At 40.1% G+C, this 116,093-nt stretch overlaps 1 protein-coding gene across 5 annotated transcripts; it reads right to left on the bottom strand.

Moving 5' to 3' along the window:
• Nucleotides 1–25,797: 25,797 nt before the first annotated feature.
• Nucleotides 25,798–115,411, bottom strand: TPPP (tubulin polymerization promoting protein). 5 transcript variants are annotated; one of them, XM_052697713.1, is made up of 6 exons: nucleotides 115,264–115,411; nucleotides 92,778–92,855; nucleotides 76,008–76,322; nucleotides 56,467–56,620; nucleotides 44,907–45,097; nucleotides 25,798–28,728 (listed from the first exon to the last, which is right to left on the bottom strand). In XM_052697713.1, the coding sequence occupies exons 3-6, from the start codon at nucleotides 76,316–76,318 to the stop codon at nucleotides 28,713–28,715; spliced, it is 672 nt and encodes a 223-aa protein (XP_052553673.1). In that variant the 5' UTR covers nucleotides 76,319–76,322; nucleotides 92,778–92,855; nucleotides 115,264–115,411; the 3' UTR covers nucleotides 25,798–28,712. The 5 variants fall into 5 exon arrangements, with proteins under 5 accessions (XP_052553673.1, XP_052553670.1, XP_052553671.1 ...); XM_052697710.1 differs by lacking the exons at nucleotides 92,778–92,855; nucleotides 115,264–115,411 and adding exons at nucleotides 82,790–82,911; nucleotides 91,835–91,972; XM_052697711.1 differs by lacking the exons at nucleotides 92,778–92,855; nucleotides 115,264–115,411 and adding an exon at nucleotides 82,790–82,911 and having other exon boundaries at nucleotides 25,798–28,581; nucleotides 28,665–28,728.
• Nucleotides 115,412–116,093: the final 682 nt, after the last annotated feature.

Raw genomic sequence — 116,093 nt, forward strand, 5'->3', positions numbered from 1 at the left:
GGTTCGCTGAGTTTTCACTTCTGTCCACCAGGGAGCACCTCTGCCGGCAGTACTCGAGAATATTACACCAACAAGAAAGGTTTGACTTTCTGTTCAGGTTTGCTTGCAGCTCTTTGTTGAGAAGTACTGTATTAAAGATACTCCTTGCCTTCTCTCCCTGTTCTTTTTTTATTTGTTACAACGTGAAATCTTTTAGAAGGTTGTTGCCTTTCCCCAGAGCCTTGCTGATAACATTTGCCCGATGTCCGGGTCAGTGCATACTGCATGCCAGCAGCACATGATATTCATCACTCTAAAGAAAAAAGACAGCAAAGCAGCATGGTCCTAGCACACTGCACCTTTCTACACACTGTGGCAACATCTCTACCCTCTGTTGCATGCCCTGAAGCATTCCAACTGCCCCATGCTATCCACCCCTTAAGTTACCTATTCAGGAAAAAGATTACCTGTTTCACTTATGTAACAAGAAGGTTGGTCAGGAGATTACAAATGAACAGGATAAGGTCTCCATTAAAATGTTCAGAAGGTAAAGAAATAACTTTGATTATTTCAAACATTTGAGAGAAAAGCTATGTACTTTTTGGAAATCCAAGTGAGCTATTGTAAAGCCCTCTATAAATCAATTAACTGGTAAATTTGAACAATCTGGCATGGAATGCCATTGTTACAAAGGGTGTCTTTCACTATTACATAATCTAACTTATCTCGGGAAGTCAAGGAATGAAGTTTTTAAATATTAATTCACTGAAGATTTGCTTGTTATTACTTGTTATTATACTAGCTGTGTATTGGGCCCTCTCCAAACAGTGAAGAATCTTGTTTTTCATTGTTTCTTCATTATTTAAAAGAAAGGAAATTATGTGGGATTTTTTTAGCCTGGGTAACAATCTGAAGCTAAAATATGCAATGTATTTAGGAAGCATGACTGACAGTAAAATATTTTCTTTACATTAGGGTATATTGTAGTCAAAGAGGTGAAGAATTATTCCATATCTAACAACTAAAATCCTACCTATATTGTTTTTATCTTACTAAGTATCAGATAGATACCCAAATGTCCTTTAAGAATCTGGGCCCATGTTTCCTCAAAGATTCTAAAAGGGCCCTGAAGTGCTGCCATTGTAGAAACAGAACTAGGATTGGAAGTATGTAGGTCTATAATTGTTGCTGAGACCTGTGGATAGTAGTAGTTCCTAGCTGTTAAGGCCAGTTCTATTTATTGATATTAGAAGAACAATGAACAAGCTGGCAACACTGTTTTTATTATCTCAGCATCTTCCACATCCTACCATACTACAGTTAAACACACCATTCTAGCTTCAGCTGATAAATGGGAACCACAAATGCTGCGGGGTCCCATCTTATAAATGTAATTCTTCCCAATTCTAGTCCCACAAAATAACAAGTGGTTTAGAAATAAACCATATTACTGAAAAAAAAAAAGAGAAACCTTTTCCACAATTTAAAGAAATTCAGACATTTCACTTGAAACTGCTGCAGCCAACATCATGTCATGATTGCCCTTATGTACTGTACAGCTCATGACAGTAGTGGAGGCTCAGTAACTACGTTAAATCAGGGTTCTGATATTGCTGGTAGAGGTAAAGAAGTATATTAGCAAACAGGAAAAATGATGGAAATGCTGTCAGCACAAACAAGCTAGTGTTAATCTGCTCATCAGTTGCCAGTATAATGTCCAGTCATAATTTTAGAATTTGTAATAATCATTGAAAACCTTTGGTCTAAAACAATCACAGAAGTACATAATTTTTCTTGCTATAAAGTCCTTACAAAACATGGTCTACAACACAGTTAAAATGCCAACATTGTATTTTTTTTAGCAATAAACTCATGATTCAAAGTGTAATTGTGAAATTTGCCCTATCGTCCAATGGCCCATGGATATTTTCAAGATGTTTGGATACCAAATTGCTGTGCATATCAGAATTCTAGTGCAATTCATTAGTATGTTAGAGTAACACAGAGCAGGCAGAGAAAGGAACCAGTAATTATGGATCATATGTAGGTACTTCAATACATACTGAAACAACAGTCCATATGTATACTTATGTGAGAATGTATACTTGTGGATGAATACATTTGCATTTATGTATTTATTCACAGATTCCATTTTCTTGAAGATTCTGTATGAAATCCCTTATGTAGTTTCATAGAATCACAGAACAGCCTGGGTTGCAAAGGAGCTCCATGCTCATCCAGTTCCAATCCCCTGCTGTGTGCAGGTCGCCAACCAGCAGCCCAGGCTGCCCAGAGCCACATCCAGCCTGGCCTTGAATGCCTGCAGGGATGGGGCATCCACAGCCTCCTTGGGCAACCTGTGCCAGTGCCTCACCACCCTCTGGGGGAAAAACTTCCTCCTAATATCCAACCTAAACCTCCCCTGTCTCAGTTTAAACCATTCCCCTTGTCCTATCACCATCCACCCTCACAAACAGCCGTTCCCCCTCCTGTTTCTACGCTCCCTCCAAGCACTGGAAGGCCACCATGAGGTCTCCCACAGCCTTCTCTTCTCCAAGCTCAACAGGCCCAGTTCCCTCAGCCTTTCCTCACACAGAGCTGCTCCAGCCCTCTGCTCATCTCAGTGCCTCCTCTGGCCCCGCTCCCAGAGCTCCACGTCCTTCCTGTGCTGGGGCCCCAGGCCTGGACGCAGCGCTGCAGATGGGGCCTCACAAGAGCCGAGCAGAGGGGGACGATCACCTCCCTCTCCCTGCTGGCCGCCCCTTTTTCATGCAGCCCAGAGCACAGCTGGCCTTCCGGGCTGCAGGCGCACACTGCTGCCTCATGGCCAGCTTCTCGCCCACCAGGACCCCAAGTCCTTCTGCGCAGGGCTGCTCTCAAGGAGATCTGCCCCCAGTCTGTATCGATACCTGGGGTTGCCCCAGCACAAGTGCAGCACCTTGCACTTGGCCCTGTTGAATCTCATTAGGTTTTCGTGGGCCCACTTCTCCATCCTGCCCAGGTCCCTCTGGATGCTTCCCTTCCCTCCAATGCATCGACTGCACCGCTCAGCTTGGTGCCATCTGCAGACTTGCTGAGGCTGCACTCGATGCCATCGTCTGTCACTGATGAAGATGTTGAAGAGCACCGGTCCCAAGACCGACCCCAGAGGGACACCGCTGGTGACCGGCCTCCACCCTGACACAGAACCATTGATCACAGCCCTTTGGCTGCATCCAGCCAGCCAGTTCCTAATCCATCCAACTGTCCATCCTTCAAATCCACACCTCTCCAATCGAGAGAGAAGGATGTGGGATCACATCAAAGGCTTTGCAGAAGTCCAGGAAGATGACATCCCCCATTTCCCATGTTTTCATTCTGTGTCAGCAACAAAAAGCCTGAGCTGAAATAATGTTTGTAATAAATATAACAAATCAAACAATGGCTGATATTTCCTGACTCTCTCACAGGATTGCAAAAGGAAGATTTTTAGTTTGAGTTTTGAGTGATTTTTTTCTAACTAGAAGATCTCCAACATGGTTGCTTCTAGAAATATTTTGTAAATAATCACTTAGAGAAAAGAAACAGGAGTACCTTGTACACCCTTCATGTGGTCTATACATGGTAAAAATAAGTTCTTATGGATTTTTTTAGTGCTGAGGTAAAAGATAATTTCACTTTAAAACAAATAAAAATAAATAAACAACCAGAGTGAAGTATTTCAAATGTTATTAGTTTTCTCTAGAAAGCACACACTGAAAAATTCAGTTGCTCAAGGGCTGCTCTGAAATTAATGCATCCTCTTTTTATTATCTTTGCCCATTGCATTACAGGCAGATGCTGGTGGCATGGCAGTAGAGGTTGAAACTTTCTGCTAATTTTCTATTACATCTTGGTGGTGTGTGACAGATGGCAGCAGAGGGTCAGTGTGACAAATTGGCATCTAACGTGGAAGTCTACACAAAGAAAAGATGTATAATTGAACTCCTTATTGTGGAAATAATTGCTCCCACTGGCATTCATCAACTTGCTGAATATATATGGACACCAAAGTGGATGTTAGCACAGTGAGGCAGTGAGTGGTGCATTTCACCTCCTCTGGTGCCAATTTTTACAAGTGCAGCATGCTGGCTCTTGTCCACCACTAACAAAAATGCATAGCCAATGCTAGTGACTATATTAGAAAATACTGTAGTAACTGAGAATTTGCTCTATCAAGTAATATTATTTTGCTCTTTGTATCTGTTGCAGGTTCCATGGAAATAAACAGGAGGCACTGCTTTTGGAGCTACCTAAGTACTAACTTCAGAAGCAGAAGTTATAATTAACTTGCAATATTAGTATTTATAAACAAATGTGCTTAAGCTAAGATGAAATTAAGAAGCACATGCCTGTGAAACTGTGAGCTTTCATAAAGGAAAACAAATATAAGTAGAGAAGAATTGGCAAATAGACTTTGAAAACCTACTGCTGTAAGGTAAACAACATTTATTTTATTTTATTAGCATTCCTGACTTTCCTCAAGAAAATACAGTTGCTATATTAATCACAGAATCACAGAATCACAGAATTGTAGGGGTTGGAAGGGACCTCCAGAGATCATTGAGTCCAACCCCCTTGTTGCTTACAAACATATAAAGGTAAGATTTTGAAAGAAACATAGTTCCAGGGTATTCTTTTATGCCATAATTCAAACAACATATCTACTGGCAAATTAAACATAATAATGATGCTGTGAATGGCATTTTATGATGTGGCAATTTTTTATTTTTATTTTTTAAATGTGTTTCATATGCAGGAAGAGTGCAGAATCAAGTGAGTTTTCAAATGTATCTACTTGATTCAACAGCTGGCATCGTTTCAGTTTCTCTCTAAATGCAATGAGTGGAGCTGAGCAAGATTGCAAAGAGATGGACAAATGTTGCTAGACTGAGTGATGTTGCAGAGTATTATTTAGCTATGAAGTAGGATGGCAGAGGAATTTTCATGACTCATTTCAAGACAACACTGAATTTAAGGACAGTAACTGGTGAGCATTTTAAACTAAATCCCCTATTTTAGCCAGTCTTAATGATTATGCTAGGCATCTCAGGCAGATTGTGACATTTTTCTGTTTTGTCCTTGTTGCTACTGCAGCTTTAATGAACCCCTTATTTATATTAGCAGCTAATCTGCTGAGAATGGAAAGAAAAAAGTACCTTTCAGCTGGAAACATTTACCTCACCTATAATAGCTGCCAAGGACGGCTCCCTCCAAAAGAAGTTATGTGTGTGTGATCTGTCAGTGTAATCTGCAGTGGAAAGGCAATGTGAAAGGGAAATGAGTTGTTACATAGCACCAGATACCTAACACATTTTATCATTTTATGTACTTTTACAAAATGCCACATGTAACAGTCCTGCTTCTTTAAGTTCCAATCACAGTGGCAATTCTTCTATCATGCATTAAGATTTTCCCAGACTTGCTACCAGTCAAAGGTGACTACAAAGATTTTCATTTCTGCCAACCTGTATCTCTTCTCTTCCTGAATCCTTTGCATTCCCTTGGTTTTTGATATCTCACTTCTACTCTCTATACTCCTGGTTTCTGCCCTTCTTCCTTTGAATATATGTCTTCTGTAAATGCAAAAAAAAAAAAAAAAAAAAAAAAAAAAAAAAAGTGAGAGATCCAGATCCAGAAATAGTTATTTATTGTGTAGGCAATGACTGAGCAATGAAACAAACAGGTTGCCAGAGATTCTCCCTCTTCCATTTTCAAAACCATCTAGATGACATCCTGATCAACCTACTGTGTGGAAAAGTACTGTAGCTGTAAGTAGGTATCCTTGCTTTCTGTGAACGGTCTTGAATATCCTGATACATAATGCTTTATTTTCTCTCATTGTTATATATATGGCCAAGATACTAAGTGAGGGATAGCAGACCCCTTGCCAGCCTGTCACTACCGGTATCTGCTGGGGGTAATCCTAGGATGGGCACTATACTAGCTGGCTGCCCTGGCAGTGAGAACTTGGCAGAGACTGACCAGCCAGCCACCCTCAGTAACGTGAGTACCTTCCTATTAAACTGATGAATGTTAACTTGCCTCCGCATACTTTCTTTGAGATCAGTAAACCGTATGCAAAAGCGTTGGCACTTTTGCAGTACACCTACTGAGCAGGTGCTTTGGAGCAGATTACTTCTAGAGGTTCCTTTCAACCTAAGCCATTCTTTGATTCTGTGATTCTAAAAAATCCCAGACTCTGAGATGTAAAGAACACTCAAAATGTTATTCCTGTATGATGTTTCATCCTTGTTATTAATATCCCACACAATTTTCTTTCCTTTCAAATTCAGCTTTATCATATTTCACCACATACCTTTCTTCTAGCTACTAACACAAGCCTGATCAACACAACTGCATACACAATGCTCAAGACACAAGTCACTAATAGTTTTCCTGGTCATAAGTCAGTTTGCACATGTTAATCTTTAAAAACCAAATGCAATTATGCTATGTGTTAAAAACTCCAGTGAGTGATTGTGTGACAGAAGCTATAACCGTGGATTTCAGAGATAAAGCATTGAGATTTTTATAGCTTAACTTGTGAAGAAAGGCAAAACAAACAACACGTACTGAGTAAAAAAGGCAGATAAATAACATAATCTTAATTTCTGGCAAGATAATTTCTTGCCTTTCTAGCTAGTTTCAGATGGTACTAATTTTTGGCTGAGGTATAGAGAGGAAATCTTTGCTTTTTCTTGTTTTCCGTATAACACGTTTCTTGAAAATTCATGCCTTCCTGCTTAGCTTAATGTGCACATATGCACCTTAAGAAATCCAGCTAGTTTCTCCTAGAGCAGCTGTAAAATTCAATAGAACACTCCCAGAGCCTCTTTGTTGACAGTCATGTATGACTTGCCCCAAAGCATCTTCATATCTTCAAGTTGAGACCACATCCCTCGTAGTGTCAAGGATACCAAAATCTAGATCTATCCTCTGTCATTGCAAATAAAGAAGGCTTCCCCTTACAAGACAGTTGAGAGAACCAAATTTTGCTTTTTTTTTTCTTTTTTGCCCCCTTTGTCTAACAAATTGAAAACAATGAACCATGGCTGATGCACAACAATAATTGAGTAATAGCAGTAACTTTGGATTTAAACAAAGTAAATTGAAATAAAGTCATTAAAAGAATTATACTACAAACAAAACCTATCTGCATATTTCATAGCTTAAGGGATTCCTTATGGTGATTTGAACAACAACAAAGACAAACATAACAGTAAGTAATTCCTTGTTACCGATGCATTGCATAAACCTATAGATAATTAAGGCTATATTAGATGTAGTGGGGAATTTTGTTGGGTAATTTCACTTTACCAAAATGAAAGCATCTTACCAGAAGTCACACATTTTTATGAATCTTTCTGTAGGTAAATTTTCTTCCTAAATTATGTAGAATAATATTCCTGCTCAAAGCTAGAGAGAAAAAAGACTTCACAGTTTATGATAACCTCAGTAATCTGCCTAATTCAGTCCAAAGACTGAATCTAACAAATTTCAAGTAAATGTCATGATCATAACTCAAAATAAATTAAGATGACCCAGATTTAATTTTGTTCTTCACAGAATCACAGAATCGTAGGGGTTGGAAGGGAGCTCCAGAGATCATCGAGTCCAACCCCCTGCCAAAGCAGGTTCCCTACATCAGGTCGCACAGGTCGGCATCCAGGCAGGTCTGGAACATCTCCAGAGAAGGAGAATCCACAGCCTTCCTGGGCAGCCTGTTCCAGCGCTCCGTCACCTCACCTAAAGAAGTTCTTGTGCACATTGGTGCAGAACTTCCTATACTCCAGCTTATGTCCATTTCCCCTTGTCCTGTCTCCACGTATCACTGAAAAGAGACTGGCCTCACCACTATCGCCCCCACACCTCAGATACTGGTAGACCTGGATCAGGTCCCCTCTCAGTCTCCTTTTCTCAAGGCTGAACAGACCCAGCTCACTCAGCCTTTCTCCATAGGAGAGATGCTCCAGGCCCTTCACCATCTTCATGGCCCTCCACTGGACTCTTTCCAAGAGATCCCTGTCCTTTCTGTACTGGGGAGCCCAGAACTGGACGCAGTGCTCCAGATGAGGCCTTACCAGAGCAGAGTAGAGGGGGAGGATCACCTCCCTCGACCTGCTGGCCACGCTCTTTTTAATGCACCCCAGGATGCCGTTGGCCCTCTTGGCCACAAGGGCACACTGCTGGCTCATGGCCGACCTGTCGTCCACCAAAAGAAGAAAAAACAAGAACTGAAACTTCAACTTTCAAACATTAAAATACTCTTGTTTGCTACCAATTTGGGATTTTTAAAAATATGTTTGATATTATTTCATTAATCATTGGAATTTGTTCTCCAAGTTACAGTGAATTTAGAAGAGTTTGTTTATGATACTTGAATTGTAAGTTTAAAAGGAATGCAGTGCATGTTTCATAATTAATTGAAGACATTCAAGATCAGGCTGGACCACACTCTGAGCAACCTGATTTAGCTGCAGATGTCCACATTTATTGCAGAGGAGTTGGATCAGATGATCTTTAATGGTTTCTTCAAACTGAAACAATTCTATGATTTTATTATCCTAGTGTCCTTGTAGACACAGAAGGCATCAGATATATACCACTGTCAGGGAACCATGCATTCTCTCAATTTGAAGCACTGTGATTTACTGTATATTTAGTGTGATATTCTGTGCATTCAGATATTATATCACATTTAACTCCAGTATTAGTGCTCATCCGTAACATTTTATATCAAACTTCATGACCTAGAAAATAATTTAAAAAAGAAAAAGAAGGTAAACACCATTAACCTCATTATTGGTGAGGTTTCTGAAATAGATTTCCAAAAGGTCGGAAGATATCTTAATTAGAATGCAGTTGTGTATGAACAATTAAAAAAAAAAAAAATTAAAATCAGCAGCAGCAGTTGAGATTAGACAGTAATAGGGGTCTATATAAGCAAGAAACATTTTATAAAATAAGAAAGTATTTAGCTTGGATAGTTACTAAAAAATAAAAAGACCAGGGTTTGAATTCACAGAACAGAGAATTCCGTGGTTTTATTATTTGCTAGAAATGTGGCATCCATGAATATCAACTGAACTCTTTCTTGATCTGGAATTACAGTTGTAGACTGAGTGAATTTTTACTTTTTTTTTTTTTTTTTAGTTTTGAATTTCCGACAACTCCTAACATTCCACACTGTCTTAATATTTTCCTATTCTGTGGTAGGAAAGAGAAGAGGTTCTGTCTTATTCCCTGTTATTTTATAATGTGTAATTATAACACACCTTCTTCATTTCACTCTTAAATTATATAATTCTTTCCACCTATTCTTCAAATTCAATTATTATTTAAGCAGTCCTTCCAGTCCTTTATTCAATCCATTCTTCAGTGTTTGCTTTCAGATTAACTTTGCATTGCATCACTGAAGTTAGGACCATAATGACGTTTGCTTTCTGTATTCAAAGGAAAGACACAAGCAGTCCATAGGAAAACTTGGGACATTCCAATATAAAAATGAATGTCTGGACTTGTATTAGTTTACTCTTCTCATACTGCAAGTAGAGTGATGGGCATCTCCTTTCATAATGCAGTTGTCTCAGTGATGCTCTTATTTAATGAAAAGAATGTGGACAGAATTACAGATATTTAATAAAGTACTATCTTATTTAGAATAAGATAATTCTAAGCAAGATTCTTATTTAGAATAAGTTAACTCTATCAAGCTGCAAACTTGTTTTCTACTCTCTTCCACAATCCATAATCAGAGCTCTATATTTTCAGCAAAATAATTTATATTGATCAACAGTGGCTTTCATTGTATCTTAGCCCACAGAATCACAGAATCACAGAATCACAAGGTTGGAAACGACCTGCAAGATCATCCAGTCCAACCACCCTCCCATTCCTATCAGTGCCACAAGCACTAAACCATCTCTCGTAGCTCCTCACCCAGGCGCCTCTTGAACACTGCCAGGGACGGCGACTCCACCACCTCCCTGGGCAGCCATTCCAGTGCCTGACCACCCTTTGAGAGAAAAAGTTTCTCCTAATATCCAACCTAAACCTCCTCTGGTGTAACTTCTTGCCATTTCCTCGAGTCCTACTATTTGCCTGGGAGAAGAGGCCAGACCCTTTTGCACCACAACCTCCCTTCAGGAAGTTGCACAGTGCAGTGAGGTCTCCCCTGAGCCTCCTCTTCTCCACACTGAACAATCCCAGCTCCCTCAGCTGCTCCTCGTAAGACTTGTGCTCCAGACCCCTCTCCAGTTTCATTGCCCTTCTCTGGACACGCTCCAAGGCCTCAATGTCTTTCTTGTAGTGAGGGGCCCAAAACTGAACACAGCACTCGAGGTGCGGCCTCACCAGTGCTGAGTACAGGGGATGATCACCTCCCTGCTCCTGCTGGCCACACCATTTCTAATGCAGGCCAGGATGCCGTTGGCCCTCTTGGCCACCTGGGCACACTGTGGGTTCATGTTCAGCCGAGCATCAACCAACACCCCCAGGTCCCTTTCCTCTCCACACTCATCCAACCACTCATCCCTGTAACGCTGCCTGGGGTTGTTGTGCCCAAAGTGCAGGACCCGACACTTGGCCTTGTTGAACCTCATCCCATTCACCTCAGCCCAGCGATCCAGCTTATCTAGATCCCTCTGCAGGGCCTCCCTACCCTCAGGCAGATCAACACCACCTCCCAGCTTGGTGTCATCTGCAAACTTACTCAGGGTGCACTCAATCCCTTCATCTAAGTCGTCAAGGATGGGCCCCAGTACCGACCCCTGGGGACACCACTTGAAACAGGTCTCCAGCTGGACTTCACTCCATTGACCACCACCCGTTGAGCACGGCCCTCCAGCCAGTTCCTTATCCAATGGAGGGTAAAACTGTCCAAGCCACGGGCAGCCAGTTTCCGCAGAAGGATACTGTGTGAGCCCATTTGAATCTCCCCACAATTTCATCTCCCTGAGTAGTCTCTTTCTAACATGCTGTTACTTGTATACTTTTAAAGGTATTAAATTGGAAGTTACTACATTTTAAATTTCAATACCTTTGAAATCAAAGCGTCTTCGAAGAATTTCTCTTATGGAGAAAAATTTAAAATTTTTCAATCAATTGCGATCAAGAAAAAGGTATCAGCTGAAAACTTGTTTTCAGATGCAGTATTTGCAAGGGCTAAAATCCCTTCAGTTTCACAGTTTCGTGAAAATGGTTAGTATGTTCAGTTGAACTTGTGAGAATATCTCATTTAACATCCAGTATAACATTGCTGTAGTTTGCAAAGTAAACTATAATGATCAGTAAACTCTAATCTTGGCAATGTAACAAATGCAACAAGAACAAAGCCATTTCTAAAAATTGTTCTTCCTTACAGCTATGAGTAACTTCCCATATATCAAACACAAAGCTTAATATAGTTTCAGTCATTTTTCTCCCTCTTGGTGGTCTCTATAAGTTGTATTCCTTTAGGAAATTGAATACAATTACTACTACCAGGCATATTAGAGGAGTAGGGAATACACAGTCAGCAAAGAGATCTCTTTAGTTGTTGATTTTTTTTTTTTTTATTTTTTTTTTCACTTCCCACACATTTTCGCTTGGAATATTTGAAAAGAGAGGAACAACAGAATGTATGGTGCTTGTCTTCTGAAGTAACCACTGTGCCTGATAGAACTGTAGAATCATTGAATCACTAAAGTTGGAAAAAACCTCTCAAAACTCTCACCCCATCATCAGCGCACCCACTCAACCATGTCCCTGAGTGCCACATCTATAGAATCATAGATGATGGAAACACTGCTTTACAGAAAGGGTTGTTAAGCACTGCAATAGGCTCACCAGGGAGGTGGTTGAGTCACCATCCCTGGATGTGTTTAAAAACCATGTGGATGTGGTGCCCAGGGACGTGATTTAGGGGAGGGTTGTCAGAGTGAGGGTAGGATGGTTAGGTTGTGGTTGGACTTGATATCTTTAAGATCTTTCCAACCTGAGTGATTCTATGATGAAGCCTTGCTTTCCTGGAAGCAGATAGACATTTGCCTGTTGATGGGAAATATTGTGTAAATTCTCCATACTGAGCCTAGGGCCACATGTCTGGCTTGTATTTCGTGTTTTGATGCATCCTCCTAATGTTATCTTACTGACAATCTGTGATCTTCTTTCACAGATTCTTATAATTGGATTGGATCTCTTGTCTCACAGTATCAAATAGACAAAGTAATGGAAACCAAAGCTAGAATAGAGGCAAAAATGACATTAATATATCCTCTTTTCTTCTTTTTTTTTCCTCTCACATTCCTTCTTTTTCACTGTAAAATTGATGGTGATTATCTAGTTACTACAGTTCATCACCAGAAGGGTACAAAAGTGTTTGTATTTGGAGAAAATTTGATTGGAGAGAAAAATAACCAAAATCCCCTTTGCTTTTTTTTTCTTTTCTTTCTGTTGTTGTTGTTGTTGGAATGCTACTTTCTCAGGTGTATAAAGTGGAAGGTGCAAAGCTGCGTGTCTGATGAATCCTAACATTACAGCAGACTCTCTTAGGATGCAAGAAATCATATTTTGTGTATTAAAGTAAGGATAGGACTTTTTAAGATGAAGTAGATGTTCAGACATTTACAATGAGGAGACTGCTTCAAAATAGATGGCTTTAATTCTCTTCCTATTTACATTATTTTTTCTCCCCTGTATCTTCAAATGTTTTGAAAGAGTGTGAGCCTTCATGCTGTTGAATGCTGTAGGAAAATGTCTTCCTACTGAAATTTTTGCTTATTAATTTCTTATCAGCTTACAATTACCATCCTAGCTTTCCCCTCCATTTTACACCCCACTGCAGTTTTGAGGAGATACTGCAGAACGCCTGCTTCCCCTGAGACATAACTGAAAAGGAATTTATGGTTGTGTCAGAAACTGAAACTCAGTTGCTTTTGTTTGCATTAAGCTTTTAAGCATCATGGATTTCCTCTTCTCCATCTTTGCTTCATATGGGGTGTGATTAAGGAGATAAAAAAGGGAAATTGATAATGAAAGCAAGATAATTGAGCTATCTCATTAACACATCTGGTGGAATTTTGTAAATAGTTTACTTTTTTTTTTTTATTTCCCATCTGGTTTAGTCACAATCATGAAGTCTTGTCTACTACACACTTTGTTGTTCAGACTACTTTTAGTAGCCACTCCTACAGTAGTTCAAACAGGATAACTGAGCACCACGGTTCATTCACAGCTCTTGCTGACAGATGTTTCTGAACAGAAAAAAAAATAGCAAGTACACAATTTCTGGACAAGAATATTCCTATTTTGCTAAACAGCAGGACACAATCTATAGTAGAAGGATTAAAGCAACAAAAGAAAGTACTTCACATCACCTTTAATTTTTTTTTTAAATTGAGAGTACAGTCATCAGAATTCTGAGCCATATCAGGTAACACAGAAATTGCTAACAGTGCTAAAATGTATGTGCAGGGGATGTTCATATAAGTTTTGCTATTCCAACTTCTTGTAACCAAGTAAGAGCTCAAATTATTACAACCTAATTCCATGTATTTTTTAATACATCTGTAGATGGATATTATGACATATTCGAACTGGACCAAGGTTTTGTCCAAAATGACTTAAAATGAAGTGATTTAGCTCAGACTTAAAGTAGGTTGATCTCAGTGTTTATATACAATGAAAGCTGTTAATCTTTAGGTCATAGTGTAAGAGTGTCTTGTCATATGTAGAGTACAGAGGGAATCTGCAGCTAGGACAGAGAAATATTTTCTGAAACGGTAGAGCAGATGCATAGGAATACCAGTCAGTTATTCCCTTTCCTATTACTTTACCCCTGTCTGTACTGGACTATATGGTGCAGACAATAGAACACCAATCTGTGTTACAAGTAGGGAGTCCATTTACTCAGTTCTTCCACCTATTTAACCTCTAATCCATGTGTTTGAATCCAGAACCACTCATCAATAAGGAAATGTGAATCACTTGTATAAAACATATATGGGTACCTTTAAACTATGCCCAGGAGGAAAAATGCAGTATTTCTTAAAGATCCCTGAATTCTTATCCAGATCCCTGAATTGACAAATGCACATGCAGTATGCTCTTTCAATATGTGCCAGTGATTTCACATACATGTGGACACTCTCCCCTGTGACAGAATTATTAGCAAACAATTAATGAGCCAGCAGTGTGCTCTTGCAGCTCAGAAAGCAAATGGCATCTTGGGCTCCATCAGAAGAGGGGTGGCCAGCAGAGACAGGGAACTGATCGTCCCCCTCTATTCTGCTCTTATGAGGCCCCATCTGCAGTGCTGCATGCAGGTCTGGAGCCCCAGTACAAGAAAGACAGAAAGCTGTTGGAGAGCGTCCAGAGGAGAGTGATGGAGATGATCAAGGGGCTGGAAGGCAGGCTGAAGGAGCTGGGCTTGTTCAGCCTGGAGAAAAGAAGGCTGCGGGGTGACCTCATTGCAGCCTTTCAGTACCTAAAGGGAGCCTACAAACAGGAGGGGAATCAACTCTTTGAAAGGGTAGATAACGGCAGGACAAGGGGAAATGGTTTGAAGTTGAGGGAGGGAAGATTTAGGTTGGATGTCAGGGAGAAATTCTTTACTATGAGAGTGGTGAGGTGCTGGAACAGCTGCCCAGAGAGGCTGTGGATGCCCCATCCATCCCTGGAGGTGTTCAAGGCCAGGTTGGATGGGGCCCTGGGCAGCCTGAGCTGGTTTTAAATGTGGAGGTTGGTGGCCCTGCCTGTGGCAGGGGGTTGGAGATTCATGATTCTGGAGGTCCCTTCCAACCCAGGCAGTTCTGTGATTCTGTGCTTCTGTGATTCTGTGAGCAGTAACTTTTTGTCTGAACTTCTGCTGGCATTTTTAAAACCTGCACACACTGCTACAAGGCATGCTTACCTGTCATTCACTCTCTTTCATATTTGTGGACAGACTTCCAATATAGAGTATTTTCCAAGTGGGGATACTTAGTTGTTTAATAAGCATTCTGACATCAAAGTGAGATAGACATGGGGAATATCACTAACAAGACAAAAGAGTAGGAAATTTCTTTCCAGCTGTTGTAGTAGCTGACTCAGAAATGTTTCATATTTTTCTTCTTGAATTATCACCTATCTCCATGCATAACAGTTTAAAACTCCATTATCCTGTGTATTACAAGACACAAGAGTTGTGATATTTCCAATGAGCTAGGGGGTTCTATGGACATAGCCTATCATTAACCAGGAAGAGCAAAGGGTCATTTCACAACCTTTGGCCATTTCCTAGGAATCATTCTGAATAAATTAACAAAAATATGCATGTCTGAAGTCTTAATAACTACTTCCAGAAAACTGGGCTGCTTTTTCTAGTATTAATTGTATCGATTTGTATCCTGTAAGTTCCTTAATGATGAAAGAAGATAAGTTATCTGAAATTTCCCCTACGTTTTCCCCTCAAGAAAAAAAGCTTATTATGTGTTCCAAAGGGTAACAACATAGCATGCTGGAGACATGCAAATTGCAAAATACGGGGTATTCCATCAGGTGTTGACCTCTACACTACTATTCCCAGTGAATGTCAGTTCAGGAGAGCCAGCAAATTGCTAGTGCTGCTGCAGATGGTAAGATGTAAGACTTCCTCATGACTGCTCCAAATGATCCAGTAGCCTGGAGATACAGAATTACCAGAATGAACTGAGAGCTGAACCAAGTGGGGAGCTTCTACATACTTCCAAGAACATGTGTAGACATATTTTGCACTGCAGAACCCATGTGTTGTAGAAATGCAGCACTGAAGCCTTGAGAACATAATGGCAAAAAAAAAGTCACATTTGCTTAATACCCCAAGTAACAAAGAGTATTGGTAGAAAGTACATTATTTTAGAGCTCTACATGGCCACATATAGTGCAAATCAAAAGCTCCTGAAAGCATTTTTCCATATGTGTGATTTGATTAATAACAGTTCTATTTAATGATCCTGAGATTTAGTACCATGTTCATATTAGCAGCTTATTTGAGAAAATACTGGAAAAGTCCATATACAATAACATATTTAGCCTCCGCAGCTGTATACATACAGGAAGCAAAGCAGGATTGAAAGGCCATCACCTTAGTCATGAATGCTCTAATGAATATACAGTCCTTCAGAAAAAAAGTCTGAACTTCTTCTGTAATCCACTGTATTTACTATCAGTTTGAATAAATCATAATCTTCTTTACTGATGTTCAAAGCTCAGGGAAAGCAAAAACAGCAATAAAAATGGAGTGAAATTAAATGTCATCTGCATCTTTATGAAATTAGAGCCCTGGAAGCCTCAGCATTCCACTCACAAGCAAGTACAACGATGCAAACCCATTTCAGGAATATCTAACTACTGGTCAGCCTTTGCTTAGGATATCTACAAGGGAGAGCAGGGCCTCTAATATGTTCTCTCCCATTCAGTATCTTGACCGACAGCCTACAGTTAGACCAGAAAAAGAAGAAAGAATTTACTTGCAAAAGACAGACAGCACCCTGGGGCACAGCCCTAAGCAAAGGTTGGCGTTTAATCTTCATTATGGCAGTGGGAGTCATAGGAGGGACTGTGTCCCAGAGACACACCCCAGGGGCAGAAAACATATACATAATTTCCTCATTGCTTCAAGGGGATAATAATTTACTATTCCATCAACAGTGTTGGCCATCGCCTCAGGGAATGTATGAAGTAAATTTTAGACTGTTGCTCCTTCATGTTTTCTTCTTGCCACCATGCTCTAAGATGGTTGTGGATGATAAGTAGTGAAAGAGTGTCTGTGAAGGTCTTTCTTTCTCAGTTCCTTTTGCAATTCCTAGCCCACATAAATCACTGAAGAACCTGTTTGCTGGTTTTTTTTTTCTTCTGTAGAAACTCTGGCCTCCACAAGACCTCACACTTCCTTTTTTGTCCTCAATTCAACTTTTGTGCAGAAATTAGATTTGCTGTATAGATTTTACCAAGCCATAAGCAAAAAAAAAAAAAAAAACAAAAAAAAAAAACTGAAGGCAGTATTTAGTAGAGAAAAAAGATGAGCAAATAAGGTATGGGAGAAAAAAAGCATATTTATTTTTCTTCTTTTACTTTTTTCATACAAAGAAGCTTGAAAGCAAAACTTTCTGTGCTGAACTTTATTGCAGTTGTACACAGAGATTAGTTACAATTGTTTTTACTATCCTAAGAAAATTTTTGAAAAACAACAACAAAGAAAAGCATTATAAAATGTTTAAAAATAATTTTAAAATAGTTCATGTACTAAAAGGCTTCCTAAGTTTTTTACTTTCAGCTAACCAACACGTGAATTCTTCTGAGGGAAGAATGTGATGAGAAAAATTTGCTCAAATTTTACCAAAAATGTGGTATCTGTGCTTCACATTATTTTTTATTAAGCTGTAATTACTTGGTATTTTTTCCTTCGCAATAGTTCAGATGCTCTTCTATCCCAAATGTAAGATTAATCTTTTAAGAGTGGCTTCTGTAGCTTCTTCCTGATACTGCTGAAGCACCTGCCACTAGTTTTAGACTGTGTCACTCTTCTGAACTGTTTTGTGCACTAATTCCTATCTCAGTACATAACCGAACTTGCAGAATCTCTTCTTCAAGAAAATTTGGACCAAATGAAGTGGATGAGAAGATCCTTATTGCTTCCAGAGCTTCAGTCCTGTATCAAATTATGTTTAAGGAATATAAATTTTGAATAGTTTCCAAAATTCCAAAATGCTTATCCCATCTTGGTGTGTAGCTCCTTTTATGCCACAAGATGCTGGTTCATTATTGTAATCGTATGCAAGACTTGAGGGCTTTCTTGTTCTTTTTACTGCTCATACTTGTTCTTTTTCTTAGCTTACACAATCTTTTGATTCTTGGAAATAATTATGATGAACTTAATAGCAAAGAGCATGGAATGTGAAGTACAATATGGCAGGATGTGTTAAAGCTTTGTCATAGTAGTATACAATAAAAGACAATGTCTGATATTACACTTCGATCTCTTGTGTAAATTTGAGCTGGAACAGAGTTAGTTTATTTCATTGTAGTTTGTACGATCCTGTGTTTTCTATTTGTGATGAAAACGGTGTTGATAATAAGCTGATAATTCAATTCTTCCTGAAAGGCATTAACCAGCATCATGGCTTCTCTGTTTCTCATGTTGATCCACCTGTAAGTAGGCTGGGCTGGAAGAACACAAAAAGCTAAGAGGTAGGAGGAGACATAGCTAGGACAGTTGACTCCAGGTGTCCAAAGACATATTCCTTCCCATATCATGCTCCATGGTAAAAGGGGAATCGTGGCAAGGGTTTATTTGGAGTTATGATGTGAGCCTTCCAAAGTAGCTAGCCCTGCTTCTCTGGAAATGACTAAACATCTGCCTACAAATAGGAAGTAGAGAATGATTTCCTTATTTTGCTTTGCTTACATGCACAGCATTTGCTTTGTTAAGCTATCTTTAACCCACAAGAATTCTCACTTTCACCTTTCTGAAGGGTGGGGGTGGGCTGTGTGTGAGCAAGGGGCTGTGAGGAGCACAGCTGCCTACCAGAACTAAACCACAATCGTCTTTTTTGGTACCAAACATGGAGATCAAAGGGTTCAAAACTGATTGGACTGTGCTAGTCTGAATTTGTAGCTGCTAGAGATGTTTAGCAATAAACTCACAGGATCCTGCACTTACCATGTGGTTTTCTTGCCTTACTGTACTTACTGCTTTTTAGTAGTTGCTTTTTATTGTACTGTTTACTTAATTCCTTAGCATTCTATCTTGCTTGAAAAAATTTTGTTCACAGCAGTAGCCAAGTACTTGGGCTAGAAGTTGATCAAAGCACTGCTACTGTTCATCTCCTACAATTCTGGAAAAGGTGAAACACCAATGTGAATTGTGTTCCAGTGTTGAAGGGACTGTTACTTGTAGATAAATCTGAGCAGGAGGAGATACGCCATGAAATATCTTTGGCCAAGGATGAACCTGTACCACAACAGATATGCCTTTGAAGGGTATGTGACTGATGGAAAAGGCCATGCCAGAGCAGGTATACCTTCGTACAGACTTCTGTCTGTTAAAAAGTTCATCCTGCAGCCAGGGGCAAGCAAAGGAAATGTTAAATTCTATGGCCTGCTCCAAAGGATGTACTGTAACAGGAATTGCTCAAACTGACAGTGAACAAGCCCCACAACAAGGCATCATAATGGTACATAATGGTGCATAAATATACATAGAGTCAGAACAGAAGTCATGTACTTAATGAAGTCAATGCACATGCAGATGTTCTATGGACTTTTCACAGAGATGGACCACAGATTAAGGTAATGGTCTCTCTGTATAAAATAACATGAAGGGGAGGGTAGTTATGAGTTAGTGTGGGAATTCTGCATAAAATAAATGATACAGGAAAAGGATTGGAGATCATATGGACTCTATATGGAACAGAATTAATTTTCTTCATAGTATCTTTTATATCAGTATATTTTGTAGATAGTTAAGAAAACAACATTGATAACACAGCAGTGTTTTAGTTATTACACAAAGTCAAGTCCTCTGTTCTTCATGCTTCACCAGCATCAGACTGGGAGCATACAATAAGCGGGGAGTTCCAGGATATAAGAACCGATTTGACCACATGGGAAAGTGCTCAGCAATGAAAGCTGGGGGGGGAGGGAAAGAAGAGTGAGAAACAAAGGAATGTATGGTGCTTGTCTTCCCAAGTAACCACTGTGCCTGAGAGAATTGTAAAATTGTTGAATCATTAAAGTTAGAAAAAACCTCTCAAAACTCTCAACCCATCATCACCATGACCACTCAACCGTGTCCCTGTGTGCCATATCTATAGAATCATAGATGATGGATAAAATCCTGATTTCCTGGAAGCGGATAGACATTTGTCTGTTGATGGGAAGTACACATAGATTTTATTTTACTTATTAGACTGCTTACAAGGGTAGATGGCAATAGGACAAGGGGAATGGTTTTAAACTGATACGGGGGGGGTTTAGGTTGGATATTAGGAGGAATTTTTTCCCCCAGGAGGGTGGTGAGGCACTGGCACAGGTTGCCCAAGGAGGCTGTGGATGCCCCATCCCTGGAGGCATTCAAGGCCAGGCTGGATGTGGCTCTGGGCAGCCTGGGCTGCTGGTTGGTGACCTGCACACAGCAGGGGGTTGGAACTGATGATCATTGTGGTCCTTTTCAACCCAGGCCATTCTATGATTCTATAATAAACAATCTAAGTATCTGAGTGATGTCTCTGTCTCTATTTATGCCTATATTTTACTGAAGACAAACTATGAAGTCTCTAGAATGAAGTGTGTCTGTGACTGTTGAATCTGATGAGAATATTCAGACACAAGCTTTCCATAAAATGAGAAGTTAAACAACATTCTTACTTACATCTTCTGTGGAACTTTTGCATGCATTCTGGAAAAAGTTCTCAAGCATTACAACTTGAAAATCAAGATATAATGAGATAGTGGATTACCTAGACTGACTGAATACCTCAAAAAATAAGTTAAGACCAGATCAGTCTTGCTCCCTGCCCTAGACATTGCTTTTGAAATTAAAGGCCCTATGCAGAGATGACTGTAGAAAGGGCATACCTGTGGTCTTGAAGTTATGTGCAACGCAGAAGCATCTCTCTGTCACTTAAATGAATACTGGCTGTGTGACAGGACACTGGTTGGCCAGAGGCAAGGATTGAAAATACAGTGTACCTTAGGTAAAGCAGCTAAAATGATTTGGATCAATGGGCCAACGTAAACGGTATGAGTTTCAACAGGGCCAACTGTCAGGTCCTGCATTTTCCTCACATCAACCCCAGGCAACCGTAGGCCTGGGGAGGAGTGGCTGGAAAGCAGCCTGAAGGAAAGGGGCCTTGGTGTAGTGATGGACAGTGGGCTGAACATGAGCCAGTAGTGTGCCCAGGTGGCCAAGAAGGCCAATGGCATCCTGGCTTGGATCAGGAATGCTGTGGTGAGCAGCACCAGGGAAGTCATCCTGCCCCTGGACTCGGCACTGGTGAGGCTTCAGCTCAAGTGCTGTGTTCAGTTTGGGGCAGCTCAGTACAGAAGGACACTGAGATGCTGGAGCAGGTCCAAAGAAGGGCAACAAGGCTGGTGAAGGGCTTGGAGAATATGGCTTATGAGGAGAGACTGAAGGAAGTGGGGCTGTTCAGTCTGGGGAAGAGGAGGATGAGAGGAGACCTAATTGCTCTCTTCCAATATCTGAAAGGTGCTTACAGCGAGAGTGGGGCTGGTCTCTTCTCACTGGTGACAGGAGGAGGGGAAATGGCTTTAAGTGGCACCAGGGTAAGTTTAGGCTGGATATTAGGAAACACTTCTTTAGATAAAGTGCTGTTAAGCACTGGAATAGGTTCCCAAGGGAAGTGGTTGAGTCACCATTCCTGGATGTGTTTAAAAACCATTCGGATGTGGCACTCAGGGACATGATTTAGGAGAGGGTTGATAGGGTAGTATGGTTAGGTTGTGGTTGGACTTGATGATCTTGAAGGACTTATCCATCCTGAGCAATTCTGTTATTCTGTGTTTCTATAGCAGCTAAAAAAAATGATTTAAAAGGAGAATTGGATTTACCTAATCTAAAAAATTGCAACACTACAGTCAGCTTTAATAAGTAAATACCTTTGAAGTGTGACTTCAAGTTTCAAAGCAGTTATTCTGTTACACTCCACACTACTGGGGAAAGCTAAACTGTTAGGTGACCTAGTGACAGCAGAACTGTAAGACATCTAACAATCCCAGAAGATAAAAAGCATTTAAAAAAAAGCCACCATTGTTCTCAGTTTGCATGAAGTAAACATAAAAAAAGGTATGTAAACACAGAGAAAGGATTTCCCGCAAGCTATTCAAAGCATGTAAGTGAATCAAATTGAGCCAAAATAGCAAGATTGCTAGGATCTCTTAAAATGTAACACAAGGGGATGTGTCTGCGTCCATGTGTGCACGTGAGTGAGATGGTATTTCCTACATCTTTGTTGCTGCAGATGATGTAACAGTGTTTGCACAACAGCAGTTTCCTGTTACTGATATTTAGGCATTTTCTATTTTAGAATCAGAGAATATCCCAAGTTAAAAGGGACCCATAACATCATTGGGAACAACTCCTGGCTCCACGCAGGACCATCCAAAAATCAGACCGCATGTCTGAGGGCATTGCCAGATACTTGCTGACCTCCAGCAAGGTCAGTGCTGTGAGCACTTCCTCGAGGAGATCTTTGCAGTGCCCTGTCTCTCTCTCAGGGAAGAACCTTCTCCAGATATCCAGCCTGAACCTCCTGTCACAGCTTTGTGCCATTCCCTCGGGTTCTATCACTGGTCACTGAGTGAGGAGATCGGTGCCTGCCCCCACATTCCTCCTTGTGAGGAGGATGTAAGCCACCATGAGGTCTGCCTTCAGTCTCTTCTAGGATGAACAAAACAAGGGACTTCAACTGCTCATAATACATCTTCCCCTTTGTAGGTACTGAACAATGAAATAGATTTGGTTTTATTACCTGAATCAATTAACTCCTCGAGGACATTGTCGCAGGGCCCAGTCTAGAGACTATAGAGAAACTAAACATTGTAACTCTGATGTACTTCTCTGTTGCAACACTGTGAAAATGTGATACTCACAAAGAAAAATATTAGTTTAGTGATTAAGCAGAATTCTTTGGCTGCTTTTAGATTTTGCAAGGTGAGTTATTCGACTATTTCAAGTATTTTTATTTTAAATGAAATTATAATCATTTCTGTGGTGAAACAAAAAAGGAGGAATTTTCATTACCCCTGAAAGAATGCAAGTCACTGAGCAGTGACCAGTCAATCCTATTCTCTTCAGGAGTTGGTATCACCAAGCTGTCTCAGCTGTTTCTTCGCTGACAAAGCGATCAATCTCACTGCAACTGAGGCAAAAGTTCCTTCATTCTTTTTCACTAAATCTTTAACTTTTGTTAGGCGAGTTATTTTTGCCTGCATAAACTGATATGCACAGCCCTGGAAGTCAACATTGATCTGTAAACTATTTAAAATGAATTCTCTTTGCTTAAGAAACAGCTGAAATCAGATAGGGAATAGGGAAGATTATGTTTGCAAAGACAGGAGGAACAAGGCAGTTGCTCTGGCATAAAAATCATTGCAAGTTCCTGTCCCAACCAAAAGAACCTCCAAAGATCTTGACAGTGAAGGAGAAATGATATCAATTTTATTTTGCATAATCATTTGACGGCATCTGACTGTATTTTTATGTGGCAGCATGTGGGCAGTGGGTTGTAAAGGATATAATATGCATACGTGTGATGTAAAGTACTGATTGCTTCCATCTACTGAAAAATACTATAACAGGATGCAGGAGACAATATGGGAAATGCAGATCCAGTAAAGTAGGTTTCACTGCCTCCCAATCAGTCATGGACCATATTTATTTGTCAGTCATGCAATGTAGTGCTTTGGTATGTGAATGTCTCTTCTTCACATAAAATAAGATTACAGGAAAACTCTGGAAAACTTGGTAGAGATTGTTGCCACTAAAGATTGATCATTAAATTTCTACACATTAGGGCCATCATGACATAAACAACCAGTATTTTTGTAACACAAAAGTACTCAGAACTGACACAGAGTGATTTTTTTAAAGGGAAAAGAAAAACAAGAAGGATGAACTTTTCAAGTTACTGATAAGCAAACATTCTTATAGAATTCCTGCACCAAGGGTGGATTTTTAGCTCTCATTTTAACTTAATAATGTTTCGCACACAATCAGTCCATGGAATACAAGGAATTCTGTCTTTTCCACAGCATTATACTAGCTCACATGCTCCATGATGAGTACAATGTAAAATCCTTAGACAAATAAGTTCAGATGGGATCAGCATAAAAATTATGAATGATAAGATGTTGCTCATCTTGATCATAAAGTAGTGGGGAGTATTCATATGTGGTGGTAAAATTATTATTATCTAAATCTCTGTTGTATGTTCTTCAGAACCCAATTTCAAAGCAGATTGAGTATGGCGTCCAATCAGTCATTTATCCCCTTTTGCAGCAAGGTATTATTTATACTCACAGCTATTGTAAATACTCTCTTTTTACCTGTTAAGAAACCAGGAAACAGTATCTTCCAGTTTGTCCAAGATCTCTGTGCAGTTAATGCTGTTGTTTTATCAACCTTGCCTGCAGTACTTAATTCTGTTAATGTCCTCTCTTGTATTCCAGCAACTGCGATTTATTTCACAGTTGTGAATCTTTACTCTATTTTCTTCTCTATTCCCTTGCAACTTGATAGCCTATTTTCCTTGTCTTTCAGGACAAAAAGGATCAAAAATATGGGACTTGCAGAGAGAACCCTCCTTGTGCCTTTGTGCAGTTACCATGACCACCCTTCCAGCAGAAAGAAATGGACTCTATAGTGTTTGTACACACCTCAGCTGTAGCTCATTCTATTGCTGGTGTTGTTCTCACCTATGCCTGTATTCTGACTCAAGATCAATCTGCAAGTACCTATTCATGCTTTGCTTTTGATGTCACACAAAATTTTGGTCAGCTTACAGAGTAGCATGGGTTTCTTACCTCTGTAGATTCCAGTATTAAGAACAGTTATTAAGTGGAAGCTCTTTCACAAGTCCTTCTATCCCTTTTAGTTGTTAAAAAGTTAGGCCTGTGTTACTCCTTATGATGATATCACAGAAGGAAGTGACCAGACCACATTCTGTCAGGACCACAGACTTTTCTGGCCCTTAGGATACGGGTTTTGTTCTTATTTGTGTCTCTGGATCTGATTCACGTTCTCCTGAATTTTTATTGTTGCAAAGCAATGCGCTTGCAATTGCAAAGGACTTTTGAATCCTCTATAGCTGCCAATTAAATCCAGGTTTGTTATGATACTCTCTGAATGTCCACCTTCTATTTCACCCTACCTTGCTGCTGTGCAACACTGTGTTACACACTTGTGAAACAGATTCCATCCAAATGCCTATGTGTTCTTCCCTAGAATACATATTTGTAATTTTTGACATATCAGGATGAGATAAGCTGAGGCTTATTCCTGCTAACATTCTGGTGCCACTGCAGCTGCCAAGAAACTCTTAAGAGAGCCTTAATATCTTGATTTGGTGTTTCTCTTACTTCATGTAGCGATTGAGTCTTTCATTTCATGAACCAAGTGATTAAGAATAATTACAAAGATTTAACCATTAGTCAGCATTTGCACTGCATCGACCATCCTCAATCCAGAGGTGCAGTAGAAAGAAGAAACTCTGACTTGGCATGGAATTCAGCTAAAATATAAAAAAAAAGAACTGAAAAGGACAGAGGCATTGCTGCTAGCATTGATGCATACGTGAAGTACAGCAAATGGGAAACATCATCTCTCTCCTTATGAAATTCCAATATATCTTCCTTATTCTACACCTGAAGCGTTTCATAAACTTGACCTATGATTCAGTATTAAATGTTGTGAGGTCCTGATAAAACATGTAAGATCAGTCCATTCACAAGTAAAGGAAGCTCTTCCAGGTCGTGTCTGCAAGATGCCTCACCTTCTGAAACAAGGAGACTGGGTCAAGACGCCCCAAGATGTACCAAAAAAGAACTCTCTCTATCCCAGGCAGAAAGCATCACATCAGGTACTTGTGATCATCAACTCTGCCATCACATATGATGTGCCACTGGGTGCATGCATCTCAGCTAACAAAACAATGCAAAGAAAAGTTCTGCCTTCACTAAACAGAACACAGATCTCGAATCCTAAACCTTATCTGAATCTGATTTTGTAATTTGGCTGTGGTCACAGACAAAGGCTAATTATTCAATCTCCAAACAAGCAAATATGACACATTTTGAATGCTTTATTTGATCAGTGAGTTTATTTCAAAATAGCAGTTAAATTAGTTTCCATAGTTTACAATCATCCAAGCTGAAGTTTTCTATACACTGTTAACACTTAAAATGAAGCTCTAACCCCTAACCAGAAAATTTTTAGACCAAATTCTACATGGACAAGAAGCCTATAGAATGTGGAGAGTTAACTTTTTCCTTAAACTTTCAAATCAGTTAGTTATTGCAGCAAGTCATAGAATTATAGAATCATAGAATCATGGAATCACAAGGTTGGAAAGGACCTACAAGATGGGAGAGCTGACCTCTGGTCAGGAGTCAAAGCTATTTGGTCTACCCTGTTATATTTACCTTCACCTTTTCCAAATACAACTTAATGCAAGATGTTGCCCACCAGTAACCCAACCTTGCTTCTGTCACACTTACATGATTATTATCCTATTTCTCTTCCAAAGTAAATCTAGGTCGTTTGGAGTAAATTGTGATGAGGACAGGATGTTGTAGCAAATGCAAACAAAGCGGCGAGTAACTTGTGAATTAGGGTTACCTGCAAAAGAGAGCAGTGGCCATGGACTCAAATACTACTTGCTAGTGGGCTGAAAGACAGCAGTGGCATCACAGCAGAACTGTAGGATATCAAAATTCACTGTCTTAGAACAGTGTGCTTAATTTGTCCTGTAGTTGTATGTATTGCCTCACATGTGTGAGGACTACATCAAGGCAAACAAACATGTGACAGGAGTTGTTTTATTGCCCTGGTAATTACTAATTAATTTGTCATACAAGAAGCTCAAACATTAAGACTGTCATAAGTGTCTCTATCCAAGAACAGCAGGAAAGCCCTTAGATACAAGTGCTGTTTGTTATATCTACGTGTTGATAACCACAAATGGCTTTACATATCTGACATTCTCTAAATCAAAGAAGGCTATCAACTGTGCGGATGTGTAGGCTTTTTATGCTATCCTCCAAAGATCACAAGCAGAAAATGCTATGTTGTTGTTCAATATTTGTGTAGAAAACCCACCTGCAGTAAGGAGAAGCATAGAAAAGAACAAGACTTGTATAATGGCACATCTGAAACACTGAAACACTGAAAGAAGATACATTACAGAGACATACTTTGTTACGCAGTACTTGTATTGCTTAGAGGATTCCTTATTATTTTGGAGTCTTTGAACACATGGTGATGATATAAAAGGAGAATCTGCGGCCCAAAAGTATGAGAAGAAAAAGTCAACTCTTCTTTCTGACAAATAGCAACACCGCAAAATTAATACTGCTTATATAAAAATTTTGGACTAGGCTTTCAGGACATTGTGAACATTCAAGAGACTACCTTACTGTCTATTTCAAGAATGCTGTTTGCTCCCTGATCATCATTTGCTGCCTTTCTCCCTCCCCATCCTTTCTTCTTCATTACAGCTACAAGGCAAAAAGAGGAAAAAGTTTTCTTCTCGCATTCATCACCACTCCCTAGGTGTGACATGAAACCTCACAGTAAAAACAGGTTGCCCAGCCAATGTGGAGTACAGAATGACCACTGCCATCCTGGCTCTCCCTACAGATATTGTGAAGCCACATAATGACAGTGTAGTAAGGAAAAGCAGAGAGCCATGCATGTTTTTTCACTCAAAGTAATCACTTGCATGTTTCTTTCAAACAGTCACCTGGATGTCGTCCTTTTCAGAGGATAAAGAGTCCAGCAGGCAGAAGCGAGGAGATAAAACACCGTGACAGGGGGCACATAGTGGAACACAGTAAATTCACGTGTTTATATGCACTTAGAGAAATAGAAGTAGGTAAGTGATAACAAGTAGCATGCAGGAAAACTCAGTAACAGCCAGGGTGGTTGGAAACTCGCTTTGAATTCATGAAACAAGGAAGGGCTGGCATTAGGTTATTTAGATCTCCTCATTCACAAATACTAAAGCTATATTTTTTTGTATCAATTTCTCATATTAGATTTTGAACCATACCTATGTTTGAGGTTGATCTTCAGTGTTTTTCAGTGTCTTCTGGTTCTCCATATCTCTGTTTGGGCTTCTGAGATTTATTATGCCAGCCAATCCTATGTTTGTGTTAATGAGACTACCGAGTTAGCAAGACAACATTCAGCTTTTCACAGCAATAGCAGACCATGGTAATTTTCACCCCAAAAGCACTAATTTAGCAAAATCAGAACTCAATTTTATTTCTGCAACACAGGAAATCATCCCATACATTCCTCCATCTGCACACCAACCATGGTGCTTGCTTATAAAACTGCATTAAACACATATCATTCTGGTGAAAAAATGCTGTACTTTAAGCACCCCAGTATATTAAGCATGACAACACTTTATTCAGCAGGTGAAACATCGCAGGCATAGCTTAAGTTTGTGAAGTCTTTATGATTAGGCATAACTGCATAAAAGACTTCAGACAAATGCTTATACAGCTCAATGACAGTTTGGTACTGCTCTCCCATCCAAAAATACACAAATTGATCTCAGGAGCTGCAGAGAGGTGTGCTGATGTAAAAAGTAAACTGAGAGCAAAATAACTGTAGGTAGTACAGTATGTCTATGAAGCCAAGAAACTGTAGTATAGCCTCCAAATTTCATCTATAAGAAGTGCTATAGTCAAAAATCTTTCCTTTTTGAGTCCACTTTTCAGCTTGGAGGGTAGAATCATAGAAGCTTTATGAGTGCTTGAAGATGAAGTTTCATCTGACCTTTTCATGTTTAATGATAAAAGAAGACTTGGTGTCACATATTCACTTCTGCTAATTCCCTGTCATAAAATTCAACAGATTCTTCATCAGCTAATGTCAGACAGTTAAGGTATCTGCAATATAGGTACTTCCAGTAGCCTACCTTCAGGTAAATTTGTCATTAATCTCGGGTCACCCTGTTTTCTTGGTTTTATAATGTCACAATTCTGTGGGGAAAAAAAAAAGAAAAAAGAAAAAAAGAAAAAAAAGGAAGATATTCAGAAAGAATTTTATGTTCAAATATACAAAACAAATGACGTGAAACATACAAAAATATGTATGAATTATTTGTTAAGCCCATATATATACATATTTGGTATATTTGGTCATGACTGCTTTGTGTTTGCATATTGTAATACAGTGTTCATTTATCAGCCAATAAGTAACTACTGCCATCTATTGGAGAAATTACAAAACCATAGAAATTACACTGCCAGAAAAATAGAGTACAGTATTCTTTCTGTGGGGGGAAAAAAAAAGCCCCTAATGGTCTATAACATACAAAAACTGTTTCAAGAACAGCATCAGTGGCTGTTACCTTGTGTGTAGATTACTGATAGTTATAAACAAAACAAAATTTGTTCTGTTCAATTTCAGAACAGTTGATAAATGTTGCTTCTAAGATACCAAGACATTGTAATCAACTGCACGTAACACATGGCTATGCATATGTGTACAGTGCTGCATATTACGTCTACTCTCCAACTTGACCTCTGACAGCTTTTTTCAACAGCAGATTCCATAGTATTTGGATATCTTTACGTTTGTCCAGCTACTGGTGTCCTAATACAGTTCAGTTATGTGGCATTGACTGCTCCCATTGAGTCTTGTTCCTGGGAACAACAACAGTGAAGAAAGAATTCACAGCAGTCAGCCTCAGAATTTTTACTTCTTCACAATGCAGATGGTAGCATCAGCAGAGGCTCTGAAGATATGAATTAGTGACCTTGAGGTTACAGCAGCTGAAGTACCAGATGACAGTGAGTGACCACTATCCTGTCCCCACTGTGTGGGCTGGCTGACATCAACCTTTTATTTCTCAGTGTGGAAACCAAAAGAAACAATTGCTCAAGAGGTTAAAACAAATCACACGTTGACTTAAAACTCAGTAGAATTACAATCGATAGTGGCTTGGCAAAACTTGCAACAATATTATAAACAGGGGCCCTGGGCAGCCTGGTTTAGCATTAAACATTGAGGTTGGTGGCCCTGCATGTGGCAGGGGGGTTGGAGATTCATGATCCTTGAGGTTCCTTCCAGCCCTGGCCATTCTGTGATTCTGTGATTCTGTGAAATCTCAAAGCAATTTAAAACTCAACAGAATTACAACAGAAAAATGCTCCACAAAACTTGTAGCAATATTCAACAGCTGTAAGGATACTACCCTTATGTACCAGAAAGGAGTCAGGGACTGTAAAAAGAGAGACAGAAAGAAGAGGAAATAGATTCCCGCCTTGAATCCAGTCAAAAGAGAGAGAGAGAGAGAGAGAGATGAAAAGGAGAAAAGGAAGTGACAAAGTAAAAAAGAATAGAGAAAAAGAAGACAGAAAAAGCAGATAAAAGATAACATCAGTATAGAATCTGTGAATTCTGTGGATTCTGTGAATCCTAGAATCCTAGAATCACAGAACGGCCTGGGTTGCAAAGGAGCTCCATGCTCATCCAGTTGCAACCCCTGCTGTGTGCAGGTCACCAACCAGCAGCCCAGGCTGCCCAGAGCCACATCCAGCCTGGCCTTGAATGCCTGCAGGGATGGGGCATCCACAGCCTCCTTGGGCAACCTGTGCCAGTGCCTCACCACCTCTGGGGGAAAAACTTCCTCCTCATATCCAACCTAAACCTCCCTGTCTCAGTTTAAACCATTCCCCTTGTCCTATCACTGGAGTTCTCAGGACATGCATAGCACGGATCTGTTGAAGTGCATCCAGAGGAACACCTCCCGTTTGAGGACAGGGGCTGTTCATCCTAGAAAAGGGAAGGTCCAAGATGAACTGATTTCAGTATCTAAAGGGAAGATACAGGAAAGAAGAGGACAGACTTTAGAAGTGTCTGTCATGATGGGACCAGGGAAAATGGTTTCAAATCAAAATAGGGTAGATTTAGGTTAGATAAAAGGAAAAAGTCTTTTACAGAGAGAGCAGTGAGGGACTGGATTAGGCTCTGAGCAACATGGTCTAGCTGTGGATGTCTTATTTCATTGCAAGGGATTTGGACTAGATGACCTTTAGAGGTCCCTTCCAACTCTAGGAACTCTATAATTTTATGATTGTGTAATTCTATACAAAGAATTATCATAATTCATAAGTTTTGAGACTTCATTGGCTACAAAAAGATTTCAGATCTGAAGATCCAATTTTCAGATTTTTCGGTGTGAAATAAGGTAAAGATATGGCCACTGATTCTAAAAGTGAGTTTCTACTCATAGAATCATAGAATACCCCAGAGTGGAAAGGACCCATAAGGATCATCAAGTCCAACTTCTGGCTTCACGAAGGACCACCCAAACATCAGACCATATTACTGAAAGCATTGTCCAGATTCTTCCTGAACTCCAGCAGCTTGGTGCTGTGATCAGGAGAGCATGTTCCACATCTGAGTGACTGAAAGCATTTCAGGAGCTTGGCTACTCACCTGTACAAGAGCCATGTACAAGAGCTAACCACCAAAAAGCAGGGGGGAAAAAGCAGCCAACGATACAATAAATCCTTGCCCACCAACAACAATCGCTTTTATCATGTGAAAAGACATCAATTTTTCTTTGCAAAACAACCACTTTAACTCATGGACCATTAGTTTTAAAAATAAAAATATGATTTTGCCATTTTTAAGTGTTTATAAGACCTTCAAGATCAAGTTCAACCACAACCTAACCATACTACCTTAACTCTAATAACCCACTGCTAAATTATGCCCCTGAGCACCACATCAAACAGTTTTAAAACACATCCAGGGATGTGACTCAACCAGCTCCCTGGGGATCTTATTCCAGTGCTTAACAACCCTTTCTGTAAAGAAGATTTTTCTGATATCCAATCTAAACCTCCTCTGGTGCAACTTGAGGCCATTTCCCCTCATCCTGTCACCTGTCACTAGTGGGAAGAGACCAACCCCACTCTCACTGCAACCACATTTCAGATATTGGAAGAGAGCAATAAGGTCTTCCCTCAGCCTCCTCTTCCCTAGACTGAACAGCCCCAGTTCCTTTAGTTGCTCCTCATAAGGCATATTCTCCAAGCCCTTCATATGCCTTAGAATCATAGAATGGCATGGGTTGAAAAGGACCACAATGATCATCTAGTTTTAATCCCCTGCTGTGTGCAGGGCTGCCAACCACTAGAACAGGTTGCCCAGAGCCACTTGTTGCCCTCCTTTGGACCTGCTCCAGCACCTCAGTGTCCTTTCTGTACTGAGGTGCCAAAAACTGAACACAGCACTGGAGGTGAGGCCTCACCAGTGCCGAGTCCAGGGGCAGGATGACTTCCCTGGTGCTGCTCACCACAGCATTCCTGATCCAAGCCAGGATGCCATTGGCCTTCTTGGCCACCTGGGCACACTGCTGGCTCATGTTCAGCCCACTGTCCATCAGTACACCAAGGTCCCTTTGGTGTCAGGCTGCTTTCCAGCCACTCCTCCCCAGGCCTACGGTTGCCTGGGGTTGTTATGAGGAAAATGCAGGACCCAACACTTGGCCCTGTTGAAACTCATACGATTTGGCCCATTGTTCCAGCCTATCCACGTCCCTCTGTAGTACCTTCCTCCCCTCTGGCAGATCAACACTCCCTTCCAACTTGGTTGTCATCTGTAAACTTACTGAAGGGTGCACTCAATCCCCACATCAAGATCATTAATAAAAATGTTGAATAGCAGTGGTCCTAATACCAAGCCCTGGGAGATTCCACTTGTGACTGGCCACCAACTGGCCACCAATTGGATTTAACCCCATTGACCACAACTCTTTGGGCCCAGCCATTCAGCCAGTGTTTCACCCAGTGGAGCATATGCCCATCCAAACCGTGGGCAGCCAGGTCATCTGTGAAGATGCTGTTGGGGACAGTGCCAAAGGCTTTACTGAAGCCCAGGTAGACCACACTGATAGCCTTACCTTCACTGAGTAGGCAGATCACGTTGTCATAGAATGAAATCAGGTTTGTCAGTCAGGATCTACCATTCATGAACCCATGCTGACTGGGCCTGATCTCCTGGTTGATTTTTAATTGATCCATATAACATCTCCCAAGATTATCCATTCCATGACTTTTCCTGGCACTGAGGTGAGACTGACAGGTCTGTAGGTACCAGAATCATCTTTCTGGTCCTTTTTGAAGATGGGTGCCACATCTGTCAGTCCCCAGGACATCCCCAGTTAGCCAGGACTGCTGAAGGATGATGGAGAGTGGCTTGGCAACCATATCTGCCAACTCCCTCAGTATTCTAGGGTACAAAACATCAGATTCCATGAACTTGTGAGTGTCCAGCTTTCAGAGAACGTTCAAAACCATCTCATCATGGATTATGCAGAGCCTGCTCTGTTCCCCATCCCTATCTGCCAGAGCAGGGGGCTGTGTTCCCAGGGAGTAACTACTCTTACTAAGACTGAGGCAAAGAAGACATTTAGTACCCCAGCCTTATCCTGATCCTTGGTCACCGAGTTCCCCTCCATGTCCAACAAGGGATGGAGATTCTCCTTTGCCCTCCTCTTACTGTTGATTTATTTATAGAAAAAATTATTGTTGTATTTCACTTCAGTGGCCAAGTTCAGTTCAACTGGGCTTTGGCCTAATTTTCTCCCTGCACAGCATCACAACATACTTGTAGTCCTCGTAAGTTATTTGCTCCCTCTTCCAAAGATGATAAACTTTCTTTTTGTTCCCAAGTTCCATCCAAATGTCTCTGTTCAGCCAGAGCATTCTCCTTCCCTGTCAGCTCATCTTCCATGACTAATAATGATTCAAGTCTGCCTTACTTTGAATTTTCCTTCTAGTTTTAAACGAGAATGAATAGGCCCTCAAAGACTTTGTACTTCTAGTTGGCCATGAACTAAAAACAGAGGGGAAGGAGAAAACAAGAAGTTCCACAATGACCTTTCTGAAAATAAGAAAACAAAAGTAAACAAACAAACAAAAATTTTCCCTTCATTCATAAGTAGAAGTGAAGAGCTACATAAAATTGTTGCACATTTCCTCATTTATTAGCTGATCCTGAATGGTTTGGATTGTGTCTTCCACAACGAAACTCGTTTCAAATGCTGTGCAATGAATGAAAAGGCTACTTTTCAATCTGAAACTATATGCTTCTCCACAAACGCATGATATTCCCTTTTGTATCTCCATTCAGGGGGAAGATGAGTCTAGATTTTCTACAGGAAGCAAAAATTCTTCCTATGCTCTTCAGGTTGATGCATCCAGAATAACTAAAAAGGTGGACACTTCTGAAGACTAACTCTAATCCAACAGTTATGCAGGCCTACATTACTATCAGGTAGTATAAGAAAACATAATTCTTTGTGCTCCTAATCAATTCAGCTTTTGCGTGCTTTTTGATTCTTGTGTCCCTAAATAATCTACATTACCGTAGGCAATAAACTACCTATAGACAAGATTGGGAACTACTTGTTTGCTGCTGACTTTATCCAGACCAGATGAAAAGCTATGATGAAAAGTTACCGTAATTAGTGTCTTTTTGGGATTGATATTTTCTCTAAATAAGAAGTTATGATGGCACAATATGGATTATTTTGTTACTTATGAGTGCAATTAAGTTTTCACGTTATGATGGTAATAAAATAAAGATGTACAGAGGTAAACTTTTTTTCTTTTTTTTTTTTTAATATATTTTTAATGTAGCAAGTGGCCACCATTTAGGTTGATCTAGATTTGTGTGAATCCATGCAAACTGGCAATATGATTTTACATCTGCAACCAGTACTGTAGCTGCTAACTGACATGTAACTCACTCATTTGCTGGCAGCACAAGCACCTCTGTGATCTGTGCCAGCTTTTGGCAATTACACATCAATATGCATGTATGTACACAGAATACAGTTGCCTCAGCCAGGAACCGAATTTACTAAGACAGTACAGCTAGATCAAGGGCACGGCTCCACAAGTGTACAGACCAGCAACAAGCCCATTATCCTTCAGTTTTCTTGTACTAGTTTATCCCTTTCTACCTAAACAGCTGCCTTTGTTTTATTTCCATTTATTAGGGCTACTCCAAAAGTCTCCTATTTTATTATGTGGGTCCACTAAATCAGATGTGGATGTTTGTGATACGGCAGTAGAAGCTGAACCTTCCTGACGACACTGTATATTTTTTTGCCATGCTGCAGATGGTAGCAGAGATGCATCCAACAAAAGATGTACGACATGGAAAAGCGTATGAAGCAAAAATGTGAGACTGACTTCCTCCACGCAGAAAAAATTGCCAAACGTTCATGAAAACCAAGCAGTGGATGTTAGCACAGTGAGGCAATGAGTGGTGTGATATAGCAGTGGCAACAGCAACAAGTGGATCGCCTCTGCTAGTGCAAATCTTTACGAGCACAGCAGGCAGGCTCTTGTTCCTCTTTAGCCACAATGCCAATGACTAGCTTTAGTACTAAAACTAGGAAAATAAGTGGTGCAAAAAAAAACCAAAAAATCTGCTAATAGTCAGAGAATTAGCTGTTCATGAATATATATTTTTAATTTATACATTCATTAGCAATTTGCTTAACATCTACACTGTAAAATAATTGTTGCAACGAAGTTCAACAGCAAGCATAATTTACTTCAAGAAAACCAGAAAACGATGTAGTAACACATTTATTGATCACTTTACCAACTAAAGATACAAATTTAAACAGTCAGTCAACAGCAGTAACATACTTTATGAGAACTCCTGCTTTAAAAAATGGTGTTTACAGTATGGATTTCACTACAACTTCCCAAGCCAAGCTTTTACAGTGCTATTCAAATTGCTGTACTTCAACTTTTTTCCCAAAAACTTTGATAGTAACATTGGAGACAAAATAGATTTTCCTTTGTTAATACTCTCTTAGAATTTAATGAGACAAGTCTGGAACGTTTAAAACATCCATAGCATTGTCATTACTATGACACTCACACTGATAAAGTGATACATTTAATACTTCCTAAAATTAATAAACAGTGTAAAAATATATTGCATATATATATATAATTTGTTTCCCTTTCCTGAAAAAAAAAAAAAAATAGTACAAACTAGTAGTATATGATCCCCCTTCAAGTTTATTTGTTTTAAAGATCGAGTAGTAGTAATTTTAAATTAACAGAAACAAAGATATGGAAAGAGGGAATCAATGTTGTGATCCCGTGAAACTTCTCGTCATGCTTATTAAGCACATTAACCCCGTTATAATGGTGGTTCTATTTTGCCTAATGTCAGAATTCTTGCAGTGACTGCAGTGGTGATAAGATTTTGCCTAGTGTGCTCTGCACCAGACAGTGCCTGGACCCCTTTACAATATGGTTAAAAGTCTCTGCTTAGGATATGTTTAGCCATTGCAGGTAAGATCAAGACACGCTTTGCTCAAATTGTTCATGTGCAATAATCACAAAAAGATTTCTCGATGTACTAGGGAGAAAAAAAGTAAGCTTGCAAGATTAAATAATCTTGCAAAGTTTTTGCCATGTTGAAAATTCCACAGAGAACAAAGTAGGCAGTACAGCTGACAGCTAATATTAGAAATGTCAAATGTTGCAAATACTGCAGGTAGCAGCTTCCTAGGCTCTTCTGTTTTGTTTTGTTGGGGTTTTTTTTAGACCAAGATGAAAAAGAAATCAAAACAAGAGCAAGAAATAGTAGAATTCACTGAAGGCTTTTATCATGCTGGACAGTACTCCATGGAAAACTATGTCAAGATCTACCTCAATTATTTAACAATTAGGTTTTAATAAGTGCACCGGGTAAGCAAAGATGAAACTGTTTTGCCTCTTTGCTTTACAGTCAGATCCTAATGGCATGCACATTCAAATTTGTGCAAATAAATTATCAAACCACCTAAACAAAAATAACAAGAAAAAAAAATCGGGATAGCACGGACAGATAAATAATCTAGCAAAGGAATAAAGCATGATGTGGATAGATTAATAAATGGTTAATGGCTGAAGAAAACCAACCCCAGAGATTCCAAAAATATAATTCTGTATAAATATGTTCCTCTTGCAATATTTAAATCTGATACATAAAACCGTGCAAAGAATAAACATCAACATATGAGGGGTGCTCTGAAAGTAATGCCTCCTATTTTAGTGCGTGGGCCCACGACATCAGAGGTGGATGTTGGTGGTATGGCAGTAGAAGCTGCACATTCCCACCAACACTCCATTCCATTTTGATTCTGTGCAACAGATGCAGCAGAGGGGCAGTTTAACAAAATGGCGTTTGGCATGGAAGTGTGGATGAAGCAAAGGTGTGTCACTGAATTCCTCCCTGCAGAAAAGATGTTAGCCACTGGCATTCATCGATGCTTGCTGAGCGAACATGGAAATCAAAGAATGGATGTGAGAACAGTGAGGCAGCAGCAGCTGTGTTTCAGTGGATTGCCACTGCTGGCACAGAACTTTACAAGCACTGCATGCAGGCTCTTGTGCATGGCTGGAAAAAATGCATAGCTAACGGTGGTGACTATGCTGAAAAATAAATGCCTCATAGCTGAGAATTTACCAAATAGTATTACTGAGCTCCTTGTACCTGTTGTAGTGTCCATGGAAACAAATAGGAGGCAGTACGTTCAGAGTGGCCTACATACTTACCCAACATCAACTATTTCTCTGCTTCACAGAAAGACAAATTCCTTTGCATTAAAAGCATCTTCCCTGATGTAGTAATTTGCCAAAAGTTACATATTCTGAACTCAGCACAAATATAAACACAGACACATCTCTGCTGCATCCTGTAACATGTTTTTGTTGATGACCTTGTCATTTCATGCACTACAGTGCTAACAAGTAGTCTGCCAACAGATTTACCTACAGTTTATGGGATAACTGCCCTTACACAAAGCCTTTATAAAGAGCTAGTATGTATTTAGGATAAATGTTACAGATATTCAGCATTTCACTTGTATTAATATTACTCTACTGAACACAGCACAGGCTGCATTATTTCACATTATTTCTTTGTTTAAAAATAACATTTGATCAAATGCAAGCATGCAGAAAAGCATCCAACATAAACTGGAGCTTAAAGTAATTCATCACTGTGGGTGAATATTACCACATAAATTGCTGCTCTTCCTTTCTTTTTCTTTTTTTGCATTTATCATCTACAGCATCCAGAGTAAAATGTAAAGAGGATGAAGTGTGAGTACAGTTTTAGGGCTTTATTTTAAATTAACTTGAATGCAACTTTATTCAAGTCTGTGACCTGTCCTGAACAATGTGTAATAAATCTTGAATAAAAACATATGAAGTCAAGTTGAAGTTGCCATTACATGAATTACCTCAGAGCTTTACCAATGCTTTGTGCAGGCGCCATATGCTGTACACTAACTCATAAAAAGAGATGCTTTAAAAATATTTTTGAAAACTAAGTCATTGGATGCTTTACCCACAATGGAATGTGGAAGGTACTTATTATCTTTCCAGGACACGTTAGCAAGTTGGGCTCTCCAATGTCAATGTGTAGATATATTAAAAAAAATAATAATAATAACCCAAAACCAACAAGCCAAAAAGCCTCCTCTGTACTCTAGCCACTCATCCGTCCCAAAATAATGCAAATGCACGTGTGTGAGTATGACTACAAAGCAAAATTATTGTTACTTCTAAATAATTTTGGACTACCAGTACGTTATTTGTAAATCTGTCAAAAATACTCAGTAAATATGCTTGTTGTGTTTGTCATGGTTCTATGTTTTTGTTTTTGTTTTTTTGCTTTTGAGTTTCAATATTCCACATCAAAACATCATTTAGTGATGCATTGAAGTGTCACTGCCCCAGTTCCAAGTTCCTATCCCTGTACATTACAGCAGTCACGGGATCTGGCCCTTCTGGGTGGGGGGGACGCTCTCTTGCTGCCTTGCAGTGGGTGCTGGAGGTGCTTTCCTGGCCGTTCCAAGCTGTTCAGGTTTGAATCGGTCCCGGGAACTCTCTCTCTCTCATCTTGGCTGATTTATTAATCTCAATTGCAATTAAATTGTATATATTGTGTTATTTTGTATTCCAATATTATAGTAAAATAAGTTTTCCTCCATAGATTGTTGCCGCTGCTCTTTTCCTCCCTTCCTTCCTTCCCATTTTTGTGGGACTGGGGTCGGGGGGGGGGAGGGCAGAGGCCTGTCGCCCCTGTCACGGACATAGATTGATCTGGTCAACTCTGTGACAGTGTTGGGTTTTTTTTAATTATTATTTATTTATTATCAAGTTTGCTCTTGCCAAAATCTGCCTACAGTGGGCAATCAATTATTTGGAATGAAACTACTAAATTGAAACATTTTCCAAGAACTATAAACAGTTACATCTTAAACTTGTTTTGAGTCCCATCATCTCTACGTGGATTTTGAAGAAATACAGCTCAGGTGATATACTAAAAAACACACACACAAAAAAAATAAGCCCCCAAGTACATATCAGTTATTTGTTCCTGAAAATACAAATTGATTAGACAGTAAAGATCTGGAGGATCTACCTGCAATATTTGTTAGCTTCCTGAAACATCGTAGCTGAGAAATCTTTTGAAACATTATTTTTGAGCTAAACAAGCAAGCATGAATGCAATGAATGGTCTGTCACTAGTTTTAGGATTCTGAAGACTTAAAAGGAACAGCTCAGTCTATCATTTCCAGCTTATATCTAGTTAGCCAAATGGGCACTTGGGTGCACAAAATTAGACACTCAATGTCCAAATGCTATTTTATGGGCAAAACTCCAAATATAGGAGGTACACACTCATGAACCACGTACCATTCCTGACTAAGAATTTCACACAAGTTTGAAATCTGTCATTATGTTTCAGGTACTTCATTTTCTAAAGGTTTATGCAAGGCTGGAGTCTACAAACACTGTAAGTCAGAGTCCATCTCCTGCTCCAGTACACCACGATGTTGTACTTACTCAACTGACGACAAAAAACTTTGCACATACATAGTGAGTGTCAACTTACTTCTCAAAGTTGGGTTAAAGAAAAATACAGAGGGCATAATTTTAAGTGATCTCCTCGGAGCACTCAGAGGAACCACTGATTTATCCCTGGCTCTTTCCTACTTCCTAACAAGGGAAGAACTCTTCTTGTCACAACAAGTCTACGTCAGATTTACTGAAGAACAGTTTCCTCCAGAAATAGAAAGGGAGTAGTTGTACGTGTTAAAACATAAAAACACTCCTAGATCCCTCCTTTCATGCTATGGAGATAGAATGGTAGCATTTCCAACTGGCCCTGAATAGCTCCAGTTGCAGGATAAGAGCTTGGCCCTTTAAGATTTAAGGTTTAGGACAGTGCCTACACAGTTTAATTATTTATCTGAATCTAGAAAGTATGTGTGCACACAAACTTGTACAAGTCTCATGTATTACATTACCTACCATCAACTAACAGACAAAGAAAGAACGTAATATCCACACTACAAACAATGTACACAAAGCTGTAGTTATTGTAGTGCACACGCAAGGCTAACAGTCAGTTTAAAGGATATGTACTAGGTGCAACACATTACATTTTATCTATCATGAGAGTAAATGGTTTGTTTCTTGGCCAGTGCTAACAGAGAATTCTTACTCACGGATGACAGGCGCATGCCCCCAGAATACATGCAATTTCTGTAAAGCTAGTTTATATTCCAAACAGCTGATACTTATCACACATGCAGACACAAATAATTGAAGTTTATTTTGTAACTATGACAAGGCTTAAGAAAAAAAACTTTCTTAACTACAACTTTAAAGGTTTGGGTTTGGAGAAGGATACACAAGGACTCTCTTGATACCTCTCACTTGCAAGCCAAACTCTTAACTAGTCATATACTCTAGTTCTGGGTTATCAATGAATTCCATCTGCTATAAAAATGGTATTAATTGAGCCAACAGAGGGAAAACATGACTGAAATAAATAATACATGAACTTCATGATTCCAAAAAGTTATCAGAGGAAATTTTGATTGAGGTAATATCAGTAAAATACATTAAAAATATCATACTTTAATCAAAAATATCTTTGAAGGATAACCTCTATGTTAATGAAGAACAAGGTGTGACACATCAGTAGTTTGGAAATTACCCTTTCACTTTCCTAAAGTAAGAAAGTGGCCAATGTTCCGCATTTCCTTTGGTCTTCCAAGTACTTTGTTACAATTAATCAGAAATGTTCACGCTGGACTGTTGAAACAACATATAATTCAATGTCTGCCTTTCAGTAATAATACTGTGATAGCTTTGATAGCCATATAAAGGACAGTAATTCTTGTTTCTGATTTTCCATACGGGTATGACTGTTGGAAAACTCTCAACAAGTAACTAAAGCACAAAGAATGAGTAGAGGAATTAGCAAACAAGAGCTAATAATAATAATTAAAAAAATTCTTCCGCACATTTTACTTAAGATTTCCCATAATATTACTCTTTTGCCTCAGTCAGGATTTGAATTTGTTGTTCTCAATCTGGTATAGGTAGTCTTATTAAGATTGCGAACTATTACAGTATCTAAGGCTTTAATTTTAAATAAACGGTATAATTTGAGTTTGTTCTTAAATACAGTTATCACGAAAAGCTGCCTGAACTTTTTGATCATGTTTATCACAAAAGAATGTTCAGCAGTACTGAAAGCAAAATTATTAAGAATAGTAGGGTTTTATAGATGACGTCACGTAAAAGAGCACTGCAGATGGGCTGCTGAAAACCAGACTGGAAAGTCTGAAGGAATGAATTTAGATGCCCAAAAAAAGGAGATGAGCGTAAACCTTATTAAGTACAAGTCCTTACTTCAGGCATGTCATTTAGGTAGTCTAGAATAATGGTGCACAGGATGATGAGCATGCTCTACTCCACCTCTTGACCTCTCCTTTCCCATAATCTCTGAATTACAAGCTGTGCTTGCTGTCCTAACAGTGCAGGGAAGAGTCAATGAACAAACAATAAAATACACACTTGGCTTCATTTCCAAATAGGCCTGGAACATTAACAAGCATGGCTAACATTCAAGCTATTATTTAGGCTTTTCACTACCCACCAAAATTAGTGAGAAAGTAAGAACATAAATGAGTGGCTGAAGTTCTAATACACAGATATACATGATGCATCTATGATTCTATAGTTTTATGCTTTCATTCATAGCCTGCATCTTCTGTATCAAGTGTAGAGAGGAAAATGTTTACCGATTACTACTTTTCCAGCCACAACTTCCTTTCTTCGCTGTCATATCAAATTTCTTTTCATGGATTTGATAAAGATTTAAAGCTATCCAACTGCAGTGAAGAAGAAAAAGTGTGTCCTTCAAAATAGAATACCATATGCTATCTGAAGCACTTTTTCAGGTCCTGATCCAAAACTTAATATATCACTGTATACATTGCACAAATTTGCATCAGGTCCATCCAAAGTGTTTTGTTCTTGCAGGAATTTCATACTGTAATATAAAGTTAAGCTCTAGCAGACTGCTGGCTAGTTCCATCAGCCTCTTCCAAGTACGAAGTTTTGTTCCATTTCAAGTGCCAGCGTGTATCTGTCCCCACTCCCAATTCTTTTGCATGCCTTCTACATCTTACGAGTGTGCCTATTTCGCTCATGCCATGGACTAGCAATTTAAAACCTAGTAAGTCTGTAAAACCTTTCTAACCTGTCATTCCTCCTTCTGCAGTAACATTTTGGTATCTGCATTTGTGTACTTTAGAAAGCCTATCACTTGTGCACCTTAGGTTAGGTATCACCTACTATTCCTGTCATGACAGCTAGCTAGCAACAAACAGCAAGATCAAAAACGTGTTGGAAGAGCTCTGCCATAGACCAGACCTCACCTTTGATTCAAGCAGGGTCCAGATCTTTTCAGCTACCAATAAGTTAGGTCTCCGAGTCAACGGGAAGAACAGGGGCATTGATCGTGCCTGTAATTTAGCTGAGGATTTGTCAAGAGTTACAGACTTAGCCTCTTTACTTACAAAAAAAGCTACAGGCCTATCCCAGGGTGTTCCTGAGGTGCACAGGCATGAATGCTGTATCACAAAGAGGGTTCTCTGCAGTTAGCCAGTCTACTGCCATGCTGGAAAAATTTAATCTTTGCTTGTATAACAATGTGCTGTTTTCTTTTTCGGAGTGTGACAGGTAAGCAGTGCAACAAAGGAGTGTGTGCTCCTTCACTCCACTGAAACTTTTCTTCAAGAGCAATAAGTTAGTTAGACTTCAAAAAGCTTCTCATCCTGAGCATCCTTAGATACGTCAAAAATCTTCCCAGATGAGTAGAGTCAATCATGGGAAAAAGATATTCAAATCCTTACAATAGCATGTGCTGAGTCTTCGGCAAACTTCCTTCCCTCCTCAAAACAAAAACCAAAACAAATTATAAACAAACAAAAAATCTTCAAGTTCATGAGGAAGTCCTTGTATTTGCACATTGCTGTTTGCGTTCAGGCTGATGCATGGGTTCAAAGGGTCATTGGAGGCTGACTTACAAGACAGGCCAAATGTCAAAAAAACAAAACATGAACAGTTAGGGACTGAAAACCAGCGCGCTTTCTGTATATAGGCCAAATACAGATTGTGACCTGCAAGAAATGTGATGACACAGATCAGAGTATACAGCTTATAACTCTGAAAGGCATGCTGATCAGAGTAAGAGAGAAACTGTAAACTTATCAGCCTTTATCCACAGTCAAAACATTAAAATCAGTGCATCTTTTTGAAAACAAGCAAAGCAAAACTACTAGAAGGTGTTCTTAAATACTCCAAAATATATCTTTTATAATTTTACAGACAGAGCAATACGTCAGAGTACTTGTTCAGCTCTCACAGAAAATTGAACTGGCCTTTTCTCTCTTGTTTAACCAGTAATATGTATGCACACATATACAAAGACAAAAAAAAAAAAAAAAAAAAAAAAAAGGAGAAGAAGAAGAAGAGTGATTTTTATTCCTGTTAACTCGTTTTGGCAATCTGAGCCAGAGGCAGGTCACACCCAGCTGCCTGTACCTTAAATGTATGCAGTTGTTTTTTCCATAGAAATATAAAGCTATTCCCATCAATAAAATCACTCCCAAGTGAGGCAGCACAGAGAAACAAATCCTTTGGCTTCAGACAAAACTAACAGAACACGTAGCCTGGGTATAACAGTATATTTTTCTGTGTGATTAATTACAATTCATTATAATTAATTATGTGGATATTAATATTATATATTTCCTTAATACAAAAGGCCATAAACTTCCATTGCATGTGTTAGAGCTTAAAGGGGATATATGCCAATGCATGTGCACAACATTCACTTAATAGCAATCTGATTGGCAGTGTTTAGTCATATTCAAGGTTTTAAAGCATAATTAGTTCAAATTTGAGAACAGACTACAAAAAGACCTAGAAGACTTTCTTAGCAAGATCTTGTTCCTCACCCACCACGTTAGTACATTAGCTCCATCTAAATCCAGCCAGTCAGAAACGCACTACAGTAAACACAATAACAATGCAGAAAGAATAGACACGAGGACAGTAAGGGTTGGTATTTGCCACCTCCTTCTGCTGACATAAATACATCAGAACCTGTATTGTCACAAAAATATGTTTTTCCTTTTTTTTTCTTTTCATAAATGGTGTATGAAATTTACAGATTAGCGCCTTATATAATACAACAACTTACTCCACAATAATACACTGTTGAATCTTTTAAGGAAAGTGCCAGATCCCATAAAAGACATTTTTTTAAAAGCCCCAGAACAGTAGTGAAATCAAACTGCCTAAGTAATGGCATACTTTTCAGAAATGCTGCTATGAAAGAACCTTTTTTCAGAGGGTTCTCTTCTACAACCTCAGAGCAACTGGATATTTAGGAATGTTTGAATTTTTTTTTTATTTGTTTTTTATTTTTTGCTCGGATTGACAAAGTGTGGCATAACAGCTCTTGACATTGCTTTTTTCTTTTCGTCTAAAGAGCTCAACAAAATGATGTCCTTTTTGTACTGGTACATTTTATTTTGCCAATATACACATAAGGAATGTAATGAAGTGGTGCTACGCTGCAAGTTGCTCAGCAGATGTTAAAATCAGTTCCAGTTTCTGAAAAAAACTTCTTGAACACATAGTCTTAGCATTCACAATAACTGAAACACGTGGGACTCATCTATGTCATTCTTAAAAATATATTCTCTCTTTCCCTTTCTCCCCCTGTATTTTAAACCTTCAAGCCTTACTTGCTTCCTTGTACTTTATGATCATATGTGCCTGCATGCTTATAGCCAGATACATATCCTGAAGTATCAACCAGATCTTCTCGGCCAGCTTTGCCTTTTCCTTTCCCACTGGGATCAAACCTCTCTTTGTGAGAACCCGTGAATTTTGTTGTATCTGTAAGGCGTGACACAGTTGGAGAAGAAATCGCTTTCTATGAGAAGAAAAAGACAAGAAAATGCACATCAGAAATCAAGTACTCTCAAAACAGGTACTGTTCACAGTAACGAGGCTACAAATGGAGAGTATGTAAATTTCTACACATTTCTAGCAAAATTAAGCAAAAATATTTATTGGCAATATATTTAACTACAATAAGCATACAGCCAAGAACAAAATAGCACAAGGAAAATTTTGGTGGAGACTTCCAACATGAGACACTTCCAATTAGTAACGAAGTTTCAATACCGAAGACATGAACATGCCATAGGGAGCTGCTATGTTTAAAACCTGTTAACTCAACATCCAAGCACAAAGGCCCAGCTCCAGCAATTCAGAATGTTTTAGTTTCAGCAAAACAATGTAACTAGAATTCCTTATTTCAAGAGACTAAAATTTATTCTAAGCTGTAGGGGTTAAGAGAGAAGTAACAAATAACGAGGACTGAATGTCAGACTTTCTCCCATGCTGTTTTGAGTAATACAAGAATACTTCAAATCAAAGTTTTGCTGTCGCTGAGACAAAGACAACGTGAGTGCACAAATAACGTATTTCACAGAACAGTATGGGAGCACACCACGTGTGTGCTTGAACTGGGAATGGTCACTTTGATCTTTAATTTACATTTTAAAATCAGAAGAGAAAGCATACTGAAAGAAAAGGGAAAAAAAGATTTTTTATTCCAGTGAAAATGGTGCTAAGATGAAGAAAGGAATAAAATTTGGGTATCCTTGTTTGTGTTACCATATGTTAGGATGCATTTTATAGATAAAAGTGACACTGGCTTCCTTGAAGTGAAGTAAATGTGCTGGGAAACACCCTTCATCAAAAGCTTTGCTCCCCACCACCCCCATTTTCAGCCTAAATAAGTGTTCATTAAAACCTAAACGCTCTCAAAATAACACATAATTCTTCCACAGAGTAACGTAGCTTGAATGTCTTGAAAAGCTAAACATAAAAACATCAGAGACTTGGAAAACACACACCAAGAGAACAGAATATGTAGATTAGCCTAGAACGAAAGCTGCAACTGAGTCTTGTTCACCAGAAAAGCCACATATCCTCCACACCACTGAAATAAAAGCTGTTTTGAGGGAATTTGTCTGCCCACATGCATTACTTACTGAGAATCTCATACTATCAACTCCTGCTTTTCTCCCTCCTAACATGCACAATACTGCTGTGCTCTGCAGCGTTGCTTTTACATTATGTCTTGAGGGGAAAGATAATGCAGAGCAGGAGTTCTGTCACTGAAAGAAAATGACTTCTGGAGCATATTTTTCTTAAAAAGCACTGCTCAGTGACCTTTGGGAACTTCTTGCTCGGTAGTCTCAGTGTACTGTTTGCAGCTGTAGCCATTTTTCTGTATTGAAAACAGAGAATAAGACTATTCCTATGAAGAAGTATTGCAAGAAAACATACAGCTTTCTCATACATATTGGCCTGCTAGCAACTTATAACCAGAAAACCCATGTTCACAGCTGAGCTAAGTAGGAAAAAAATTATGTTGTGATCAGTAATTGTGTTAAGCAGCTCAGCCAGGTAAAATGAAAATGCAGTAGAATGTATAAACTGAGACATCATGAGTAGCAAGGTAAAAACTCCCAGTCCGATGCCCAACAAAGAATTTGCTCTGCTTTCCTCAAAGTATTAGGAAATTGAACATGCAGGATACAGTCACAAGGGAACTCTGCCCACTGGAGATTGTCATATAAAAAAAAACAAACAAAAAACAACAAATGAACACACTTCTGTAAGATTGTCTCCTTCATAATGCTGTTTTGTAGACTAGCTCTGAGACATGAAAATGTTCTGTTATAATTTGTTCTTCACCTGCAAGTCAAGCACTTTCTCAATGTTCAGCAATACAGTCAATTATAGAAAGGTGACAGAACAGCTCTATGCTTTAGCACCCCTATGACAAATCTTAAAAGAAAAAAAAATCATGCTGGGACAATGGTTCTGACCTTTGTCTTCATATGTATTAACTAAAATTTTAAAATACTGCCATGTGCATGTGTGAGAATAAAAAAAAAGTCAAAACTCTAAATAAAAGGTTCACTGACACCACGGAAGAAAAAGAAACTGTTTTTGTCCAGAAAAAAAAGAGAAAAGTTAAACCCTAAAGCCCCAGAAAAAGCAAAATCACAAATCCAGAGCAACAGCAACAGTGATGCTTCATCATGTGCTCTTTCAGCCCAAGATGGATCAGAAGGCTTCCTATATCAGAGGAGTTACAATGCTTTAAACAAGCATAAGAGCAATTGATGTGAAGTATGAAGATTTTCTCCAAGTTGCTTTTGAATGAGTAATTCCTGAAGTCTTTCCTAAATTAAAGTGAAAATCAGAGATAATAAACTGTCATAATAAAGCTATGCTATTCACCTTGCTTCTCCCTTCTGTTCTCCTTCTGTGCTCCTGATGACGAATGCTTATACTAAAAGCAAAACATTCCTTCTCCTTTGGGTCACAAAAACATTAAACAGAAGGGCAGGGCTCAACTAAGCATCCTGCTTATTTATTTTCAAAATCGACTTTGCCTCTGTAAATATGGAGTAGAACATACACAGTAAAAAATGTTTCTCTTTTTACTATCATTTTTATCATGAATGGCCTTTATGAACTCAGTGTGCACACCTTCCATTTGTTTGCAGGAACAAAAGCATGACCAGCAGGTTGAGGGAGGTGACTGCACCTCTACTTTTCTCTCATGAGACCCCACCTGGAGTACTGCATCCAGTTCTGGGGCTCCCAACACAAGAAGGCATTCAGCACTTGAGGTAGGTCTAAACAAGGGCCATGAAGATCATTGGAGGGCTGGAGCTGCTCCCCTACAGGGACAGGATGAGAGAATTGGTGATCCTGAGCCTGGACAAGAGAAGGCTCCAGGGGGACCTTACAACAACCCTCCAGTATCTGAAGGGGGCACAGAGGAAAGCTGGGAAGGAACTTTCTGTAAGGCCATGTTGGAACAGGATAGGGGAAAATGGCTTTAAACTGGATGAGGGTATATTTAGACTAGATATATGGGAGAAACTCTTTAGTGCGAAGTTACTGAGACACTTGCCCAGAGATCCTCTGGATGTCCTCACTCTGAAGGTGCTCAAGGCCATCCTAGATGGAGCTCTGAGTAACTGGTCTAGTGGCAGGCGTCCCCTGCCTATAGCAGGGGGGTTGGAACTAGATGATCTTAAAGGTCCTTTCCAACCCAAACCTATGATTCCATGATAAAATCAACCAGCACCTCAAAAACCCTACAGAGACTAAGCTGGCAACCACAGGGGAAAAAAAATATAAAACCTATTTTCATTACTAATTCCAGTTGGGTATTGCAAGACAAAGAAAATAAAGGGAGTGAGGGAAATAGGGGAAGAGAAGCTGACCATCATCAGTGGGAGAAATACAAAAAATACTGTGACCAGCACAAAGAGCTGAATGAGGACAATTTCCACCTGAGCAAGTAAGCACTTCACCTTCTTTTCCGCTGGGATTCACAGACAAATGATTCTGTCTCATCGCATAGCAATTCTGCTCCTGATCACCAACTGCTGGAACTACTTACTATCTACAGTAAGTTACATAATCTAGTTATACTTTTCTAGAGGCAATAAACTACTTGGAGCAACTTCTCTTTTTCCATTTTGTGAGCTGACAGAAGCCTTCATTCTTCTTCTGCTCTGTCTGCACATAGAGTTCAACACAAAGTAGGCATACCACAAAAGATACACGTGTACATAAACATCTCACTTCTCCTTTTTAAAACTCTCATTACGAAAAAATGTTTTATTTTGCACAACAAACTTAAGTATAATGAATGTGTAAACTGTCGGAACATCAAGCAAACCTGCCAGCATACCTCCCAAAATATCAACACTTTTGCTCTCCAAGACCGACCATTCTTCCATTCACTCACATAACTGTTTTCATTAACACAAGCCTGCAGTGTAACCTGTATTTTTACAGGTACTTTCCTGGAAAGCTGCTTTTTAACTGTATCTCCAAATTGGTGGAAGCAACCCAGATGAGTCAGGAATGGCATGCATAACCGTTCCCCATCCCTTTCAACTGAGTCTCCCCTCACACTACAGTCACACTGAGAAGATAACAGGCCATTGTCTCAGCAGAAGCTATAGAAAGTAAAAAGGAATTGTCTTTACACTAATTGATTCAGTGGTTTAAAATGATTGCGTAGCTTTTGTTAGCAATTCACTACTCTTTCCCACCTTGCAGAGAAGGGCTGATAAAACAGTGAGGAACTTGGAGTGTGTGCCATACAGGGAAGAGCTCAAGGAAGAGGGTTTGTTCAGTTGCAGTGGGTGGGAAGGAAGGAATAACCCTTCTGCTGTTTTCAACAGTGGAGTTACAGAATAAACAGTTTAAAAGTGCACAGTAGGAAGAAAGAAAAATATCTTTTTAAAAAAGGGAAAAGCATAGATAACTGTCATAATTTCAAACATGGGAAATTATAACTAGATGGGAATTTTTTCCACGTGGAAAAAAAATTCTTCACCACTAGGTGAAGGCTAAGCCTAGAAACACCTTGCCCAGAGAGATTTAGGGATTCTATGTCACTGGACATTTAGGCAGCTTAAATTCATAAAACACAAAATGACCTAGAAGAAAACCGCATTTGAGACTGGATGCAATGCAAGCCCTTACTAACAGCAAAGCTCGAAAGAAAGTTTCTGAGAGCTTGCTCAGAAACTACTACAGTTCAGTCACATTATTATTTATTTGCTGGTAACATCCAGACACTTTGTAAAGAATGACAACCAAGAAAAAAAAACTTTTCAAAGGGAAGGTGGTTTTTTGCTGTCGTTTTTTGTTGTTCTATTTTTTTTCCAATATTTTTTCAATTTTCTTTTCCTTCCCTGCTTTCATGAACACATCAAACTTGAAAGAAAAAGCTAGATTTCACGGATGCTTCTTCCTCTCAGCACACAAAAAGAACGTGATAACTAACTCATCACTGGACGTCCCTTGCATGTGGTACCACTTCCAGGAACAATTTCAGATCATTAAGTCCAACAGTACTCTGACCTAACACCATCAATGGAAGGCGGTGTGATGTCTAGTTAACAGGGGGTAGATCATGTATTGCACATTCAGCATTTAAAAATGACCCTTTCTTCTCCTCCCCAGTAATACTAGCTCTAGACTCCAGCTCTCAAGCATTTCAAGACCTACATACTTTGTACCATGTTGTTGCTACAGTTTTCTTTAGCAGCGGCTTTTCAGAAGTTTAGATTAGATATAAGTGCAATAAAGAAATCAACTGATAATAACAATAAATCAAATAAATAATCACATGCAGCTCACTGACAGCAATGACCACTTTCAGAAACTCTACTTAACAGTTCAGTAGTAGCAGGCACACACTTTCCCTTCTCTAAATATAAAAGTTACTCGTGTCTAACTATAGAACAATTAATGCTTTAGACAAAAAGAGACCTCAGGGGAGAAAAAAAAGTTGAAAGGCAAGCTATCTGCTCAGATAGCCTGTTCCATGCCCACAGGCTAATCATTATCAGATTTCTTACAATGTGGTCCAGGATCTTGATTTATTTAGATTCATCAATTCACAGAAAGATTTAGGTTGGAAGGAACATTTGCATACATATGAGCTTGTATCCAGTGCAAACTCTCACTCGCAGCAAGGCTTTAATGAGCTTGCTCAGAAACTTATCCAGTCAAGCTCTCAACACCTTCAAGGATACAGATTCCACAAGCTCTCCAGGAAACTTACTTCAGTATTTGGCCATGTCTGGGGTAAAAACAACCACCACAACTAACTTTAAGAAGATCAAGTCAGAATGTACATCCTCCAGTCATGTGGCTAGAGACAGAAATATCATCTCCCCTTAGCCTTCTCCAAGCTGAACATGCCAAGTTCTCTCCACTTCTCCTCATGCATTACAGGCTTCAGCCTGAGCATCGTGGTGGCTCTGCACTGGGCTTGTTCCAATGTATCAATCTCTTTCTTGCACCAGGCAGTCCCAGACTGGATGCATCACTTGAGATACAGTCTCACAGCTGCCAAATAAAAGGGTAGCATCATTTCAATGGATCAGCTGGCTATACTCTTGCTCAGGCAGACTGGATGTGGCTACCCTTTCTTGCTGCACAAGTTCACTTGATACAAGGACTGTTGCTAACTCCTGTTCAACATCATGGCCACAAGATCCTCTCCTGAAAAGCTGCTTCAAGACCTGTGGACCCCTGGGCTACTGTCTTACATAGGATTAATTCATTGCAGGCCAAGGAAATTGCTTTTACTTATGCTGAACTTCAAGAGGCTTACCATCAGCCTGTTTCTACAGCCTGCCAAGGTTCCACTGAATGGAATCACTGACCTCCAGCATATTAACCACTCCTCCCAATTTGGAGTCTTTCACAAACTTGCCAAGAGAACACTCTGTCCCATCCATCTGCGTGGAGAGACACCACAAGCTGTTGCTGGCTGACAGCTGGACTTGGCACTACTGACTGCATCTCCAAGCCCAACAGACCAGCTATTTCCCTACTCATTTTAGGGCCACTTTATCTAGTCCGTACCTCCCCAGTCTGGTGATAACGAGCTGGCTCTGAGGTCTTACTGACATCAAAGTATACTATGTTCCCTGTCCACTGCATTTACTAGATCCGCCACTTCTCTGCCCTTAGAAAGAACGGCCTTGCTGCACCAGCTGCTCCAAATCCTTTCCTTGCCCTGTGCATGTTTAGAAAGTGCTTTTGAGATAACTTGCTTCATAGCCTCCACAGGGACTGAAGTTATGGTGACTGGCCTGTAGGTACTTGGATACAGTCACCTACTAGCCCTCTCTAAGGATGTATGTGATATTTGCCTTTTCCCAGTTGTCGTGAACCTCCCCAGTTGCCATGGCCTTTTGAAGACAACGGACAGCAGCTCTGCAATGACACTGGCCACCTCCTCCAGCACCCTTGTATGTAACCCATCTTGTCCGACAGACTTTTAAGGTCTAATTGCTGAACAGATTCCTAATTCCATCTTCTTCTACTGTGGTTACTATTTCAAGCCAGGGACCCATGAACCCCAAAGGTTAGGCCCTACCAGTCAAAACTGAGGCAAAAAAAAAGCGTTGAGCATCTCCATCTTTTCCATGTCCCTTGTCACTAGATCCCCATCCCTACCAATCAACACATGCTCTTACTTTTGCTAATGACACACGTAACAGAAAGTTCTTAATTGCTCGTCAGCGCTCTTTGCGGCCTCAGCTCCAGCTGAACTTCGGCCTACTTCATCATGCTCCCAATACATAATCCATATACATAATACAATACCGTATAGCCTCTCCCTCCTTCCACCTTCTGTACACTTCCTTTCTTTGTGTGAGCTCAGTCACAATCTCCACATTCATCCTTAAATAAGTGGTTGGAGAGTTGCAGCCAGAGTGTTTTTCAACAAATCTATGTTCAGGTGGAGGCAAGTGCCAAGTCATGTCCCTCAGGCGTCCATCTTGGGAGCAGGAGTTTTCAACATCTTTATCAAAAACACAGGTAGTAGAATCGAGCAGTATGTCCTCAGTAGGCTTGCTGATGACACCAAGATAAGTGATGCAGTTGACACAACAGAAGGAATGGATGAGATCCAATGGGAGCTGGACAAGCTTAAAAAGTGGTCCCACGTGAAAACTGAATGAGGTTCAACAAGGTCAAGTGAAAGGTGCTGCACCTGAGTTGGGGCAATCCCAGACGTGTGTTCAGGAAAAGTCACTGGGAGCAGCCCCACAGAGAAGGGCTTGGAATTCCTGTTGAACATATGCCAGCAGTGTGCTGTCACAGGCCAGAAGGCTCACCGTATCCTGGACTGCGGCAAAATAGGAGGGCTAACAGGACAAGGGAGGAAATTGTCCTCCCCCTACTCTGCCCTTTGAAAGTCCACCTGGAATACCACACACATTGCCAGCACAAGATGTGGAGCTGTTGGAGTGGGGCCAGAGGAGGACCACAAAGATGACCAGAGCAGTGGAGCTCCAGTGAACAAAGGCTGAGGCAGCTGGACTTGTTCAGCCTGAGGAAAAAATGACTCTAGGGAAGATCTCATTGCAGCCTTCTAATACTTAGAGGGAGCTCATAAAAAGGAGGGAGACTGACTTTTTAGATGGTCTTACAGTAATAGGACAAGAGCAAATGGTTTTAAACTAAAAGAGGGGACATTTAAACTAGATATTAGGAGGAAGTTCTCTACTCAGAGACCAGTAAGGCACTGGAACACACTGCTCAGCAAAGCTGTAAATGCCAATCCCCTGACATGTTCAAAGTCAGGTTCATCTGCTCCCCACGCAATATGATCAAATGGGTAGTAACTGTCCAATGCAAGAGGTTTTGGAATTAGATGATCTTTGAGATCCCTTCCCACCTAAGACATTCTATAATTCTGTGTTATTAACTAATTCTTCTTTCTGGTTGTGCACTGCATATTCAACTGAGCATCTCCACAAATGGTTGATCACTGTCTCAATTTTTATTTTTTTTTTTCCATTTTAGAATAAGTCATTTAGATTGCCTACTCCCAGACATTTTGGCATGGCTGATAACAACTTTGAATGCCAAGGCACAGGTTTGTGAGGTTTTCTACAGCTGCCTAAAGAAGGCTTTGTCTTTCTCCTCTGCTCGATCAGTAGGTCTGTAGTTCACACCTACTACAACATCACCTGTGTTGGTCTGTTCTCTTCACACACAAGCACTCTACTCATTTGTCATCTGACCTAAGCCAGATCCCCATGCAGTCAGGCTACGGCTTCATATTGAGCACAAGTCCTCTTCCCCTTTTTCCCAACCATCTTTTCTGAAGATCCTCCATTCATCCTTCATAACACTCTAGTCAGAAGAGCTTCCACTATGCTTCCAGAACTCCAATGACATCATAGTTCTGCAACTGTGGAAACTTATAATTTGTCCTGCTTGCTCTCCATGCTAGGTGCTTTCCTGCACAGATATCTGAGACATATCACAAGTTCTGCTTCATTTACAGAACAGTGAGACCATCCTCTGTCAAGTTTATTACTCAGGCACACCTGTTCTGACTCTTACGGCTTTGCCTCTTCAGGTTATGGTAACTCTACAGTTTAACACTCTCCTCAGTAGATGCATCTCCGCTGCCTGCAAGTAGCTATTAGTCTTTTCACCTTTTTGCAAGCACTAAATTCAGGATCAGCTGACACTGACAGGTATTGTTCACCCTCACCACTGTTCAGGGCATCATAACTACCCCGAAACTGGAAATCTGGAGGTGCAGCAAATCCACAAGATTCTAAGAAGTCACAAGCCTTTGCCATCTTTACAGTCTCTCTCCATTTGCCTCAGTGTCCAAATGGAGACCAGAGATGAGCAGTGTTCTTCAGGGATTAGTGCTGGGACCAGTGCTATTTAATATCTTTATGGGCAACATCGGCATACAGATCATGTACACCCTCAGCAAGTTTGCTGAGCACATCAAGCTGAGTGGTGCGGTTGACTTCTTAGAGGGAAGGGATGCCATCCAGAAGAACCTGAACAGACTGGAGAGAGGTGTGACCATGCCAACCTCATGAAGTTCAACAAGAACGAGTGCAAGGTCTTGCACCTGAGTTAGAGCAATCCCAACCACAAATATGCACTAGGTGGAGAATGTCTTGAGAGCAGCTCTGAGGAGAAAGATTTGGGGGTGTTAGTTGATGAAAGATTCAACATGAGCCAGCAATGTGCATATGCAGCCCAGAAGGCTAACTGTATCCTTGGTTGCACCAAAAGAAGTGTAACCAACAGGTTAAGGGAGGTGATTCTGTCCCTCTACTCTCCTCTCTGGAATAGTGTCCAGTTCTGAGGTCCACAAGACATAAGGCTGTTGGAGTGAGTCTAGAGGAGGGCTACAAATATGATCAGAGGGCTGGAGTTGCTCCCCTACAGGGACAGGGTGAGAGAATTGGTGGTCTTAAGCCTGGACAAAAGAAGGCTCCAGGGGGACCTTACAAACAACCTTTTAGTACCTGAAGGGGGCTACAGGAAAGCCAGGGATAAACCTTCTATAAGGGCACGTTGCAACAGGACAAGGAGAAATGGCTTTAAACTGGATGAGGGTATATATAGACTAGATATTAAGAAGAAGCTCTTTACTGTGAGTGCTGAGACACTGGGACAGGTTGCCCAGAGATCCTGTGGATGCCCCCTTCCTGAAGGTGTTCAAGGTCATCCTGGGTGGAGCTTTGAGCAATCCAGTCTTGTGGGAGACGTCCCTGCCTGTAGCAGGGGAGGTTGGAACTAGATGATCTTAAAGGTCTCTTCCAGCCTAAACCATTCTATGACTTCAGTACCCAAGTGCTGAAATGCAGAAAACAAAGGAGTCAGAAGTGTATATTCATTTAGGCCTCACCATTCAGAGGAAGTAAATATGCACAGTTCAGAGGAGAACCCCTTGAAAGAAAAACAAGTTATTCTGATGAATTAAAATGACCCAAGGAGAAAAAGAAGGTCCATCATTAAGTATCAAAACTACCCCTTATTTCAAATGGAGCACAAGAGCAATAGGATGAAGTCCTGTAGAAACCTAACCAACTATACAACTCAAAAGAGATTTCTCCACTTGACATTTTCACTGCTCATTTGTGCAAAACCAGTTTCAGGAAAGATTATTTGCTGACTAAACTCAGGGAGACAACTAACTTTGAGCAGCTGAACTAGACTGAAAGGACTATTCAAGATCATAGTGAACAATCCAGTATCTACTGAATTAAGTACAAAGTAAAAGCTTGTCCAACCTGAACATTTAGAAGGATAACCAAACCTATGTACATCAGGTTTAAAACTTATTTTATTAATGTTAGTAGACTTATCAAAGTTTACATGCCAAACAGAAAAAGACAACAAAACAAACAGAGAGAAAAGAAACCAAAGACTAGACCAAATGATAATTATTTCTGGATTTCTGGTTTTCTGGGATTAACGTGGTTGACTTTAAGGTCGTTTTTGTTTTGTTTTGTTTTTACTTAATTTTTCTTGATATTTCACCATCAACTACCATCAACATAGAACTGTTTAACGAGGTTCTGAATTTACTTTTTTATTTGGATACAGCACTCTTCATAAACATTTGTGTTTCAACCAGAGTAGAGCTCTCCTTGATTTTTTCTGATCACCACGTGGTACTACAACTCCCAGCAGTAGCAATGACAGTGCCATACACACCACAGCACAATAATCTCGCACTGCATAATCTTTGTTTTCACTCTGCTCAGTACAGCTGTTGCCCCCAGGCTCAGAGACACACTGACTTGGATTTGGGCTGCAGAGGGAAACAGGTGAGTATAAAGCTAGGATAGAACAAAAGACAGCTAAAATAATCCATCCATTAGAACAGTAACATACCGTTACTCCAGATATAATTGGTGCTTTTCCTTCAATTAGTTTATATATTTCTTGAATTGCTTCCTCATCACTTTTTTCTTTAAATCGCTTCTTGGAGAGTTCCTGAAGAGCTTCTTTAAATTGTTCAAAACTAATAGTTCTAGAAGACTTTCCCCTGCCAAAACATACAGAAATTTAAAGAAATTATAAGAGAACACAACAAACACCCCAAGAATAGCAGAATATTCTTAGTTTACCACAGGGAATGAGAGAAAATCTAGCAGAAAAGAAAGAGCCATTTGCACCATTTCTCAGCTCACTAAAACATCACTTTCTTTTTCATAAACATCAGTAGGATAACACTGAAATAATCCCACAGGTGTCAGTTCAGAAATAAAGAGGAACTAGAGGAAAGACTAGCAAGCTATCAGAACGTCTGTAGCTTAAAGAAAGACACTGATTGTCTGTAGATCTGTATCCATAAAAAAAAAAAAAATAAATTAAAAAAAAATAAAGAAGCATCTTTGGTGAGTTTTTGTTTTTATTTTTTTTTTTAATTCCTTAGCTGTCAAGAGGATGGGATCAGCTCTTTTCAGTGGTGCCCAGCAACAGGACAAGGGGCAATGGGCACAAAGTAGAACACATGATGCTCCATCTGAACACAAGGTATTAATATAATACCTTTAATTATATAAACTTCTTTACGTTGAGGGTGATAAACCACTGGAACAAACTCCCCAGACAGGTTGTGAAGCTTCCCTTGGAGAACTTGCCTGGATGCTTTCCTATGCAGTCTACTGTAGGGAATCCACTTTAGCAGGGAGGTTGGATTAGATGATCTCCAGAGGACCCTTCTAACCCCTATGATTCTGTAATTCTTTGAATAACAGTTCATGTCACTTTATTCACAGGTTCAACGTGTTCTCAATCAAATTTAAAATAGCAATTGGTGTTACCCATGCTAGTGTACCATTAGAAAGCTTAAAAATCCTCTTTTATCAGAGACAAATTTTGTAGTGATTAATTTGCATACAGTCCCTGTTTGCCTTCTAACCATCACCTTTGTAAAACATTCACATTCATGGAAAAAAATACAACAGTCTTACAAAGCCCCCAGAAATTCAGAGCTGAAGATTTCCTGTTGTATTCACCAATGGGAAGCCCATATTCCCACACTGGTAAGTATTTGCTTAGGTTTTGTTCCAAAGGAAAGAATTTTGCTAAAACAACTTCCCCTATTTAGTAAATTACAGACTCCCTGATCTTCAAATGAATTTACACATTAAAATTTATGCATTAGTTTTAAGCTAAAATTCAGCAGGTCAAATAGAAAAATTTCCAAAAAGATGTTTTGACTGACACTAAAAATGGTACTAATTAAGGCTACAGCAGAGTAATAGATGATTTTTTGATTTAGGAAACCCTTGAAGTCAAATCCACGTTGCTGGGAAGCATGCTACTACATCAGATTTGTTTGCAGCCTAAGCATTTATTTTATGTCAATTTGGACAGCATCTCTACCAAATACGCAAAAAAATAAAAAACCCAGATAATCCTTTTAGCAGTGACAGCTGTTTATCAAGAAGTAAACGATGGATGCAAGCATAGAGAAAGCATGCACTGGCAACAGAGAATTCAAGCTTGAAAAAGTACAAATTTAATTCAAATTCAACTGTCACAAAAAGTCACAGCCCAGAGTGAGTCAGATGTTTTTTCTTTCTTTTCTAATTTCATTTCAGACATACTCAGGGGTCAAATTGCATTCAAACACGATACTGACTCCACTAACAAAAGGGAAAAGGAAGATTTCACAGTTTAAGACGCCAACAGTTCAGAAATAAATCCTATGTCAATTAACACAAAGTGAAGCCTCGTTTTTTTCTTTTTTTTAAATAAAAAAGAAAAATTATTTATTTACAACAAAATGCACAACCCTTTATATAACAGTTCACTGCTGGTGGAGCTGTGTTGGAGATGAAAGACACATGTAGCAAACCCCTACTATCAGTACTACCAATTCTAGGCAAAAATAAACTGTATATTTTGATCAAATTCTGCTTTCTGCAAGCACTTGTCTGTTTCAAGTGAAGTCCGTTCTGGATTATCTCATGGAATTAGCTAGTAAAAGAACACAGTGACAGTGGAAACAAAGAATACAATCCAACATTTCATTAATCAGAAAAAACACACTGCACACAGTGCAATTAACTGCTTGGAATTCATCCAGAACTCTCATTAATAGGATTAACATCCTTCTGATGATGATACATGTTCAAGAACTTCTAACTAGCTCAAGAGGTCAAGACTTCGTATTCGTGTACCTCTTACTTAGAAAAAGACTACATTGGCAATCACCACAAAGCTTCAGCATAAGGCCACACTAAGGCTCTTGTTCAGTAAAGATTCAAAGCCAAATCCACCACGAAGACCTTTCACATGCAACTTTCTGTATCACAGATGTTACCTGGAAGTCAACAATCAGAACTGCTACAGCTTAACCTGGATCACCAATCAGGAACACCTTAGGAAACTCCCAGAAGTGAATTTTTATGCTCACAACAATTCCTTCCTAAAGGCACTCTATTCAGGTGTACTATTTTTGTTGCCTTTTTGTTGCTTGTTTTGTTGCCTGCTCCCTCCCTACCTTCCTTTATAATCCCATTCACAGTTTGGGGTTTGCACTTCAAAGGCAGAAGTTTTTGAAATGTAAAGGGCAGGGGAAGATAAAGTTCAGAAAGGAATGGAAAATATTAACAATAGAGGGCATGTGGAAAAAGAAAGCTTTCATGAAAACACAAGCATCATAAAAGTGGTCTCTGCAATGAAAAGTGAAAAATATGTACAAAAGGGAGACTAATAATATAATTTTTTTAAGCCTTGTGCTTAACTATGAGACAAAGACACCTTTAGGTATAGGAAAGATAAGCCCCAGCATTCTATTCTAAGCTACACTTCCTATAACAAACAGAATTATTCAAATGCATCACCCTTCACTGGAGGAAAGCATATCCATGGTACACATTAAATTTCTTTCTAACTGCCCCTACATTTGGGAACAGACCAATGGTATTAAGAAAAATGTCTGGAAGGTGCCCTTTATTCTCCCTTTCTTGATCGATCTCTCCACATGTGACCACTAGATTCTGAAATAAAGTTTTAATTCCTCAGTTTGTTTTTGAAGTCCAGGTTCATATACCACGGAATCACAGAACGGCCTGGGTTGCAAAGGAGCTCCATGCTCACCCAGTTCCAACCCCCTGCTGTGTGCAGGTCACCAACCAGCAGCCCAGCAACCAGAGCCACATCCAGCCTGGCCTTGAATGCCTGCAGGGATGGGGCATCCACAGCCTCCTTGGGCAACCTGTTCCAGTGCCTCACCACCCTCTGGGGGAAAAACTTCCTCCTAATATCCAACCTAAACCTCCCCTGTCTCAGTTTAAAACCATTCCCCTTGTCCTATCACTGTCCACCCTCACAAACAGCCATTCCCCCTCCTTCCGTTCAAGCACTGGAAGGCCACCATGAGGTCTTCAATAGGTTTTCATGAGCCCACTTCTCCAGCCTGTCAGGTCTCTCTGGATGGCTTCCCTTCCCTCCAGTGCATCGACTCTACCACTCAGTTTGGTGTCTCATGTAAAACAATTATCAGTTCCAAGCCTGGACATTAGTGTAACAAACATAAAATACAAAAGATCAAGCACCGGCCCAAAGCAAGTTGTAATAGCAAATGTCACAATATTTATTTGGAAATGTTATTACTAACATTGTCACAGGACAACAAGATTAGTCCAGAGTAATGTGAGAATTTACTGCTGCAAATTAATACTTCTATACTATTCTACATTATTTGGACCTGCATACTGTTTGAACTAACAAGTGACTACTAGAAATTACACTCTGTATAACCCACACACAAAATTCTCAACCAGTATCAGAAATCTATCTGCAGTAACACTATTTCAGTTAGCTGTTACTACAGCAGTCTCCAATTTAACAGTTTTCTGTCTAAATCTCTAATCTACAAAAAGTCATCCCATACCACTTGCTAATCATGTTTCATTTTTCTTAGATTCAAAAGGGGAAAGGATGGTGTAGAAACAGTGAAAGAAGCTTCTAGTCTTGCTATCGTGCCAGGAAGGACTACAGCATTATAAACTAATTGGCACTGTTTAGTGTTGGCAGTTGTCACCTGACTAGAAAGTTTGGGTCTGTGGAATATGGAAAGTCTGACATAGGTCTGGAGGCAGCATAATTACAGATGGAAGTACAACGAATGTTTCTGAATAAACTCTTTTTCAATGAATTTTGTTCCTAAGGTTTACTTACTCCAAATTCACCGACTTGCATGTGTCAGCCAATTCAGATGTCACTAAAAATGTGACCACATTCTCCCCTGTAAATCTGAGTACCTTAATACTCCCCATACTTATGCCCTTCCCAAAGAAGATAAAAATGAAGGATTGCTCTGGTAACAGAATGCCCAAATGGCTTATCTGTCACAGTTTCTAACTTACTGGCATGGTAATTTTAATTGAACAAGTTCTAATGTGCCACTCCTGCTCTCACATTCTTCTAAGTTATTCCTCCATTAAGAATTAATATCTAAATAATCCAAATTAATCATGTAATGGTATCACATTCAATAGCAAACTTTACAACTCCAGCCAAAAATCTTCATCAATAAACATCTACCAGAACTATTCCCTAAATCCTAACAAAACCAAATGTGTTGATAACATTCACAGCAGACTACAAGACATGCCTTTTCCTCAAATCTCTAGTGAATGAGATTTTCTAACAAAACTCAGATTTCAAACTTGGGCTGAATCTGCTCTATCCTTAAATAGAAAAACAAATCTGAACTTAGAAACATGAGAAATGTGGCTGCTTAACAAACAACACTGTAATGAGAGAGATAAAGAAACATGCTTCTTGTTTATTTCTCTTGTATTAAATTAGAAAAAACAGATGGATCTTGTTCAATTTGTCAGTAGAAATCTGCTAAAGTAAAACTCACTACAGCTGGAAACTCACTGATTTTCACGTGCCAACAGAATTTTCTATTTGCAAATACAACTACAGAGAGAGGGCAGAAGACACTGCCGTACAACTCCAGCAGGTTTTATGTACTGTAGTATTTAACAGCTTTAAAGAAAGGCAGCAGTAAAAGAACCAAGAGAAAATAAAACTTGAAGCATCACCCTGTATCAGGGACTCCCTCTCAATTAATGGGTAGAACTGGGATACTGAAATTGAACATCTGGATGATGACAGAAGCAGGATTCAACTGGCAAATTCTTAGGAAAGAAGATATCCTCCCAAAATATATCCTTGACAAAATGATCCTAGGAAGGATCTACAACAGAGATCTTCACCTAAGGTGGTGGGAACATTTGGAGTGGGGACATCTTTGAGCATACGGCTATTTAACAGAAATGAGTTCCCTTCAGAGGAAGATTAGAGCCAAACAAACAAGATGTCAAGACAACTTTTACAATTTTTCTACAGATATAACTTGCTTGGTTCTAGCAACCTGGCCCAATCACAAGTAAGGACCTAAAGGACCTAAGCTGAACAGGTTCACTTATCCCACAGTCATAGGGCAATGCCATTATCATTTTATTATCAAGGACAGCAAAACAACAAGCATGGCACAGAAAAAATGCAGTGAGATGGATTCTTTGCAATACAGTGATAGCAACATACAACTGATAGAAATCTCTCTGAAATCAAGGGGAGGGCAACAAGGACAGAAGAATACGTACCATTCATCCAGGAAGTAAACGCGGTAGTACCAATTCACCTCCAGGTAATAGTTGTCTCACTAGAGAATGAGACAAGTATAATACATCTAGATCCTTCTAAATACATGAAGATGTGACAAAATGTGAAGTGCTTTAAAAATCTGAAGCAAGAGGGCTTCAATAGTTCACTGCAGCACTAGTAGGTATCTTTGTCAGCACTGGAAACACAATAGAACTTGTGGATTTAGATAAAAGCTATTTACTAAGACAGAAGGGGAAAGAAGGAAACAAATATGCAATGATAACTCTCTCTCTCTCTCTCTCTATATATATGCAATGCAATTGTTCACCACCCAATGACTGATGCCCAGCTAACAGTACAACTGCCTGCTGACCAACATCCCACCAGCATTGCAAGTCTTCACCAACCACCAGCCACAATGCCCAGCAGCCCAAGCATCAGCTGCCCCACAGATGTACAGCCTCCAGTGTAATTTCACATGGTACGGACTAATTCCTTTCCCAATTCAGGCCACCTGCTCTGGCTCTACCCCACAACCTGCTGTCACACCATATCATAAAGCCAGTGGCTCTTCCCTGCTGCGTGGCACAGCCTGGCCCCAGGAGCCTTCTCATCAGCAACAAACAAAACATCAGTGCACAACTAACAGTTTTGGCTGAAACTAGGACAATATTCACCTTTTATTCCATACCATTTACACCCAACATTTTATCTCACATCCTGATTAATTACACAGGTGTCATTGCTATAGTCTGTGGGCCACTCCTCTAAATTGTCCACAGAGTTCATTTTGTCCATGACCAGGGTTGCATCTGCTATAACAGTCCAGAGCAGGAGAGATGATGTATGGTGCTGGTCTGACGCAAGTTCAAGTCAGTTCTGGTTTGGAAAAAAAGGTAGGAATTCATTCTAGTTTAATCTAGGAGATTTTTGCTGTAATAATGTTGATTATTGCCTCTTCTCACTCAATACCAATACTTCTTGAGATAAACACTGGACTTCCCCAACTTTATGCATAGTGATGAAGTGAAACCAGGACAAATGGGAATGAAGAGGGAGAGAGGAAAAAGAAAATTACTTGGCAAAAACATGCAGTAGGTAAAAGCTTCAAAAGGAAAACACTCTAAAACAAGTAAAAGAGATGAATAGAGATTAATTCAAGGAGGATGAAATGAAGAAAAATTTGAAACAGAAAGTACATCTGATTGTAAAGATAGGGATTGGAAGAACAGACAAAATTAGCTAAAAAGAGTAATGGGTTGGGTTTTGGTTGTTGTTTTTTTTTTTCAGTTTAAGAGAATAAAGATAGTGCTGCATCTGTCTATTTAAGGATACACATCTATGTAGATCTAGCTACTAATAAAAAAATCTTCTAAGCAAGTATTATACAAAGAAAAGAGATTTTCTGATTGTGAATCCTTGAACTCTACTCAAGGAATGCAGAAACTTTACCCACACAAAACAGACAAGTCTAAAACATACAAACTTCATCACAAACATACTATTATCCTTGACACACTGTCTACTTCTGGGCAAGAATCTAATAAAAGATATGAAACCAACAGAGTTATTCAGGTACATAAAAACCTATTATTTGCATACATGAAAGACAGGCACAGTTTCTCAGCATGACTCAGGGGAAAGTTAACTGCCAAGGGACACAGACCAAGTGGTAGCAGAAGCAGCTTATCAAAGTACAGAATGATTCAGGATACAGCCTTAAAATAACAACAAACAAACCAAAAAGACAAAAAGAGACACCCTAGAAACAGGCCTTGATCCCATATACTAGAAAACAAACTAGTGCTGAAGCAGGAAGACAGGGCCTAAGAATTGCCCTGCAGATATTCCAGTTTCTTATTCAGAGAGTTGAGTTTATTCAAAGCTCTCTTTCATTCTTGCCATCTTACGGATATTCACTATACTGAGAACACACCCATGGATCACAAAGGATGAAGGCAGAAACTTCTTAACTGCAACTGCATTGCCCTAGTATTTGAGAACTGCCAGGGACATCTCTGGTCACATGTGAAATACAAAGATCCATGATGATGATGATGTCACAGAGCTCATTAAGTCTGCCTCATAAAAGTAAAAGAAAGCAGTTTGAGACAGATGAATATTTAATTACAGTTATCAGTATCTAATGATCTCAGTCAACAATCTTCCCCAGACTACGACAAGCTTACACAACCTAGTGATAAGAAGCTCTTTCCTATTACAGCACATCACACAAACAGCACATCCTCTTTTAACGAGCGGAAGATTACATAGCCACTATAGCTTCAAAAGTTTCTTGCTATTGAAGTGCAGAGCCTTATGACAAAAGAATTACAGCTGACACAGCAAAGAATCAACATTATCTGTACTTTCTTTTAGAGTTGAGCAATGCACGCATACTCATTGCCTGATGACTAAGGAAAAGTAGGAGACTGTACAAACCATCAGTCTCGAGCTCACCAACCATCCCATGTGAATGGACATACTCCTGTCACAGGAAAATAACAGCAGATAGGTTTACTTTGATTCAGACTCTGCTGTATTAAAATGTTTGATTAAAAGGGAGAGCAGTTTACATTCAGTGAAAATACGCTCCATAGAAGCACCTAGCCTAGCATCAAGCAAGGGCACCAATCCATAGGCAAATATCCACTAAGTAATAGAGAACGCATTTGACTCCAAGCAAATAGTCCAAATGAATTAAACAAAACTAAGCACTGAATATAAAAGTAATACATACAAAAATAATGTAGTATTATTGAATACAAGAAGGATCACAAAGATTTCACATTAATAACAATTTTATGGAACTTCTGTCATATTATTTATTAACCTGAATTTAAGTACATAAAAATCAGGGATAAAAGATACCAAGGATAATGAACTGCATTGTTAGCACCAGCATCTTCTGGATTTTGGCTCACAGTAACCTTCTTTATGCTGTCTCTTCATATGTAACGTTTATGTTTTGACTGCGCTGACATTCAAGTAAGACAAGTTACCTTTGACGAGAGCAGTCAACCAATTCCAAGAACACCGTGTGGCACTTCAAAGAGGAGAGGAAAAAAACCAAGACTCCAAAGCAGAAATCACATATTTGAAAGAAACAGTGCTATTGTTATTAATGAAACTCAACAGAGAAAGAAGTTTCTCACTAAGGACTAGATGGTGCATGATTATGTGATACCACATCTTATTTCATTGAGAAATAAATAAGAAATAATCAAACAATTACATGAACTCAAAAAAAAAATGGTATTATTAAATGACTTAACATTGTAAGCTCTTAATTCATTAAGTCTCAAGACACGAGAGCTTAAATTAAGGTTTCATTAAGACCTTCAAAGTAAACCATCATGCAGGTAAAGAGAATAAGAACCAAATCTAACTCATTCTTGTGCAACAAAAGTGAATATCCAAGATTCTTTCCTAGCAACATATCCAAATGCCTGTCTTCTCTCAATTTTTCCTTAAAATTTCATTAAAAGAAACTTTATTGTGCTACCAATTTTCCTGGAATATTTTCTTGTTTTCCTCAAGTTTTTGTGCTTTTTCAAGCAAAAAGCCTAGTTCCATCTTTTTACAAGGTCTAGCCTTACAAGAGGTTTTTAAAATTATCAGTAGGATCTTTATTTCTACAAAAACAGTATTTTTCAAGTGTTTGGCCAATTCACTTGATGGCAAGGTGATGGGTGGGTGGGTGGGTGTTACAGAGATGTGTTTTTAAATCACCACAAAATTCAAGTAAAATTACAATTGCAATTTGAACATTTTATTGTTCTTACTGCATTCCAGACATTCTTCCCTGTTTGCAATGATGTCTTTGACAAAATTCCCACTCTAGTTCAGAAAATACTGCTCAGATTAAGAAAAAAAAAAAAAAAACCCTCACCAAATGAAGAAAATGAAAATAAAGGGAAAAGAACACAAAAAGCATGCTTTAATTCACATTCACCTGTTCACTCAGGCACTGGAGCTATTTTTTAAGTGATCATACCACCAAGATAAAATAAGTTTACTCACATTTCATGGTCAAGTAATTTGACAGACTTTGTTTTGTGCATTATTTTTGTTTTTTGTTTTTGTCGTTGTTTGTTTTACACAGAAAAAGATATAGTTAATACTATACATTAAAGTTCTTCTTTTTAAAACATAATTGAAACATTAAACAACACAGGAAAATGATGCTATGGAAGCCAGAGCATCAGTCTCATCTAACCTGAGGTAGGCTTTGCCTTTAGAGCTTAATGACACAGGGTTTAAAAACCAACAGATTTTTATAAGCTTGTGCAAATTAGAAAATATCGTTACCAGATAGCTATAAAACAGCAACACTCCAATTTTTAAAAGGATTTCATCATGTTAAATCTTATATAAGCATAAGAGCAATTTCCGATTCCAATGAAAGCACAAAACCAGTGAAATCTACTGAAGAGTAAGATATGCTCATGTAAGTAAGAGTGCATGGATGTTGCGTTGTTGTAACAAGTCAGAAGACAGAAGCAGAAAACCTAGATATACATTTATTTGTAGATACATTTTTTGCTGGACATATGAGAGAATGGTAATACTGAAAATAAACAACTGGCTTTAACTGAAAGCATAAGCTCAGGCTTTGGGAATCATTGGCTGTGGATAGAAAAAGAGAGGTGTGAATCAAGAACAATATATCAGGCAGGGGAAGAAAAACTAAACAGTGGCAGTCCATTTGCAGAGGTCTTATGCAGAAAAACCCACGATGAACCTATCAGACATAATCAACTGCCCAGAGCTAACCATATGCTTCAAGAAAGGAGGCTTCAGAGAGAAGGTATACACACAGTAGAAATACCCCAATTTCTCTCTCCAACAAAACAAGATAAATAACCTAAAATAAGGAAGGTCACATGAAAGCTCTGGGGAGAAGAACAAACCTGCCAACCTTCCCCACCATAGGAGTAATCCATTTAGATTTGAATTTCCATACATCTCCAATGTTCACAAACCCTTCCCTGCTCCCCAATTCCCTCTTGTCTTCATGTGTTCTAAAACAGCAGTAAGTGACTTAAATTTACTGATGTAATTTTTCTGCATTGCCAGCAGCCATTCCCATTTTACAGAACAGAAATCAACGGAACAGGCAGACTAAGGCCAAAGAAGTCTCTCAAATTGTTTACAATTAAAGTAGAAGAATATTTTAACAGATATCCAACAGAAATCATCTGAAAACAACGGCATTGTTTGAAAACAGGAAACCTACAGACATCTAGATGTGCAAATATTGCTTTGGCCACAATAGATTTTTCTTTTTTATTAAGCATACATTTGAAATCTAGATCATGGGTGTTTCAATACGTTATCCAAAGCAAGAACATTTCTTAAAGCATTGTTCAATTAGCTACGAGCTGGTAGAATCATCAAGTTACTCCAAGCAGGAACAAACCTGATTTGCTTACTCCAAGCAAATGCACCCAAAAAAATAATAATAATAAAATGAAATTTAAAAATTGTGCCTATCATTCAGAAAAAAAAACAGAATGAGAAAAATAGGAAATGAGAAACAAAATAGGAAATAAACTAAAGAGGTGGTTTAAGACTTATTTTCAAAGTCATCGAGAATGCCTTTACTCAAACATTTGTTCAGTCCTCTTCATATGACAAAATAAAAGTTAAAGGTAATCCATAACCAAATTCAAACTTTCTCAAGTAGTCTTCAAATTCTCTATTCCTCTTGTGATTATTTGGCAGACAATTTCTAGTTCAGATTATATAGCAGTCATCTAGAATGTATGCAAACATAGGTTTAAAAATGTTTTAGTTGATGAACACAAAATTTTTTGAAGACCATTTATTGTATAATTGCAAGCAGGTAAGAAATGCTGAAACTTGATTCTCTAAGGTTTGGTGTTTGAAGAAATGTCAGAAGACAAATTCTGTGTTGAGGGCTCAGTTTTGCTCAGTTCACTTTTCTTAATAGCTTCAGTGTGACCTTATCTCAGAAAAAGAATGGGGAAAACACAAACACATTGAGATATTTTTAATGGAACAAGTTAACCTGAAACTGAAGCATAACGAAAGAACAGCTCAATACAAACAGACTAACACTCTACATTTTTCAGAAAGCAGATGCTGCACTGTGGTGACAATAAAAAGAAAAAAAAAAAACCAGCCTAGCACACTAAATCCATACATATTCCTATAACATTGCTGCTTTCACCCAGATCAGTGAATAAACACGACCAATTCCATTCTCTAGGTTGAATAGTCCTAGGTCCCTTTGGCTTTTCCTTGCAGGAGAAATGCTCTAGTCCCCTCATCCTCACTGTGGCATTTCAGTATGTCCACGTCACTCTTGTACTGCAGAGCCCAGAACTGGACATAGTACTGCCACTGTGGCCTCACCAGGGCCAGAGGGAAGACCTCTCAACTTGCTGCTAACACTACACCTAATGCAGCCCAGGATACGCTTGCAGCCTTCTTTTCAGCACAGACAAACTAGTTGGCCCATACTCAACTTGGTGTCCACCAGAACAAGTGAGCACCAGGGCCTTTAATGCAGATCTGCTTTCCAGTTCATTGGTCCATGGCATATATTAGTGGGTTGCTACTTCTCAAATGCAGGATTTTGTACTTTTGCTTGCTAAGCTGCTTGAGACTTCCGTAAGCACATTTCTCCATTCTGTCAAGGTCCCTCTAGATGGTAGCATGACCCTCTAGAGTATTAGCCACTCTTTCCAGTTTTGTACCACCTGCAGACTTTCTCAGGGTACACTCCTCCCCATCATCCATATCATTAATAAATATGTGGAACAGGACTGGGTCCTGTATTCATCCTGTATTCATCCATCAGCTCAACTGATGATCACCCTCTGGGCCCAGATTTTCAGCCAGTTTTTGATCCTCCTCAGCGCACACATTCAGCTCCTACATTAACAGCTTGTTTACAAGGACCATACAGGAGACAGTGTTTCAAAGGCCTTATAGAGACAGACAAAGTCCAATGCTCTGCCCTTAACTACCAGGCTAGACATTTCACTGTAGGAGTCTTTCAAGTTGGTCGAGCTGACTTCTCCTAATGATATTCCTGTTGTTCGCATGCTTGGAAATGGCTTCCAGGATCAGCTGCTTGATTACCTTCCCCAGAAAGGAGGTGAAGCTAGTTACATACCTCCTTTTGAAGTCAGGAGTAACATTTGTTGTATTCTAATCCTCATGCACTTCTCACCAAACTGCCACAGTCAAAGACTGAGAACAGCTTAGCCGAATGCGTCTGCCTATTCTCTCCAAACTCATGAGTTCATCCCATTACAGCACACAGAATGAAGTGCATCCAGTTTCCTCAAGTATTCCCAGACCTGATTCTCTTTTACCGACAGTATATCTTCATTGCTCCAGTTTATCTCTCTGGCCTCCCCTTCCAGTCCAGCTATCATTGTTTCTTTAACTTTCATACTTATCTATCAACTTACTGTTGAGGTCTAACCCAGCAGATAGCTCAGCATCACAAGCCTTTCACGCACTCCCCTTGCCCCCATTGAGATGGGGAGATAAAAAAAAAAAAAGAAAAAGAAAAAAAAAAAAAGTAGTGAAACTTGTAGGCTAAGAAAGCTATTTACTAAGACAGAAAAGGAAGAGAGAAATAATGGTAATGATAAGAACATACATATTTACAGAGCAAGTGATGTGCAAGCAACTGTTTATCACCCGCAGACTGATGCTCAGACAATCCACAAGCAGCAGCAACCCCTCCAGCAAACTGTTTATGGTTTATAGTTTTTCCCATGATGTGATATTGTATGGAATATCCCTTTGGGCAGTTTAGGTCAGCTGTCGTGGTTCTATCCCCTCCCAGCTTCTTGTGCTCCTCTCAAGCCCCCATGCTGGCAAAATACTATGAGAAGCCTTGGCTCTGCACAGCATTGCTCAGCAACAAACACTGGAGTGCTACTGTAAACTGACAAGCAAAAGGGTTAACATCCCAAATACTTGCTAGAAAAATAAAGGACAACCATCACACTAACACAAGAGTGGTTGGAGAAGAGGACCTTGCAAAGGCAAGACAGCACTTTTCCAAGCTGACGTCCTTATCTTCTGAGACTATGCAGATCTGTTAAGCAGTAACAGACAGAGGGTGACGGAGAGATGCAGCAAATTCTACCTGGGCACTAAGGTCAACTAGTGGTTACTTCAGCAGGGGGTGGATGAGGCCCCCTGCAGTTCTTCCAACCCAATGAACCAATTCCAAATATACAGTAGACTAAGCATAATGAAAATCAAAATAGGTTTAATTAACTTCTTCTAATACTATAAATTATCCTGGGGAAAATGATTGGATAAGACAGTCAGCAGTGTAGTCACCACTCCATCTGTCTCACAGCAGAGACCCTCACTGCTGCAGACCTGAACATACTTTTTTTGTTAAACACAGACTGTACCAGATAACGAGTCCAAGCTGCCATCTCCTCTACAGATCTTCACTTCAGAGGCTTCTCATATCAATCCCACGTTGCTCTGGGTCTTGCAAATCAAGTAACATCTCAGTTCTCAGTGTTGTCAGTTCCCTTCAAAAGCTCAACAAACAACACTCCACACTGAGTGACAAACACCTTAAATATAAGGAAACGTACAAATCCAGTGTTAACTGGTATACTGTAATGAGTATACCTGGATCCTGTATAATGAACTCCAATCAGTAAACAGAGATCTTGTTTTCTTACACTGATTTCTCAGATGTGGTGAATGAACTGCTACCATGCCACTTTACGTCTGTCGCTGGCTGATAGAAAAACAAAACATCCTTGTTATGAAATAAAAACTACCAGTCCTATCTTTTGCACAGAATAAATTACACAGCCACTATCAGCACAATTGCTTCAGTCATTAGTTTACTATCTTTTTTTAAACAGCGTTTTCAGCTGAAAGGCACAGAATAAAGATTCAAGACATCTGGGCCATGAAGCTAGTGCTGTCATGTGTCATGGGAGTCACAGCCTGGTGCCAAATATCACCATTGCTCTGCAGCTGCTGGTGCTCATGATCACAAATGGCACTAAGTGGTACAATGCTCTGCTGTGTCAGCAGAGATGAAGAGTCAAAGGAATTAATTCTTCTCATTAGATTATAGTGGCTTATTCCTCTTCTAGAGACTTGTACTTTTATGCCTGTTAAGAAATAGTCCAGAATACCTCAGGACGTACACACACCCACAGATAATAACAGAAAAGACTCACCTAACTTCTTGAGAATACATGATTTTTCTGGGCTTAGTGTCCAAACCTTCTCCTAAAAGGAGATCCAATTAGAAAGCCTTACTCACAATTCCCAGAAGACCTGCATTTCCCTGGAAGAGCAACAGCCCTCAGTCCAAACACAGAAAATTAAAGCTGTAATCTTTTAAACCCTCACAAGCTTAACAAAAGAAAAAAGTTAGAGATCTTGTACTTATGTCAGCTCTACTAACCCCAGCAAATTTTGGTTCATCTGTTATCATGAGATTGAAAGGCAAAGATCAGTTTATAGCAATGAGAACTGCAAAGAGCTAAACATTCCATTCACAATTTTGATCTAAAGCAACAAACACACTTACTGAGTCTGAATCACTGAGGCAAAAGGAAATGACAGTTAAAAAGGCAACAAAGGTGCACACACAAAAAGAAGACCATAATACAGCAGAATAATACAATTTGCAGGAGAAAAATGCATCTGCTGAAAGTTATGTTGCTGCATAGGCTTGGCCTGTTTGCAGCAGGATAGAGTTGATACAGATAAGTGATCACAAATTTTCTGGATTCAACAGGACCTCTATCTCAATTTTGCCATCAAAGGTTTAGAAGAATCCCTAGAAGCTTGAGCCACAATCACGAAAGGACTAACATTGTAAAACTGAAGTATTCACCATGATACTTAAGACTTAAACAGTTTGGTTGGTGTTCAGGGATAGGAAAAGTGTGATCCTTCTGGATTTCCAGAAAGCCAGAAAAACCATCAACTCTGATTGAGACACTGCAACGCTGGCTAAGCTGCAGGCTTGAACTTCCAGAGTCAGTCCAAAGAGTGAGAAAAAGGTTGTCTTCCAACACAGTAATGCTGGACCCCATACCAGTTTGAAAACTGTAAAGCACGTTGCCTATCTTGGCTGGACTGTCCTACCACACTCACCATACCATCTGGATCTTCCAACTGTGTGCGTCAACGAAGAATGGATTGCAGGGGCAACATTTTCCCAGCAATGATGTCAACATAGCAGCTGTGAAAGCACAGGTCGTCTCTGCTGGTGCAGACTTGCACAAGCACAGCACATACACTCTTGTTCTTTACTGGGAAAAATGCATAGCTAATAGTGGTGACTATGTTGAAAGACAGTGTTTTGTAGCTGACAATTTGCTCTATCAAATAGTGTCATACAGCACTCCTTGTATTTGTTGTAGTGTCTACGGAAATAAGTAGGAGGCACTACTTTTGGAGTATTGACAAATAAAGAAAATAGGCACACAATCTTGCCAGCTTCTTAGTGAAAACATCAACTTTAAGTCTTTCACAGTCTCATAGCAATGGTTAACTGCTGCTGAACTAAGTCCAGGCTGATCTCAGGTGGAAGCACTCCTGTAGAGACTTGACAGATCCAGAGTGTGGGAACTAGGCTAAACAGCTGACTCTGCAAGATGCACTAAATATAGAGTATGAGTGGAACTGTTCAGGGCACATGAAAATTGTTGTGAGGATTCTCCATGGGAACAAAAACTTCCTTTCTCGAAAAGATGGAGGAGTGTTTTCTGGCCTTCAGAATACATGGCTTCCTCAGCAACAAGAAAACATGTCAAAGCAACATAAGAAACTATTAATGGAATCTCAGAGGACAATTATGCTTTCATTTGATCTTTCACCAAAAATATTTTTAAAGGGTGGAGAGTATGGTATATTTGTAAAGCTTCTGTAGATTAAACAGCTTTCAATAACAATCCTGTATAGAACTGCAAAAATTTGTTTAAGATTTAACACATGGTAACATCAAAACAAACAAATGTTACCATGGAGACAACTACCTAAATAAATGCTCATAATGGATCCAAGCCCTGATGTCACCCAGGCCTGCCTGCAACCATAGCAACATGTCAGTATAAACAGAAATATTTTGATTTTTCTGTCTAATAATATCATAGAATTAACAGTTTTATGGCAGTGCTTAAAGCATTCTCTTGTAGTACTGAGTGATAACACTTCTAAAATAACAGCAGAGGCATTTATGTCGTGGCTATTACCATATTAACTACATACAACAAATGAAGTATGTGTATGGCATAGCTAACATACCACATTCCTGAGCGCAGTTGTTGACCTCAACAAAGAAATTTAAGTTCCTAGAACAACATGCCAGACTGCTGGTCAGAGATCAGTAACACCTATTATTAGATATTCTGCTTTCCTTAATACAAAAAACCCTCAAGTTCCTAGACTGTTGTGTTGTGCCTCTCAGTCTTGCAGGATTAACAAGAATGCAGACGCATTTTTCATACTAAATGCAGAACATTTATGTGCCCTTTTCCTGTGTCACCAATGAGATTGCTTTCTCTAAGGCAGTAAGATTCACTCAACCCATCTTGCAAGCACACTAAAAGAAGCATGACCAATAAACTTTTGCAACGCTGGAAGAGTTGCATAAAAGAAACAAGTCAGTTAATATACAAAAATTCCAAGAAAACAGGCAGTTGTTTCAGCTAGTGAAAGGATAACCATGGAATTCCCTCTCCCATGAAAACCATTTATTTCTAAATACTACTGCATATCCACAAGTTGCATGCCACTAAGCTCAGTATACCCAAAATGCATTACCACTCTTAACATGTCAAATACAAAGGACAGATGTCAATATACAATAATAAGTACTGGAAGTGGAAAAAAATTATTGGAGTAAGCTAAAACTAAGATATCTATATTAACCTCCACACTTTACCAGAAAGCCTGAGCTGAAGTTGTAAAAAAGTGAAATAATATTTCTGGTCCTGTCATTAAAACTTCAAAACCCAGTAATTTGTAAAATGTTTTCTTCTCATAGAATATAATTGCAACTTAACTTGTTTTCAAGTATAACAGTTAAGCTAAAATATTAAAAATAAATAAATAAAGCATCTGTAGCAGAACAATAAATCAATCCTGAGAAAGTTAGCAAGATGGCAAACAGGGACCTCATACTCAGAGACAGTACTTACTTTCTAGTATTCTGACAAAGCTTGCCATTGTCATTCACTACAGGCATTGCTGGCTAGAAAACAAACTCTGCTAAATGCACTCATTTCCCAGTCAAAGACCTGACAGAAAATTTGTTCGGCCAGACGCAACTGTAATCTTATGCAACAAAACTTTTCTTCTAGTATATGGACTGTGTTCCCTGGCCAACTTCCAGTAGCCACCAACACCATCCATCTCTATGGATGGCTATCAGAATCACAGGTCAAAGTCTGTCTTTGTGAGATAAGAGCAAAGCTGGTGAACATAAAAGCAGCAGGGTTTAGATACCCAAAAACTTAACTCTTTCATTTGGCATGAGAAAAGTACACTGCAGTTTCTGAGGTGCTGGAAACTCTTTTACAGTGTTTAATGTTTTCCATTCAACAAGGACACTAAAAAAAATAAAACAAAACGTGAATTGTCAAACAAAAACAACACAAAAACCACCCTTGTGCTCTGTTGGGAAATATTTCATTGTAAGATAAGCAAGGAGTTTATATACTGAGTAGACCTTTCTTGATGCACTCCAAATTTATTGTTAACCTTTAGCTTAGGTTAAATCTGAAACAAAAGAGAAAGAAAGGAAAAGCAGTTTTAAAATACATGATATATATGCAAATAAGAAAAGAGTAAGTAATAAACAAGGTAACTTGTTTAAGGTAACTGCAACAAATGCAAAAGTATTCCAACTGCTAAATAAAGGAGGGAGAGGGGAAAGATAGCATCTCTCTTCTGAAAATGTCCACTCAACAGCAGCCTGAGAAAATGCTGAACAGGCTCACTTCACAGAAGCAGACAAGAAACCCTGAGCTAAGCAGAGACTGCTGATCAATAGCAGTGTGATGCACTGATGTCCTTCTTCAGCTTTAAGTCTCTGCCACCTCACAATTGAATCCTGCATAATAGAACTGGATTCATTTTTCCCCTAGCAGGCATCACAACAGATACTTCTTTAAATCAGCTAATTATCACAGAGTCGCCCTATCATTAACTTGCCCAGACACCAATATGAGAAAGTAGTATCAAGATTTTATTATTTCCTGTAATGAAAGAGAATTGAAGTTGAGAAAAGCTAAAGAAATTCTAAAAATAAATGCCAGCATCATACATCATAAAGGAAAAAAAAAAAAACCAGTTTGGTGTGACCAGTACCCTGCACTTTAAATACAAGCAGCTGTTTTGCTGGATATAAAGACTATGCATGGAAAAAGACCTTAGTATATAACCCACCTTAGCCTCAGTTCTTTGAGGCTGAATTTTGTCAAGATTTAAGACTATATCCTGACTTCATTCAGATATTGTTCAGGAAACATTCACAGCACTTACTGTAGTTTAAAAAAGAAGTTTGATTAGGACATAAAGACAGATACAGGTTATTCCATCTCTCTGCACCGCATTACTCTTCAACACCTGCTATGCTGAAGTCAGTTTAATGTAGCAGGCAGAATCTGAATGCAGCAGCTTCACTGAGGAGCATTTAAAGAGACTGTGACAAAGGCATAGTGACTCAAAGTCCTTGAGGAATCAAATTTAGATGGTTATCCACAAAACATACTGGAGAGACAAAGAAACAATAGCAGAAAGGAACTTACTTGATTTTACTGAAGACAATGTCAACATCTGTGATTGTCACATTCTTCCCATCTATCACCTGACAGTCCTTACACAGCTTAGACCAGTTCTTCCCATGCATTTCTTTTCCTGTGGCTCTTGTATCACCATGGATAGCAAATTTTCTAAAGGCCTCTTCCAGAGCACTTATTTCTCCTGCCACAGCTCCCTCATGGGAGCTATTTGAATCACAGGATAATCGTTTTGCAGCTCGGTCCTTAGTTGGATCTGAAGGAGACCTTGGAGGAGTCTTATTTGCAGGTTTGGTCGGCTTTGCTTTATTGTCAGCCATTGTGCTACGAGGAAGAGGAAGATAAACTTTGTTACCTTAATTTGCAATAGAGTTTACTCTCTGTTAAACTACAGCCTACTGTCTGACATGTCATAACACAGGAGTAAGTGATCCATGAAGATCTAAGAACTCAGTGCCCTTCACTGAACAACTGAAGCAGGAAAATGACACTCCAAAACAGGGCACAAACCTAGTTTCACCATCTTTACAGCAGACAACAGGAGAACACTTACTCTTTGCTTCTTTTTTTAATGACAAGTTGAATTTTAATGACAACATGAATTCATCACAGTTGTTCTACTGACTTGAGTGTCTTCTACATTATAGGCATTACTATCCTTTTTTTTTTCCCAAAAAATAAAAAGTCCTTTATATATTTTATATATAAAATATAAAAGTCCCTTATACTCTAGCCTTTGGATTCCCCCTCCCCCCCCCTTTTTTTTTAATAATTGAAAAATGCAAAAATATTCATGCTTTAAAGAGACAACAACTAAGGAAGCCTCAGAAATACTTGGAAAAAACTCTCCAAAATTTCTCAAGTTCTTGCTCAGAGAATTATAGCCATAAAATTCCTTTAGAATTAACATGTCCAGAATGCAGGAGCACTGAGAAGGGACGTGCCTTCTGTCCATCCACTATTTGCTTGGGAAAAACCCTGAGAAGCCTATGGACAGGGTGCACCCTGTGCCTGTCCCAGTAACTACATCTGCTCACACACAGATCTGTGGTGCTGCTAGAAATTTTAATCCATAAATAAGTGCTGCAAGTATCAGAACTCTGGCAAATACTGGCATAAGAGCAAAAAAGCCCACCATACTTATCCTCCCCATCCTTCTGAAATCACAGCAGTACAAGGTAAAGTGGGTAACATATTCAACGACTGATAGGGATTTCTAGTTAACATTTAATTGTTGCATCGGATGGGAAATTTTAGCTTATATACTGTATTTTGATTACAAACTCATCAATAATGGAAACAATTTTAGACTTGTGCCTCTTCCAGTACTGCTTAGCCTCTGTTGCTTGAGCAACCAAGGCTTATTCTTTTCTGCACTTTGCAGAACCAGCCATAAATAGTTATTATGCACCAGTGATTAAGAATGAGGCCAACCAGCTCCTGAAGGAGAAACCTTCACATTCATAATCTCTAGCTGTAACTTGAAATGGTCAGACCAGACAAAATTCCATGATGAACTCTAGATCATCACACTTCAAGTTAGTCTTACACCTTACACACATAAAAAATAAAGTTCTGTAGCAATAACTCCAATATTCAATCCTGCTCCTTTAGACCTAATTCTCTTTTTTCAGAATATAATAGTGAAATAATTTCCTTGAACAGTCTATCTTAATTTAATCCCCAGCAAACTCTCATTATGATCTCTCCAATCTGGCAATGGTACATTCTAACTGGACCAGGGAAATTCCAGGGAATTCCATTTTTATCCTGACACCATCAACAACAACCACAAACCCATACTTCAGGAAGTATGATCAACTTATACTGACAAGAAAACTGCTGTGAAAATAGGAGAGACAACAGTCCGATGAGCATTCTGAATTTCTAGAGATGAGACTTTTAAAGCATCATTAGAAACAACTTTTTAATCAGAACTATACTAAAATGCCTTTGTCCTTCAAAATTGGACAAACGCAGCATGGCCAAAGCTGTACTGCATGTTCTGAATATGGTCAAGTAAATTTTTAAAAAATCTTGTTATATCTTAATCCTCTTTTGTTTACACTGCTTGCATAAGAACTGGAACAAATCAAACACCAAATTCAAAAATTAAGATGACTGAAATTTATTAAGTCTAACCTGAGATTTACATGTGTACCTATGAAATAATAAAAAGAAGTTCACTGGCCAAAAATTGAAAATTAGAAGCTCATTAAAAAGTTAAGCATTTAACCAACTCCCATTTCTACTTCCTTTGTGCCCTACCTGTCCTGCAAAGAACAGTAATTTTACCTTAAACTCTTCCGAAAGTTCCCAGCAGTGAAACAACAATTAATTTACTTACAGTAAAACTTAAGCTAGTACAACCATTACAGATATCTGTTTTCTCAAAACCATGTCTAGATCAGCCGGTAACGTGCCCTCACAGCCTGGAACACCAACCATATCCTGTGCTGCATCTAGAAAACCATGGCCAGGAAGTCAAGGCCCCTCTACAAATTAAAAGTTTACAAACTTCACGCAGGAAAAAAATGCTACGAGGAAGTTAATGAAAGTATTAGGCCTTAAGGTAGTTTACTTCTACAGTTAGTTCCTTCAGACATCAATAACAGCACTGGTGTATTTTGAGGAGTTCTGGGCAACATGAAGAGAGGAACAACAGGACATAAAAAAGGCTTCCAATTTAAATGAAGATGTCTGATATTCACAGCGGTCTCATTTCAAAGAAATCTTCGCTAGCAAAAGTAGAAAGTCAAGGCAGATCAAAACTGGTGGTGTACTTTTTCCCTGTGGCTAGAGAAGGTTCATGGATATACTCCTTTTCTTGTTGAACTGACAAAGAAACTGGCTGCTCTAAAAATATCAATTCTAAACTCTGGTTAGACAAAATTAAGTTACTTTTTTAAAAGCATGAACTATATAACAGTTAAACAAAGAAACTCTTTTCACCGCTGTTTAAAAAGCCCGGCACGCAGTTAAACAATACTACATTTCCAGAGACAAAAAAGGTAGGGAAGGAGGGATTAGCCACCTATCCCATCCCCTCCAAATATTGCTGGCTCCAATCCAGCACGCCGTAGAAGACATTAAGGAAAAATTATAAGCAGATGTTAAGAGTTCAGAAGGTTTTGTGAAAAGCAAAAAAAGGTCCCAAAGTTGGGATTCCAGAAACTCACAGAACAGCTGGAGTAATTATAGGAACATTAAGAGGGCATGTAGGGATGCAATGAGGAAGCTAGGGCCCAGTGGAATTGAATCTGGCATGGGAAATCAAGGACAACACGAAAGGCAAGCCTATAATTACAGGTGGGACATCACAGTTTCACTATGTCAATAGCAAAAGGAAAACTATAGAAAATGTGGGCACGTTGCTTAATGAGGTGAGTGCTCTGGTTATGGAGGACACTTAAGAAGGCGGACTTACTGAATGCCTTCTTTGCTTCAGTCTTCACTGCTGAGACTGATCCTCATGAGCCCCAGACCCTGAAGAGAGCCTGAAGAAAGGGAGACTTCCCCTTTGTCAAGGACTATCTAGTAACAGATCGTCTAGGCAAATCTGAGGCGCAGAAATCCATAGGCACTCATGGAATGCACCCGTGAGTATTGACAGAGCTGGTAGAAGCAACTGCCAAGGCGCTTTGAAAGGTCATGGAGAATGGGAGAGGCGCCTTGGGACTGGAGTAAAGCCCACGTCATTCCAATCTTCAAGTACAGCAAGAAAGAGGAGTTAGGAGAATCACCTCACACACCTCTGCTCCACGGGAAGGTGATGAAACAGCTTATTCTGGATGGTGTCTCCAAGCAAGTGGAAGAAAAGAAAAATATCCCAACTCCTACAGTTCTGTAATTCACCGAATGACAAGTAGTTAAGATGACAACAAAAGTCCTATGAACTGAGGAAAACTTTCAGTTCAGCCAGCCAAGAAAAACCGGATTCTGCTATGACCTCAGAAAGGTCACAGCTTTTCTAGTATCTTTGATCATGTCAAACATTCTAGTGAACACTCAAGGAAACAGCAGCCCCAAGTTTACTGGTTTGTTGAGAACTATAAAATAAAATTGGGACTAAAAAAAAAAGATGTGCTGGATAGATTCTTTGCAATTCAGTTAGCAAAGTCAGCAAATTGCACTAAGTACAGAACTACAAAAGAAAAATTAGAAATACTTAAGGAGAGCTAATAAGCAGGAGGGGGATTGAATTGTTACACGGGTAGACAGTGATAAGGCAAAGGTGAGATGAAAGAAGGATAACGTGCCCTTGTGAAATAAGAAAAAGAACAGGTTAAACAAACATCTTTCAGGCATATGGCAGGAGATGCCAGCTTAGCACAGGATGTAAATCTATTTTGCTGGTCAGAACAATGTGTGATAGACTTTGCAGGACACAAGGAAAGTTCTAGATGGACAAAACAACAAACTCTGCACCCAGATTACAATGTCTAAATAAAAAAAAAAGCACTAGGAGCACTGTTTATAAAATCAAGTGGCTCCAAGCCCTAAGTGTGACTAGGTTGGAACTGCTGTAGGATGGCAAAACCATGATCCCTCTGTGGTCCAGGACTCCTCCACCATCATCTTCTTCCTCCAAGAACTGAGTGAGTGACTCATGTTCTTTTACTTAAACCTGAGTCTAGTTTATAATTCTATCATGAGCTGATTGGTCAAAATTCGGCCCAATTTGCAGAGGGTCTATCTGGGTGGCTGAAAACTCAGAAGTCTAGAAATTCTGAACAACTACAAGATATGCTAGGTGCCAGAAATTGTACTTAGTATGCTATGCTATTGATTTCTTTTTCTGTAACAGTAAATCTCCATCAAAAACCGTAATCCTGCAGCCAACCCTCGTTCTGCCAGGGGTCTCAAAAGAACCTTCCTGGCCTCTTTACTGCCAGGTGACACCTCTCCACACCTACATTCTAACCCGTTGGGTGCTGCCCAAGCTACAAGAATTCCTAAAGATATTTCTTAGATGATCTTAAAACTGAAAGGTTTTAGAAAGGCTTTTAGAAAATATTGCAAAGAATTCTGTCCACAGGCACACAACAGCTTTATGTTAACTTCTACCTGTTTTCACTTCCATCCTCCTGTTATCACTTCCTGCACATATTGTTGGTAAGCATGCAATTGCTTAAGGCATACTTTTTATCAGGATCTGTTACTGTAATAGTGATGACACTTATGCAGCATACCACAGAAACATATCATACAAAGTTTGTGAAGATATCCCATTCAGTTCAATTTTTAAAATATTTAAAGAGTTGCAATCTTTATATGAATAAATTGGATTTGTAAATGTTATCAAACTCTGTAAACCATCTGAATTTATATGACTGCATCTGTTTTATCTCAGCATTTGTTCTATCTTCCTCATTATTTAAAAATGACTTAAAGGGAATTCTCATTTATTTTTTATCTGTAACTATTTATGCCAAATGAAAACAGCAATGAAAGTGCAGCAGATGGAATCTTTTTCCCACATTTTTGTATAAACATTCAAGCTGAGGGAAGAAATAAACAGCCAGAGTAATAAAACTGCCTATTAATAAGGTGCAGTGTTTTACATAATGTTAAGGCTTAAACTTCCTTCACGTCTATCAGTAGCAATCAGAGTTCACTCTTCTAATTCTGCTTTGGCATATTTCTGCAGACATGACAATGAACCACCCATTTTCCCTAGTACTGAAGAGACAAGCAGTAAGCACTAAAGACCAAGCATAGCCAAAAACTCTATTTTACTTACCTTCACTTAGATATAATTAAATCCTCTTACAGGCTTAATGAGTAACCATATTACCAAACCATGAGTTCTCTTTAACAGTATATATGTATTTCATGCTATGGACAGGATTCCCTATATCATGAAGCTGCATTAAGAACTTCAGCTGGAAACACAAAACACACTTATCTTCACAAAACAATATGTCAGACTGCCAGATTAACCTGGCAGGCAGCTAAGCATCACTCAGCTGCTTACTCGTTACCTCCTTCTCCACCAAGTGGGTAAAAGGAGAAAACTGGAAACAAAAATGAAGAGAATTGAACTGAGACAAAAATCTATTTACTAAGACAAATTTAAAAAAAAAAAAAAAAAAAAAGGAAATACACACACACAAGGGCTGCTCCAAAAGTTATGCTGGCCTGTGGCATCAAAGGCTCACGTCGGTGGTATGGCAGTAGAGGTTGAACCTTCCAGCCAACATTTAGTTCAATTTTGTTGTTCTGGTACAGATGTTTTATCTACATATAAAAACCAATTAATACCTATTGGTACAGTTCTAAATTTTAAAATGAACCTCAAAACTCACGCAAATAACTTCAGGAGTGATACCTGAACGTGTGCAGTTGTCAAAGTACTATTTTCATATGTATGAAGCAATAAGTATCAGTATTATTAAATTCAAAGAAACAAATTATATTTATGTGTGTATATCCACAACTCAATTACTCACCATCCTTCGACCAACTGCAGCTAACAATACAAGTGCCCACCAACTGATACCCTACTACAAACCCAGTATCACACCACGTGCCAAATAACATCCAGCCAGCCCCCAAGCAGCAGCGAGCCTGCAGCCAACTCAGAGACTGTGAAAGAGAGACAGCCACACTCTGCCAACCCTGCATGAAAGAAACCTGCAGGGGTTTCTTTCCGTGGAGAGGGATACTCCACCAGCAGTAGTGGATCCCCTAGGCTATCACCATCAGGCAGAAGGAAGGGGCCTAAGAGACAAGAGTGGAAACGGGTCCCTCTTTGGGGTGGCAGGCAATTGCCTCCCAGCCTACCTCACCTTCCCAGGTCCCCTTGCACAATAGGTATGAAGTTCTGGAACATGAAGGACAGGCAAATGAGTATGCTGATGAAGGTCCATCCATAGGGTTGCCTAGGGTGAGTCAGCCACTCCCACTGCCTCTGCCAAGAACAAAACAAGGTAATTGCCATAGGCACCTCCCTTCTATGGGAAACAGAGGGCCTGATATGCTGACCAGATCCTATCCACAAGGAAGTCTACTGCCTCTCTGGGGCCCAGGATATTGCCAGGAAGCTCCCTAGCCTACTATTGCCCTGCAATGACTACCCGATTCTGGCAGTTCAGGTTGGCAGATACAGTCTCGAGGAGAAGCCTGCGGGCTGTCAAGAGGAACTTGAGAGCACTGGGGTGGTTTTCTTGAAGGAGCAGGAGCTCAGGTGATCTTTGCTTTGATCCTTTCAGTAGCATGGAAGAATACTAAGAGAAACAGGAAAACCCACCTGATCAACACATGGCTAAGAGGTTGGTTTCATTGGAGGAATTCTGGTTTTTTGATCATTATTTGGAACCAGATTTGCTGGCAATAGATGGCTCTACCTATCTCAAACTGGGAAAAAGGATTTTAGCCCAGGAGTTAGTAGACCCTGTTGACAGGACTGTAAACTAGGTTTGAATGGAGAAGGGGATAAAACCAGGCTCACTGGAGATCAGCCTAAGGAAAGCATGCCTAGATTAGGTGTAAGAGCAATAGCTGTTTGGGACATTAGCTAAGAGAATTCCTTGGGAGTCAGTCTTGAAGGGAAAAAGGGTACAGAAAGGCTGAATATCACTCAGGAAGGAAGTCTTTAAGGCACAGGAACAGGCTGTCCCTGTGTGCCAGAAGATGTGCTGGCAGAGAAGACAGCCAGCCTGGTTGAACAGAGAACTTTCACTGAGCCTCTGAGGAGAAAAGAAAAAAAAAAAACCACAACAGTTTATCATCTTACAGAGAAGGGTCAGGCAGCTCCAGAGGAATAGAATGATGTTGCTTGGATACAGAGAGGAAATCAGAAAGGAGAAAGCCCAACAAGAACTTTATCTGGCCACTACTCTTAAAGATAAAAAAATGTTTTCATAAACACATTAACTGCAAGAGGAGGGCTGAGGAGAATTTCCTGCCTTTATTGGCTGCAGCGGGTAATAAAACCACCAACGATAACACTGAGGTTCTCAGTGCCTTCTTTGCTTCTGTCTTTAGTAATCAGACCAGTCATCCTCAGGGTATTCAGACCTCTAAGCTAGAAGACATGGATGGGGAGCAGAATAAACCCCACTGCCACAAGTCCACGGGGCCAGATAGGATCTGCTTGAGAGTACTGAGGAAGCTGGTAGGAGTGATTGCACAAACTCTTTCCATCTTCTATCATCAATCCTGTCCAACTGGAGAGATCCCAGATGACTGGGACTTGCCAGTTCTACGCTGATCTAAAGAAGGGTTGAAGGAGGATCTGAGGAACTGCAGGTCCATCAGCCTGACTTTGGTATCCAGGAAGGTCATGGAGCAGATCATTTTCAGTGTAATCACACAGCCTGTATGGGACAACCATGCAATTACACCTTGCCAGCATGGGTTCATGAAAGGCAGATCCTGCATGATCAACACAATATCCTTCTGTGACCAAGAGACCTGACTGGTGGATGAGGGAAAGGCTATGGATGTAGTCTACCTAGACTTCAGTAAGGCCTTTGACTCTGTTTCCCACAGTATTCTCCTGGAGAAGCTTGCACAAGTGTACTCTTTGCTAAGAAAAAACCTGGCTGCTGGGCCCAGAGCGTGGTGGCGAATAGAGCTGAATCCAGCCAGCAACACTAGTGGTGTTACCCATGAGTCAGAATTGGGGTCAGCTCTGCTTAATATCTTTACAGATTACCTGAACTGAGGGGATTGAGTCCATCCGCAGTACGTTTGCAGATGACATCAAGTCGGGAGGAAGTTGGGAATCTGCGTGAGGGTGGGAAGGCCCTACAGAGGGATGTGGATAGGCTGCATCAGTGGGCTGAGGCCAACTGCACGAGCTTGACAAGATCAAGTGCTGAGTCCTACTCTTTAGTCACAACAACCTCATGCACCCGTGCATCACTGCCAGCTTGGAGCAGAGTGGCTGGAAAGCTGTGCAAAGGACCTGGGGGTGCCCTGACAGCTGGATGAACTGAGCCAGCCATGTGCCCAGGTGAGCAAGGGGGGCAATGGCATCCTGCCTTGTAACAGTGTAATCAGCAGCACCAGGGAGGTGATCATCTCCCCGTACTTGGCACTGTGAGTCCACACCTCAAGTGCTGTGCTCAGCTCTGGGCCCCTCACTACAAGAAAGACATTGAGGCCTTGGAGTGCATGCAAAGAAAAAAAAAAAAAAAAAAAGAGGAGCAGCTGAGGGAATAAAGTTTAGAAAAGGCTGCGTGGGGTAACTTACTGCTCTGTACAACCTGAAAGATTGGTGAGGTATTGTAACAGGCTGCCCAGGGAAGTGGTAAAATCCCGGTCCCTGGAGGTTTTCCAGAAAAGGGTAGATAGGGCACTTAGGAACACGGTTTAGTAGGCATGGTGGTTCTGGGTTGATGGTTTTATGAGATGATCTTAGAGGATTTTTTCCAACCTTAATTCTTCTATGCTTCTATGAATTCTCTACTGCTACACAGCCTTCCACATGATGTCATGTGTTACGGAAGAACTTTGTGCCATATTCAGGTCAGCTGTCCTGGTTCTGCCCTGTCTCAAGCCCGTCACTGCACCAAATAGGCAGTGGCTCTTCCCCACCACGTGGCCTGGCCTGACGTCAGGCAGGCGCCCATCACTCACCAGCAACCAATGTACTATTAACACTGCCTCTCAGCTGAAACCAAGACACAGACTGATGTTAAATACTCCACTAAGAAAAGCCTTAGAGAACACAGTCAAGCACAAACATTACTTTGTCTACAGACAAGCGGCTGTTACCATTCCTTTTCTGAAGCCATCACTATCTGCTTATGTAATTACTGCTTAAATATCATCAAATACTGAAAAAATTAAGTTTACGTTTGTAGTGTATTACATTTCTCCATTCCAGAGAATACCTTCATAAAATACCACTTTATACTTAGATACATAAAGCATCTATATGCATATACACAAACTATTTTCTTGGTAACAGTTCTAACAGAACCTTTTTAAAACACATTTCACATGACAACACTGTTACACAGATTTTTTTTGTCTCCCTAAATTACTCATAAATAGTTCAACAAAACACCCACCATATCCCACCACCACATCCTTTACATAATGCTTCATCTACGAAGGAAGCAGCATCAATACAGGCATTGTTCAGATATTAATGCACAGATAAACTACTACATCTCTCCATTTCCCTCCCCCCTTACCCCAATCTCCATACCCAACTGTATCCCATATGAAGATCCCACTCGAGTATTCATCCTTAGTTCTGCTGAGCTGCCACTCATCAAATGAAGAAATAATTAGGACACATATGCAAGGATACAAGATAGTATCTAGAACAGTTTTCACAGAACAAAGTATGACACTTCTCAAAAGGCTGAAAGAGATACTCACACTGTTAGACAACATAATTTTTTACAGCATATCAAGAAAATACTTGGGAATCACAAATCCAGAAAGACTCAAAAACAACAGCTACTTCCCCAGGAGTCAGCTGTATAACTTCTATCTCCAAAGAACACGTTGAACCTATTTTCACTGTAAGATTAGTTGAGCACAAGTCCTCTAACTTGCATAAGCTAGCTCCACAACTGTGAAATTATACTATATACATAGTTCTTTACAAACTATCCATCATCTCTTCCCATCACTATCATCCAAACAAGAATAATAATTTGAACTTCAACAGGACCTTTTCAAAGTATGTATGTAAAAACCCCAAGTCATAAAGATCTGCTCCATGAAGGAGATCAGAGACATACAGTTGGAAGATCACTTCAAAGAATAGTAAGATGGGGAGCTCTGTATAAATAAATAGGTAAAAAATGTCAAGAAAGCCAAGTTGATGGTATTGACAAGGATAAAATTTCAATCAGAAAAAAAGTAGAACAAAATTATAGGGCTTGAAAGTACTCAGACTTAAAAGCCACAAAACATCAGCTATGATCAGGGAATGGAAGATGGTGCAAGAACTACAAAATAACAGAAGGAGACATCGTATAAGAGATAGTTAATAAATTCTATAAAGGTAATGTGTCAGGGGAAAGAAACCCCTTAAATAAGGTGTACAACTACTCTTGTACAGAAACTGCATTATTAACAAAATGGCTCTTTATTGTCTAAGATACCAAAAAAAAAAAAAAACCCTCAACAGTTCACGCTAATTTAAACTAGAAAGAAAACTTTGGCAGAAACAATCAACAAGTGGAAATGCTACAGGTAACTTTCAAAAACAGCTGCAAATAATCCACATCCTGCACATTCCTGCACATTCCACTTCATTTAATATTAAAGATGTACTGAATGAAGTACCTCTTCAGTTTGCCTTTTTCTCAAATCTAAGTAATTAGTCTCAAGCAGCTAACTGAAAATAACCTGTATGAGACTCAGATTAGACTGAGAACACAAGAGATTCTTTAGACAAAGTCTGCTTCTTCAGCATTATACAAATCCAAATAAATAAACTATCCTTTAAGTCTGTATTTTTTTCATATAGCCACAACTCAGAACAGGTGAACACTTCTGCTGTTAAATCATCAGTAAGTTCTCTCACATCTCTAAGTTCCCATGAGTTGTTCCAAGTACTGCTTCTTCTGATAGCAAAACTGGACGAGACGGACAGTCTGATTTGGTTTTAATTTAAAAATGAGCAGTCATCAACAAGAAAAGAATGCTTTCGTAAACATGATTTCTTCACTTTTGAGTTTCCACTGTAAGAATTTCTGCAGTACTAATCAAATCACACCGTGGAGCAACGGGAGCTATGATAACACATTCTACTAGGATAGAATCCCACTTACAAAGGCGTTTGTTCAGATTTAGTTTAGAATGCAATAGAGAGGAAAGTGGCTCACCCTTTCCAAAGGCTGGTGAGCTCTGAGAAGAGCATGATCTCTGAAGAGAGATGCTGTTCACCCTCCCATGAGGGCAAGGGTCCACACTTCCAGTCATTCAGGTGCCCTGCTTGCACCCGAGCTCCCTGGATTAGCCACATTCTCACCTGGTGCTCAATCAATGGTTCAGACTACAACCCAGCAACTCCCATACAAATGCCACTCTTCAGCTGTGCATTTAAGAACATGTTTAACTACGACCATACATCCCTCAGAGATTCAAGCAAAAAATTCTACGTCTTAATATTAAAGTTTCTTTGTACTCATTCTGCCTAATATTCTAATATTTGTACACTGAAAAGTATATGCTTGATATTAGCCAAACTGGGCCAGAATTAACATCATAAAACTATTTAAGACAGCTGTATTGCGAATTCAGAAAATAGTAATACTATTAATTTTGGATCTGCATACTCTCAGCATCTTCTACTAATCCAAGAAAAGATATGGAGAAGGCCTCTTCCTATTGAAGGTATATTTGTTGCTCTACAGTTTTTGTTGATTTGGGCACGTGAGGGAATCGAGAGGAAGGAACAAGAACAGTTCACAGGAAATACTTGGGAAAAGGCAGTATGATTTTCCCTGCATTGTGCTTTGACCCTGAAATGAAAACTCAGTTTTAAAAGAAAATCAAAGAAAAACTCCTGACCTTAAATTTAAGGTAAAAATTAAGTTGCCTAAAGAGAAAAATTTTCAAATTGGGTCAATGTAGGCTTTTTTTTGTTTGTTTTAAGTAATTTTTGTCAAGTTAAATATATTAAAAAATCCTCTCAAAACCAAACCATGCGTCACATGTCTGAAAGATGCTCTGGTATCCCAGGGGACTCTTGGAGACAACTGTGTGAACCTTACGTTAAGTCTGACCATTTCCCTTGCTCTAAAATGTAAGATAAAACACGTAGATAAAAATATAGATAAAATACATAAACCCATGCATCCTAACAGCTGCATTCCTTTTTTTTCTACTACTAAGAGCATTTTGTTCCATGTTTTAGATCATCATATTCTGGAGGCCAGACCCAAGTTCATGTTCAATAGTTTTATTGTCATACAACAGTTGACGTCCCTGATCACAGCTCCCAGACACAATGGCAATACAAATTATAAGCAAAGATCTCCTTTCAACTAACTGGCAGGGATATCTAAAAGCATTTAAAGCCAGGTACAGTACACAACTTATTCTCTTCACAGAGAAGACTTTTCCTTAATTGCACAGAGAACTTCCCCACTGAGAAGCAGAGAAATACAAGAATTTATCAGTCCTAGACACTTAAATGTGTATATAGCAAAACTGATCTTAGTTACTTTTTAAAGCTTCTGAAATCCAATATTTATGTCAGTATGGCAAAAAAAGCACTAGGGGCAAAGATTGTACACTTGCATTTATTTTTATTTAAGCAGAGCATAGAAGTTGTCTCTAGAAAGAAAAAACACCCTGCTTGTCATTTGCTGAAAAGAGTTCATTTAATTTATGCAAGGGCATAAATACACAAGTAGAAACAGCAACGAAGTAACTACACCAGAAGAAAGACCATTCTTGCAACAAGCTTTTCCTGTCTGGAGCAATACAGGCTTATGAGTACAATCACATTCTCACACTAAAAACTTCCATTATTTATATATGTATATATATATATATGGCATGAAATATATCTTATGACTTATTTTAATTTGTATCTTAGCTTAACATCAAGAGAAAGTTACCAAATTTAAATGTCATATGGCTTATTCTATAAAGCACTCCTAGCTGCAGTAAGTACAACTCATCATCTCTGCATACACTAAGAATACATTTACTTTAACATCAGTCAACACTGCTCCTTCCCTTCCCTTTTTTTTTTTTTTTTTTTTAAAGTTAATCTCAAGGTATAGGAAATAAAAACCAACCTCTTATATACAGCTCCTGACAGTAAGTAAATGGAGCTTTTTTTTTTTTTTTTTTTTAAACCACAGCCAATGCACAGCTTTAATTAGGTAACTACTTACTAGACGAGCATTCCCATTTATTTACAAGGGAGAAATGTATACACTGCGGGAGATTCTCACATGAGCTTTATCTGACATTTGATCCTTGCATGGCACGTTGCCCAAGCACTGCACTGTACTGTGATCTAATAACAGGCAAACGCTCCAACAGTTGTAAGTAATGGACTGCTTGCAGGTATATGACTGTAACCCAAGAGATAAAAGCATTCAATATAGCATTTTATTTAGGTTTTGGGAATAGGAAGGCTGTGAAAGGGAAGGATCTGTAAATAACAATTTGAAAAGAAAGTGACTCGTCACTAAAGGATTAAAAAAAGCCATTGCCATTTTAGGACTATATATATACACAGTATACATCTGATAAACAATCACGTTAATTTAAGCCTGAGACTAAGAGAGCATATCTTCCCATTTTTTCCTCCACATTTTCACAGCTCTAGCTGAAAAGAGGAAAGAAAAAAACAAGTCTCCAGTCCTCTGTGCTCCATTATCATGCTATCACTTGTCAGCTTTCTAAGCACTCTAAAAGCAGGCTAATTATACTAGCTGAGAAAATAGCGTGAAGGCTCAATAAAAGTGAGTGAAAATGCACCCATTTACTGCTTCATACAATTCAAACTTGTCTGCGTTTCATTTCGGGTAGGGGCTGATTCTGACCTCTTTATTTTTTTTTATTTTTTTTTTATTTATTTATTTTTTTTTTTAAAAAAAAAGCAGTTATGCAAGCCTCTGTCAGTAAGAATTTCCCCACCACACACCTGCCTATGTCAATAGGTAAACTGCTTGTTAGCAGCACCTACTGCAAGATTCAAAGCTGTCAGCCTTCAAGATACTTTTCATGTAAGCGTTCAGCATCTTCCAGCAGATACCCAATTTCTCTGATGAATAATTCAACCATGTGACTAACCAGGATTGAAGACATACTTGCAACCACTGCTGATTTGCTGGCGTTGTTTTTATCCATTTTAAAGTTATTTCACCGAGGCTAAAGAGAACTGATTAATTCACGTTATGCTGCTGCATCCAGTTTTTTACCCTGGAATCCTACACTCAGCTCTATACCTACAGGTTGTTATGCTGCAGTCCGTAAACAGCCTCCTAGCCCAGATGCTGTTTTACACGGAGGACACCACATAGAGGTAGTTCTCAGCAAAGCCCCTTGGGCATTTTGAAAAAAGCAAACACAAGTCCTTTACCGATCTCCACAAAAGCGGTGGATCACTTGCTCTACGCAAGAATGCAGAAAAGGCAACTGCAGGGGATGAGGTTTTACTGCTGTCTTCAATATAACATCGGCTCCAAAGCACAGTCGAACAGCAATTTACTCGTCTGCTTTCTCCTGGCGCCTTCAGGAGATAGATGCGTGCACTCAGACCTGAGCTAGCCAGCTACCCACGGGAAGCCGACAGCGCTGTCCTTCCACCCAGCTGTGAGCGCAGCGTCCTCGGGATCCGGACAGCAATCCCATCCTCCGTCGGACGGGCTGCTGCTGCGCTTTTCCACTCCCGTGCGGCTGCGGGAACCCCCTGAAGATGCGCCTGCTTGGAGGCCCCATCCTAACCGGAGGGCAAAGGGAATAAACGCAGCTTCGCATAGAGCCCCTCTCCTCGCCCCTCCACGGCGTGGGGTCGCGGGGAGAACAGAAGAAAACACAAGGAGGGGGGAGGAGGGGGAGAGGAGGGAGCGATGGTAACGCGCTACGCCTGCAAGGAGAAGCAACCGCCGTCTTGTCACAGCCCCCCGAGACCGTTACATAACGGCAGCAAGGAGCGCAGCGCTGCGCAACCCGCTGCGGTGCGGGGAGAGCTCCGCTCCCACCGGGGCACGGCACACGCACACAACCAAAAGCCTCCCCGTAGGGCTGCGCTGACCGAATGTAAATGATCAGCCAGCGCGCCGACACGGGGCGAGAGGACAAGATCCACCAGCCAAGCGTGACAGCTCAAAAAAAAAAAGGAAAAAGAACATAAAAGAGGGACTTAGGAAGCGACCCTGCCTCAGTCCACTTACCACCGGCTCACCGAGGGAGCGACAGCTCCTGCCAGCCCAACCTGACTCTCGCCCCGACTCTGACGCGATCAGCAGCCAACCCCGAGCTGGCGCGGCGGCTCAGCCAGGCTCCTGCCCTCCCGGCAGCGGCATTGGCGAGCGCCCGGCACCGCCTACTCGCCCTCCTCTGCCGCTCGTCCCCATAGGACAGACGGGCTGTCCAGCTGGCGACCGCTCCCGCCTCCCACGGAGCGTGAGGTAATGAATTAACGTAGGGGCAGCTGCTGCCTTAAATGGATGGTTGTACGCTGTGCCGTCTCTCTTCGCCCTGCTCGTTACCCGGTGCTCGGCAGTAGGTGGGCAGGGAGGAGATGCCTTCCTTGCCGTTCCTCTTTTTAAGAGCTGGGACAGAGACGGATCGGTTGGCTGGATGTACTCGCACAAATCTACGTCGGGAAGCCTGGGAATCGAGGCCGAGTTCAGCACCTTCCGCCGTTTCTGTCGTCTCAAGGAAAATGCACATAGCAGGGGGGTGAAGCCAGATGATCGTTATGGTCCTTTTCAACCCAGGCCATTCTATGATCCCATGACCAGGGAGAAGCGTCAGTCTGCAAACCAAGTCTTGCAGGCGTTGTCAGCTTCTGGTTCTGATGGCTGACCAGTTGCACCTTAAACTGTGCTTGTTAACAAATAATAAACAACTAAAAATAAGTAACTAAAAAAAAAAAAAAAAAAAAACTGGGCTGGGCTGTGCAATGCGGTAGGTGTTCCTCAAAACCTCCTGAGGACACTGGAAGTTTACTCTTTATGAAACTTGAGCTGCCCCAAGGTCCCTCCCTGCAACTGAGAGACAGATCAAGAGCTGTGCATTTCTGAATTAGAAACTGGTTTCAAAGGCAAAATGAGTGCAATACAGATTAACAATAAGCAAGGTTTAGTAAGTAGTCCAGAGAAGAGAACTCACTCAGTGTTTAACGTACAGCTGATACTATGTCATCTTCAATTTTCCCCAGTCCACACAGCTCAGAATATAATACGGTTTCTTTAATAGAAACCCATACTAACCACAACCCATGCTAAGACCGATGTTCTCTTTTAGTAGCATCACTCTTAGAAAAAATGTGCAGAATCAGAATTACCCAAATTTGATTGTGATTGAATGTGGACAAATTTATTTGTGCTTCACCATCCGCAATCAATGTGGACTCACCGAGGGGAAATCATGCTTGAACAGTCTGCCAGCCTTCTATGATGTCATGAGGAGCTGGGTAGGTTAGAAAAGAGCAGCAGTGTTACCTGCTTTGACTTCAGCAAGGCTATTGATACTGTCTCCTATAGCATCCTCACAGGTAACCTTAGGAAGTGTAGGATAGATGAGTGGAGAGTGAGACTGGAAACTGGCAGAACTTGAAGGGTCGTTGTCAGTGGTGCAGAATCTATTTGGAGGTCTGTAGCTAGCAGTGTTTCCCAGGGGTTGGTACTGGGTCAAGTCTTGTTCAGCATCTTCACCAACGATCTGTGTGAAGGCATACAGTCCACCCTCAGCAAGTTTGCTGATGGTACAAAGCTGGGAGGAGCAGCTGTCACACTAGAAGGCTGTGCTGTTATTCAGTAACACCTGAATAGGCTGAAGAGTTGGGCAGAGAGAAACCTGATGAGAAGTAACAAGGGCAAGGGTAGGGTCCTTCACCTGGGAAGGAATAACTGCATGCATCAGTACCAGTTAGGATATGACCTGCTAGAGGTGAGCCCTGTGGAGTAGGTGTCCCAGTAGGTAAGGTTATCCATAAGCCAGCAGTGTGCCCTTGTGTCCAAGAAGGCCAGTGATATTCTGGGGTGAATCAAAAAAAGAGTGGACAGCGCGTCCAGAGAGATGATCCTCTCCATCTACTCTGTCCTTATGAGGCTACATCTGGAGTACTGTATCCAAGACTAGGCTCCTCGCTTCAAGAAAGATAGGGAACTACTCAAGAAAGTCCAGCCAAGAGCTACAAGGATGATTATGGGCCTGGATCATCTTCTTTATGAGGAAAGGTTCAGAAAGCTGAGACTGTTTAGCCTGGAAAAGAGGAGATTGAGGTGGGATCTTATCAGCACTTAGGAATATCTAAAGGGTGGATGTCAGGTGGATGGGTCCAGGCTGTTTTCTGTGGTGCTCAGCAAAAGGACAAGAGGCAATGGACGCAAACTGGAAGACAGGGAGTTCCATCTGAAAATGAGGAAAAAACTTCTGTGAGAATGACAGAACACTGTAACAAGCTGTCAAGAGTGTCCTCTTCTGAAGATATTAAGAACCCACCTGGATGCTTTTCTGTGCATTCTACTCCAGAGAACTTGCTTTCAAAGGAGGGAGTTGGAGTAGATAATCTCCAGAGGTCCATTGTTATTATGCGATTCATGAAAGGAAGAGGGATGATCAAGCAAGGAAACTTTAATAAATCAGTCAGGTTCAATACACAAACAGGACTAATAGCCACATCTTAGAATCATAGAATCACAAGGTTGGAAAGGACCTACAAGATCATCTAGTCCAACTGTCCTTACTACCACTAAGCTACTAAACCACATGTCGTAGCACTTCATCCAGATGCCTCTTGAACACTGCCTGGAATGGTGGCTCCACCACCTCCCTGAGCAGGCTATTCTGGTGCCTGACTACTCTTTGGGAGAAAAAGGTTTTCCTTATATCTAATCTAAATCACCCCAACTTGTGGTCATTTCCCCGGGTCCTGTTTGTTGCCTGGAGAAGAGGCCAAACCCCTCTTCATCACACAGCCTCCCTTCAGGAAGTTGCAGAGTGCAGTGAGGTCTCCCCTGAGCCTCCTTTTCTCCAAACTGAACAATGCCAGCTCCTGCAGCCGCTCCTCATAAAACTTGTGCTCCAGACCCCTCACCAGTTTCGTTGCCCTTCTCTGGACACGTTCCAGGGCCTCAGTGTCCTTCCTGTAGTGAGAGACCCAAAACTGAACACAGCACTCGAGGTGCAGCCTCACCAGTGCTGAGTACAGGGGATGCTCACCTCCCTGCTCCTGCTGGCCACACCATTTCTAATGCAGGCCAGGATGCCGTTGGCCCTCTTGGCCACCTGGGCACACTGTCGGCTCATGTTCAGCCGAGCACCAACCAACACCCCCAGGTCCCTTTCCTCTTCACACTCATCCAGCCACTCATCCCCAGGCCCATAGCGCTGCATGGGTTTATTGTGCCCAAAGTGCAGGACCCAACACTTGGCCTTGTTGAACCTCATCCCATTCACCTCAGCCCAGCAATCCAGCCTGTCTAAATCCCTCTGAAGGTCCTCCCTACCCTCTGGCAGATCAACACCACCTCCCAGCTTGCTGTCATCTGCAAACTTACTCAATGCCCTCATCTAGGTCATCAGTAAAGATATTAAACAAGATGAGCATTGTTAATGCTATTAAAAATATATTAACAGCAATAGGAGGACTGGATATAAAATCACTCCATTACCTGACGAGGATGGTCACCTCAAACACAGATCACAGATCACAGAATCACAGAATCACAGAATCACCCGGGTTGGAAGGGACCTCAAGGATCATGTAGTTCCAACCCCCCTGCCTAGCAGGGCCACCAAACATACACATTTAGATCAGGTTGCCCAGGACCACGTCCAACCTGGCCTTGAACACGTCCAAGGACGGGGCATCCACAACCTCCCTGGGCAGCCCGTTCCAGGGCCTAACTACTCTCCTTGTGAAGAACTTCCCCCTAACATCCAACCTAAATCTTCCCTCCTTCAACTTGGATCCATTTCCCCTAGTCCTGCTGTTGTCAGCACTTCTGAAGAGTTTACTCCCCTCCTGGGTGTAAGTTCCCTTCAGGTATTGATAGGCTGCAATGAGGTCACCCCGCAGCCTTCTCTTCTCCAGGCTGAACAAGCCCAATTCCCTCAGCCTGTCCTCATAGGGGAGGTGCTCCAGCCCCCTGATCATCTTAGTCGCCCTCCTCTGGACCCTTTCCAAGATCTCAATGTCTTTCTTGTACTGAGGGCTCCACACCTGGACACAGGACTCCAGATGGGGCCTCACAAGAGCCGAGTAGAGAGGGACGATCACCTCCCTGTCCCTGCTGACCACCCCTCTCCTGATGGAGCCCAGGATCCCATTTGCCTTTCGAGCTGCCAGAGCGCACTGCTGGCTCATGTTCAGTCTCTCGTCCATCAGGACCCCGAGGTCCTTCTCTGCCGAGCTGCTCTCAAGGACCACTCCTCCCAGCCTGTACGGGTGCCTGGGGTTCTTCCGGCCCAAATGCAAAACCTTGCACTTTGCCGTGTTGAACCTCATTAGGTTCACCCGAGCCCAGCCCTCCAGCCTGTCGAGGTCCCTCTGAATGGCATCCCTTCCTTCCACCGTATCAACCGCACCACTCAGCTTGGTGTCGTCAGCAAACTTGCTGAGGGTGCACTCAATTCCCTCATCGATGTCATTAATAAAGATGTTAAAGAGCACCGGTCCCAAGACAGACCCTTGGGGGACACCACTTGTTACCGGCCTCCACCTGGACACAGAGCCATTGACCACCACCCTCTGTCTGCGGCCTTTCAACCAATTGCTTATCCATCGGGTCGTCCACCCATCACATCCACTTCCCTCCAATTTGGAGATGAGGATGTGGTGGAGGACCATGTCAAAGGCCTTGCTCAGGTCCAGGTAAATGACATCGGTCGCCTTCCCTTCGTCCACCAATGCCGTCACTCCATCATAGAAGGCCACAAGATTAGTTAGGCATGACCTTCCCTTGGTGAAGCCGTGCTGGCTGTCTCGGATCACATGCTCCTTCTTTATGTGATCAAGATGTTGTCCAGGAGGATCTGTTCCACGATCTTCCCAGGCACGGAGGTGAGACTCACCGGCCTGTAGTTCCCCAGGTCCTCCCTGCTCCCCTTCTTGTATATGGGAGTGACGTGACCCTTCCTCCAGTCACCCGGGACCTCACCTGACAGCCACGACTTCTCAAATATGATGGAGAGCGGCTCGGCAACCACCTCAGCCAGCTCCTTCAGGACCCTGGGATGCAGCCATCCGGCCCCATAGACTTGTATTCATTCAGTCTAAGGAGGCACTGTCGGACTTGCTCTGCCCTTACAGTGGGGAGGGATTTACCTCCTTGGTCCCCACATAGAGGTTTGGGGATGCAGGGTTCATGGACGTGAAGAAGACTAGAATCCTGGCCACCAGTGAAGACCGAGGTAAAGAACTCATTCAGCACCTCAGCTTTCTCTTCATCTGTTGAAGCCAGTTCTCCTTTTAAATTTACCAAAGTAGGTACGCCCGTTTTGGCCTGTCTCTTCTGGCCAATGTACCTGTAGAAGGTTTTCTTATTGTTTTTCACGTCCCTTGCCAAGTTCAGTTCTGCCTGCGCCTTGACTTCCCTGATCCCAAGTCTGCAAGTCCAGATGGCATCCCTGTACTCTTCCCAGGTGACACAGCCTTGTTTCCAGAGCTTGTACACCCCTTTCTTCGCCCTCAGTTCTCTTCATCTCAGTTCTCAGATGATGCAGACAATGCAGACACGCTTCATGCCTTCTTTACATCTGTCTTCAACATTGATTATGGACTTTAAGACCCCTGGAGTACTGAGCTGGAGGACTTCTAGTGTGGAAATAATGAACTCCCAGCCAGCTCCAAACTTGTGCAGGATTTATTCCAGCTGCATATAAGTCTATGGGATCTGGGACCTATCCCAGAGTTCTCAAGAGAGCTGGCCTATGCCATCACAAGACCACTATCAATTATCTTTTAATGGATTGGTAGTCAGGAAAGGTCCCAATCAACTGGAGGATGGCAAACATAGCCCCAGTTTTCAAGAAGAGCAAGAAAAAAGACTCTGATAGTTACCGGTCAGTCTCACCACAGTGCCTGATAAAGTTATTGAGATAATTCCAGGACTTAACAGCTGAAAGAAAATGCAGTGATTGGCCACAGCTGACCAACCAAGTTCATGAGGGGAAAGTCCTGTTTAACAAATTTAATCTCTTTTTGTGACAAGAATTACCCACCTATTTGACCAAGGGAAGCTGGCTGATGTAATTTTTTGGATTTCAACAAAGCTTTCGGTATTATTACTCACAGTGTCCATCTGGACAAAATGTCTAGCATACAGCTAGACAAAAGCATAGCACAATGGGTAAACAGTTGGCCTATGAGTCAGGCTCAGAATGTTATAGTAAATGGTGTTACATCAGACTGGTATCCAGTCTGTAAGGGAATTCCTTCTTATGGACAATTCTCTTTAGTGTTTCAATCAACGACTTGGATGCAGGACTTGAACTGGTACACTGTATAAATTTGTGGGTAACTCCAAGCTGGGAGGAGCCAATGACTTCCTCAGTGGCAGTAAGGCTTTGCAGAGGGCTGGGCTGTCAGTAAACACATGAAGTTTAACAAGAGCAAATGCCAGATTCTGCACTTGGGGTTGGACAACCTTGGATGAGGAGGTACAGATCAGGAGACAAGAAGCTAGAAAGCAGCCCTACAGAAAGGGATCTCAGGGTTCTGGTTGACAGCAGGTTGGATGTAAATCGGAAATCTGTCCTGACAGTCAAAAGGACCAATCGCCCTGGGGTGCATCAGACCCAAGCACTGCTTTCTATTTGAGAGGACACCTGTCTGACGCACATTCACCTCAACTACTTCTTGCAGTTTGGGGTGTCACAGTCTAAGACAGACATAAAACTATTAGAGAGCATTCAAATGCATGCTATGAAAATTGTGAAGGGTCTAGAAGACAAGGTATATTGCTTGATTTGTTCAGCTCAGAGAAGAAGAGACTAAGAGCAGACCCCATGGCAGCCTGTAGTTTCCTCATGAGAGAAGCAGAGCAAAAGGCACTGATCTCTCTCATGAAAGTGACACAACCCAAGAGAGTGGCATGGAGCTGCATCTGAGAGGCTCAAGTTGGATATTAGAAAAGGGTTCTTCACCGAGAGGGTGGTCAGGCCTTGGAGCAGACTCCTCAGGGCAGTGATCTCAGCACCAAGCCTGCTGGAGTTCAAGAAGTGTTTGGACAGTGCTCTCAGAAATATGGTCTGAATTTTGGTTGGTCATGTGTGGAGCCAGGACTTGGACTCAATAGCCCTCGGATGTCTCTTCTAAGTCAGTATGTTCTATACTATTGTGATACCTCTGCCAACCTAACCCTTAATGACCGGCATTCCTCTCTTCAGTTCACAGTCAGACTGGATGAGGATAAGCAAAATGATTAATTCTCTATTTCTTTATTCAACTGACACTTTTTTTTTTTGTTCAAGATACTTATCTTCTACACCTGCTGAACTAATTTTAGGAGAGCATAGTGTAAAATCACAAAATTTCATTTAGGGCTATCACACTACCTTCATATAATATTATAACTTTGAGTTCATTCTATTTCTGCATTAAAATTAACACCTCTTATACTTCAAAGCAGGACAGTCTGCATTTACTGTCTTAAACTCAAGAAAGCTACCATCATTTATATTTATTTCTTGTACTTTTATTCAAAAAATTAAATAATATGAATGCCGTGTTCATGTATTTTGTGGATTTCTACAGCAGTATCTACATTTCCTTTACATGAGAAAATTACACTGTTATAGGAAATACCCTCGAGTTCCAAGAAGCCTTCTCTCATCCCTGCACAAGGAATGACTTTCCTCATTCCCAAAAATCATCATAAAACTGAGTAGTTTTACACTAATAAATCAATATTGCTTTGCCATAGAAGGTGGCCTTTCAGAAACTCTTGAGAGTAGTCTAGCTCTCAGGAGAGATTGATTCTATGATTCTGTGATTCTTGGTTGGTTCAATCTCATCTGGAAGTCTGCTCCTTCGCAAAAAAAGGAGACCGTGACCTTGAGATCTCACTGTTATCCTAAGCTGAGCTGCATTTCCCAAGAGGTTAGTACAGCTGTGTTTGTAGGCTGTAGCTGTGACTGGAGGATACCATGCTTTTTCTAATCACAGACTACTGTGATAGTTCAGCTGTGACCCGATCTGATGATTCATCTATGTGACCCAGCATTTCAAGTTCTCTTTTCCTCTTCTAAATAACTATTTGAAAACATTATTGATGAAATATTATTTTCCCATGCACACTGTAATGTTCCAAAGCCACTCCAGCAGGAGCATATTTCTTTAAGACTTAGGAGAGGAGCAGAGCAGGGGCATGGGCTGTACAATAGCTCCAAAGGGGCTCTCACAATGCAAAGGTCCCAAACACTCCTTTATACAAGCTGACAAATGAACTTTGTTGCCCTTGGGCTGATGGCTACAGATGTGGGAAAATCTGGTCCCACAGTTTTCCCTTCTCAGATCTTCACAGCAAGAAAAGTACAGATTCCATGCCGAATTCCACAATATTACTCAATTTAATTGACATTAGAAATATACAGACCTATTCAAAATAAAATGGTATGTTTCCCCACTTCATTCTATCCATCAGCCAGTGTGCATATCTACCTTCTACAACTGACAGTGTCTTTTTAAATTGCTATACTTCTTGCTTGTTATTTCTATACTGTTTAACCTAATATTTACCTTTCCTTTTCTTTTTTGTTATTTTATATATGTTTTTTCCATCTGCTCTTTTTGCAGTTTTCTGCAAGACAGGATATTCTCTCTTGTTTAGACAGCTTCTTTACTAATACATACAGCCAGTTCAACCACAGTAGGATAATTTTATGGCCAGCATTATGTCCTAGGCTGAGCGATGAGATGCAGTACTGACAAAATGATAGATTCCATAAACATGGGGCAATTTGTGAACCAACAGTTACATTATATCTTGTACTAGAACTAACAAACAGTAAATAAAAAGATTTTACAAGTCATCAGGTCTCAGTAGGAAGACAATTTATTGTAATAACATTAAGACTGTGTTATTATAATAAAAGGTCACTTCAATTTGCTTGTTACTTTCAAGCTTTGTATATTTTAGTCAGAATATTTGTGTGAATGAAAGAGTATGATATTGGTTGAAACTTCCATCAGAATGTTGAAATCATTTTTAAATTGCAAGTAGTCATTCCAATTAAGTTTTAGTCAACTTTCAGTCAACGTTTAGTCAATTTTTATTCAACTTAGTAACATGTATTCAACTCCATTGATGTTTGTTGGTTGTGTGGTGGTTTTTTTTTGGAACCTGTCCTGCCTTTATGATTTTTGACAGTATGACCTCCTATGTTACACAGAATTTGTTCCTTTGCAACTAAGTCTGTGTTCAGTCTTAGTCAATTATAGGAGGGCAAAAGTAGCCATCTGCAAGACTCCTGCTGGCAGTACAGATACATTTTTTTATATATAATATTCCAAGGAGTATTTATTTGCATCAAAAATATGATAGCATGTAAAATAGGCAAGCACGAAGCATTCTCTCTACATTTTCACATCCTTTGAGAAGTTGTAGGCAAGTCAAAATAAAAGATAAAAAACTTACCAAGATTGCCCAGATAATAGAGGAGGCCCTTCAGGTATCCACAGTGATTTTCTGCTAAAATCTGAGAGGCTGGGACTTTTTAATACAGTTAGCTTAGGTTACTTTGTGTTAGCAGATATGAGAATATATGAAGCCTTTTTTAAATCTACTGGTTTGTGCATCCCCGATGTCACTCACTGCCCCAGCACTAAATACCCCGATTTGCTTTGTGTGAAAGTGAGACAATTTTAACTCTGATATTTTATGAAAGACTGCTCTTAAGAACTGTTCATTGATTAGGAAATGAGATGAGTAGAAAGGTAGGTTTGTGATATAACTGGCATTGACTGTAACTCAGGCAGTTACCATGTCATCTTCATTCTTGGCTTACACAATCCTTCTTTAATTGCTTTATGACAAACTGAACTTTGTTAGACCTCAACCCACCATCATGAATACACATTGGTACTGCATGTGGTCTACTGTAATCCAGCCTAGAATGGAAGCGTGATGTTCTAGCCCCACTAGCATTAGGTTTTTAGCCACTGATTTAAAAGGAGACAGCATTCAGTTTGCCATTTCCTTACTTCCTCATGAGCATTTACTAAACAAAGTTAGAGGCAAGCTGATTTTTTAAAGAAGTCCTAATTCCGTCCTGTTCTTAGATGTACTTAGCATGTGTTTAGACACTACAAGAAGCAAAGAGCCGTGTGCAATAAATTTTCTCACATTCTGTGCTTTTATTTAATTTAGCTCCAATGTCATATTTTGCCACTTATGCTCATTCTTTAGAAGTATTTTAGAAGACAAACCCTACTCTTCAGTTAAGCCTTCTTATATATTACAAACAAAAGCCAGGTCATTAGAAAATACAATGCAAACAGCCATCTAGAATAAAAATCATAGCAAGCAAAATCTCAGAGTAGCAATTTGAAAACAGAATCTGGAATGCTTTTGGTTGGTTGAAGAATTCCAGCAAAAGAATAATGCACCTTTTAACGAAGGCAGTGGCAGACTGAATTGTATTTGTTTTAAGATTGATCTCCTGTTTGAAAATCATGGGTATGAGTTCAGAAAGGAAAAACTAAAATAATGTCAAATGTCTTGCATGCACTGCAATGATCCACTGTAGCAACAAAGAAGTGTTTGCTTATGTGTAAAAATAAATGTTTAATTAAGATAAAATTATTAAATTTTAAATTAAAATTAAATTATTTTTCTGGTCAATAGTGAATCCCTTTTGCTATCCAGTGGAAGAAAAGATCATTCTTTTCACACTGAAAGGCACAGACATACTCTCTCAAATTTTGCTGAAGCTGACCAAGATATCTTTGGTTCCAGGCATTTAGATTAGGCTTACACCACTTTTTCACTGCTTTATCAGAATGTAAGAATGGAATGTCTCTAACAGTCTATTTCATACTCTTACATGTCAAAGTGTTGCTAAAGGTAGGTTAGTTTGTGTCAGACGAAGAGTGGAAAGATCTGAGACATAAAAACATGCTCTGCTTCTTCTGCTATAAATGTTGAAAAGTCCTGTCATGAAAAAGAGCAGAGGTATAACGAAGAGACTGAATTTGGCATTAAACTACCCCCATTGTGAACAACTAGAAGACATTCAGAACCTCAGGTATGAGGAAAAGCTCAGAGATGTGGAACCGTTGTGCCTGGAGGAGAGAAGGCTCAGGAAGAATCTTATTGCTGTCTTATTGATGACCTGACAGGAGGGAGCAAAGAAGCCAGGATCTTTTCAGTTGCGCCTGGGGGAGTGGCCAAGCTGAGCTGCAGAGGATCTGCCATACCAGTGATGTCTAATCGGCAGCTATACATGGTTTGCATTTTTGCATTACCAGTGCCCAGCGTGGGATTGGGCTTTTGCTAGAATAGTCTCAGATTACAGGTAAGTGATCTCTAAAATCACATCAACTAAATTGCCCAGAGCGAACAGTCTGACAGCTTTCAGCTTTTAGGTTGGATACAAAGCCCATTTATGAGAAGAACAGTAACTAGTGTTCTGAATACATCAGATATGTGCAAAGGGATAATATTTGATGAGACGAAAAACAAACAAACAAACAAAAAAGAACCCCTTCATTACTAAATTACCAAAACAAAACAAAATGTTTCAACACTGGAAACACATTTGATATGCTCTCCAACTCTTTTATTACAGCAGCACCACAGAACAGTATTCTACATGATAAAGCACTGTCATCCATGGACACCACTCTGATAAAACATTAGTGTGCTTTTTCTGATGGTCAGAAGAAAAGGCAGGCTATACTGGTTGGTGCAGATCCATATTCTGGACTGTAGTGAATCTTAGTTTAATAAGATATCATAGAATCATAGAAAGTTTGGGTTTAGAAGGGAGTTTAAGACCATCTAGTTCCAACACCACTGCCATGAGAGGGAACAACTTCCAGTAGACCAGGTTGCTCAAAGCCCCTCCCAACCTGGCCATGAACTCTTCCAGAGATGGGACATTCAAAACTTTTCTGCGAAGCAACTTCCATTGCCTCATCCCCCCTCATGAATTTTTTCCTAACATTTTATATTAATCTATCTGGTTTTTTAATTATTTGAAAGCTATTACCCTTTGTCCTTTAATTTCTTGATACAAATTTCCTCTCCAGTTGTCTTGTAGGTCCCCATTAGATAAGAGAAAGTGGTTATAAGATCCCCCTGAAGAAGACAGCCTTATGTTCTCAAGGCTCCCAACTTTCTCAGCCTTTTCATTTCCTTTCATTTCATTTTCATAGGAGAGGTGCTCCAACCATCCAACCATAATCACGGCCCTCCTCTGGATTCACTCCAGCAGATCCATGTCTTTCTTATGCTGGTGGCCCCAGAGCCGAACAGAGTATTCTAGGCAGGGTCTCATGTGAGGGAGTAGAAGGGGAAAATATCTCTCTTGACTTGCTGGTCATATTTATTTTGATGCAGTCCAAGGTATGCCTGGCTGATTTGCTCCTACAGTGGGCAGTATTTCACTGTCCCAGTCCCTGCCTTTGGTTCCTGTGGCTCAGTATGCCCAAATTTCTTGATACCATCAAACCAGACGGTGGTTCTTCTGGGTCAAAATTCAGCTCTGCAACACTGGTCATTTACATTTCAAATTTATTCTCACATTGAAACATGGTTATATTCCTCATACAGTGAGTGAATGCTGAGTTAATGTTTGAAGCTCATTTGCAGGCATTTTATGTTTATCTAAAAGAGGAAACTGATTATTTACTGATAGCAGTGAAAGATGGACCCTGCACCTGTTCATTAAAAAGTCTCTGATGAAATGGGGACCATACTGTTTAGTCCTTCATTTCTAGGTTACATTATGGCTCCAGTTTTAACTCTTATTTCCAAATTGTTTAGTTCCATAAGCAAATTAAATAGAGATATGAATAAGGTTCGGTAGCTCTCTCTAATTGAAACATGTCTCATGTATGTCAGATTCATAACTGCAAAGTTTATTAAGTTTTGGGCTAGCTGAATGAACCAAGACGTGAAGAAAGTCGCTTCCAGAAAAGAAAGCAGGTGACCAGTTTCATCTTTTCATCTTCATTTTTCATTTCTGCTCTCATGCTTTGGCATAAACAGAAAAAGTGTAGCCAAGACATGAAAGACAAATTGTTCTTAAGAGCCATTTCCAGACCACTAAATACTCACATCAAAGCAAGAACAACCCTGAGATTGCTTGATCACAAATCTGGAATACTGGGCCAATATACATTTTGGAGCCTAGAACAGAGAAGCCATGTCAAGGCTGATGAAAGCTGTCATAATCTCCTTTGTAAGACAGCTAATTTAGAAGAAGGCTAATTTATTAACGAAAATTATTTATCTTAATGCCAATGCATTAATGTAGTGAAAAATTTAGAACTCTTTACACTGAAGATTTTTTAAAAATTTAAATATCTTATCTAGCTTATTTAAAAAAGGACTACTAAATGTGTATTTCCCAGCTTTATAAAAATTGCATGCTTGGTGATTCAAGATGACAAGTACTGTGCATGTCACTACACCGAGTGATTGTAACAAGCTAGTTGATTAACAGCCCAAACTAATGACAGTAAGATTTCTTCATGCATTTAATGCTCTTTGAGCTATTCTGGTCCTGACTGTTGGCAGAAAAACAAAGATCAGTTTGTAGAATGCAGCAGACATCTATCTTAGAACAGAGCCAACAGCTAGACTGATGAAGTCATGAGAGAATTGATTCAGATCATAAGTAAACAAGGTTTACGGTTGAAAACGTGACCATAATTACTAGTAAAAGTCCGAAGAGCATACTGGTGTGTTACCTTCTTTGTTTTTCTTGTCTTTGCTATTTTGGATTATTCTTGTTTAATGTGCCGAGCAAAAAACCTTTTCCTTCCTTCCTTCCTTCCTTCCTTCCTTCCTTCCTTCCTTCCTTCCTTCCTTCCTTCCTTCCTTCCTTCCTTCCTTCCTTCCTTCCTTCCTTCCTTCCTTCCTTCCTTCCTTCCTTCCTTCCTTCCTTCCTTCCTTCCTTCCTTCCTTCCTTCCTTCCTTCCTTCCTTCCTTCCTTCCTTCCTTCCTTCCTTCTTTCCTTCCTTTCTTCTCTTTTTCTCTGTTTCTTCCTCCAATGGAATACATTTTGACACTGGCTAATCAGTATTGAATGAACGTTTGAGTTAGCTGGCAGAAGAGAGGCTTCCAGAATCTACAAGTGCAGATGAAGGCAATGAGATTAAATCAATATTTTTCTTTTAAGGCAAGTAGACAGATTTGTACTGAAAAGTAAATCTTCCCTTTCCTACAAATACATAAATACATTGTGCCTGCACCAGCAAGATATCACATTGAAGGACATATTTCTCTTAATCAGAGTCAATAAAACAAAATAAGGCCAGTTTTCTTGTCCACTCCTCCAGTGGGTGATTCATGGTTTAACAGTTCTTTAATGAAATGGGCTGCATAAGATTGTTCTTTCCCAAGTGTTAGTTTTCAGAGCCAGTTCTAGCCAAGTGGTGAGGGTACAATCCTTACCTCTTGACAAGAACAACAAAGATTTGCAAATTGTAACTATGGGACAGGGTTACACTCTGTGATATCAAGCACCCTAGGAACTGACATCTACAAATAATAGATGAGAAATGTATTCTTTTTATTATTCCACTGAATTACTGTATTTACTCTGAGAATACCACATTCATTTACAGGGATTTTTGTCACTGTAAAAGAGTCTCACTACAAAGCTCTTAAGTCAAATACTTCACTTACGAATGGACAGCTTTCTTGGAGAGCTGCCCTGGAATGATGCAACAAAACACAGGGTCTAATCTCTTTAGGATAAGGAGTGATGTCAACAGTAGCTATAATAACAAAGAGGTCAATGACTGGTAAACAAAACCCAAACAATTGAATGAGTGAAGGTTCAGCACCAGGAGATGGGTGCAAGAGACTAATGGTTTCACAGAGTTAGAAAGAAAGACAGAAAGACAGACAGAAGGAAAGGAGGAAGGAAGAAAGGGAGGAAGGAAGAAAGGAAAGAACAAAAAGAAAACAAGAAAGAAATCTTGACTGTTTCATGTTGGAAACACACCCGGCAGCAACAGTCAGTTATCTGTATGCTTTTAAATCATCTTAGAAAGTATAATTCTCTCCACATAGATCCCACAGCAACCTGCTGCCAGGCACTACCAATTCCAACTACTTATCAGAAACGGTGGTCGTGTTATTGGAAGGAAACAAGTCAGCCAGGCCATTGAAAGAAAATGTGTATGGAGTTTGCCTTGGTATGAACTAGAGTTCAATGGGTTATACTAGTGCAAACTTCATTGGCCTGAAGCATTAATCACTAAAACTAGAACTCATGGTAGAAAGTGCTGCCAATTCAAATGAAAACAAGAGCATTTAACCATTCATGTAGGTAAATGTTATCGGTACATCTGGAGATAAAGTGATTTATAAGTGATAATGAAATAAATCCTGTGCTACACAGAAGGTGTGCTAGTTTCATGGATGAATCAGCTAGCACACATCTATGTGCAGAAACAAAATAAATACCTCGCCTCTGTGTGTATACTGACTCTGCACACATCCTAGATTTTGGGAAAACAGTCAGATAGGCATCTGAGATAACATCTTGGGTGTACAAATATTCCCAGCATCATTTTGGGAGGGACCATATTTGTGTAAACGAGAAAATGAGTAGAAAGGAACAGTAAAGCTGGCTGGGGATGGAGAAACACATAATGATCTTACCAGGTCACAATACAGAGCAAAATAAACAGTTCATTAGTTAATTAAAAACAAAGCAACAAAAAACAAGTAATGAAAAAAAACACAACCCTTTTTCTTTATTTTCTGATCTCCCTTGGGCAGCTATTGAAAAAAAACTGTTGTCTTCCGTCCTGGTTTCAGCTGGGACAGGTTTGATTCTCCTCATAGTGCCTGGTGTGATGCTTTGTATTGGCTTTAGGAGAACAACAATGTTGAGAACACACCAGTTTTCCTTGGTGCTGCGCAGTGCTGTACAGAGCCAAGGATATTTCAGGCTTTCAGCTTCTCGTACTGTCCTGCCAACAGCGGGCCTGAGGGGGCACAAGTTACTGGGAGAGGACAGAAACAAGGCAGCTGACCTAAACTGACCAAAAAGATTTGCTATATGGTATAAAATCATATCATGTGAAAGAACTGCAAACCTGGGGTGTTGGCTGGGGTGGCAGCTGCTGCTTGAGAACTGTCAGATTCAAAGATACACTTGGTCCCTGGATTTAAAGCAATGTACAGGCACATCCAGGGGTGCTGGAATTCTTAATTATACTTACCTATGGAGGGAAGAAAGAATTCTTGCCAAAGGCAAGTGGCATTCAGTAAGTATTTCATCACCAGCCACATACATCTGAACACCTTTTCCAGACAGATTTCCAATAACTGGCTTTCCATACAAGGTTTCAAAAGGACTATTTCCTTCTCTAAGTCTAGGCGTTATTTGAATTTTCAGCAATGGCAAAGAGAGAACTTCTACCCATTTCAAATATCTTTCTGGACATAATTTTCCAATCTGTCTTCGTAATGTTTGATTAATTCTCTCTACTCAATAACTTGACTGAGGTTTCCACGTGCTATGTAAATCCCATTTTATTTGCAAAAAACTAGGAACTCTTTGGGTTATTTCTGCTGCAAAATGAGGTCCTCTGTCTGATGGGAGACATTCTGGAATGCCCAATCTTGGAATTACATCTTTTAATAAAAAATTGATTACTTTGCTTGTTTTGTTGACTCAGCACTGGAATGCTTCAGGCCACCCTGGAAAAGTGTCAACCGAAGCCAATAAATTTTTGTACCCATTACATGTTAGTAATTGAGAAAAATCAACTTGCTGATATTCCCCATGTACAGAACCCCTTTTTACCTCTCCTTGGTGGTTGGCAGGTGGGGAAGGTGGGGGGGGAGTGGAGGAGGGGAAGGAAGATAGTCTCCTATGAATTTTAGGATTATTTATAAGACAAATCCTGCACCTCTGGGCAATACTTTTGGCAATAAATAACATGTTAATTTCCACAGTGTATCTTCTTACTGCTTCAACTAGAGCTTCTATCCCTATTAGCTGGCAAGGATCTTAGTTCTTTTTCTTCTTAGAGGCTTACAATTGTGCATCCAGAGCTTTCTGCTCCTCCATAACTACAAAGCTGCTTCCATCAGCAAACAGCTCCCGGTCAAGACTCATTAGGGGGATACATCTTAGGTCTGGCCAGCTGGAATATACTTGTTCAATTTCTTACAAATAATTGTGAGACAGCGCTTCTCCCTCATTCACAGGTAAGAGCAATGCAGAATTTAAAACACTATTAGTCAGCTAATTGACGTGTTCCTACTTTGCCACTGCTCTAATCCGTACCATTGCTCTAATCCTTGCCAGTACATTACCAGACATTGCAGAGGTGGACTTGAATCCTTGGGGAATCACCATTCAGCGTAGATGAGTCTTTTGTCCCACTGTTGAACTTCCTCATTCAGAAACAATTTCTGGCATCTTTCAAATCTAAAACTGTGAACATTAAAATTAGCTGTAGTTGTCAACAACGTGTAGGGGTTTGTTACTACAGGAGGCGCTTGTCTATTTGATTACTAGCTCTCAAATCCTGCACTAATGGATAACTGGTGAGAACATAGCTTTCTAACAGGTAGAATTGGAGTATAATATTCAGACTAGCATTCTTGTAATAGTCCATACCTTAGAAAATTCTCAATTACAGGTTCTAGCCCAATATGGGCTTCCAGCTTCACAGTAAACTGTCTTTGTTTTACTTGTTTAACTCCTGATTTCAATTCTTCTACCAGTTTGGCAGACTTTCCCAGGATTTTCTGGCCCCCACACAGAAGGAACTACTGCATCCACAATTTCAAATGGAATTTCAGTCACTTATATATCTTTGCTTTCTAAAGAATGTAAACGACTTGTGCCTGCAAGGTGCATACCCATCCATACCTTTTTCTTATCAGAAGTTATTAGAGTTCCTAATTTCTTCAACAAATCCTGTGCCATGAGAAGTAAAGGGAATTCTGGCACATACAAAAACTCGTGTGTTAAGTTCTTATTTCCCATTTCAGATGTAATTTTTTGCAAAAAAATGTTTAACTTCCTGCTTTCTCATGGCCCCAGCTACTGGTATTGAATACTTAAAGATCCTTTGCAACAACTTACAACAGAATAAGCAACTTCAGTATCTACTAGAAGAGTTAGTAATTTTATTTCTCAAGATCCTTCTCTAAATGTTCCTCTTTATCTTTTGTTTATGGCTTGCCCAATATCTGCTGTCAGGAGCTTGACTTCATTTTTTTGCTCTTCTGTGTATCTTTTTATTTCTTTTTCTATTCTAGTTTTTCCTTATTGTCATATACACTGTAGGCAATTTCAACCAATTGTGGAATAGACATCCCTGAAACACCATCAACTTTCTGCATCTTCTTTCAGCTACTGAGGGCTGACTTTCCAGTGAACAACGTATTAAACACACTTTTATTCTCTTCCCCTTCTGGGCCCAAATCAGTCCACTTTCTAGCTGTCTCATATAACCTCTTCTGTTTCAGGCATAAAGCATTCTAGACCTTCCCTAGCATTTGTCTTCCAGTTTTCCTCATTAGTTTTCTCTAAAATCAATAATTTTTCCTCAGAGAGTAACAATGTGTTTAGCAAAACCTGTGTATCTTTCCAAACAGGATTATGATTTAAAATAACCACTTGAAGGATTCCATGAATTTTTTCCTTTATGATCCAGTAGACTCCTTCCAGTTCATCAAATCAGAGGTAGAAAAGGGAACCTGCACCTATACAAGCAATCCCCACAGCTTATCTCAGTAGAGCCTGATAGCTGATTGTTATGGTCTCTCCATCCTGAAATGAGGACGGTTTGCCTTTCTTATTCTCAGATAATGTTATCCAAGCCTCCAAACTTGTTTCCATCAACTTGCATTTCCGTCTATCATACTCGTTTTGAAACAAAAAGAACACATCAACATACAGAATTTCAGCCTGCTTATTTACACAATGACATAATAATATTGATTAAATATTGATTGTGTCCCCTCTTTTAAATGAGGAGAGAGGGAGAACTAGCTACAATAGGCATGGAAATGTCTGAGGAACTCAACAAGTTCTTTCAATTAAAAGAGGGGAGATTTAAGATAGATGTTAGGAAGAAATTCTTTACTCAGGGTGTTGAAGGACTGGAACTGGTTCCCAGAGAAGCTGTGGATGACCCACTGGGCAGGCATTCAGGGCCAGGTTTCACAGGGCCCTGAGCAACTTGATCTAACCTTTGATTTAGTGGTTGGCAACCCTGCCCACTGCAGTGGGAACTAGATGATTTTTAAGGTCCCTTTCAACCTAAGCCATTCTGCTATTCTATAATTGCCACTGAAGCTGAAGTTTTCTCCCTCATTATGCAAAACTGGAAGCATATCTGTTCATTTCATGTGTCATAAAAATAAATAAAAATAATTCTCAGTTTGTCCTAAGACATGTTAACATTAAAAAAAGTGATCAACTATGATGTCAGTTCTACTATTTCCTCATTTAATTGCCTCAGAACTATGTTGAGATTTCTTAATGGCACAGGCAAGGCTGAATGCAGTACTTATAAGAATGAAGCAGTAGGTCTAAATTACTTCTGCAGCAGCAAGTGAAGATGGCCTAGGATGAAGCATAAAAGAAGTAAGATCTAAAAGAATTGACTTCGTTTTCTTGCTGCTTTTTCAGAGAGAACTAAAAAAGGAGTGGGCTAACAACCAGCTTCTTTTCCACCCCTCGCTAACCATAACATGTTTCTATGATCCTGACTATGATTCCAATTTCAGGAGTGCAGGAATCTCTTTGCTAGTAACAATAAGCTAAAGTTTAACCGCAGTCTTGCTGCCAACTCTTGTTAGCACTTAGGTTTGCAGAATCCTAGAACAGCCCCTGAATGATTCACTTCATACTTCTCATATTTTTTTATACATCAGTAGGATTGTGTACCTTGTGGAATGCTTTCATTAGTTGCAGTTGTTGATGTGGCTTTCAAAGCTTCTTAGAGTGTTTTTTTGTTTTTTTTTTAAAGAAGAACGTGCTCCAGGAAGAATAGCAGGCTCATCCAAAGATGAGAAATTAAAATAAGGTGAGTAATTTTCATTAGCTCCATTCCTGTTGCTGGGAAAAAATATTACTCAAGGGAGTACAATGCAATTTTCTCTGAGTAATCTGCTGGTGAACAGTATGATTGCTTCTTGCCTGTTTAACATGGGTGACTAGCTTAAATGTGTCAAAAGCACTGACCCATTAATTTCCTCCATTGTAAAAATGGAAGTAGATTTAGTGAGTGAATACTTGCAGATGTCTCTTCCAAATGCACCTCCTTGTTGTTGACAACAAGCTGAAGCATCCAGGCACTGGAATAAGGAAACATTGCTCATCTTCCAAGTCATCACAAAACGACCTCTGATCTGAAACAAGTGTAACTGACAAGGCCAGCTCCACAACAGACAACAGCTCAGAGGAAAAGAGCAAGAAATTAATTTTCCCAGGGAAGAATGGAAAGAATGACCACCAACTCTTGTAAAGTAAGCTGAAATGAACACAGTGGGGGCTGGAATGTAACCTTTGTTTAGGTACTCGGCTGAACAAGTAAGACACTAGGTTTAATAAATAGCCTTCCTTGAAATAATTAATGAAGACCTGTATCTTCCTGAACCAAGCAGGCAGGCATGCATATCTGGCTCAGACTAAAATGGACATAAAAACCAAGCAACCAACAAAATGAAAAGAGCAGTGGGTTTGAACTGGCTTTAACTTATACATTCCTTTCTGGCAGTTAGGGATGACCAGCACCATGAGAGGGAAGTACTGATATGGGCTGGTTTGTTTAGCAATAGGCACTGGTGTCAGTATATTAGTTTAAGGACCAATATATATTAGTTTAGCAGAGGGAATTGGTGACTGCTAAATCTAAAACTTTCAGTTTCAACTTTGCTTGGTATGTGAACAGCCTTGTTTTCTCCTAATTCTTCTTCACGAGAGTCATAACAGACTACTTTGTCCTTTGCATCCAACAGGTGCAAGGACATCTTCTAATTTCAAACATATTGCTTTGGAAGTTGCTCATTTTGGTCTAACAAGCAATGGAAATTTGCCAAATTGGGAAAAAACAGCTGATGGTCATCCAAAAGTCTCACTGATTAAGCTTATGGTGCGTGTACAACTGTTTGAATGTAGAATCTGAACTCTGAGAGGGCATGCTTGTTTGTCAGATTTCCTGGTATGTATCATGAGGAAAAAATGCATGCTGCTTTCTAACACATTGCATAGGAGTTAGAGAGTTTTCTTCCCAGATTTTGGATGACAAAACATACAGGTAGTGGGAATCAGTTGTGTATAATGGTTACTGTTTTGGCTGCGTTGGAATTTCAGCATATTGCTGTAACATTTGTCTAAATCAAAATTCAGTGTAACATCAACTATATCAAACAAGTAAATCTGATATTAAACATCAAACCCTTCCATATCTAAAAGAATTTGTCCAGAGAGTAATGGAGTCTGACAATGATCCCTCCTTTCATTCTAGCACCATTTTCTGTGCTTTCTAATTAGTTACTATTAGTACTGTCATGGGTTTTCCTTTACAGTTGAGCAGCCTCATTCTCCTAGCCTGCTCTTCCTGTGCATTATGCCCTTTTCTCTATTAACTCCAGCGCACTGCCTCAACAGATTTCCCCTCAGCCACTACTTGCAGTCATGTCTTGTGGGGGGGCGGGGGGAATAAGAATAGCCAACTTGTTACAAGAACAAGTATTTGGACAAATTAAAATAACCTGAACTCAACAATAGATGAAAAACCTGTGTTAAATTTGCCTACAATAAATGAGCCTAAAAGAAAATGAGCTAACCATCACCAAGCCTGTTCTTTTTCAGTCTTTTCTACATCAAAGCTGTGGAGATGATAATTAGGATGGTTTTTGCACCTTCAGTTGACCAGAGATACACACTATTCTGATTTTTTCTTACAATTTTTACATCTTTTTCTTTTATTATTCAGCTTTCAATAGTATAGTCACTCCTCTGATAAAAAAAATAAACAGAATTTTAGAAAGAAGATTTTTGTGATTGTTTATTAGAGGCAGTTTCCTCTGGGGAAGAAGAGATCTGTAAATCCTTTAAAGGACATTTCTGTGCCACTTACTGCCCAAGATATCTAGTTAAATTGAGAGGGAAACCAGGGTAGCAGGATAAACTAGAGCAGGTTACTTAAGACTATGTCAAGTCTGATTCTGAATATCTCCATGGATGGAGAGCCCACTGCCTCTGGCTAATCTGCTTCAGCACTTGACTGCCACCACAGTAAAAACATTTCTTTTGCTTGGAGTTACCCTTCTGTGTCTTAGTTTGTGCCCACTGCCTCCCATCCTGTCAATGAGGAGAAGTGAGAAGAATCTGACTCCTTATTTCCCTTCATGAGTTTTTTATATACATTGCTAAGACCATCGTCACCCCAAAATTTCTCCAGCTTAAGCAGTTCTGGCTGCCTCAGCCTCCCTTTATCTGAAAGATGCTCCATTTCCTTCATCTTCTTTGTGGACTGGAATGACATTTGTAAGTTCATTTTTCTCCTGTGCTTGAGAGTCCAAACTGGACACAGTAAATATGGCCTTACCAGTGCCAAGAAGAGGGAATCTTTACAGTTCTTATGAGAAGGAAGGAAGGGAGGAAGGGAGGAAGGGAGGAAGGGAGGAAGGGAGGAAGGGAGGAAGGGAGGAAGGGAGGAAGGGAGGAAGGGAGGAAGAGAGGAAGGAAGGAAGGGAGGGAGGAAGGAAGGAAGGAAGGAAGGAAGGAAGGAAGGAAGGAAGGAAGGAAGGAAGGAAGGAAGGAAGGAAGGAAGGAAGGAAGGAAGGAAGGAAGGAAGGAAGGAAGGAAGGAAGGAAGGAAGGAAGGAAGGAAGGAAGGAAGGAAGGAAGGAAGGAAGGAAGGAAGGAAGGAAGGAAGGAAGGAAGGAAGGAAGGAGGGAAGGAAGGAAGGAGGGAAGGAAGGAAGGAAGGAAGGAAGGAAGGAAGGAAGGAAGGAAGGAAGGAAGGAAGGAAGGAAGGAAGGAAGGAAGGAAGGAAGGAAGGAAGGAAGGAAGGAAGGAAGGAAGGAAGGAAGGAAGGAAGGAAGGAAGGAAGGAAGGAAGGAAGGAAGGAAGGAAGGAAGGAAGGAAGGAAGGAAGGAAGGAAGGAAGGAAGGAAGGAAGGAAGGAAGGAAGGAAGGAAGGAAGGAAGGAAGGAAGGAAGGAAGGAAGGAAGGAAGGAAGGAGGGAAGGAAGGAAGGAAGGAAGGAAGGAAGGATTAAATTATTATTGCAGAAGTCCAAGAAAAAGCTCACACAGGAAAGCTGTCCAACCTTTAATTTGTATTTTTTCTCTCAGTCTTCACACAATTGTTTCCCCCCAGCATATCTAACCTTACTTCCTACCATTTTATTTACAATTTTACTACACTGTTATGAGAAACTTCATCTGCAAGCTGCATAGTGACCACCACTTTTTGTGAAGTTCGTGTACCTGCTGCTTTGCTCTTCCTGTGCTGAAGATCACGAGGGCTGAAGATCACAATATTGCTGGAGCCCCAGGATTTCAGAGATTACCAGTTGGTTGCAGAGGCATGGAGAACTAGTGCAAATAGCTACTAGGAACAAGTTGGTTACTTTGCACTGGCTGGTCTGTCATTCCCCTCCCACCTGTAAAAATTAACCCAACAAAAAGAACACTCTGCCAAAAAGCTGCCAAAAACAACACTCCTCATTTGTCTCCACCCTTTCTCCCCATCACCCCCCCTCACCGCAGCTCCCCTTACCCCCAAAGAAAAAAAAAACAACTTGCACCACATCTGGGCTATTGCTTAGGGGGAAAAAAAATGTAATCTGTCTGTGATAAGCTTAAACAAGAGGATATCTCCTGTCCTGGACCAAAAAAAAAAATGTTTTTACAGAGTGAAGAGATACTACATGTGTAATGTTGAATGTAGTTGCCACAACAGGTTTTTGTTTTGTTACCATAACAGCAATTGCCAATACTTTCTCACTGACACAACAAAAATACAATGAGAAGGTCGTTTTCTGCAGAAGTCCAGGAAGTCTTGTTGACTATCCAAACATGATAATTTCCTATGGTAGCGGTGAAAAAACTCATTCAGGAAGAGACAAAACTCAGAGAGGCAACAGTTCTAGGATATATCAGCTTCCAAGACCCGTTAAAAGTGAAGAATCCTTCTCTCACTGTTTATATTTTTTAAAATCAAATCCTTCTGTCAGATAAGCTATTGAAAGCCTTTGCAAAATAGGTGTCAAATGCCAATTTTGTCTGCATTTTCTTCCTTTGAAGCAACTTTCCCT

The sequence above is a fragment of the Tympanuchus pallidicinctus genome, unplaced genomic scaffold, assembly GCF_026119805.1.
Source record: "Tympanuchus pallidicinctus isolate F22 unplaced genomic scaffold, pur_lepc_1.0 scaffold31, whole genome shotgun sequence".
Lineage (NCBI taxonomy): Eukaryota > Metazoa > Chordata > Aves > Galliformes > Phasianidae > Tympanuchus > Tympanuchus pallidicinctus.

What these genes read in the sequence shown, in the direction of transcription:
- TPPP (XM_052697710.1), bottom strand. Translation starts at nt 82,833, where the DNA reads ATGTTCCAGAACTTCATACCTATTGTGCAAGGGGACCTGGGAAG. An exon ending in ATTGTCTTCAGTAAAATCAA is followed by an intron (nt 56,621 to 76,007) that starts GTAAGTTCCTTT and finishes ATGTTTTGGCAG; the next exon opens with GGGAAAGTCTTCTAGAACTA. An exon ending in CAATTATATCTGGAGTAACG is followed by an intron (nt 45,098 to 56,466) that starts GTATGTTACTGT and finishes TTCTTCTCATAG; the next exon opens with AAAGCGATTTCTTCTCCAAC.